Source organism: Motacilla alba, chromosome 1 (assembly GCF_015832195.1).
Source record: "Motacilla alba alba isolate MOTALB_02 chromosome 1, Motacilla_alba_V1.0_pri, whole genome shotgun sequence".
Taxonomy (NCBI): Eukaryota; Metazoa; Chordata; class Aves; order Passeriformes; family Motacillidae; genus Motacilla; species Motacilla alba.
The window spans coordinates 19,087,498-19,231,676 of NC_052016.1; the positions used below are offsets into that span (position 1 = coordinate 19,087,498).

Genomic DNA, 144,179 nt, shown 5'->3' on the forward strand with positions numbered 1-144,179 from the left:
TCTGTAAGTTATGTCTGATAAGGTTCTTTCTGGAAGCCCCCCCAAAAAATGGGGCTGGTGGCAGCCACAAGGATCTATTTCTGTCCTCAAGCCCAGTTCTCCAACTGTTAGTCCAGGATGGCAGTATATGAAATTATTTAAAACATTATGATCTGGTTTGTATTTCCAGGCATTTAAGTGTCATGATGAATGCACAGGTATGGTGCACTTACATCAGTTAAAGTTTTTGTCAACTCCGCTTTGTATTCTACATTTTATTTTGGGTAAGAGCTCTGAAATTACCAACATTTTAAGCATAAAGCCAGACTTTTGACAGTTCTTATTTTGCATCCAGTTCGATACAACTCTTGCAATAGAGATTCAGGATAAGCTTCACACTAAGTCTACCAAAAGTCCAGTCCTATATTCAAATTCTAAAGGTTGAGTTTGCTGTAAAGCATGTGCCACTTAAGATACCTCTCTGATATTATTTAAATATACCTGTCTTGCATAGCATTTGTCTGAGGCTGTGTGTATCTTAAAAAAAAAAAAAAAAAAAGTGTTTTCCTGGAATAAATGTTTAAAAATTGGACTAAGATAAGACTATTATTATGAGTTCACCAGTAAAAGCAGAAGAGCTGTAATCTGCCCATGATATTAGGTATGCATATATTCAAATATTTATAATATACAAGTTATTAGAATTCAGCTGTGCTTCCCATGGTGCTATATTCCATTCTTTAACATGCAGAAATGTATAAACCAGTAGTTTTTAACACGTGCTTCATCAGCTGCTCTTAAATGGCGAGTGAAAATGAACTCAAAAAGCAAACCTATTGACATTAGGCTCAAATCTGTTATATGTTGTTTGCCCTTCTCTCAGAAAATGTTTAAACTGAAAATCAGAAAGGACTGAAAACAGACAGAACAGTACTAATGCTGAACCAGAAAGGAGGTGATGGACACTGATCTTGGCAAGATTATTGCTGTCTGCTGGCCAGTCCTACCATCTTTCATTTACAGGATGCTCTACTTCCAAATAAGTGAGGTACAGGTTTGCACCCTGGGATCCCTCAGACCTGATGCCCCAGGATGCAGCTGCAAACCTCTCCTCCAGTCCAGCTCCAGGGAAAGCTGGCAGTGGGTGCACAGGGGAGCCTGCTCACCCTCGGATCTGTGCTCTTGTTTTCTTGTAGTCCCCCCTCTACCTGCCCAGGCTTCTCATGTCTTGGCTGGATAATTGGATAGCACTCACTTGTCCTTCCTGTGTATGTAACATTTTGCATAATGGGATCTTGATCCAGAAAAGGAACTGCAGTAAAGCAAATAACATCACCACAGGAAAAAAAAATACAATCCTTTAATGGTGAGTAGGCTTGTTGGAGTCAACGTAGAAGGGAAACATGTGTTGGTGTCCACAGAGCTCCTGGCATTGTGTGGAGCTATATGAGGCCGTGGGGTGACTCCAGGAGCTTGTTCATCTCCACAAAGGAGACTTCTTCATGTGTAGCTTTGATCCAGTGTATTTTGAAAAAACACACCCCCAAAACTAAGCTGAATAAATACTTTACCCTCCCTGAGTGCTGTGGTTCACACAAAGGGGCTTCCTGCAGCAAGCCCTGTTGTGGCTGCTGACGTGGTTGCTCCCCCCAGCCAGTCATGTCAGTAATGTTTCTTAGGCTCACCCAGGGTACCTATTTAAATTATAGATCTGGACTACTGCTGGCTCCCCTCCAAATCTCTGATCTAGTAGCTGTTTTTAATGATAAATTACATATGTTTAATAGCTCAGCTATTTTGTTTGGTTCCTTCAGAACTTTGAGATGAATAGGCTCCAGTCTCAGTGATTTATTGCAATTTAATTTGTCAAGTTGTTTCAGCACTTTTTCTTATGCTTCTCTGACAGCAGTTCACCTTCACAAACCAAAGATAGGTATTTCCCTTTTCTCCTCGGAGTGAAGACCCACACAGAAACTACTCGGCAACCTCTGTGAGTTCTTTGTCCTCTTTGACCTCTTTTTCTCTTGCTCAGCTGATTAAATTTAGGGATTCTCCTGTAAGTATCCAATTTTAGAATCCCATATCACTGCAATTGTTTTGTCGAATCCCTTTCATAAGCTGATTGATCACCAGTTTAATAGTAGGTACAATTTTTGCCTGGATTTTCTGGAAAATCTCTGCTCTACCTTTACTTTTGATCTCACATTTACTTGTGACTGTTCTCTTTTCTCAATCACTACCCATATCTGTTTCATCTGAAATTACCTTTCCTGGACATGGATGGTCAGATGCCCAGAATTCCAAGGGAAGGATGCCGAGTCCCATCTAAGATTGGTTGTGTTTCTGTCTTTCATGACTGTGTTTTACAAGGGCTTTGTATTTATGCAGGAAGAAGAGCTGTAGCAAAGTCTGTAGGGTACTCAGCTGGTTTCCACTTGAAAGTTCCCAATTTATAAGAGATTTTTGCTATTTGTCCCTGAGCATGTCACCTTGCAGTTAGTATAATTGAATTTAATCCAATTTATATTGCTCCATTTGTCATTTATTTCTTTCTATGTGATATCCTGATAGTCCTCTGTATTAACAGTACCTCAACATTAACATTGTGATCAGCAAATTTCATTTGTGCATTCCTGTGTGCCAAGAACCTTAGGGAATGATTGGTAGGTTTCACGACATTTCCTTGCACCATTCTCCTGCATCCTCATGCTTTCCATTTTGGCACTCCTTAGAAAGATCTTTATCTACAACATGGCTACTAACATGGGTTTTCTTTAGCTTATCTTCTGTGGAAACATATGGAACTCTTTGTTAAAATTTAGATGCATATATTCTGCTGTATTCTCCCTTATATATGTGTATTTTTACTCTTATGCCCCTTTACTACCTGACAAAACTCCCCTTAAAAATTATTGAGGTAACAGTAATACATCTAGTTCTTCAGTACCATCAGCAACTCTTTAGATTTATTTTTAAGTCTTAAATGATTGTTTGCTCCCTGCGTTTGATTTGTCTTTAGCGTGTGGGTTTTTTCAGAAGTGTATGTGGCGTTAAGGTAGTGTCTCAGCCTCTACTGAGTTGTGATCACTGTGAGAGCTGTGTGTTGGTGTGCAAAGGGAAAATGTGTACCCTGTTGGTTCAGGCTGTAGCTGTTTTCTCCTCCATTTTATTGGTCTGGCATATGTTGACTTTGGTGTGACTATAACTGAGTTTTCTTAAGAATACTCCAGGTTTCATTCCACTGCACATTGATTCCTGCATTTTCATGAAAAAAAGGCTCATGGTTTAATCTCCCTCAAGTGTATTGTAATTTTTGGTGGCACTTTCTCTGGAAGGACATCAGGCTTGCAGACCACTGTCACAGGGATGTCTCTGGGGCCTGGCAGGAGAACTTGCACCTACATCATAAACAAGAAACTCTCCCAACCCTCTGCAAGACTGGCAGACTTTTAATTGCAACATGGTGGAGATGAATCAGTTGGGTGTAAATTGCCTTGGGAACCTTCTGGGTGACTAAATCTATGTCAGATGAGGTGACAGCAGGGAATAGGTGTGAAATGCCCTGACAGCAGGGAGACATTCCTGAGAGGAGATGATGAACAGCTAAATGGGTCACTGAAGGAAGGGTGGTGGGCTGAAGGGGAAACACTGAGGGCGAGGGATGGTCTGCAGACCTTTTCTTGAGAGTGTGAGATGACCCGTGACAACATCACTGGTGCCTTGAAGTGTGGTGCTTACTTCCTGAATGAGCTTCCTGTATAGCTTGTTTGCTTATAACTGGAGACTGTGGAGATTTCTTAGTAAATGGTCTTCAAAGAATTTACTCAGGAAGCCACCCCCATCTCTTTCATATTAAAGATTCTATTCTTTGCAACCTTTTTGGAAATATGTCTCTAAATCTCATTGTACATTCGAAGATTGTGGATTGGTTTGTGCTTTTGTCTTTTGTTTTTTTAATTCATTAGAACCACAAGCTGCCATAGGAATTAAGAAACTTGAGGAGAAATGCAAAAATTTGGTCAGTTGTTAAAAAGCATTCATTGAAACAGTATAGAAAACTAGCAACTGGGTCAATTTTGAACACTCTTTTGTGCAAATAACTCTCTGAGGTCAAGGTATTTTACAAAATCGTTCCCCTCCCTTCATATAATGATCATGGCCACAGTGCAAATGCCTGTCTTAGGTCTAGAAAACCATCATTCTTGGAGACAAGCATCATTCTTGGAGACAAGCATCACCTGCCTGTGTGATGTGGGACTGGAAGTATGTTTTAATATTCATATGCCTGAAGCCTTTGAGGGAAACTCCAGAAGGTTACAAAGGCGCCTTCTGAGGAGAGGAGGTACACACTGTGTTTTTCCATCTATCAGGCAGCAGGAGGTATTGCAGAAGATCAAGCCTGGAATCTGTGGCAAGGAAGGAGATCCTTGTTCTTTCTTTCTTTTTCAGTTGTCTCCCAATTGTGACACCTGAGAGTAGCCTGTCAATGTCCAGACTCCTTTATTTCTTTCCCATGTTGTGGCCCTACCCTGGCCTGAGATGTGGATTTTTCCTGTTGCCATGCTGGATGCTGAACTGAAATAGCACTGGGTGAGAAAGTCATGGGAAAAAAATTTGTTTGTCTGCCCATAATGGGTAGATGTACCACAATATAGGAGAGATGGCACAGAATGTCACCTTTCTGGTCACTTCATAACTTCTGTCCATTCCTAGCTAATAAACAGAACTGGTGAGAAACTCCAAAAATCTGAAGAAGAGCCCCTGGCTCAGGAGGAGCTGAAGTAATAAAGGTGCTGTGGTGATGTGCCATGAGAATCCTTCAAATACCCCTGACTCAGAGGAGGCTGGAGGCAGCTTATGTGTCCTGTTTAAAGCCCAGGATGGGAGAGAAGATGTTCTGCTTCAGGGGCTGATGTGCAGGTAGCTTGGGGAGGCTGCATTGGCTTCTCTGTAATGGGCAGAGGGGATCACTGCTCCTCATTTTATCTCCTCAGGACATAGAGCTGGCCAGGAAAGCAGAGGCAGAGTGCTGTGTGTGCTTTGCAGTGTGGGAGCCAGTTCCCTGACTCCCGCCAGGGAATGTGTCTATTTTGTGTATTGCAGGGTGTGTGGTCTCTCTGACCTCCCAACAGGGGATGTCTTAGTTCAAATGGAGAGCTGCTATTGTTTGCATCCAGGCAGAATTTGGGAAGGGAAAAGCTCTTTGTCATACTATCCAAACACCATAGCCACGCTCTTCCAACTGGGAAAAAGGAGACAGAATAAAAGAGCCACCACCAGCACCACTTGATGGACACCCATGGTCACCTCTTACATAAACCTGTCCAAGGCAAACCCTTTCTTATGATTTTGTCAGGTAGTGTTTATATTCCAGCCTTGGCAAATAAATCTTCTGTCGTTAAATAGGAAATAGTTTAACACTTTACCAATGCTATCATAATGAATTAATTTGATATTCATGGGAATACCACATGTGCTTTCCTAGGTGTCCTACTACCATTTCACTTTCACTAATGGGCACTTGAGTCATACTTATTTTTCCCCAAAGCCACATAATGATCTATAATATTCCTGAATAATTGCGCTTTAAGTGGGAGCTAACAGGGTTGACTACTCCCAGAAATATGTCAAAATATTTTTACTATTACAAGTAGGAATGTGAATACTAACTGGACCTGCCCCAATACATTTAAATATGTGGAAAAGTTTTACAAAAGAAAGTTCTAGAATGTTTTTTGAAGGTTAAAAAGTCCTCAAATGTTGGGTTTTTTCATGAATAATTTGTATAGCCATCTGCAGAAGAGCAAAATTGCTAAATTGTGTTAAAGAGAAAAAAAAAAAAAGGAAAAGAAAAGAAGAAAAGCAAGCATAAGTTCATGTGATACCAAAATGTAATTATTTCATAGTAGCTGAAATAACTTCACAGCCTCATTTATGCCATTGATCGAAAAGAAATGTTAGTTGCAGGTATTCTAATACCGAGCTGGTATATGCAATTTGTGGGTGGAAAGAAGCCTTAAAAACCAGTCTCCTTCTTGAATGCATAAACTTTGCTGCCTTTCTCATGGATAGGTATTCTGGAGAGGTATTTGCATCTGTAGGGTAGTTCTGTTTTGAGGCTTGGCTGAGTTTGCCCTAGGTTTGCCCTGCAGAGCCTGTGGGAAGGACCTTGGTCTATGCTGGGATCCTGGAGCAGTTGGGGCTGGACCCCAGAGCAGGGAGGGTCAGGACCCCTCCCCAGAGCAGCCAGAGGGGGCTTCAGCCTCACCTCAGGACCACCATGAAGCGCCAGCTGTGCAAACATCCTCTGCATCATCTCTGTTCGGGATCCCATCACAACCCCTGTTTGTTTGTGCCTTTGGCTTGGCCACACGAGAAAGTGGGACTACCTGGCCAGCACAAGGTGCGCTCCACAGGGAATGTCTGCTGTGTTCCACCTGCTTCTGGGTGCAGCAAAAGCCACAGATGGAGGGGAGAGGTGGATGGAAATTATTTGTTGTGAGGCAAATCACAGCAGGCACACGGAACTCTCGGGGGTGGGAGCTCTGCCTCACCTTTCGCATCCTGGCCACCATGGAGTCGGCAGGGAGAGCACAGAGAAGTTGCTGCAGCTGTGTCCTTGAGTGACCCCCAGCTGTCAGGTCAGACCTTGAATGCGAATGAGCCAAGAGCCACCCTGTCATGCTCACGTTAATGAAAAGGAGGAGGGCCAGGAATAGGACTGGGTAGGAGAAGTGGAGCAGGACATCTGTGTCCCCAGGAGGATCCTGTGGTTCCAGAAGGAACCACTGAAGTACGTAAGACTTCTTTAATTAAAGGATTTACCTGTAGTCTCAGAATGGAAATGACGTGCTTTGTTGTGCCTAATTGGGAGGCTGCTCTCCAGAGCCACGGCACCAACTCCCGAGCGTGTGGAGAAATTTCTACGCGCAAAGCTCGCCGCAAACCGACTGCTGCAGCAGCCCCATGCACTCAGTACCTAAGGAACATCTAATTTTTATCTGATTAAGAACTGGAAGAAATGAGGGCAGGAGCCCTGCTCATGCATTATTGAAACGTCTGCAGTGACGCTGGCAGGATGGCAGAGCGTGCCTGCTGATGCCAGAGGAATGGAGGCTCTGTCTGGTGGGATGCAGGGAGCCCTGGAGAGTGGTGGGTGCCTGGGCTGCGGGGCCTGAGGAGGCTCTGAGCACCCCTGAGCTCCTTGCAGGTGGAGGATGTGGGGCAAACTGCATCAATGAGCTGCATCCCGGAAGGTTAGGCCTGATCCAAAGGGAAACGCTGCAGGAGACAGCTCTGGGTGTGTTTTCCTCTGCTTTGGGTTAGTGTTGGATTTGGGCTGGCAGCAGCTCTCCTCTGCTACAAGACTTGTCACGGTATAAAACATCGCCTCCCTTCTGAATCACAGCACAAATATGTGCATCCAATCCACCCCGTTTGACAAATTCACATCTCCTACCTCTCCTCCAGCCTCCTCCACCTCAAAATACATTCATTCCTCATATGGCTAATTAGCCCTTTCCTCCTTATATCTCTGCTTTTGAGCAATCCCCAAATTTGAGGCATCAGTATTTATCAGTGAAAAACATTTTCAGGCAGAAATTCCCTATCAGCTCTAATTAAAAGTCAAGGCAGGTGACAAACCTTTGCAGGTGCATTTAGAGAGAATCCCATAAATGATGTGTGTAGTGGTACAGTATAACATACGTGGCCCTGAAAAATCAGAAATTAAGGACTCCGAGTTGGAATCCATCTTGGATTTTGCCACCGTCTTTGCTGTGTGCCCCCTTCTCCCAGACAAGGCTGTGGGGTGGGCTGGACCCACCAGGGTTCCTGCTGTGCAAATTACAGTCTGGCAAATTAAAATGACAGAAGTGGCAATTTAAGTTAATATGCAGGGTTACAAACTCTGCTGGCAGAGGTACAGACAGGATGCCTGTTCTCCTGCGCTGACTTGTGATGGTGGCATTGGCCTCTGGGACAGAGACAGGGTGGGCAACTGGCAGTGATAACCTCTTCAGCCATCCCTGCTCTATCGGATGGGAACTGGGAGTCCCAATCGGTTTTGCATCATTTGGTGAGATAAAGCAAAATTGTTAATAAAACTGCCCTTTTGCAGTATCTCTACAAAACATCCTTGAGTTATGGAGGACCTTGAATGGAAGTTCTGTTAAACCAAACAAGGGAAATTCAACTTGGGGCAACTAAGGAGTCAGTTCTTGCATTTATAAGGTTTCAGAAGGTTTGTCAATGCATCTAGGCTGGTAAATTCTGTTCTTCCCCTTGCACCTCTGAACCAGAGTGCCACTGAAGGTTCTGTCACAGAAGGCACAAAATAAATTTTGGCTTTACAGACTTACTATATGAAATACTGCTGTATTTATGCAACATTTTAAAGCCTTGTTTTCCCCCTCATTTATCTTTGGCACTACAGGACTGCAGTTGTATGCCTAGACAAACTACTTTTCAAGTGTAAGCTGGGGCCTTTTTGTTCTTTGGAGTAGGACTCAGTCCTTGGTGAAGCTATTTTGGTGAGGAGTTACTCTTCTTTTCCCATCTTATGTTTTGCTGTTGTAACGTAATTATAGTAAATTTGGAGTAGAGGACCTGAATGTGTGATCTGGAATGGTTAACAGCTGAGCTGAGGAGCGTGGCAGCAATTCCCAGTGCATCCAGTGCCACGTTCAGCATAGGTTTGGGAACCCACTCCCTGCTACCTGTGGAACAGAAACCCAGTTCAGGGGCTACACAGGAGCTACTCTGCCACGCAGTCTGGGCAGCTGGGAGTCCTGCATGAAAACCAGAGTGCCCCTGTGACCTGGTGCCTTCCATCCCAAATCTATTTCTTCATTGTAAATCCCCCAAAATGGCCTGAACGCAAGAGGCCCGAGCAATGCTCTGCAGATTTATATTCCCCTATTCCTGCTTGCACCATTTTAAATACTGACTTTAAGCTGAAGGCATTAATGGTGTATAATCAGGATTCTTAAAACCAAAAGAACACAAGACACATTGTAAATTTCAATTTTCCACCTAATCAGTGCACTTCTTTCAATTTTACAAACAAACATATTTCAACTCCACTACTTTAAATGACCCCCCTGATATTATTAGTTTATCAGTCAACTCTGATAGGCCAAAATGCATTAAATTATATATAGAGAATATTAAGCAAATTTAAATGCAAGTCCAAGTAGAACATATTAATTTAGGTTTTAAATTAATAATAATGTTACATATTTCCCATTAAGTTACATTTGCAGGGTAAGCCTGAAGAAATAGTATTAAGTATCTCACCAGAGCAATTCAGTGCTCAGTTGACAAACAGACAAATGTAGTACTTCCCATATAACAGCATCCATAAAGAAAAATTACTAAGTTCTTTGCCACTAGGAATCAACAGCTTTATTGAATGGAAACATTCCAGTCGACACCAGCGCCTTAATAATAATGTTTCAGGTGAAGAGAAACCCATACAGTATGTCAACAATCAGAATTAATAGTTGGGGTGGAAATGTGGTGTTGTATTTGCTTGTGTTTTTCTTCAATTTCTCAGTAACTGAGAAATACTTGATGTGAGTTTGGAAAGAGGCACAGATGTCAGTGTGAGCTCTGAAACACGGATTTTCTGTTCCCTGATCCACTTCCTGGCCCCGGTCAAAAAAATCCAAGGAGCTGTTTTATGTTCTGTTCTCTTTAAATCAAGGAAACACACCTCAGCTGCAAGCCTTTTTTCTGAATCATTCCTCCCTCCTCGCCTGCAGATGTCTGAGAGGCAGCTGGGAATCCCCAAAGACAGGAGCTTTCATGGGAGTCTGCTTCTTTGACATTTAGGGTAGACAAACAGCTCCAAGGATCTGGGACAAAGAGATCCAAAAGCTGGGTCTGGGCATAATGCTGAAAAATTGCTTCACTATGGGTTATTCTGACTATTTTTATGTGTAGCATGGGAGTGAGAACTGGATTAGGAGGCCTGGGCGGGGGGGGGGGGGGGCGGTTGAATGGATTACAAACAAAAAGCATTAAGCTAATCATAGGAGTGATGTTCCTTAAGGTTAAGGATGAACAAATGGCTGAATTTTCTTTTGTCCCTGAATTACAAGCATGGAACAGTAAACTAGTCAAAACAGTAGCTGTTTCCAAGCCAGGTCTGCTACACTATGCATTTCTATAAGTTTTATAAATATAGGTGTTGCTTAGCACGGATTGCTTGCACGATCTTGGATGTACTCATAGAGAGGGAATTCAAGGTCAGCAGTCCCTGAAGGCTGTCAAACTATTTACAAGTTTGCTATTTATAAGGACTAGTCTGGGAGTCCTAGAAGCAATAAGTTCTTCGGCAAGCGGTTTAATGTCTGCATGACAGAAGAGCTGCTGTTTCTGTATCAGTGCCTAGATGCCATTGCAGTTCTCTTAAATTATCTTTAAAATCTCTTCTGCTTTGTTATCTACATTCTAGTAGTGTCAGGCTCACCCCTAACCACTCCATATAACCTGAAGAACAAAGAAAGCAAGAAATATCCGTACAGCCACTGTTCTGTGTAAGTTCTATAAGGGTTCAGGGATGGCAAGAGTTAATCAGAAGTTTAATGATTAATATAGAATAATAATCGATTGACCTTGGGAGTACAGCATGTTATAAAATAGCAGGCTGGAGGATTCATTGCATTTCTACAGAGCACTCTGAAGAAAAAAAAATATTTTCTAAGGAAAGTGAAAAGTAGGGCATACTGGTTTCTGCAGACCAGAAAAAGCACATTGCTTGCTCTCATATTAGGCTTTGGAACACTCAAGTGAGGTGGAAAATGTAGAGAAAAATTTGTGACTGAACTGCAAACACCGCAGCTCAGAAGAACTGGTGTACAGAATTCAGATAAGCCTCTCATGAAGAGAGAGACTAGTTGTTCCTTCCTCAGCAGTGTTACCCAAGAGTATGTACATACTGTGCCTTTTGTTCTTTCTTGGTAAGTGGATGGTACATCCTAGAAGGGCATCACTCATTCTAGGAAGTGAATCTTTGGAAGTCATCTCTTCTGGCTCTAGTACCTGAATGAAAGCAGTGTCCAGTGCTCTTGATCTAACACCATATGTTGTCTAGACCCAGAGCAGTCTCCCTGTATTTGTAAAACAAAATCAAAACCTTAAGCCCCGCAATCCCTCCCTCACCTTCAAAATATGAAAACCCTTGAAAAGGCATCTGGACTTGCACATTACTTTAGAAGATTCACAAAGGAATCCAAACGCTCTGTGATTCTTTCAATACCACAGTTTGCATCATGCTAAGGCAGCAGGGAGATGGTAAACAGAAAAGGGAATGTGATACAAATGCTGGCAAAAATCAGGGGAAGCAAGGTGGGAGCAATATCGCTCAAGCTGTCAGATCTGTGAGCAAGCCTTGTGAACCAGCTGAGTTACAGCAAACTCCTGCTATGAGGGAATTGCAGTAACTGAGCCTTGCACTCAAACATTTATAAGGGTGTCCTGGGATAAATAAAGGTGCAGCCTCTGTAAACTCTGCTGTGAAAGCAAACACCTTTGAACCCAGCCAGTTACAAGGCTCTATAAAGAATGGGCATAGCTGATGTTAATTATAAGATTTGTATCTTGGTTTTCCGTCTGGAGAACAACAGTCTGAGTCTTTTTGGCTGTCAAGGAGTTAAATGCACGTCCCTGGCCCGAGCTGCTGCAGAAAGCAGTGCTGGCACTACTGCAGTATCCCTGTTGGAATATGGAGTGCGCTCAGTTCAGGGTCTTCACTGGAATATACAACAAAATAGTAAAGCCTCTTTGATTCCTAGGCAAAGCCTCTGCCAACTGGGGCCAGACCTTCTTTAAACACTGGTCATATTTTGTCAGGTAGAAGACATTGAGCTTATTGTAAGATCGTACCTCATGCACTCAGACACTGCTGTGTGTCACATTGAGCTCTGTTTAGAAGCGTGGTCTGGATTACAGAGACATTTTGGAAATCATGCACTTACCAAAAGTTAGAATCAGACTTGCTGTCTATAACCAAACTGAATAATCAGACTCTTGAACCATGTAATGGGTTAGCAAAAGAGCAGGGGACATGCAGGGAGACAATGATTTAGCAGAATTTCACTCGGCATTCAAGTATGCTAGCGTGTCTGAAAATAAGGGATACATTATTAATTAGTTAATGTTTGCAAAGTATTTTGACTCTGGAACGTGCCAAGTGTTCTTCTTCATTAATTTTCAGTAAATATATGACTAAGCAGTATATGTAATAAGGACACAAAATGTGGTAAGTAGACAAAAGACCTGAAAACACACAAAACATTTTAAAAAGAGAGATGCTCTCAGCTGGGGGGAAAAAAATGTTCAGACCAGTGGAGTAAATATTGTGATGATGCAGCTACCAGTTATTTATTAACTCAGCACTAATGTAGGGGTATGTTTGGCAGCAGTGATGACCAGTTGAGACAGTCAATGTCCTACAAGACCTGTGAAGCTGACCTCTATCACCTTTTCTCCTCTGGTGCTAAATTTGGCACAGCCCAGACTCAGCAGACCTCCTCTTACCTTCTGGGGCTGCCTAATGCCTGCTTTAGGAGCTGCGTGCACTTCTGCAGCTTTAATAATGTCTGGAAAACCACTTCTCGGTGGCGGTCACAACCCCTGAGTGGCTGCGGGGAGGTGCGCTCACACCAGGGCCTGGCAGCACAAGCTGCTGCACGCTCTTCCCCTCCCTGGTCGTTCTCACATCCCCATCTGTTCCTTTCCAGTCTCTCAAGTGGGAAATAAACTGAGTTAGAGTCAAACTGTCAAACTCATAATATTCGAGTGGGTTGAATGTCACACCGGCAGAATCCATGCAATCCATATTTCATTCAGCGCAATAAATATGCAGTCTTGCACTGGTCTTAGAAATCAATTATGCTTTTTTCAGGAAGGTTTGAAAAAACAGTAGGGGCACTTTGGCAAAATGATTTCTTGCCTCCTTTTCCAATGAAGTAACTTTTTAGTGCTATGATCGCAAGGTCTCAATTCCTGAAAACAAGCTCGTAAGTGCGTGCCTCGGCCATCTGCTGCTGCCCTTAAGTCAAAGTCATGGTCCTCAGTTTACAACATCATACTTGGAAGTTTATGACGTTACAAATACAGGATTGACACTTTTGTTGACAGCCAGCCAATAGGATCAAATGAATTAAGCAACAAGCCATGTCCTTGAAAACTTTGGCTGTAAAGATGAAGACCTAGTGAGAGCCTTTCTCACTAGCACTGCCCTCACAGGTGGTTAGCGTATCAGAAATTTGTCATGAGCACTCTAAAAATAATTAAGAATGATCTTGTAGCTTTCTGACATACTTTTAATTATTTTTTCAAACATATTTTCTCTTTCCATGTCAGCTGTTCTGCACATTCAATTAGATATATGCATGATAGTTTTGACCTAGGCTAAGGGACCAAATGATAGCTAGTAAGGCCAGACACACAGCTGGTGTAAGTGGATTTTCCTTTATGCAATCTAGGGAGCTAAGCCAAATTTCTCCCAGCTGTGGCCACCACAATATACTTCTCATGCAGTAGGATTCTCTGTGGCTGCAACTTTTATCATACATGGAATACTCCCATTGGTAGCAAAAGATCTATTGATCCCGCTGTGCAGAGCATAACCTGTGTCTATCAGTGTGGCAGATATTTAATAAGAGTAGTTTGAAACACTTCAAAAATTTAGAAAAAGCCCCTCAGCTGCAAGAAATAAGCAAAATATTGCTGTTTTTTTACTGTTTTAAAATCTGGATACAGGGTCAGGGTCCCAATGGTTTTACTCTGTCCAAGAGAAATCATGTTCTTGTAGCTACCCCCACTGACTTTTTGAAAGTATATAATTTTTCACTGTGTTTTAATGAACCAGCAGATAATTTGGAAAAACGTAACATGCAGCAGCTTGGAAGGTGTTTTATTGGTGTCAAGAATCCCCCTGGACAGCATCACCTACAGAACAGGGGACACAGTCCAGCAGTGAGTGCAAACCCAGCATCAGCTGGGCATGGAGACCAGCCTTGGGAGCACACCTTGGAAGGTTCCAGTTTTGAAAGTTAGAGGTTTTTATGAGAGATTTTAAGCAAGGATGCTAGATCATTCATTGTTTGAAACTGTTTTGAAGTCAACATGTTTCCCCTTACAGAGCTATTTCTATTAACAAGAAACATTATCCTATTTTGACCTACAGGTCAAAACAGAAGGCTCGTGAGGCAGAGAACAATTTTATTTATCTTTCTAGAATGAATTAGTCTGGTATTATTATTTTGAGGGGCAAAATTATGAGTTTTCTAGGACTTTTTTTTCCTAATATATTTAATTGTCCAAATAATTGCATAGAAAAAAAGAAATAACAGCCTTTAGCTATGATCTCTACTTTAAAAGACAGAAAATCTGCTTTTTTTTTTTCAGGAAGAGCTTTAATAGATTTTTTTTGGGCAACTTATAAATAACATTTTATGTTGATCAAAAAAATATTCATTCAAACCAAAATTTAATGAATCAAATGCCTGTAGCTATTTCTAGCAGAAGCAGGTTTGCTTTTATGGAAAAAATGCTGATGCTAAATGGTAGGTCACTGGTCCTATGCCATTTTGAAGTTTTATTTGATGGCTTCAATGTAAAGTCAAGCAACAGTGCTAGAGATAGGGATCAGAGGAGGGCAAGATTTTAGTTTTTAGTTTAATTTGGCTCTATTAAAATTTAGTTGTGATTCCCTTAATGATAACAAAGATCCTGTTGCAGGACCTTTTATAACAGGGTTTTTCTTCTCTGGCTATTGTTAGTGGACAAGCACTGTGCTGGTCTAATCAGCAGAGAGTTATTGCTGTTTTCTGTCTGTTCTGGAGTGTCAGGAATGGGTCTGTATGTGGGAAGGTTTTTTTTTAAACAGAAGGGTAATATTTTGAAAAGTAAAATGGGAACCTCTCCCTCCTTGCAAAAAAGTCCAAAGTTCTTTGCTCCTTGAAATTAAATTCCAATTCACTTCTGAAATTAAGGCTGTGACTTCCTACATGACTTGGGGGACTTTTAAATGTTTGATCTAACAAGTCCTGCTGCACTCTGATGATCCTCCAAAGCTGCATTCACACGACAAACACCAGCTTTAAGCTTTTTTTTTTAAATGGCTCCTTTTGAATGATGTATTTAGCAACCAACAGGCACTGCTGCCAACCCCCCAGTGTCTCAGGCAATGTCACTGTCTCCATGATCTGCATGTGTGGCAGATGTGTTGAATGCATCAACATTTACAATGTGGGTCTCCTGTGGCCATGGGAGGCGCAGTGTGGGATGGGCTGTCCTCACAGCCAGGGCTGACTTTGTTCTGTCTGCACGATGTCTAACTCACAGGGGGTCCTGAGCTGTGACTGGGCTCCAAAATGCTGCAAAATGGTACAGTATTAAAATAGCATTAGTGTTTCATGCCCATGCTACAAAGAAGCATCTATTGCAAGCCTTAGAAAGGGGAAAAAAAAAAAAAAGACTAGGAAGGAGGTAAGAGAAGTGTCAGAAGGCTCTTTTTTCTACATCACAAGCCACCTAGAGAATATGTCTGTGTGTTTCACTTGGTTATTTGTTTTGCATTATGATAGCTGACATATCAGAAAACATGAAAGGCATTTGCGAGCCTAAGACACAAAGTAAAATGGCACTTGAAAATGATTCTTTGTGAAGGCTTATTTTTGTTTTGTTGCACATGAGACTAGTCAAGCAGACAGGTTTATTTTAACTCTCTAACAAAATTTAGGGACTGGAGACAAACAATGGTCTGCTATTATCTTTCCTGATGCCAAAATTCATTAGGTTCAGGAGCATCAACTAAATCATGTGCTAGAAGGAGCACACAGCTACCTACACTAATGCTGGAGACGTGACCCCTGGAGCCAGTGGAGTGTCCACATAGATCCAGGAGACTCCATGGCCTATTAAAAAGTAAAATATCTCAAACCATAACCTTCCTGCAATTCATTGTAAGCAGGCCCTTTCTGCAGCTGCATGTTTCTATCTGCAAAAGACCTTCATGTCTGTCATGAACCTTGTATCCAGCTTAGCTTTTTAAGGTCTGTACTTCATCAAAAAGTAAACCCATTCTCCAACATGCTGGTGTTTGGTTGCCAGCCTGAGAGAGGCAGGAGGCTGATGGGTACATTGAGTTAAAAGGTGCCCTTTTAACATGAGTTAAACTGATATTTATTTCTTCTGAGATCGCAGCAGTGGAGAAAGGAAGCTAGCTGGAAAAGTCAGCCTGGCCTCAGCAAAATAACCTGCTTTAGAAGTGTAGGCCCAGATCCCTGGGATGTATATGACTCAGGAAATGAATTTGAGTTGAAGAAAATTGTTTAATGACTTTGTTGCCTTTTGTTCTCCAAAGTAGTCAGGGTCTTGTTGGGCTAATGACAACTGAAAACCACCGATAGCTGTGAATGGTATTGACTCCTTATGTAGCTGGGGGTTTTTCCATATATTCACTTTTCCATCATCTTTGCATCAGAGAGATGTGAAGAAAAAACAGCACAATTTGGATCTCTGTATATTAAAAACCATGGAGAGAAGGGGTGCATTCATGTTTGTTCTGTCTGAAAACTCTGGGAAACTGGTTGTCTCGCTGAGCTGGAATCTATTGGAGTTAACTATTCTGACATCCATGGAACTTTTTTAATCTGTGTAAAGTGAATATTTAAAAACAATCACTTAAAAGAAGCTCTGTTTGTAGAGTGGCTAAAGAAGATAAAGGAGAAAGGTAATCTGGCCATAGATTCTAGTGCTTCTGGAGAAGAGATTAAGAGCTAGATGGTGTCAGCTCCTGCAAACCCAGAGAAGAATCAAGGTGTGTCCAAAGGGTGATGATTCATCACCACCATCCTTAAGAATGGAGCCAAGATGGGGATGTACCATCTGCCCACAGAGATGTACTGGAAATGCCTGGCTTGCCAGTAAGAGTGACAATAATGCCTGCTGGAACAAGCAACGAGCTGACATCACAGGTCATGGTGTGATGCTGGGGGACTCTGCGGTGATCTCCAACTGGAGACACTCATCAAGCTGTCCCTGCCTGCACAGGGCAGTGTCTGACATCCATCCCTATGCAGGATAACTTCCTGCTTGTATCCACACGTGGAGGTCAAATGAAAACACAGAAAGGGAGGCAGCAACTGGGACAAAGAGGGAGATGGAACATGCTGAAGCCATCCATGGGTTAGTCTCTGAAGCTGGGAAACTTAAGTGCAATAACAATGAAGAAATCAAAGGTCAACTTGTATGTCAGGAGATGTTGGCTAAAAAACTTGTTTCCCCAAACAAAGCTAAATACTATCCTCAGTAACAATATCATGGCAGGGGTGGATTGTTTCCTTCAAGGAGCCTTCAGTTTTAACTACTTATATATACACACACATACATGTAAATGTAAATATTTGTGTTTGAGTTGCACAGGGACCAAAGAGACATTAAAATAATCAATCAAGTAATCAATAAAAAATTAAGAGGGCTTTCAGCTTCTCACCAGTAGTCTTACAGAACCAAAGAATATACAGGACACCAGGCCTTGTGAACAGCCCCTAGGAGTACATCTCCATTGTGTGACTGATGCTTCGTACTTAGGGCCAAGAATAGTTTTTTTAAAAAAAGTGCAAGAATTCCACAGGCATTTCCATCACTCTATAGATTACAACAAATACTCTGTGTTTGCCAGCAGCCAAGGCTGTGGAACAGCTATTAGCAGATGCTGACTGTACGATGATGACCACTGTAAGTGGATGCTTATTTAAAGGACGTTTTCAGGAAACGGCCTGCTCTTAGGAGCAGTCTATAACTGAAAATGCACTTTGCAAGATTTTTACATCTTGCTGGCCTGCCTTTTGCCATTTTACAGCCAAGGAAATGTTAATGTGTAATAGAATTAGCATTTAGGAGAAGCCTAGAATACTGTTCCTTATAATATAGCCCAGTATTATTGTTCAAGACAGGTCTTCTCACAGAGCAATTTAAGCCCCCCAAAATTACCCATCATTACACAGACAGTCCATTTAACATTCTGAAGCTAATTACACAACAACCTACCCTTTCAGAGGAGATACAAAACCTCACTTGGGTTTTAAGTTCTGATTACAAGATGAGGTTCCAATTGAGAATTTCAGCTGTAAACCAAATGACCTTCAATGACCGCAGACTGGAAAACCTGGTGACTAATCTAAATAGATTTCCAGGCAGGGGGAAAAAAACACCACCCAGCTCTTGTTTCTAGTCCTCCGCATTATTAGGGGAATGACAAAGACAACCAGAATGTGAAAAAAGTCATGACTCCAGTGACCTTCTTGTCTTTGTCCCAGAAAGGTCAGGAATAATCAGCAAAACTTTAACTAGAGTTCAAATTCAGCTTTGCTGTCCTTAGCGGCTGGTAAAATTAAATATTCTGTTCTTGTGCTCCATAAACAGCCACAGTAATTGGTGATGTTTCCCAGCATTGGCTATGAAGATGTATTGGCATGAGCTGAAATTCAGAGAGAGACAGTACTTCACATGGTATATGGCAGATATAACCAAATCCTGATTTCAGCTTGTAATGCTGGAAATCTCAATCACATTCCTTAAAAAGAGATCATACCAGGATATGAGCATGTACTAGAATGTCTAGGACATGATTTTACAGTTTGTCATGCTTGTCATCCAAGGCAAAACACCTATTGTCAATATCTGGGGAAAAAAATCCTGTGAAACGGAAAGGCATCAAGGCAAGCCAAAGTCTGCAAGAGTAAGCCATGTGAAAATAGGAAATGCAGTGAGTAATCTGGAAGAGAGAGCTCATAGGGACTTTCTGACCTTGGCCTGGAATGCTTTGTCCTTTTCCTCCTTCTGCAAGTCCCAAGATTTATTTATTTATTGAATATCCAGCCTGTTTAGAGCTGTAGGAATGACCATGTTGGCTCAGACCACAGGAGACCACAATTTCCAGCATCATACCATCAGTGAGCAGAAGTTTACAGAAAGTGTAAGGAACTAAGGAAGAAATAAACATATATTCTTGGGAAAATTCTCCTTCTTGCTCTTGACAATAAGGAACAGCCTTATGCCTTACTATGTAGGAAAGTATAATCTCTCTAGTAGGAGTTTTAGAAACTCTGGGTTTATATCTTGGGAGTTTCCCGTTGTCTACATTAATATTTGGTCAGATTTTGAATCCTGCTGAGCATCTGATGCAAATTATGGCCTCAGGAAACAATGCAACAGACTAATTTTGAGTGCAGTGAACACATGCATATTTCTCAACGTATTTTTATCTTGTTTTTCATTTGTGTAGCTACCCATTCTGATTCAAAGGTTTATATGCAGCACCTTGTGTTTTGCATGCTTCTCTTCAGTCAGTCTTCACAATAAAGATCCAAATGCCTGGCAGTTCTTCATTTCCCATTTGTGAACACCCTCAGTGCAGGCTTTTGGGGGGTTGGAAGCCAGCACATGTAAGTATTAAAGTCTGTAATTGATTTTTATATATCAGCGTGTACTGGTGTCGACAGGCTTCTTGAATCCTGTAGGAAACATTTAAAATGAAAAGCAAGTTTCAAAACTAAGTAAAGGGATCCATTAAATGCTCTCTTCTCCTCCAGAAACTTAAAAATCATGGCACTCACCTTGAACTTTAAAAGGCTCCTTCCTTCTTATGCATTCAGATACTAAGTTGCATTTCCTGTGTCTTGAAACATAATGAGAGTGGACATCCTGTGCTGCACAGCATCAGTAAAATTGCAGCTGTCAATGTGAGACACCTGCAACATCCAGTTTTAGAGCTGTTGAAATGGTGACCAGCATTTCTGAAAAATGTGGAATTTGGGAAGAGTGAGAGATTCTGGTCAAATATTCAAAATCAATATCTGCATACTCTGCTTCGAGCCCTGCTGACTTCAGTGAGTGCACATGAAGTAAAATGTGAGTTTATCATGAATAAAGGAGACAAAGCCAATATTTTGTGCATGCTCCACTGCTGCTAGTGTCTGCACATTCTGCAGACACATTGAGTAACCAGGACTTCCCCAGCAAAATGTTCTGTATGTTGGACAATAGAAAAAGTATTTCAGCTTTTCCTTGCATGTATCTCTCTTGAAGGAGATAGGGTGAGAACACTTGGAATAGAGCAGGGTAGAAGCGTGAGTAGCCATCAAGGGACAGGAACAAAATACCTTCCTTCAACCTTCCAGTTTTCACTCTACCTTTGCTCTCTGTAGGTGATGTAGGCAATAATGGATCAGAGGATATATACATATATTTATATACATATACACACACTCTCTTTATAAATATAAATATATATTTTATGTTTATATTGGCCCTGTTGGTTCAAAGGTAGCCACTGTGAAATAAATGCAACAGTGCGCAACACATTTTCCAAAATTGTTTTAGGAAAGTGATTGGGTATGAAGTAATACATCCTGTGATATAAAAATAATAAGCTCTGTGCAATGTCACTGCAATTATAAGAATCAATACAGTATGAACCATACAAAAAAAAAAAAAAAGCTGTTTTGCTAACATTTCTTACAATGCCACACACAAATAATCACAAGAACTGTAATAAAGAAAATAATAATAGTAAGGAAATGAATAAGAGTAATTATTACTTAAAATGGCATTTCCTTTAAAATGCCAGAGTGAATTCATTAAGATTTTACAAAGGAGAGACAGATGAATGTTCCTAGAAATGAGATCACAAACTTTATGTGTCCTCTTTAGCTTCCTCAATTTAGGAAGAAATTTAATTTTGTTTTGCATCTACAACTGCATGCAGTCTTTGCCCAATGAATGAAAGTATGTTTATTATTAAGTTCAAATAATCACAGAGAGAAAAAAGATGCTCATATCTTAATGGTGGCTTTAATTCTCAGGAAACTAACCATGCACTTCTTACAGTTGAGAGCTATCAATGCTAAATAATTTTGTAGTCACTGAAGATCACCTTCTAGTAGTGTCTAGGGAAAAAAAGTAGTCTCACCAGATGTAAATATTTAGCAAAAATCAGGATTTAATTACACTACATGATTAAATAACTTTAAACCCACTTTAGGACAGGAACTTCAGTACTGGTAATATGGCTAGATCCTAGAGTTTTATCCTTCTCTTATCTCCAGGCACTGCAGAAACTAGAAACCATTACAACAGGACAAAAGATCACCATTACAGAGTTATTAGAAGGGGCGGGAACATCAGGAACATGCTGGTGTTCTGTTTTTAAAAACAAATGACCCATTAATTCACAAAAACAACCCCATTACTGGAGTAACAAACTTAGTTTACGCAAATGTCCCTATCAACATTATTCAAGCCCAAATTTGATTTAATTTAGAAAAGGAATGAATAAAACCAGACCTTAGTAATACATTTAAGAAAGTGTGCTGACTGACAATACAATACAATGCAGACCTTAGTAATACATTTAAGAAAGTGTGCTGACTGACATGAACATCAAAAGACAAACCAAGAGAAAGAACTGCAGAATAAAGGAGAATTTCTATCTGAAATCATACCAGAGAAGGCAGAAGGCGCAGTGCATGTGAGAGAGAATAATCCCATTAATGTCTGTTTCCCTAAATAGTTTCAGTTTGTTTCTTTATTCTATTTTTACAGAATCTGATTTCTACTCAGGTCCAATTAATAATAATGAGCCTAAAATTAATTTGCATTATCATTTACAATGGATGCTTTGATCATGTATGTAGTCTGAACTATAATGCATACATTACCATATTATGCAAATTGCATTTTCAGTTTTAGATATATCTGTATATAATTTCTTCACGCCTCAATCCTGTGCATTTTTTTTCTCTTGTACAGCCTAGTAGAGGGAGAATCTGTAGTAGAGGAGATACTGCCAGCAGAAATACTGCTACAGGTGTGCTTTCCTCTTATGTTCTCTCTCTAAACACCCAGTGTTAGCATCAGGCAGGGGAGAAACTTTAACACAGCTGTCTTGTTTGTGTCCTTTATGAAATTAATGTCCTGCATTGAGCCCACACAGGCAACCAAGCACATACAAAAAGCTCAAGTATTACCTTTTTTTGTTTTTTAACACAAGTGTCTCTCAAGCAGAACTTGTAACTGCTTGCAGCATAAATCTGATGAGAATCTGACCTAAAAAAGAAAGCCAAGCCAGTACCACAATGTACATAAAGATCTGATTTTTAGGTCAAACTTATGCATTCATGACACTGAACATGCTGGGAGAAATGTTGCACATCAATGGGTAATGGAGCTGCTCAACTCTCCCTCAGCTGACTTCTTTTTGCCACTGGCCAAATTTTGTATTGCAGTGAGCGGGCCCAAAACTATTAGTAGTTTACATTTTTATACTGCCTTTCATCTTGTGAAATACTCCCCTGCTTTACAAGTTGATACAGAAACCATTTAATGACTGTTTAATCTATTACAGTGCTGAAACTTTGTGGTGAAGCACAGGAAGGATTTAGCAGTCTAGAATAAGAGAGCTGTTTTGGAGAGTAAATGAAGACTACGGTGTCCACTTGAAACAAAGACGGGAGAATGCAATTTTGAAGTTTGGCATCTGGCCAGGCCATCAGAGTCAACAGACTTTACAGATATAATTACTACAGTGGGATCTTCAATGAGCAAAGCGGTCAGAACTTTGCTTTAACATGTCACCCAAAAATGCACTTGGGTCACATCTTGCATCTTATCATGCTGACTCATGGGCTAACAAGCAGATTAGATCCTCTTCATTCATTTTTCAATCTTTTAGTTAGAGCCCTAGGTAAATATCAAATATGAACCAAACAGCCAAACAGCATCAAAAGAAAATTTTACACTGCTTCCAATTTCATGAAAATTTTGCATGAAAACCTGTCCCTCCAGCCAAGCTGAGGATCCTATAAGTTTAGATTCTTCCTCCCACAGATAAATTACTTCAGACTGCCCCTACAGGCTTGATCCTGCCTTTCAAAGAGATGATGGTGAAATTCCTCCCATGAGGTCACTAGGCCCCCAGAAGATGATTCATTTGGCCGTTTCACTGTGCTTAGTCTGTTTGACAGGAGATAAGAGCAGTGCCCGAGGAAAGGGAAGGGGATGAGTAGGACTGCCCTTTTTTCTTGCCAGCAAGCTGTTTGGTTGGATCATCCTGTCTTTTGAAACCTCTTTGCTAAGAACTGGGTCTATTTGCACTGCTACTTTCCTTCCTAGGATACCCTGGGATGTGATGCATGCAGAATCTTTCGGGTGAAGGAATTTAGCTTGGTGTTATCTGGTGAATGACAAACATTGAGTGTTGTCAGAATGAGGTGTTCCTGTGAGTCCTCAGCAAAGTGTTAATCTGATTAAACTTCTAAAAAATTGATATACATTAAACAGAAGAGCATATTAGTATTGTCAACAAAATTCATTCTTAGTCGTTCAAATGCAAACGTCAGATATTTGTTGCTCAGTATGCAATTAAAAATGATCTGATCACCCTCCAAGCAGAGAACTGACAAAAACATGGGGTGAGGAAATGTTTTTGGTTTATCTTCTGCATATAGGAAGATGCTGATAAGAGGGAAGAATCATTTTAGCTCTGCATAGATAAAAAGATCGTTCTTGGCAGAGTAGATTAATGTACCTGTCTATACAAGCATAGAGGAAGAAGGAAGAAGGGAAATAGATTAGTATTCTGCTGCACATGGGACAATCAAATATGATCTTTGGATTGGCAACTGGACTAATAATAATCACTGTAACAAACCAGGGCCTTTATATCTATGATATGCAGTACAAGCTAAAAGATAGGTGCTTCTTAGCAAAAATGAGCTGGATTCTTCATCACTCATCACCTTGTGTAATTATTGTGGCGAGTTCAAAACAAATCCACTGTGCTACCAATCAGATTTTTTTTTCCTTTCATGTTGTATTTTTCTTGCAAGGGCATAATGACTACTCACAGAGTAGACAATAAAGAACAGGCTTATTATATTTATTTTCTATGTAAGAATAAGGAAAATGTAAGAGTTCTAATGGATGAGTGCAATAGCTTGGACAAGAGCTGTTACTTAAAGTTTAGGCTCTTATATGTTGCCAGAGCCAACCCTGTGGTTAAACAACTCCAAGAAAGAAAGAAAAATGGATAAAAAAAGCAATCTGGCTTAATACCAAATAATACTTTTTCTTCTTCCATAATGATTTATTAACAGTTGTGCTAGTAAAAGTATGCACAGCAATATTGAATAATATTAAGACAAGTAAAATTTAACAAATTTAGCAATTTAAAACTCAAAGCAACTGATCAAGTAGCATCTTAAATCTGAGATGATTTTTTTAATCGACCAATTTGGTTTTAGTTGAATTTTTTTTTTCTATAGTACTGTGGCTACAGCTGAAGTGAGGATAATCAAGGTAAATTATGAAAATAACCTAGCTATGTGGTAAAGGTCAACAGAAAGTCTTGTTAAGATCTGTTTTTTTATGAAGATATCCTGTCTGTATTGTCAAAATGAATTAATGTTATAACACAACAGAGCCTGTCCATTGAAAGAAAAGGAGATATTAGCAAAAAGACTTGTGACAATTAATATTAGGTTTTGTTTTAGACTGTGAAAGCAAGAAAATATCCTAACCTTATTTAATCATTTCTTCATTTGCATTTTTCTAGCACAGGTCAGAAAAAGGTGCAGAGATGTTTACTTTTTTTTTTCTGTTGTTTGCTTATGGACAGGAATTTTAGTCTTGAGAATAGAAATTGTTAGATTTGGAACTATTTGTTTAAGGGGAATTTTCCTGTCTCATTCTTACCACATGCACTACATCGAGCTTTAGAGTTAATGTGGCTTTTATCCAATAGTACTGAACTGGGAATGGAGGGTGAAGGAGTTGCCCACATGTTTCTGTAACCATCTGTTTTCCAGGGTTACTGACTATGTAAATAAAAGTTACTCTGTGAATATGAACAGTCTTGGGCTCACTTGTTTGTCTTCCGGCCTAAAACTACAAAGGAAACTTCCTTGCAGGGAAGTAGCAACAAAGGTTTGGTTATTTCCCACAATATTTTGTATATGCTGAGCACACCAGTATATGAAAAATGTCTTAGAGCTGAACATTTCCAGGGAGTTTCAGTGTTCTTGTGTCAGTAGAGAAAAGCCAGGGCAGAGACCGCAGCCTTAAAAATCCTTCTAAAGGTTCTTGCATGGTCAAGTCCCACTAGCAATTGCCAACAATTACCAGTGACATGCTAAAGAAATTTAATTGAGGAATAAAAAAAAACACTTCTCCATTTCAAAACATCACAGGCCTTGCATTGAACAAAACAGAAACTGGGAAAGAATGCTCACTCACCCTATGGCCATGCTCTGAAGGACTTTGGTGTCCTCATGTCTGTGAGGGTTTTTACCTTCAGTGATGATTTGAATCCCTGGAAAGACATACCTGTGACTGAAGTGATCTGAGACATAAATCTGACAGGACAAAATATGGCATGCAGTATAACCCTCAATACCCTCTACATAAATTAGGAACTGTGTGAGCCCATTTAAAGCACTTCCCACACATTTTCAGCTCTTGCTACTTATAAACCACAGCAAATACCAAGTATGGAAGTGTTCTGTACTCACCAGCTGCTTCTTCCTGAGTGACCACCTGAAATTGTAATAGCGTCAAAAGCATCCTAAACCACACTATGCCAGAAGGCTAACCAAAGAATCAGCTTTTCATCCTGCCTCAATCTGTGAAGAAGACAAACTGTAAAGAGGATGCCCAAGTTAGTGAGAAGTCTGATCAGGGTTTAATGTTAACAAGAACAGTCATCACACAAAATGCAGCCCCACTTTTCTGGACATTTGACCAAAAAAACTGCACAAACAGGTTGGTGTCTGATCTGCAAGAGCTAGCTCTTCTGTGATTTTTCCAGTGACATAAAACCAGTTAGTACCAGCTGAAATACATCAGCAGTTTCAGTAATTAGTAGTCATAGCCATTTCTTGTCAGTTCTACGGGCCATATCCTCAGCTGGCGTAAATCAATGACGCTCTGGGCACTGGAACTGTATTACTTTACTCACCTTGAAATAGTTATGCATACTAATTACTGCCTTACCCATTACTGCTCTTGTCAATTCAGACACCGGATTTACACCAGGTGAGTTTGTTCCATATATTTAGAAGTTTCTGCACATTCCTTCAAGAATCTGTAGTGTCAAATAAACTTTCCAAATAAGCCAGGCACATGCTTTTTATTACCTTTCAAATCAATGCTTGGTGAAGTGACACCGTTGCACATAAATCATTACTGCAATTATTAAATCAAGCTTATTTTGTATTATATTTCTTCCACTGTTGGGTAGAATTAACCACGGAAGCACAGGAGAACAGGCATGTCAGGATTGCTGGGATGGAAGAAGGAGTTAAAAGCCCCACCCAAGCTCTCACAACCTAACCTTTGGAGCATGCAGCTGATAATGCGAAACAGAACATAATGCCCTGGAGGAGATACATCTGGAGGTCAGCTCAGTCAGCTACTGTGGAACTGTTCCAACAAAGCAATCAAATATCTAGCAAAACCTATAAAAAAATCACATATTTGGTATATAGACATCCAGCCTGAGTTGGACGAGGGTAGAGAAGCCTGATTTCGTTTTCATACCCCTGCCAGGCAACATAGGAGCTGAGTTTTCTCTCCACAAACACAAAGTGAGGCTTTTAACTGCAGCTTATTAAGGCTCAGTTTGTCTAACCCATGCATAATAAATTCATGTGTCAAGATCGAAGTTGATTGTTCATCAGAGAAAAATGAGACAAGATAATCCACTTTGCTGGAAACGTAATGCTTTAGGAATGTTACAAACTACTGCAAATGTTTAACTCCCTGCGCCTTATGGGGCGTTATATAACAAAACACCCATTCAAGGGCTGATTCTTATCTCTGGCTTGCATAAGGCCATGTCTAGACAAGGATTTGAAGGTGTGTTGTTTGAAAGTGTTCACAGAGTGGTCTAGTTGGCAGATCAGGAAACTTTTTCCCCTTTCCTCCCCCCACTTCCTGAACTTTCATGCATGTGGAATGGGTGAAGTGTGGGTCCCGCTCCCTCACTGGGTTCAATTAATTTAGCAGCTGACGGTGGTGATTTGTCCACCCTGGAGTCAGAATGTGACTTCAGAGTGTTGAGGGAGCAAAGGGTTATCTCCCTGCCCACGTCTAAATCTGAGCTTTCAAAAGGTCTGAGGATTTGCATGTCTAGGCTTTTCAGCGTTATTTCCATACATCCACCTGCATGACACACAGATGACATACATAGGTATCCCACATAAGTTTTGATGGTACTTTGCCTTTGTAAACTAGTACTAGAAATAAAGGTTAACCTTCCAGAGACGAATAACCCTTTGACAGTATCCCCTTTACAGGAAAATCCTTCCAGTGCTGATTTCCTCTTCCATTGTACCTACCCAGATATAATATTTTTGTTTCTTTATTACCTGATTTGCAATGAACTTGACTCAGCCATCCACTCCTACTCCACATACACCTCATGCTGTTGGGAGTATTCAGTGGAAAAGCTGGAAAATTTACACAACGTTCTCTATAACGTGAACTAGCAGGCTAAGAATCCGTACCACTCATTTTCTTTTAAAGCACTGCATTAAGTTTACAGTCTGTGCTTCCTCCATCTCTGATTTTCCCACTTTAATGTCAGCAGCAGCAGCATATGGCAATGGTGAGACTCCTTACAAAGACGTGCCCACCACGTGCCCATCTGTGGCTTACTCCATTGCCCCATAACACTGGGCAATGTTATTACTCTCACAAGCAAGTTCTAAGAGCAGTAACATTTTTAACACTCATTTTTTGCATATTTTCCCTTCTCTTTATTTTTTGCTGTTTGGGTTTTTTTCTTAAGCACACCTAAGTATTTAAAATTTACTTTTGTCAATTATTTTATTATTGCTTTAATTTTCAAGTGTACCTCAGAGGATTAACGAAAAATAATTATTTTATTTATAGCTAATACTCTACTATAATTCTAAAAGACACATTTCAAGTCAATGAAGGTAAAAACCCTGCCTGTGTAAATGTAAAATTTTCCTTTTTGTAATCACAGTTAATTATGTTTTCACATTTATAAAAGAAGAAGTAGGAGGGAGAAAAAGAACTGGGTAAAGTTTAAACCACATTCAGAGGGAAATCAGGTTAGAGATCAAACTGCTGATGAGAAATATGAGAAATCCTGCCCTGCTGAAATACATGGGAAGGTAATTATTTTCCAAAGGCCAGGAATTTGCCCTTTGTTTTTTAAAAATGAAATACATACAGATATGTAGATACACATGCATACATATTTGGTTTTCTTCTGTAATAAAGTAAGAATGGCCAGGCCAGTTGTGATAGTTCTCTTTGTAATGGAGTTTTCTATACGCACACAATTTAAATCTGGTTTGATAACCTATGGTTTACAGTGTTATTAGGAAGGTTGAGACTATGAGGTAACTTATAAGAAATGTGGTCTGCTGCCATATCTGGAACATATCAACTCTCGGTAGAAATACATTTTTAATAAAGAGAAGTGCTTTAGAGGTTTCACTCTTGATATAGGCCTAAGTTCAGCAAGCTAAGTTCAATCACAAAGCTGACTTCTAGCTTTCCAGTACACAATGGGTTTTAATGTTTAAAGTTAGGTTAAAGTTTGAGTATGGTACGAATAGGAGCCGCAGCGAAAACATCTTTCATTTAAGATGAAAATCCCTGTTTTAAATTTTCTTTCTTGAACTCTGGCTCCAATTTGAGAATGCAGTGGTGGTGTTCAGGTTTCCGTGTGGAGCCCAGCAGGAACGTCAGCAGTTCTGCTTCACTGCCGAGTATCAATAGTGCTCAGAGATCAGAGCTCAGAGCCAGCACTTAGGAGGGGCAACCTTGTCAGTCAGCACTTGACTGCTTTGCTCTGTTCTTGACCAGCCCAAGCAATTCACATCGCCCTCAAGGTAAGATGAGTGGGTGGATCATGGAAGTGTACAAACAGCCTTCAGGATAATAATTCAACTCCTCTCCTTTTACCTTGAAGGAGTATATTTTCACACACAATCAAAGTGCATAAAACAATATTCAATTTAAAGAGGTGTTCAGACTAGGACGGGTTGTATTTAAGAAGCAGAGAGCAGTCTGTGTTTTATAAATAATGCAGTGGCTTGTGGTTGCAAGACAGGTCCTGGATTTACAGACAAATGATGCAGAATTCCTGGCTGTCCGCAGGCTACTGGGAGTGAAAGCTCATGAAGGGGCTGAGAAGATGAAGAGATAAGCACCACTGCTGAGCCTGTATTCTCCCAGAGCACAAGGGCTGCTTCTGGCCTTGCCAAACTGGTGTTACGTTGGGAATGGGCTGCAGCAGAATCTCTTCTGCCCTTGCATTAATAGGTGGAGGGAGTTGGGCTCTTGTGTGCCAGAAATGGGGCAGAGACCCCGCCCCCGCAGTGAGGAATCTGTCTTCAAGGCATGATGCAGCCCTTCCTCTGAATTTCAAACTCCCTTCTGGAATTTCAAACTTTCTGACCTTCAGCACAAGGAAAGTCAGCAGATAACCAATATATACTAGAAAACCTCTACATTAAAGATTTCTCAGCTCTGTCTCTCTAACTTATGGAAATACTTAAAGGAAAAATATCACCACTTGTCACAAATTTTGTGTTCCCCTTTCAATTGCAGTAGCTGACAAACACTTAAAAGTGAGTAACTGCTTCAGTGTGGTGTAACACTCTACAAAAAGATCACCTCAGATCTGATTCTGCCTGTCACAGTTACCAGTTATGCTGCTTGTCTCAAACTGGCTGTGTGTCTTCAGTGTCCGTGTCCCTGAGCTGTCTATTGACATGTCAACAGATAGGAAGGAAAAAATGAAGAAAAAGTATCCTACAGCAAATAACAACTCAGTCAGTTATGTAACTGCTAAAATATTTATAAGAAAAGTTTAATGTATTTAAAAAAAATAATACTAAAGAACTCATGTGTAATTAAATATATGGTAATCATGCTGTTTGCTAGAGCTATTGACTTCACTGTTCTCATTCTCCCAAACTTAATATAAAATTAATCATTAATTTTCAAGCCAGTAACTTTTTCACCAATGAAAACACTGGTTGCTTAGGTCTGAGAGATATTAACACCACAGCAACATAGATTTATATTGTCATAAAGTCATTAAACTCAAAATGTGACTCCTTTTTAATAAAACTGCCTGTATTTTTGAGCTACATCAGAGATAAAGCTGAATTCTCTAAAGCTTTTTACCAGTCTCATAGTCGATATAAATTGTCTGTTCTCATTACACTTGCTTGTCTTAGCAAATTGTGGGCCCAAATCCTCAGAAGGCACAAGCAGAGCCCACAGAGCTGCACAGCTTGGATCTCTAGTGGATGTAGCCCCTTCCTATAGATTTACTGCTTGAGTAAACTGTTGTGTATTGAGAATACTAGGCATAATCCCAGTTACTCTGGGGACTAGAACTCACATGAGGTTTATCTAGTATTAACAGTTATTTGACCTTTCTTGGCAGAGCAAGAAGAAAATGCTCTTTTACATACTCTTATGCAAACCTCTTAAATATTAAATGAGCTGTGCACAGAACTTTTCTTGTGTGAAGGACCAATAATACTTTGGACCTCACTTGAAATCTGGGTCACTTTGACCTTGTGTAAATGAAATCTTACATTTCACCAATTTTTCACGTGCTTGTTCCGTCTCGAGCAAAACCTCAGAATCAAATAAGCACCGGCTTCAATGTAGAGGATGATTAACTTAAGGAGTTCTTGGCTTCTTCTTCAAGAAGGTTAACATGACCTTGAATGGCGAGAGAATGATACGGATTTGTATTGTTGAATCTTATGAGGACTGCTGTTATAAGAAGTTCACCTACAAACTTTATTTTTAAGCCCTAATAAAGAGACATTTCTCCCCCACTGCTTTTTTGAGATTATTAGTCCATCTACAAACTGAAAAAAATCAGTCATCTGGCTGTTTTCTACCTTACTGACACTCAGCCAAATTCATGTACGTATTTCCCATTCACTTCAGCAAGAGTTTAGTCGATGGCAGTGCCGTAAATTCTACCTCCACCTTCTCTCTAATTGGCACCAACATCAAATGCTAAGGGATGTCCTTGGAAAATCATGAAACCAGGAAGTGGAAATGCACAGTTAAATCCAGTTCTCTGCTGTACAAATAGCTGTCTATTAATTTCTTTTAGCTTATTCCACATCAGGGCTCTGTTCTTTCCTTTTTAAAGTCATCAGTAAAAATCATGTTAACATGAATGAGGCAAAATTAGGCATATAAGTGAAAGGGAAGTCAAAGCTAAGATGAAGAATTCCCACTTAGGACTTAGAGCTTGACACAGTGGTCACTGAAGCATTTCGAAAGGTCATTGTCTGATATGATCTTTTCATAATTGTTAGTGAAATGAAGGCATCTTTATTCTGCTCTGCTTACTAGCAGTGCTTATATAAAACGTGGATTATTCACAGCTCCTTTCCTTTTGAAAATGGGCATTTTTAATTTCTTTAAGGGAGAAATAAGGCACACCCAGTACGAATCAAACTGAAAACAATTGGTTGAGGTTTATGTGCTAGCCAAACAGTGCCACTTGTATTTTCCAGTTGTAATTTGTACAGAAGGTCTCTTTTGAACAGCAGTGCCATCAGTTTAGGGGGGGAAAATCACAGAAGTTAAATCATATTGATGATGGAAGAGTAAGAATTATTCCAAATCATGGTAATGCCCTTAATTCTTTGTCAATAGCCATTCTAGTCATAGGTGCATGCTTGCAGCACTTCCTAGAGGAAGGACATTCTCCTTTTGTGGCACTGTGAAAAAGATGCTTCTTGATAAAGCTGCATGTAAGTGCAATGTCCTTTCAGCTGAAAAGTGGAAAATCAGTCAGATTCTTTCAATCCACACCTATTTAACCTCTGATAAGCACCTTCTTCACATTGTTTTCTAACCTCATTTGTATACTGCTGAATTCCTCATTAGAGTGAAAAGGAAAATACACTTTCTTAAGCTGACTTTAAGAAAACCAGCTTCTTGACCTGGACATATCAGAATGTTTAATACAGTTGATAGTCTGCCAAAATTGTTATGGATGTTGTTTTTGAACATATTTATGTGAAAATAATATTGATGAGCTCTGGTTATAGCTGAAACCCCCACTGTGCACTAAAAATCTATCTACGATTGTCAAAGTCCTCTGTCAGAATTTGTTAGAGAGTGTAAAAACTTCTCCTAAGAAGGGAAATACTTATACTAAGGGGAAAAACAAGTGGTAGAAAAGAGAAAAATTAAATAAAATATTAGAAGGTAAAGAAGACAATCTGTCTGGTCTATGGGAAGGATAGGAAGAGAAATGAAACCTCTGCAGTTTGCTTATTCAAACTAAGTTTCAAGCCAGTGAGTTGCTTCACTGAAGTCAACAACACAACTCACATCTCACAGTAAAGCATTTACATAAGTCCATTGCAGGACTGATTAATCTTGCATGTTTCAGGAGTTGTTCTAGTGCTCTCAAGATGAATCATCTAAAACTAAAACAGATGGGTAGATAAATCAGAGGTAGAGATCTAGGTGCAATTTTTTGTGTCTCATGATAATTTACATGTAATCAAGCTGACTTTTGAAGTTAAAGTTATTAAAATGTTCATACAAATATTCCACGTAAAAAATACATTTACAGTTTCTGTATGTGGGTTACCTGATAAGAGAGTATTTGATTAAAATGAGCCTGTTGACAGGGAGGATTCTACCAAAGTCACTGTCTGAGAGGTGATTGTTTATTTCTACCTGCAGATATGATTTTTCAGACCAATTCTCAGGAGAAAAATAACAGTTTTCAGAAACAGATTCATTGTTTTCAACAATTTCTTTTTAATTTTTAGGAGAATAAACATTTCAGATCTGAAAGCACGTTAGCATGACTGCAAGTTTGAACAGCTTTAGGGAATTTTACCCATGTTAGCGTTCTCATTTCACTTATGCAAGCCTAGTTTCTTCTTGGCCAAAAATGAAAGGAGTTTGGACACTTGGATTTGAAACCTACAATAGTGACTGTTGGAAGAAGAAGGCCATGATTTCTACATGCAATTGGAAGGGCTAACTTTTTTGGTTTTAATATTAATTTCATTTGCCTGCAAACAGTATAAAGATGAACAATTTACAAACATTTCTTCATAGAAAGAATTACTTGCAGCTTTCAGTATGAAAACAAGAGTTTTGTTGTTGTTTTTTCAGAAAGTGTGTGTTCTGATAGGATTCTGCACCAATATAGATCATCTGGATCCTTTAGGAGAGTCATTCACATAGTTAAGCCTGTCAGCAGCTGTTTGGATTTGGTGATATTTTTTCACAGCCAGTAGCTGAGACAGCAAAACTGTCTCCACCTTTTTTTTGTCTTCCACCAGACTGATGGAATAAGGCTCTGTATGTGCATGTGCTTACAGGTGGCTGCCTGGCAATGCTTCTGTTGGCTTTCCTGGAGTGAAATGTCAAAGGGATGAGTGGATGTGGGATTGGGGCCTAAAGGATTCTGGGAGCTCTCATTTGAATGAAAAATAATATATCTTATACAGCTCTTTTCTCAGAAGTACCTCATTTTTTCTAGCTCTAATATGTCACCTCCAGCTGCTTTAACACCCTCACTTTTGGTTATTGGGAAAGCTGTAATCCAGAATTAAACAGCTGAGCACAGAAATTTTTTCCAAAAGTAGGCAGGGGTTTGTTTAAAAGAAACAGAAGAAGAAGCAAAGAGATGGGACATTAATGAATGGCACAATGGGCCACTGACACTGCCCTGCAGAAACAAAGGGCTCTGTGCAAGAATTCCCTCCTTTAGCGTGTGATAGACCTTCTGACCTGGGATCACAATGGCTCACAGACAGAAAAAAGAGAGGAAGCAAGAAATCTCATAATTTTTTTTCCCCGTAGGATAAACAGCATTTTATTCTACCTTTAACCCTGGCGGGAGACACCGCCACTTAGCAAACAAATCTATATTAAGTGCACTTGCTGGAATTATTTACAGCATCATTTGTTCCAGCAAATGACACTAATAATATATTGCTGAAATCAGAAAATGGAATTTGACATGAATATAACCTTCTGAGTAGTAAAAAGCATCTTTCCTTAATCAGCATCCCTTATTAAGGAATTCCCCATTTTCCTGTCTCCGAAGAGAAGGAAAATACCATTGTTCTCTTATAATATCCTTCTTTGACTCACAGTCAAGCTACTTTTGGCACTCTGGCTTCAACCATACATGACTCTACAGAAAGCAAGAACAATTCTCCTACACCTTGACAATATATTTTTGAGAAAAGCAAAAGCTCCACTCCACTGTTCAGAGATCACTTTGTCTGCAGAAATAAGGATTCATATGCACAGCTTTCACCAATAGAGAACACTCTGCAGGTGTTCACTTCTCATATCAAATAATAATACTTCTTAACCAATGAAAATGGAAATTGTCACATCAAAAATGTGGGGATCTTTTTCAAAGTATCCTCAGAATGAATATCTTCTGGTTGCTTCTTCCTCCAGTTTCCAGATATGCCTGTATAACTTAACTTCCATGTAATCTGTCAGGAGTTTTTTCAGGAAATAGAGATGTCCTGCTGGCCAAATCTGTTTTTGTAATGGTAACCCTGCAGGTTGTATGCTACTAGCACAGTTTTTATGCCAAGAAGTTCCTGCATTAAAAGGGGGAGGTTAAAAGTCAGTCCTGCCTTGCAGCTGCTTTTAGTGAGCTTTGGCAAAGGTTCACCAGTCTGTCCATAAATGTACACTGTCACTGCTATATAGGAACATTAATCAATGTTATCTGCCACAGAACTGTCTTGCATTGTGATTTTGACAGGAACTGCAGACAGCATCACATGTTCCCATTATTTCTCATATTCTAGTAAAGCAGCTGTAAACATTACTTTAAGGTTTTTTTAAGAGTTAATTTCAACAGTGAGCATTCTTTCAGCAGAGAGTAAGAAAATGACCCTGGTTATACTTCCTCTCCAGGAACCCCTCTTATGAATAGTATAAGGTGATACCAATTATCTCTCTCTGTTTTGGCAGATTTTGATTTTTTTGTTATTTAAATAATATCCAGCTGCAGTAAGAGTTTCTTAAGATGTACAGTTACCAGGAGATAAAATAAACAACAGTGTATGCTTTTTGTGTATAATAGTTTTACAGAGGACTCTGTGCCTTCCCACTGCAAAATGGAGACAACACAAGACAAACAGGAGATTTTTTTACAAGGAAAGAAAGTCACTGTGATTTACAGGTCTATGCTTTTAACACATAACTAATATTCTTTTTATCTACTGTCTCACTTAAATGCTTGGATGTACCTTAGGAAATCTCCAGTTATCCTCATGGATATAGAAACCCTGGGGTCTTGATATAGATAGCTTGAGCAGCACCTCGCTGATACCTAAGGCAGCCAAGTGAAGTCACCAACCCAGCTGTCACTCTTTTAAAAATGAGAGGAAGAGGAAAGGTTTCATCAGGAGCTATATTCTCCTCATGTTTCTAAGAAGGCTATAGTAGAATGTCATGCTCAGCAGGTGGCAGTGATATAGTGTGAGTATAAACGGACACAGTTTTCAGAATATGGGGAGCTGAAGTCCTATGTCCATTGGAGGACGTATGGTTGCTGAGATACAGAAATGATAAAAGAACATAGTAATGTGTAGATGGAGAAATTAGACAATCTGCTCATGTCTTTAACGCAGAGATATAATTTTGTGCCCTCATCTGAACACCCAGGTTCCAAAAAATACATTTTTCTCCTTTTGTTGTCCAAGATTTTCAAATATGATATTGTTTTGAAGCTTAGTGTGTATCATAGCACTTGTGTGCTTGACCTATATATGTAGAATTTTTGTATTTCTTTCCAACCATTAAAAACCCCCCAACACTTTCAACATCTCTTCTATTATTCTTATTCTTATTCTTATTCTTATTCTTATTCTTATTCTTATTGATTTAGTCTTGCCATTTTATAAACCAGTTCTTCAGTAATGTTGGTCATGTACAAATAGATAGTCCCTGACACAAGTGACTTATATTTTAATTGGATGGTTCCTGTCTTGTGAAAAAAATTATATTTATGCTCTAACATCACCATCCTTCTTTTAGCTCACCAGTAACATCCTACTAAGACATGCCAAAATGATTTTCAAATACTGCTGAATCAGCCATTCCTCTTCAACACCCATTCTTGCAGCAGAACCAACCTGCACGATGCCAGCAGCCTGCCTTTTTTTTCCTCAGGATTTGAAAGAAGGTCACACAGATTAGGGCAAGTCTTGCTGCCTCTTTACACAAGGTGGGGAAAACCAGAACCACATTCAACAGCAAAGTAAGAGCAGAGAAATCCAACCAAGGAGGAGTTAAGATAAGGGAGACCGGACTGCAGCTGGTGCTCACTGAAACTTCTGCATGAAGAGGGAAAAAATACGTGCTAGGTTCAGCAGGGACAGACCTTAATTCAGTGAAAACAGTATTTAGCCTCTATGGATGCAGAAAGGAGAGGTTCTTGCGTTCTGGAAACCTTTCATAAAGAAACTTATGCCCTTGAAAATAAAAGGGAACTCAAGTCTATGTCCTTTGATAGCGACCTCTTTCCATTGCAGATGACAGTGAGTCCTCCTTGTCTTGTGTTCTGTAACAGAACTCAATTACATGTAAGGAAAACAGATCTATTTTCAAAATTAAATGTATTACCTGTAATAAGAAGCTTTCTGTTCTGTGAGTATAGAAAGATAATAGATTCTTCTAATGTCCTGTCCCTTGTTGAGGCCGCAGTCTAGTAGGCCTGTCTGGTTGGGGCAGAACAAAAGGTTAAGCCTTCTCAATATCTCTCTGTTCTTGTGTAGAGACCAAAAATTGTGTTGCTTTTGGATGAAAATGTTACAAATGAGGTTTTGCAAGAGAAAAGATCTTAACTTAAGCGTCATCTCTAGAATTGAGGATCTGCTGCCCTGTTTTGCATCCTCATAACCTGTTTTACAATCTTTTTGTAACAGGAATTTAATTTTGAAAGGTTTTTCTGGCCACATTGTCATACTCTTTGTTCCTTATTCATTGTACTATTTATTCTTAATTCATCAGTCTTGCCATGAATCAGGAATTACCATTGCATCAATCTGTGTGGTCTTAATTATAAAGACAGGACTGTAATTAGGCATTTGTCCCTGTGATATGTAGAATGCTGTATTAAGCATCTCAGATAAATATATTAAGCTTAACTGGTTGATACAATGGTTACACTGCCTTGTCTATCAATGCAACTTTGCTACATTTTGAAATAAAAAACAAACATAGCTGGTCTTAGCAGTGTTTTTGTTAGCCATACAATCATGAAGCTAATTTGAAGCTGATTATAGACTTTTATTGACTGAACACAAGCTGAAATTTGCTGACCAAATAAAGGTGTGTTTTTTACCTGTAGGGCTGACCTGGTCAAGAGAAGACATAAATGGAAAGATGGACTTAGTGCAAACATTTATCATGTCCTCAGATGATGCCTCAACTTTTCCTGCACCAAAAGTTTCCTAACCTTCATATAAACCAGTATATAGCAAATTAAATATTTAATCATTCAGTTGTGGAAGAACATGGGGCATAGCAAATACAACTCATTCCACTCATACTTGCTGAAATTTATCTGCTGCAAAGGATTAGCTGCTGTATTCAACAAAAACGAAGCTCTTGTTTTCAAATAAAGAGGTTAATTGGCTTTGAACAAAATATGCTTATATAGCACATATTACTAATATTGCTTTTGTGAAGGCTCATTGCAAAGTAATTTAAAATTGTCTTTTATTACAATTTTTACAATAATCTGTCCTTGACCAAAAATTATACTTAGAGAGCCCATGCTAGCATGTCATTATGACATGCTTAACTAGTCATTGGTAACCTCAGTGGTTCTGTTGTTACACTCCAATTGTGTCCAATTGTGTTTCTTTGTGTTGCTTCTCCCTTCTTTTTTTTTTTTTTTTTGGTCATTAGTGTCATGGCAGCACTGATGATCTTCCACTTGCTTGTACTGCGACACTACAGATTATGAACAGGGTTCTAATTGTCATTGATATAAAGAGGTTTTGCATCAGTTTAAGAAAGATGTGTGTCTCATTATGTACCCATGTAAAATCTAAGACACACATTATATATCAGCTTGCCAGCTGAGAAACATGCACTTGCAACTTCTATTTAATATTTCATGGGTACACATACATGATATGATCCTTTTGGCAAAGATTTTAACAGTTTTGACACTGAGATGGTGGTCTCTGCCTACATGTGTTATCTTTCTACCATAGTTCTCTGCAGGCACATAAAAGCTTGGCTTGACAAAGAGCTGGCTAGAACTATTCTATATTTGTCTGAAAAATCATCCTAGAATTTGTCCATGGGATTAAAATGAACTATGTTTACAAAAATACATCTCTCTCATGCAATATTTATCAGTGATCATGGATCTTTCTGATTCTAAATACTCTGTTCCCACTGTTGGTAACTTAAGAGTTTTGAAAAATTCTAGTCCGAATAAATTTTTCTTGACTCTCAACCTCCTCTGCTTTTGTTCCTAATTTTCATCTTAATTGTGATGGGTTTTAGGTTTCCCTAATTAATATACTGCAATGTCACATCCAACTGCTTTGCTAGATTATTTTTGGATGAATTCTTAGTGTGTAGCTTAGTGATACTTCTTTATTTTATTGTTTTTAATTCATTTCAAAGAATGTTAGGTAGCTGATGGTAAATAATGTATATTTTCTCAAGTTTGTCTCCAGTGCCATGTGATGAATAGTAATGAAGTGTTAATTTTATTTTCTCTATACATTACCATATTACTGGAAAAATCTCCAAAAAAAAGTAAAACCTCATTTAGACAGTTGAAGAATGAGCAACATCAGAGTTCTTAAAGCATTAGATTTGTCCCTCTCTTTCAAAGTCCATGAAACTTTCAGGGCAACCTTCACACATGTCATATAAAAGTCACAGGCATTGTGGACTTTTGTCATCAGCAAACAATGGGCCAGATCCTCAGTGTATCAAGATTTCTCTCAGCTCCATCTATGCTAATGAAGCTTTTCAGCTCACAGCAGCCACAGGTCTGGCCCATTGCTTCCAGCATGATGGTATTTCACAGTTATTAGATTTTATAGAATTAGCCATGTTAATTTAATCTTCTTGTGTGCCTAGACCCATCCTGCCAACAAATAAAAGAGGAAGCAAAGAAGAGATTAAAAATGTTTAAGTAATGAGTGCTGCAGAGTAGGCAATAATGTTTAGTAGTCATTATTCCTGCTAGTATTATCCCAGGCTTGTAGGGAAGTGTGGATATACATGTTGTTGGAAACATCAGTACAACCAGCTTGCTCTCTGACTTTCTGTGTGGTTGTGTTTAAAGGGCAACTCAGACTGTATCAGCTGAGAGGGCAGCCAAAACCATTTTCTTCAGCCAGTCACAGTGCGGACATGGTTTAAGGATGTGTGTGTGAGTATGGCTTAAGCACCCTAGTTCTTCCTTCTGGCAAAACTCCAGTGAGGTAGATGTCTCTCCTCTGCTTACCTACAGTCAGGATCTGTGTTGGCTGCTTCAAGTCCAAGATTTCTCTCCCATGTAAGGCCGGAATTATTTTTATAGAGTGAATTTCCTTTTAAAATCATCTTGGAAAAAAGTGAGAACTAGATCCAAGGTTTTCCTTTAAGTGTATCCTGTCAACAAAGACCCTGGAGTTCAATGGTGGAAGGACTGAGAGACGCTAGGTCAATAAAAAATACATTAACAAGCAACTTAACCAGCTTAGCTGATCCTTTAAAAAATTCTTTGCACTTAGCAAGAAGCACATTATTTCTAAATAAATTAGAACCAGAACACAAAGGGATATTTACTGCTACATAAAAAGAGAAAATGAACTGAAAGGGCAATATGCTGTACTAAGACTATTTGAATATATGCAGTTTTAATGACAGTTCTAAACCAGCAACTGTTCAATTAAATACAATCTGTCATGGTGGGGAGAGAAGGACGCAATCATGCTAAAGAAAGATATTTCATGGCAAATGGTAACTTATCACTGATTTAAAACGTATGTGTGTGGTGTTTAAATAACCTTAGACAATTAGAGAAATTTAAAAATTATGAGCTTGTAAGTGGATTTTCTTTCTATTATTCATTCCTTTTTAGGCTATTTCTGCAGTGCAGAACACACATTTTCCTTTATTTGCCCTCTCAATTCTTGGAGAAAGTTTGTCTTTGCGAAAGTTATGCAATGAAGTTATATTTGCTTACAGTTCACCAATAATTCCAGCTGAGAGCAACTCCTAATGTTATTCAGATATTTAGGGCTTAATGGTTTTTTACCTGTTCAAAACCCCATCTGCACTGCATGTTTGTGCAGCATTACACAGCACAGTGCAGTACATTTCTTTCACACCTTGTGGTCAGTTAGTACTCACTGCATAAATAGTGTTGTTCACATGAAGAAGTCATAGGCATTGACACAGTTTCATAAAGGCATTGCAATCTAAAAATCACCAAGTAAAGTTCAAAGAAGAAAAGATAGCAAGGACTGTAGGGGTAAAAATAAAAGACCATGATGTTCCTGAGAGCTAAGGGCATCATGTATCTCAAGGAGGATTATATTATACGTTCCAGAAGTTAAAAATAATTGGCATTCAATAGAAAATGGAAGCAGGGAAGAGAAATCTTTTTTGGGGGAATATTCTTATAAGTACACAACAGTAAAACCCCATTACACCTACTTACCATTTTTCTGCAATTTGGAACGTGTCTTTCATTAGCAAAACCAGCCAGCTTAATCACATTAGACCAAAGCTTTTGGGGAACATTTAAGTTTTCATATCTCTCAAATGTCCTGATTTAATTGGGACATCCTGAACTTTCACAGTAAATCAGAATTCCAGCTGTCCTCGAACCAGCAGGCAAATTCTCACTTTACCTTACTCTCCCTGTATCCTGGCACTTTCCAGAGGGTAAACAGAGTGTCTGATAAGACATGGACACAGAAATGTCAGATGTCACTCTATTTAAATACAAAGGCATTTTAAGGTTGGTTACTTGAGCAGAACTGCTTGTGCATATAAATTTCCAGTTCAAATGGATTAAAAGCAAGAAAAATACTGTTCGGAGTAATATATATGCAATTCAATTACACTTTCACTTTAAAACCATTCTAGGAGCTTCTGTTTTCCATGCCTTGTGCTTGGAAACAATGCCGATTTAACATGCCAAGTCCATTTACTTCTTGTCTAATTTCAATGATTATTTGTATGAAACTTACTGAGAATTTTTGATTGACTTTTTTTTTCATTAGAAAGTGCCTAGTCATAGAAATTTGTGCCAAGAAGCATCTGTTTCAATGACAGCTTATTCAGGAAATATTTCTCTGCTTGTGGTGGGGAAGAACATTTGGTCAAGAGTAGAAATAGAGCTTAGAGTAACCAAAAGCACACAAGAATAGGAAACCTTACCACTCCAAGTGTGCCATTCTAAGGTTTCTTATATTTTAAAAGAGGACTTTCACAGCACTGGCAGTTATGAGGCATTCTTGTAATTTTTCTATGGACTGTCATTGGAATACAGTCTTAAATTACATATATGCACATAAAAATTTATTTTTAGGAAGAAAAATCCATTTTACACGCAGCTTCTGAATATTTTTAGCTGTGAGATTGACTTGTGTGCTCAGTGGAAGCCCCTGTAGTTGAGCACTATCACTTTTAACCATGTGCCTCTTGGCAAAAAGCACTTACAAACCTGGAGCATGGAAATTCAACTTCAGTAGAAGAAGTGAAATACAAAGTGGAGTAGCACAAATAGTAATAAACAAATATAGATATTTAGTGTGGAAACCTAGCCAAGGGAGTTCATCCACTGTTAATACAATGAAGATTCTTCCTCCGTGAACGTTTCTTGTGACCAATCATATTTCTCTTAAGCTACACCCCACGTGGTCGTTTTTCAACTGCACCAGGGATCACAGCAGCATTACTTCTTGCTCTGTGTAAGTAGGAAGAGCCAGAGAAGCTCTGAGAGAGGTAAACCATGTCCCAGACGTTTGGGAAGTGTCCACCCAGCTGGGTTTCACTGCAGTATCCGTGCAGCCGCTCAGAGCCTGGTGTTGTTTCCAGGCTGCAGAGCTGTCACCCAGGAGCAGTTGCTTCTTTCCCTCCAACTGCAGCACTGTAAACATGCACAGGGCCAGGAGAGCTGGAGTTGCTGCCTGCAGGGTGTTGTGCCTCTTTGCAGCCACCTGCAGAGTGGGATGAGGTGCCAGCATGGTCACTAGCCCTGGAGGAGGGAGTCTGCCCTGCCCTGTCACAACTTCCAGCCATGAGGTCCAGTGCGCTCCAAGGACGGGACAGGAGAATCAGGGTGGGGAGGAAAGGGGGCACATTTTTGTAGTCAAACCCAATAGTGCAGTAGTTTTAACTGTACTGTAGAATCCTTGACAGCAGCTTTTTGAGAACCCCAACTGAGAATTTACTGCATATCTAGGGGTGATTCTGCTGCTGAGAATGCTGAACCCATAGTGAAAGTAATGGTCGGGACTCTAAATTCCTGTACATGTTGGTCTTGTTTGGAAGATGCTAGAATTCAGCTTAAAATATGCAGTTTCTGCCTCTCAGGAAATAATTATTCAGTGGATAAATTATTAAAGCAGCTAAGTTTAGGTGGGCATTTAGGAGGCCTTCTCTAGGCAAGAAGATTCTCCTCTTGATTTGTCTGTGCTCCATCTGTGGAATTGCATTGTCCTGTTTTCTCAAGTTTATTCTTCTTCTGCCACTTTTAATCTATGGTTAAATGCTTTTACTTGGCTTTTTAACTTTCCTCATAAAACACTATAAATTTTTCAGTTTGGGATGCAAGGTTATATAATTCATGATTTTTTTTATCTTCAGTGATCAATCAGGCAAGTGTAATATTTGTTGTACATTATATTCTATTTTCTTTGCTTATCATTCTTTTTGTATTAAATTCTCAATGTAATGATGCATTTTGCTAATTAGCTCAAAGGTACCACAGGCATTAGCTATATTGCATGCATTATTGATGTCTCATTGCATGATCTAAAAGTAGAAATCTGTATCTCTCCTGATGTCCTTCATAGCTTTGTGTATTGCTCTGAAGTTTGAGCCCAAATCAGTCTTCCTTTTGTTAACTTAAATAATAATATTTATTTGTCTTGTCTGTTGGGATCTAGATAACCTGATTCTTTCTGCCTTTTGCCCTTTTAGCTTTCCAACTTTATATTTCAGAGTTTTTAAGATAAACAATACAAGAAATCCTAGTAGCAAAAGTGGTAATTGATATATTTGATCATGTTCTCCTGAGCTGTAGGAAAGCATTGAATATAAAATTGTATTTTCAGTGGAAGAAAAAAAAAAAAAAAACAAAACAAACCAAACAAAAAAAAACCCCCAAAACACAGAACTACTGCAGTATAAAAATCTTAGTTTTTCATTGGAATCACATTTTCTTAGATTTCAGTGGCTGGCCGTGGTGTTTCTGAACTGTTCATGATAATGTGGCACATCCCTGACCATATAGGTATGGGCTCCACTTGGCTCTCAACTACACAAACTATGGTCTAAATTCACACTTTAATAAAAAAAAATAGAAGTTAAGGATGTCTACTTTATGTATAAACATTGAACTTACTGTTGAATTTAGATTTTTGATTCAATGAGGATCATTATAGGAAGCAACATCATCACCCATTGAATCTCACCAGGAAAGCAGAACTAGGTCCTGATGATCCCACAGACCAGTGACTCTCCTCTCAACACAGAGGATATTAATAGGCACTTGTCTGTCTCGAAAGACTATGCCTTTGGTAAATTTCCTGGTTGGATTTCTGTGGAGGCCTTAAAGAAAAAATGTGTGATTGTGGCAGTTCTTCACTCTGAACATGATGGTACCAGGCTCCATGTGTGCAGTGAATCCTGCCTTTCCTCAGAGAGGGACACTCACTTTAAGCATCTTAAAAAGCTTCACTTGATCTTAGTAAATGAAACATCTTGCAGGATGCAGTAGTATGAGGCCTCTTAGGGACAGGGCATGGTAGGGAGTATGGAGGGTTTCAGCAAGAAATCTGTGATGTTGATAGAGGGGTTCTTCCTCTTTGTTGGACTTGAATTGTACCTCCAAACCATAGCTGGAATGGATTAATCCTGACCTTTCTTAAAAGCTCGATTGATTTTCTTTATATCAGGAATATGTGTATAGCAAGGAATGGTTATTGCTATAATCTGGCTCCAAAATTGTGGTTTGGGATCAATTAGGAGGTCATGAAGAGCTTCTGGAAGGATGTGGCTCAGCACAGCTTCCTAGTAAAGCATAATGTCTGTATTCCAAAGGTGTGAGTGCCCTCCTGCTCCCTGGCAATAAAATATCCACTTCACATGGCCTATGTTAAATAGCTGTTTATTACAGTGGCACTTTCTTCTACTAAACCTGAGACAATCAATCTTCTGGGTTTTAAAAGCCTTCATTTTTTAATTAACATTAGTGCCAATCTACCTGGAAGAAATGTGGAATTTTCCTTGCCATTTAATCTTATGTGATGTTCACAGTGTAAAAACCAAACAGCAAGTATTCTGCAAGTTCTTAGAACACAGGACTTGTCCCTGACCAATACAATAAGATTAGACTTTGAAAATAGATGAGAGGGGATGTTACATTCTAAATTTTCTCTTTCCTTTGAAAGGGAAAAAAAAAACCAAACAAACCAAAACCAAACAAAAGTACATGTGGTTGTTTTTTCTCCTCCAAACCAAGATTATTTGCACAAGTGTGCTGAAAGATATAATTCAAGAAAGTCACATTATTCACAAGCTAGAAATGACACTTTTCCTGAGCACTGTAGGAAGAGCAAGCTTTCATCTGCAGCCTGCTATTTATTTCTATAATCCACACAAGAAACAGCCATCACCCAGCTCTGTGAAAAGTGCCTTAGCAAGGCATACAAGACACACTAAAAAAGAAGCAATTGCTGCTGTTTTCCCAGAGAATATGCCACCCTTTACAGGACACAATCGTGATATGATAATGATGCAGCTTATCTGAGACATTCAGTTTAATGTATTCTATTCATCTCTTTGAGGTGTCACTCTTTAAATCTAATGGTGACAGCCAAGTTTAGGCATGTTCTCCAGCAAGATTTTATTCAGAGTCAGCCTACCTGAACAATACAAGAGAGAAAGATGCACTATGGACTTGGCACAGTTTCTCAACATCTCTGTCCCTTCCCCAGCTTGGTTCCACCCTTTTGCTGCAAAGCCCTCTGCAAGAAGGAATGCCCTTTGGCCAGACAGTAAAATAGCAATGAGGAAGCACAGTCCTTGCAAAAGGATTGTAAGCATTTGGAATTTGCTGCCAAATCTTGTTTTGAATCTCTCTGCTTTAATACATCATGCACTGAGAAGCAGAATGGTGACCAAAACGTAACCATGCCCATGGGTGCAGACTGCTATCAGTGCCTTTAGTGCTATTAGTAAGAATGCTCTTCTGGTTTGTCTTCAAGCCATACCTGCTGGCACTGTAATTTCATATAACATCATCAATGCCAATTTATCAAAATTGAGTGGCACTGAGAATCATGTTTTATTTCAGTAGCTTCTAGAGACAAAGAAAGGGATGGTCTTGATCTTCTGAGCAAAAATTTTCTAGAAACTTGCAATAAAAAAATCCTTTCAGTGAATGTTGTTTGTCTCTAGGATACAATGATTGCACATCTCACAATCCTCCTTAGTCTTAAAATGTTTCTGTGTTAAATTAACCTGGATTAGCTGAAGTTTTAATTGCTTCTGATAAGTTATCATTGCTATCATTCAAGCTTACTTTGCCTGCCTTGCTTGTGTAGTTTGTTACCCCAAGATAAAATGCAGTGATTTGAAGGACCATGCAGTCATTCTGTATCACATTTGGAAAGCATCCCTGACCTTTTAAAAAACAAAATCTGAAGACAAACCAACAAACAAACAAACTCATCCCATGTATACCAAATTTGGGTCTTGCTTACTTTGTGCATTCTTTAAAGAGAAGTGTAGTGATTGTGTAAACTGGATGCAAAATCAACAAACTCTATTTTTTCTTTGGTCTCCCCTTAATTGCCTCTGCCTGTGTGCAACATGACATAGGTTTGAGTCGTTCAGAATTGTCACTTTTATAATTAAAAAGAAGTGTTACCAAAAGAGTAGATTCACTGCTGGGATTGAATTGCAGAGTGTGTTTAATTATCATTCCTTCTTTCTAGTTATTATAACATATTATTAATTCAGTTTCTCAAAATATCCTTTTCATTTACAGCCATTGATAGAATAAAATGTGACACAATTTGTTTTCTTTTCTGCTAAGCAGATGATGTACTCTAACAGGAGCAGGTCGACATGACCTTAGCTGTAGTTATACCACATGATAACTACAATAGGGCCTTATCAGAATCTCCTACTCTTTTATGTGCTTGAAAATTCCAAAAAAGAAACTAATGTGTTTGAGTAGACCCTCTTCCCTGATAACAAGAGAAAACAAATGTAGTTATGAATTTCTAGATAATATCTGTCTGGGATTCTTCCTAGGTGATGTTAAAAATTAAAGGAAAAAAAAAACCCTTAGTAAAAGCAGCATGAGAAATAAATGAAAGAAGTTGTTTGAGTAATATGACTTTCAAACTATGTAACAAATAGTATTTGTTTATGGTTTTGCCATTCAACATGTTTAATTTGTATGTGTGCATTTATTTGTTTTGTTTTCCTTCTTTCTTTTTTTTTCTTTATGGCAATGTGCTTTTCACAGCCTTTTGAACTGTGACCAATTTGCTGGTTTTCTGAAATTTACAGAATAGAATAGTCACAGGCTGTCTTAGCCTATAACTTAACTAAACACTCATCTTGTGTAAATCAGTAGGACAGTGTTACCATGAAACCAAATTTTTTTACCATCCAAAGGGTCTGAGAAGAGAGGTGGATAGACCTAATTTGGCAATGGTTTCCTGGCACCAGGCACACAGATAAAATTACTGTCTTTACATCCAGACTACTTTTTATTCCCTTTGATGCAATGGAAAGCTGCACCTTATGGAGATGTCAGCTCCCAGGAGTAACACCAACCCTGAGTGCAGCATTTGAGGAATTACTCATTGTTAGTTAAGCACTGACAATCTTTTCTGTGCTGCTGATAAAGGTGTAGTAAAATAGTCTGCATCCCAAAGATTTTACACTCAGATGGGTGGATAATTCAAATGTCCTTGAACACCTGGGGACACATCAAAGCTAGGGAACTGACTCCTGGTCCCACTCCACTGACTGATGTTGATGTTAGCCATCCCACTGAAAAAGAGAAATCAACTTCTAATGCTCCTTCCTTCCTTCCTTCCTTCCTTCCTTCCTTCCTTCCTTCCTTCCTTCCTTCCTTCCTTCCTTCCTTCCTTCCTTCCTTCCTTCCTTCCTTCCTTCCTTCCTTCCTTCCTTCCGACACTTCCTTCCGACACTTCCTTCCTTCCTTCCTTCCTTCCTTCCTTCCTTCCTTCCTTCCTTCCTTCCTTCCTTCCTTCCTTCCTTCCTTCCTTCCTTCCTTCCTTCCTTCCTTCCTTCCTTCCTTCCTTCCTTCCTTCCTCCCTTCCATCTGGAGTGGTAGCTGGAAGCCAAGGATAACATTAGGCAAACATAGGAAATCCTGGAGAGCAGTAGATTCTATTTTTCTTTTGAGATAACAATTTGTTATTATGCTGTCTTTGAGTCTACACATCTGGGAAAGACCAAGGATTTGAGATTACTGACTTTGCTCTCTTGGCTCTAAAGAAAATACTGCAATAAGTTGTTTTGTAAAGCTGCTACTAGACTAATTTCCTAATACAGAGTTTAATAATTTTTTTTAATATCTCAAATTTGGTCTTGAAGAACTTTAAGTATGGTGCTCATGACATAGAAAAGAAGAAGCTAAAGAAATAGAGTGTTATGAGAATTTTTGAGGATTTCCCTCTTTCTTCTATTATCTGGAGAATATACTCACAAGAGTGACCTTTTCCAACTGATTACCTGAAACTTAGGCTTTCAGATTTATGGAGGTAGAACATGAGAAAGAATGAGAGATAATTGTTTAAATAGAAAGTATCAAGGAAGACCAAAGCCTACAGGGATTTTCCAGTGAAGCCTCACAGTTCCAGCAGCCCCATGTCCAGGAAGATCAGTTCTACCCCATTTTTTTGTCACTGACACCGACTAGCACAGAAAGGGCCTGTCTACACTATCATTCTCTCATGGTCCTCAAAACAGGAAGGCTGCATTTTGGTCAGTGAGATATGGCTGTCAGTAATACAAATGGTCCCACACCAACCCTCAGGATCTACTTGGGAATTCTCTGGGATGGTGCGAGGTGGCTGAGAACAAAATCAAGCCATATACAAACTATTTAACTTTATAAGCAATTGAGTTTCAGTGTCCAGACACTACTTAAATTACTAATCTAGATACAGTCAGAGAGAATCAGTGCATAAAATTACACATAGGGGGAGTTTTGCATGTGCTTAAAAAAAAAAAAAAATCAAGCATTTTAAATCCGCAATATGGTATTGGTATAACTTCTCAATAGAATAAAAAGAAAATCGGTCAAGCTTTGTGATTTTCATGCACAGAAATCCAGTAGTTATTTTATTTCTATAGCAATATAAATGAAGAAAAAAGACTCCCAGTGAAACTGGGTGCATTTGAGCAAGTGCAAATGCTTGACACACAAATCTATAATGAAAAACTCTCATTTCCTAATGTAAAATCTCTTTATTTTTTAATTATGCACTAGAGTCCTCATTCATTGTAGAGCAAGTAAAGATTGCCCTCAAGCTCTAGGACAGGAAAGTATTTAAGATCTGAGACATTTTACAGATGGTGTTGAAGACTCAGATGCTTCCTTCATATTTATTAGAATTGAGATATGCTGTACATTGCCAGGGTGTTGTTGAGTTGAGCTGATGTTAGAGATTTACACTGTTCCTGATACCATGCAAGTTATTCAACTATTGATACCACAACAAAAATAAATAAAAATAATCAATGCCTTAACGTTTAAATATTTTTTTTGCATAGAATCAGCCTTTGAGTTAGGAAGGGCTGAATGAGAATAGGGGGAAAAAATAACTCTTGTAAAGTCCAGGAAATGTTGAATTAGAGATTCTCTTTGGGCATGAAATCTGGTATTAATGTTTAAATGCTAAGAGTTGTGTCCTTTTAAACATGCAGTTTTGCTTTTGTTCCTAATGAACTGATGTAATCAGTCATACCATTATAGCCACTGACTTCATGCAGGAAACAATTCCTGCTTCCTTCCTGTGCGTCTGACTGTGCCTGTTCTCATGCTGCTGTCATACTGTCTTTCCTTAATCCACCCTACTTAATTGAAGGTTGTTGATATGTTAAATAAGCATTTTTTTCAAATTATTATTTAATATTAAGCCCAGACAAGGTCCAGAGACAACACCCCCCCACCACACCCCAGGCTGTGTACCCACTGCAATGTAAGGCTTGGGGAAAAGTACAGGAGGACTGTTTGGAGATGCTGATGAATGTTATGGAGTGGAAATTCAGTCATAAGAACTAATGACTGTCTCACTGACAGTAAAATTTGGAAATTTAAGAGCATTATTTCAAGTTTATTACAGAAGATCCAAACAATAAATTATTACCCCCAGTTTTTAGAATGAGCATCTCTCTTCCTGATAAATGAATAGGTCTTTGAGGTTTATGCACCTTTTCATACTCAGTACAGTGGGGGTCATAAAAAGGGATTGTGGTGGCAGTGTGCTTTAGATGTTAAATATTTATAAAAAGAATGCATTGTATAATTTTGTGTGCACTCACCTTTTAGGGAAAAAATGTCATCCTTATATATGGCTTCACTGCCTGTGTAAACCATGGATCACCTACTCTTCCAGTTCATGTGAGCCTAGTTTCCCTGATGTGAAATAAAAAATGCTATCCTACAAGTGCTGAGGATCAGGCCTGGTCCATTTGATCCACAAAGTAATGAGTTTCTTATTGTTCAGGGGCTGTATTTGTATCTGGGTTTGCATCACAGTCTTTGGAACCCTTCATGTTTACCGCTGGCCTCTCTTTTGTCTTCCCTTTAGTCTCAGGCCTTTCAATTCTGCTTCCTGTACTAATACAGGTCTTTATGTCATTGAAAATTAACAATTCCAAAGCGGTGCCCTGCCAGAGCAGAGCGGATCAATGCCCCAGGAGCAGCACGTTCCAGCTCAATGGTGCACAAGTCATTTTGACTTCCTCTCTCCGGTGCTCAGCTTCCAAAGGAGCAACCCTTCTGCCCGGTATATTAACTTCTGGAAACTCCTTGTTAATCACTTTATCTGCAGTTCCTGCTCTGAATTTTCTGCTAAGACCTGAGTGCAGCTTTTCATCAGGCTAGAACACTTTTTTTTTGCCTTTCTTTCCATCTCATCCTGTGCTGTCAGTCAGGTCAGCAGCACTGCTGTAGCGTTCTGTACAGCCGTGCTGGGACATAGTGCTGACTGGAAAACATAGCCATGTTTACCTTATGGAAACCCAGATAACTCTTGGAAAATAAGAATTCTAACAGTGTAAAATGACACCCCTTAACTAACAGGACAAATCATACATTTAAAAGAAAAAAAAGACACACATATATATAATGTTCTCTAAAACATGAAGAAAAATAGTATCATCAGAGATAACAGTATTGTCAAACGCTTTCTTTGTTGCCCTTTATAGAAAGAACACAGTATTCAAACCTAATATTAGAAGGATGGAATATCTAAAGGAAGTAATTAAAATTTTGCATGTAGTCTTTCACTAAGGTTGATTGATGGGGTTAAAGTCAGAGTGATCCCTAGACTTAAAGGGTGCAGGGTCTTCCCATGGCTTTGGAATTACCACACAGCAGTCTGGCACATGGTTCAGGAGACTCTTGGCTTGGAATTATGCCTTCCTTTGCAGTTATTCCTGAAGTCTGCCTTCTTTCATCAGGGAATTCACTGAGATGGAGCGGGGGGTGTGAATGCAGAAGCAGTTTAACCACTGAGGCAGGAACTTTACAGCTCAAATATTTCAAACTATAATTTTTTTCCTACAAAAATAAAGTTATGGATTTAGTCTGGGGAGATGTCTCAACCTTTTTCTCAAGAAAAAAAAGTTCTTTTTATGATACAAGTGGGATTTATCATTGCAAAAAGGAACAACTGAGGCTCTAGAGAAAGATGTAATGCTGTTTCATGGAGGATTTGGATATTTTGAAATTTGATCTTGCTCCAAGTCAGAAGGAAAACAAAAGTGTTCAAGTTTTTCTGAAAGAAAAGCAAAACCTGATGCCAGGAAAGTCTGTTAAAGCTCTGACATTCTCCTTCTGAAGCTGACTGACAAAAAATGGGATGGCTTTCCACCACATCTTTGCTGAGCTGGAGTATTCATCTCAAGCATTAACAAAATAACAAGATAGGATAATTCCAAAGGGGAAAAATTGTCTATAGGAATTTCTTGACCACAGTGTGAACACAGCTTTTCACTGAAATCACAAGATACTCTTTTCCTCAAGGGAAATTAGAGCTTTTCACACATTCTTCAGTGGGGTGCTGAAAGAGTCAGGAGAAACAGAGGTCTATCACATTTATAAATAGCTGAATTGAAAAAAACCACAAACCCATCACACAACAACTCATAGTTTAGAGACATGTTATATCTTCCTTCCACTGTAGTGGCCTCATTTCAAGCCAGAAGGTCAGAAGGCAGGACAGGCGAGTCACAGTGTGTGGCACCAGGCCGTAGTCATTGTCCCAATCCCTGACAGCCTCCCTGCCCTAGGAAAACCTGGTCATATTTGTTGCCACAGCATAAAGCAGCCACATTGTTTTGCCAAGATGTGGATTTTTTCCAATAGATTTCTGTCAGGATTTTTCTCTGGTTAGAGCAAAGGCCCAGAGTGGAGGGGGCTGTGAGGTCACAGTGGTGTGGTGCTCTTCCTCCACTAACAGCCCCATCCCACATCACCCAGCTGGGCTGGAACAGATTCCTTGACCAGGGATGGCACCAGCCTGGCCATCTCCCTGCCTGAGGGAAGCCTCCCAATGCCCCTGGAACCAGCACGGCCTTTGGTGGTTCCTGTGGACAAACCACAAACCCAACAGAGGACAAAGAAATCCATCATCAGCTTCAGATCGGGAATAAATAATACTAATAATATGTAAAGAGCATCAACTGGATGTGGAGAGGAACTGCCACTTCACCATGAAGGATGCTCTTGGATATACAAGAACATAATTCACAACAATATCCTTAAAAAGATAGAAAGAATTTAAATGCATGTGTATGCTTGGGTATTTAATGCACCATGCAGGCATCGTATTTCTTTCATATTTTAAACACAAATCATAGCATCTTCTTTAATGGGCAGAGATCCTTGGCAATGATGGATTTTTATGGCAAATAGCACTACTGTGCCATGCTTCTTCATTAAAGCCCTGATTCAGCAAAGCAATTAAACATATGCTTAAATTTAAATATCTGAGCAATCACGGAACTTTCTGGTGCTGTGCATGTGCTTAATATTCTGTAGATCCATAAGGAATTTGCTTGAAGTGGGTCATTCACACCAAATATAATAGCTGTGCAGATAGAAGATATCTTGCCCAAAAGAACTGGTTAAAACATTAGATGCTTTATTAGCTCTGCATTAGTAATTTTAATTTTCACTGCCTCTTTGATTGTGAAGAATGAATGTGTGTGCACACAAGAAGTCAAGACCTGAAAAAATGATGAAGGTAAAAAAATAAAGGGACATTGTGGGTTCAGGACATCTATAATAAACTCAAGCTTCATCAGCATTTCTAAGTTTTTTAACCAAGAAATATTGATTCATGTTTATTATATTTTATGGCACTTTACAACAATTTATAACACTTACATTAAGGAATAGATGGGCCGGGATAAAAGCCAATGTGAGTATGAAAAAGATGAAGTGCTGTCAGGAATAGCAACTTTCAAGTATCAGGTACAGCCCTTGTTTTTACACTTTATCTCCCCTGTTTAATATAGAATGGAATCCTATAATGATTAATTTTAAAATGTAAATTCTAGAAACAGACTTGCTGTAGAATAGCCACCTAAAGAACACCTTAGCAACAGTACTGCTTCAATAAAAAGCCATTTGTAAAATATGTTCAAGGTATCTATAACTAAAGAAAATAGCTATAGTAAATATTGTGCTGAACCCAGCTGAAAATTTTCAAGAAATGGTGGGTTTGCGTCCCAAAGTCAAAATAACCACTTAAATTTTTTTTTCCACCAGAGCTGATCATCTTATAAATCAAGATAAATTAGTTAGAAAACCAGTTTTGTGAAGAAAATTCCTTGTTGCTATGTTACCATAGATATTTGTACAAAAGAAAATTTCCCACAGTGAGTTAAAATCTGCTCATTGAAATATTCGTAAGCCAGGTAAAACAAAGAAGCAAATAAGAATATATGGAGTCTCCACTATATTGCTGGAGGTGTTTCCTTTACTCTGTGTAATGGCATAGTCCAGCTGCTCTAGGACCAGATCCATTCATTTCTGAGCTAAATGTTGAGGATTTCTTTTCTGCCATCCCAGCTCATGGGCATGGTCCAGGTTCCCAGCAGTTCTGGAAGGACTGAAGGATCATGTGAAACTGAAATACAGATTGAGGCTTTGTGATCCTGTCCATGGCACAATGAATTGAAGAACTCCCAAGTTATGGACAACACTATAAAAACAGAGGCAGTACATCACTGTCTAATTTTGCGTGCTGCTGCTGCTCCCCATTATTCAGTGGAGAATTCCCTCTCTGTGAGAGAGGCACTGTGATAATCCCAAGGTGATTAGGCAGGAAAGAAATGTATCTGCTGTTACAGTTTGGAACATTAGATTAGTAACTGCAGGCACTAGAAAAAGCTTGTAAATGGTGAGAGCACCAATCTGTAGTATATATTGTCCCTCATTTCTCAAGACTGCTGGTTTAATTCTTTAACATGACTTGACATGCTTTCTCTAGGGACACTGGATTTTCCCTTTGAGCTTTGCCCATATAGTTTTGCCCCTTTTCTGTGGATATCTTATGTTAATTCTTCACCCTTGTACATATTTCTGGAGGTTTATAGGGGAAAATATATGAATGTTGGACATTTTCCAATGTGGAAAATGTTAAATAACCTGGAGCCTTATAGGCTTGTTGCCCTATGGAGAGACCTTATTTCTTATGCATGCAAACACGTAGCAAAATGATAAAGAAATGGTCATGTGATGATGTGGCTCATCTGATTCATCAGTTTGAAGCCATATATTCTGGAAGAATGATATATTTTCAGTGTCATCAGGCATGAAACAACAGTCAACTGATGTTTTAGATTGTTACAGCGATAGAAAGTCAGCTGAACAAAACAAATATGGAAAAGGGAAGACATGAAATCATCCAAAGCCATCTCACACAGCGAGCCATGGGGGCTGTCCTTGACAGTGTCCTTTGTGTTGCTACAATGCCCACTTCTCCATTTCCTCACCTTCCTGTCATCCCTCTACTCATCACTGCAATAATTTTATCTGGGGAGGGTATTTCATATCTTCTTCTTAGTTGTGGTGATGGCTGGCACCTACTCTTCAGCAGGGTGTGTGAGCAAGCATCCATCACACAATCTATAACAGCATGAAGTGCATCTTAATCAGAGACACCTCACACATTTGACACAATCAATCAGCAGCATACAAATTATAAATTATTTGCCTGAATGTATCGCCAAAAGCTGTCATCAAAATTATTATAGCAGCGCAAGTTTGCGTCCTGGTCCTGCAGCCTGATCATCGCACCCAGGAGTCTTGCATCTGTTCACGGTTGTATTATTTTTTCTCAGTCACAGCAGTTCAGTGGTCCACCTACACGGAGCAGAATGTAAGACCGGGGCCCAAATTTATGTACCATCTGCCCTTGGTCATGCATGCCAACTTTTATAAAAATCAATCACTCTGTCTCCCTGAAGAGCTCCCACGTGAAAAATTTCCCCATGTAAGTTTGGAACTTACAATGCTACATTTTCTTTATTGATATGGTTTTACTGGGATTTTTTTTGTGTGTGTGTGTGTGTGTGTGTGAGTGTGTGTGTGCTAATATTCAGTATGACATTATTTTGAGTGGAAGATGGCAACTCAGCCTGAGGCATGACAAAATAGTCAGAAACACACCACCTGCTGTGCCCCATTGCTTTAATATTGTACTGTTTAATAAGAAAATGACCCCAAGTGTTTGGATGACAACTCTAAAATGGACCATAAATATTCTGTACATAAGGAAAAGCTGAAAGCTAAAGCACACTGCCTAATATTGCTATGGTGCAAAAGGGAATAGGAATACATTCAATTTGCCTAAGTATCTAGTAGTGACAGCCACTAACATTTGTTTAGGACAAACACCAAGTGGATGTCTGTTTGTTAATAAATGAAGGAAAAGAAATATGGGTTACTGTGCAAATGGACATTAGGGAACCACGGATTTTGGTTTGATGTATAAGACACATAAAGAACCCAATTCTGGGCACTGCTAAGTGATTCTTGCAAAATGCTGAGCCCCTGCTAATTTCAGTAGGAGTTGAGCAAGCTCAGCACCTGGCAAGGATGGGTCTATCTATATTTAAATACAGAACGAACACTCATCTAAGTGGATTCACTTATGATAAGCTGATGCAGCCTAGAAATTACGTTTGGTTAAATTGGGGTAATCACAAAGAGGGAGACGCTCAAATAGGCAGTGATAATTGGTACAACAATGTCTGTTTCCTCCTTCTGATCTTGTGTCCTCCCTGAGGGCTCTCTCCTAGCCTGCATTAATTAAGAGAAGGCATGTGACATTTCCTACAGCCTTTGACACCGAGATGACCTTTCCCTAGTTTCCTCATGAACCCCTGCTGACATCAAACATGCTTTTTACTGTACAGGACTCTTTACTCACCAGACATTCATAAAAAAATTGAATAATATTCCTGAACAATTAGTAGGATGCAAAGAAAAAAGTTATACTGTTATGAAAAATGGCTGAATCGGGAATAATTTGTTTGACTAACAGGAGCTTTTATTTCAGTGATCCAAGGACTTTTAAAAAAATTTATTCCCCACTGGAAATCATGCATTTGCTTGCTGCAAATAAGTATTGGTCATTAGATTTTTCTCCAGACATCTGTCACAAGTGTGTGGCATTTAAACCTGCTAGACAGAAGGCCCAGGGGCCTGGGTTTTGCTTCCTGAGTGGCTACTGCAACTCTTTTGAATCCAGCTACCAATGAGAAAGTAGGTTCACTTTACAGTTCCTTCATGCTTTCTTAGATTTTTTTTACAAAAACAAAACAAAACAAAACAAAACAAACAAAAAGAACCCCAAAACAACAACAACAACAACGACAAACCAAACAAACCCAACCAAAAAACCCCAACCAAACAAAAAACAATGTCGGGTCTTCCAAAGCTGTTTCTTAGAACATGCAGGGAAATTAAAACCAGAAAGAGCACAGATGTAGTCAAGACACATGGGATATTTATCTTTTCCTCCAGAGCAGTTTCTGACAAATCCATCTCTGTTAACCACTCACTCAACACTTTATTATAAACAGTATGGTGTTGCACATTGGGAGAAATGCCCCAAACTTTCAACTCCCACCAAAATTACAAGAGGAAGTTCCATTATTTCACTCACACACACACACACACAAAAAAAACCAAACAACCAAAAAACAAAAAAAACCCCAAAAACCAAAAAAAACCCCAAACCCCAAAAACCTGCCAAAACTGAAAAAAAAAAAAAAAAAAAAAAAAAAAAAACCAACCGAACTAAAAGAAAAAAAAAATCCCACAGAGAACCCAACAGCTGAGGAAAAGCAAGCATGTCTGTGGCTGCATACCTAAGTACTCCCTCGGAGTATCTGTGTAGCCAGCAAACACACGGTACTGGCATCTGCTGTGGGAACACGAGGCCCTGGCGTGGGCAAGCTAGAAGGGGCCATGTGAGGCCAGAGCTCATGTTGCTGGTGCTGGTGAATCTTTGTGGGACACCTTGGCTCCAGGTTACCTCAGAACAGCACACACACTGCTTGGCACATGTTCCCAGTCTGCCAGAGAGTAGAAAAACAAAGTGTGGTGAGAGGCATGAGAGGCAGTATTAAGTTACCCCCAAGTATATTCTCTTTGCAGATAGAAGTCTGCTGATTCCGTGTGGAAAATGTTCCTAGTAATGGGTGGCATCATGGAGAGAAGCAACATGAAATACCTGTTGATAAAACAGGAATAAAAGCAGACAGTTAAGACACTGCTGCTTCTGCTTGAATTTGCTTTTAATTCTGTACCTGCTGGCCCCTGCAACAAACAGCTTTCCACAGACTGCAGTTTGTTATCCTGATGAAACTCCTCCCTGCAGTGATTTGCAGGGCATTTACAGTGCAATTATCCTTCCTTGTCATTCTTGTTTGTGCTAGCTGAGGGTCAAGTCAGCTTTATGTAAAGCCAGAGAGGAACACGGGTAAGGCTGGGGTCAGCTGCAGTTCCCAGGGATCTTTCCTGATCCCTGAACTTTTGAGCTCTGCCTTGGAGCCATACTCAGCAGAGCTCCTGCAGTGCTGTGGTGCGGAGTGCTGGAGTAAGAGAGCTTCATGCCAAGCCATTGGAGGGAGGATTGGGTGCACTCCACCTCTGCACAGACATACAAGTACAGGGACATCCCACTGCCAAAGGACAGAGGTCTCCACTGAAACCTGAGGTAGCCTTGGGTCACAGTCTGGACTCTTGCCCTCACAATGTTGGTGCTGAGGGAGGTGCATGAGTCCATGCAGCTGAAAGGCCCCAGTTAGATCAACAGCATCCAAAACATGTCCAGAAGTACCCCATGACCATTGACCATATGACCATTTCTATGGGTTTTTCCATTCCACTGTTTTTCTAAAATCATTTCCCTATTAGATTCTCTGATATTCAGCTGGACATCGCTGGTACTGTAAACACTTTCTGGCACTTAAGTCAGACTATTAAGGAGAGTCAGCAAAACAGAATGGCTCAATCACAGGGGGCTGGTATCCCTCTTGCAACATGCTGCTGTTCCACTGAATACACCAGCAAAGAAATTTGTGTGGGTGGGATTTGCATTGCCCTTTTACCTCTGTTTTCTCCTCTGTGGGCTCCACTCCTGATCCGCAGCATTCCTGCTGTGGGCATCATCCCTCCTCATTGCAAGTCTGCTTGTTTGAATGTGGCTACTTTATTCTAGCATCATTTATAGGGGTTCTCATGTGCTCCCCATTCTGCTTGCCTTTAACATCTCCAATTCATACAGACCCCATGTGTGTCGGTGCCTTTTATCCCAAAGCACACCACTTTTTCAGTTGCTGGTTTGTTGTTTGGTTTGGTTTTTTTGCGGTTTTTTTTGTTTTGTTTTGTTTTTTTCCAGTACCACATGGCAGGTCATTTGCATTAGAGGAGAACTCTTCTACTTTTATCACTACATGGCATAAAGCCAGTTCAACAAGGCCTTTCTAGATTTGAGCATAGATAGCTGGTCCATCTTTGCTGGAAATAACTGGCACAAAACAAATTCTCAAAGGAAGTTCTTAATGAAATTTGAGCTTTGTCACATTTTGTCAGTACATATTGTCACAAAAGCTGTATGGTCACAAAGAGCCATTGACGAGACTCACACAGCCACTTGATCACTTATTTTACTATTATCTTCATTCTCAAGAAATAAAAAAAAATGACATGGCTATTTTAAAATTATACAAGTACAGCAAGGTACATGCTGAGTGGTTTAAAAACATTCTTTTAAAATAATATATAAATTAAAAGCTGCTTAATTTAAGAATGTATCCTTGGCTGAGGTACTTCATATTGAAAAGTGGTTACTCAGCATATAAAGTACCATAAGTACTTTCCATAAGTATTTTTATGACATAACAATTTTTTAAAATCGTTATTTACCCAATATTTCTGATGGCCATTATAGTTTATCAGATCAATAGTCAATGTTCCTAAAAGTCACTTAATTCAGATTTATGTAATCCACATTATAGAAAAGATCAGTTAATGTATATTTACATCAGACAGGCTAATAACTCTGTTAAAACTGTTAAGACCCTTTACTTGCAGTCATGTGCATTTCTATAAAGGCTTTCACTTTATTTAAATCTCTTAAAACTCAAAGAAATTCATGCCACCAAACTTCACTGAGCTGCTGACAAGTCATCTCTGGTGATAAGAACTTTTGATGAGTTCTTGAACAGTGAGGGGTTCAGGGTAAGACACAGATTTACCTTTAAGAATTTGTCAGATTGAAAGATGTGGTTTTACATCTTTTCTGTTTTCCGCTGATTCCACTGTACTGAAGTGCTGGGTCACAACTGGTGGGTTTTCAGTTGTATGCTTTCATGGACTGTACTTTCAGCTGAATTTTAATTAATGACAAGAATGCCTACTGCCCAACTAGGTATTCTTTGAAGTTTTAAATTAAAATGCCTTAGCTATTTGGCTTAATAACAGTTTAGTGCCTTAAAATTACAGACTTCATGTTTATACTACAAGCTCTGTCATGCTACAATTGAACAAGCCCATTAGCATGGAGTGGAGAGTGGAGCAGGATGTTACTGCAAGAAAGATCTTTTTCAGAGTAAGAACTTGATCCTAAAATCTGCAGTCATGGGAGAGCAATTCTATTTGATTGTAGTGGGTTTGAGTAGGTGACTACTGATATTTGTGGGGACACTGCAGGGTCAGGTCTTGTTTTGGTTGCTGTTTAAATGTCAGCTTTTGTCAACAGTTACAGCAGCAGTATTAAGGACCTGTACTTCTTTATCCTTACAATAAGGATTCTTCTACTCTATCCTACCCTTTGAAATGTTTATTGAGGTCTGAGGCTGCAGGCACCTCTATGTTTCTTTTAGATGTGAGGCAGTCATGTTTGCTAACATCACACAGTTGAAATTTTGAATGTACAAAAATGAAGAGGAAAAACCCAGGAAAATAAAAAAAGCTTCGGTTTGACTTGTAGGGTGTTGTTTTTTTTTTTCAGTTTTTGTTTGCTTGTTTGTTTGTTTGTCTGATTGTGGTTTTTTCTCAATAACAACCATAATTGCTGCTGTGGATGAGTGCATAGCAAAGATGTGCAGACATACAGTGAGAAGCAGAACACAGCCACGGTGGGGTTTTCCATTCAATCCAGGCTGAAGTGAGCCGTGCAGAAAGAGGAAGAGTTGGCTTGTCTCAGCCCAGGCCCCACGTCCTCACAGTTCACGTGGCTCTAGGAATGCTTTGGCCACAAAATTAGTTTGGTCAGCTGACCTGACTGCAGACTGATTAGGGAAAGGGATGAGTGAAAACAGGGAGAGAGAGTAAAATTGGGAAATGGTTCTGTGGCTGAGACGCCCTTCTGGGGACTGATGAGAAAATTGAAGCAAGCTGTAAATGCACAGACCGTAGAAGAGAAAGCCAAGGGAACAGATCCTGTTTGATCTGTAGGAGAAGGCATGTGTAAGAGACAGACCTGAACCTGCTGTTGATTCAAATTCAGGGATTACTTCAGATAGGTTAGGAAATATAATCGATAAAGTGCGCAAGTGCCATATTTTTATGTGTTTGGATGTTTCTTGAGGCAGGCTGATGTAAGATACAACTGGAGTTTAGAACCCTTCAAAGGTCATATTTCTGTTTGTTTCTGTTGCCACATGTCCCAGAAGAACGGACTGTAATCCTAGTTTACCCAGGGGAAACACAGTTGTGGAGCCTAAAACTGTCCAAACCCTGTAGTCCAGTCCTGCAGGTGTTACAGATCCATGCTCAAAAGCCTACCAATGAGGTGAGGATGCAAAGAGTAGGGTGAAACAGAGGGATGCCACCAAATCAGGTTCAAACTAGACAGCACCTGAGATGCCTTCCTCTGAGTGCAGGCAGGGTGTAGCCCAAAGTGGAAATCTCCCCAGGGAAGTGACTGGAGCTTTAAGAGACAAAAAACATTCAAAAAAAAAAAAAAAAAGAGAACAAATCCGTGGCTTTGGGAAAGCTGTCTCCACATAGTGTTTGACACTGCTTGGATCCCACACTCTATACAGAGCAACTGTTTCCCCCATAGTCATTTATATAATTATAACCTTGCTTCATCCTTTCACCTTCAGAGTGGGAGGTTTTGTAATCCTTGCTAATTTCAGACAGATCTCCCACCGTTTCATGAGGAACATTTTACATAACACAAGTATTGCTGTGTGGCTAATGTCTTTAAAGCTGTGTTTGAATATTTCATGGATGGTAGGTTTATTTTCTTTCCTTCAGCAGATGAAAATAAACCAAAGATTTTGTACTGCTCACACAGTTAAAATTTGGCCATTTCAGGAAGCAGATGTGACTGGACCTAATGGGCACTTGACTGGTGGCTGTGTGGTCAGTGCTTGAATCAGCTAATTATAAAACAGATATTAATTGCAACAAACATAGTGATACCTGATAGTCACATAAATGTAGCCTCAGGTTCAAACATGACATGCTCAGCAAAGTCAGGCTACATGTATGTATATATGCTTTTACTTCAAGGTTTAAGTGCTGATAGTTTTCCAGATTTATTTCTTCTTTAAAACTAGGCTGAGGTTTCTTGTCTAGTTTTTTACTTCTCCAGCAATTCATTAAATATTTTGTTTATTTTCCCTGCTTTGGCAGGACTTTATCAGTGCTTGAATGAAGATGACATCCAGGAAAATCTTCTTTTTGCTACTAGTTTGCCAGGAGCTAAAACCAGCTTTCTGGTATGATATCAATAAAATCCATAATTGGAGAAAAAGTACCCAAAAAGGACATTTTTTCGCTTTGTAAATAAATAAGAGATGTGAAGAGGTAGGCAGAAAACAGTCAAGTGCACTATGAATCACTCCAGGGGTGCAAACAAAATTCTTTAATGACAGAGTTCTCACTGACAAATTCTGTTTGTTTTTGCCTCTAGAGCTGTCTGTGCTAATGACAAGCAACTCTGCTTGGAACTTATTTGCATGAAGTATTGTACAGTGCACACTGTGCATGAGTGGATGAAAGAAAGGAGGCAAGGCTACCCTGGGACTGTATCCCCATGACAACCCCACTTAATAAATTACTAAGAACGAGGAGAATATTGAACGAAATGTCCCTTCCAGTATAGCTAGAGGAGCACCAGCATGGACATTGTCACACAGCACTGCTGGGAAGAAAGATTTGAGGGAAGACTTTTGGATGGGACTAGTCTGATTAAATGTAGGTTTACACCTCTAAGCTAATCAACTTTGGCTCCATATAGTAGTGGGAAATACAAGAGTTCATTTTTCCAGATGAATTTCCTATTGAGGAAAATTATAAGGGTAGTCTTTACAGATTGGTTCAGATTTAAACATTTCAACTGGAGATACCTAAGATGTCATAAATATTTAATCCTACCTTGTATATTCTCTGCTATTCTGTAATATAATTACAGAAAAATTCAGAGACAATAAGGTTTTTTTGAACAAAGAAAAAGTCATATCATGCTAGTAGGATTGCTACACTAAATCAGTTCCCTCTTTTTCATAGACTGCTGATAAACTAAGAGAAGAAAGTTCCCTCACTGTGAAACAATGCACATGAACACCCAGAAAATGAAATGTCCATTTCATTTTGAATAATTGGCGTGTCAGCGACTCACAGCCCACAGTGAATTGAGATGTATTTATTTAATGGCTTAATAATTTTAATGATTCATTTTACTTTAGATTAGAAATTCAATTCAATGTCTGTGTCACACATCAGATTCAGAAGTAGCTGGTTGCAAGGTTTTGTTCTCACACTTGACAGGTCAGAGCTCCAAAATGTTTCTACAAGTATCTCTGTTGAGGCAGGCGGGACTGCTGAAAATAGGAGAAACAAAGTTTGGTACAGTTATTTAAATGACACAGAGTTGCTTAATGGATTGATAGGCTATGTCTAAACTGTGGAATGAGAAGCTGGAGTTTACTCTGCCTGGAATCCACATCAGGATGAAACCAGGCATGCAACTTTCTGGCTTGGCTGAACAGCACCCTGGTGCCTGTTGGAAGAGGAGAAGTTGGAAACTGGGCTGCTTTCTGACAGGTCCCCACCATAAAGAACTCCGGATGTGGCAGAAAAATGCATCCTCTTGCAGGTTTTTTTGAGTTGTAGACTGAGCTTTTGTGTTGAGTCTCAATTCATGATCATGTGGTAATAATTAAGTAGCTTTCATTTGAAATCTGAATGTGTAAAAGTGATTAGAGTTAAAATTCACCTTCTTTCAGATGGGCTTGTGTCTGTAACACATTCATACACAAACAAGTCACTGCAGCAGTAGTAACTGAGAAGACAAGCAAGCATTTAATGAATTATGAGTATTAGTTTTTCCCATAGACGTGCCCTGGAGAAGGCTTGGAGTGCAGGGGGGAAGGAACTAAGGAAAAGTTTGTGTTACTTGTGGGTTGTATGGTTAAAGGAAACATCTTAGTATTCAGAAGTCTTGGGCTGCCAGGCTCCTTAAACACTATGTGAAAAAGAAAAGGTTTTAACTTTTTTGGTTTTTTTCAAATGAAAAATAAAATCCAGTAAATTTCAGGGCAATAACTGATCCATAATCAGCAGAATTTTTTCCAGTTGTACTAAATTTCTAGGATCATAAGTCAAAACAAGTAATCATAGTTGAAACGTTAAGATTCCCCAACCTGGAGTTCATCCAGCACCTGCAAATGGAGTTCTGCATTTCCAGATTCCCTCTTCCTTTAGTATCCATCCAGTATCCCATCTTACAAAACAGCTTCTTCTCTAAGCACCCATGTTGAGGCAGAGGAAAATGAAACTGATATTAAACCCTCATATTCAGGGGTTTGGACAGTTTATTCCTGTGCAACTAGTCTGTAAGCTTTCATGCTGAACTACTGTTTATGAACTCTAAAGGAACTTATTTCAGTTGGATAATGGTTAATTTACAGCCAGAGCTTAAAAGGGCAGAAAAAGATAGCAGCACAATTGGGTTCAGTGCATGATGGGGAAAAATAAATATCTCACAGAAAGAGATATCTGAAATTCAGATCACATTGAGATGCAAAGAAAGCTGTGAAAAGCAGTAGGAGGGTGATTGTATTCCAATTAGATTTCTTCTGCTCATATAAAACAGGCTTGGACTGAAAGTTAATCATCTGATTTATGGATCTTGGGAGGAGTGAAACCCTACGAACTCCTGAACAATGAGAGGCAAATGAGACAGAGGGGAAGAAAAATGGAATATTTCTGAGACTGTGCTTCTGGGGAAAAACAAGGACAACAAAGTCTAAACATGCTCTTGGATTAAAAATTTACCTATCTTCTTACTCTCATGCTTGTGCTATACAAAAACATTGCCTTTTTGAGCAAAGCAGTCAAAAGCAACTCATGATTTCACATGCCATAATCTTTTGGGCACATGATAAATATATTTCTACAAGGTTCCTGCAAGACCTTCCAGAGTTATGGTGCTATGGTGGATTAGTTCATTTATATGATTGGTCATAAGCAATCTGACATCTGATCTGACCTTGTGTCACATGTAAAAGTGTGTCCATTCCTCAGCTGAATCCTTTAAAAGCATTCCATGTGCAAGTTGTATGAAAATTACTGCCAGCCAAAGTGGAACAGCAGGATTCGTGTAAAGGCTGTGCTTGGGGACAGGGTACAGGGCTTGGAGCACTGTCAGGTCAGTGACAGGACTGCCTGGCACCAGCTAATATCCACTTCTATGCTCTTGTTTTTCCTTCATTTAATCCATCAGTAACTGGCCCTCAGAAATATAATACCAGGGGCATTTGTGAAATGACCGAGAGAAGAGATGTGATGATGTACCACAGATGCCATTTCTTTCTGCCATTCTTGAGTTTAGGGCTCCTGCCCAGACCTGAACTGATGCAGCAAAACTCAGTCCAAGCAGGACAAAAATGGGAATGGTAAACAGAGGGCAGTACTCTCAAAATTTTTCAGCTTTTTTCCCTTCAGATGAAGACATACCTATGACCAGTAAGTCACATCCATGGTTAGGTCACTTATGTAGCATTTTCCACCAAGATAGATAAAAAACTTTTCTTCTTCAGGTTTTACTGATGCTTCTAGTTCAACCCTAAGCCAGGCTATCTGTAATCTGGAGTCCCCTTTCCACTGCACTGCAGTCCTCCAAGCGCCAGCCTGAACTCTCAATCTTTAGCTGGGTTATAATGCAGGATGAATGTCTGGCTCAGACACTGAGGTAGAACCTCAAAGTTTGCAAGCTGACATGTGGGAATCAGTTATTAATACCTTTTATACCTTTAGTGAACATGTTCCAACATGAAGCTCTTTACAGCCTCCAGGTGGTGGGGAATGCTCTCTTTACCAATAAAGGACCTTTCCCCTGGTTTCTGTGTTAGTTGACACAGAGTGCTGAGACAAGGTCAAAATTTGGATCCTGATTTTCATTTCCTGGTCTGCATACCAAATACATAAACCTTTTCCAGAGAGCTGTTGATAATCTCCTATCTTAACCTACAGACCCAGTGTAGCCTGGGTCTTCCCAGGCTTTCAGTGGGAAAGGCCCAATATTCCTTTCCTGGCAAGCAACAAGCACTGACATATATATGTTAACATTTTTCTGCTGCTCTGCTCCTGTGCAACAGCAAGCAGGGCTTATTCCCTAATTGATTGTTTCTATATTCTTAATAGGGACTATTTTTAGTCTGAAATTGTCTTTAGCAGCCATCTGTTCCTTATGCTGCTCCATGCATGCCCTCATTCCAGACCTGAAGTAACCATCCTTTCTTCAAGCAAAGGAGGTTTAAATATTCATGCTGGCTAGGTCTTGAAGAAACTCTTAATTGGTATCACAATCTCACACACAGAGGTGGTTTATTCCTCCTTTAGACTCTCAGCATTTGAAATATTTACTGTAGTCAATGAGGACACATCTTGCCTCACAGGAGATAAAATCTACTTCTTGAAAAAAATTTCATGTGTTCAGGCTTCCATTTCTGAAGAGCACTGAAACTTCCACCACTTAAAATGCAAAATGAGACATACCCAAGACAGCATGTTAGGCCAATTTTGTATTTCTTTGTAACTGTCACCATGTTGCCACTGGGGTCACATTAGGGAAGGTGTGGAAATCCTGGTGATGAGAAAGCTACATTCAGTCCTGTTTTGAATTTCTGAGGTTTCTCAGTCATCCATTCTTTCTGGTGACTGAGAACTGAGGACTTGAGCCAGCACCTTCTGCACTGGTATCCTGTACTGTCTGAGATGCCCTAAGGTGGGAATCCAGCCTGGGATTCAAGTGCCACCCCAGTCCTCAGCCAGATCTGCCAGCTTATGCTCCCAACAACCCACACTGAACTGAACTGTGAACCCTGAACCCTCTTTCCCCAGCTGCACCACTTCATCTCCTGCTCTTCAAATGGAGCAACAGACACAAAGAGCTAAAATGTTGGTGCAATTCATGAGCTTCCTTCTTCAAAAGAAATTGTACACCCCACCACCTAGTCATAGCAATCTGCTGAACAAGCACCTTGTGTAGACCAATAAACGAAAGGAAACTCAGGGGTCAGTACAGGTCATTATTTTCACATACCTTTGAATAATGAGGGCATCACATGTCAGCCAGAGGAGAACAAAATGTCACATTCTCTAGCTAAAGGTCATCATCGGTCATAGGTCATGGAAGGGAGGCCAGGAAATAACCTATGAGGTTAGGATGAGTGCACAAAGAAAGGGCAACAAATGTCAATGAAAGCATGCAGCTGTTGTGAGATGAAACAACTGAGGCACCCTTTTGTGCTGACACAGGCTTAAAAAATGTCTTTGCTGACATTTTTTTTTAGCTGGCACTTTTATAGGACATTGACATTAATGTACCCAGCCCTGAATTAGCCTTTTCTGAAAGCAACAGTTTGGAAGTTAAGTGCAGCATTTTCCAAAGAATCATAAGCATGACATTTTTATTTCATGTGATTGATGTTACAGTGGACTTCTAGCAACAAATTCTAGTTTGATTCTCAATCATTGCATCTGTGCAGTGTGATAGCAATCAGAAACAAATGGAGGTGGCAGTCTGCATTGCAGAAAGGTCTTCTGGAAATTCTTTCTGCCTTTACCAACAGTCAGATGTGTAATTTCATATTTAATACATTGCATTGCATTTATCTGATTGTTTTAATTCATGGATTTCAAAAAAGGTTGATTTCAGGTTGGCCCCTGCATTGGTGACAAGCACTTGCAGGGTAATCATAGAGGAAAATAATAATGAACAGTGCAGGAATGTGTGGAAATATGTCCAAACTGAGAGACAATTTCTGATGAGTGAGCTGCACACTTGACTCATCTGTCTTTTGCTTTCTCTTTTGCTGAACAGCAGCACAATACAATTTTCTCTTGTCATTGTGGGTATAAACCTGACAGTCTTCATGAAATAACATGATGATGCCAGGAATGCATGTCAGTTGAAGGATTTCTGCATCTCCCATGCCTATCCTCCTGGACAACACATGCAGAGACTGTCAGAAAACTCCAACCAAATCAGGAACATTTTGCATTGATATCTTCAGTGTGGCTGGGCAACTTTGCAAGGCAAAAGCCTTCAAAAATGGCTTAACTCATGATGAGATACCCATTGTGAAATACTGTATATTTACATTAAATTACAAAACAGTAAGAGAGTGTGATCCAGAGAGAAGAGAATGGTAAACTGGAATATACAATTGCTACCTTTTATTTTAAATTCTTCCAGCTGGTTATTTTATGACATAAGACTGAGATAAAGACCCTCTCTCTGCTTCAGTAGTGCTTCCTGATCAAAGAACACTGACATCTGTTTGGAAATTCTCAGGTGGCACTAACTTTCAAATTATTCCTGTTGCTGACTTGGCAGTCAAGTTTTTCTTCAGAGGTTCAATACTTGAGGTGAATAGTTGGTTTCTCAGTTCACTTTATGTTTAAGAAAATGTTTAAATATAAAACAAGAAAGCATCCCAGCTCTAGGGTTCCAATTTTGTGCTTTGCACTCATCATTGGCTGCAGTTTCTGATCTGAATCACACCACTCACACCCTCTTTTTTGATAAATTTCCAAAACCTGTTTTGTTTATTTCCTTGTTTGTTTGTAGGTTTGCTGGGTTTTTTTAATGATGTCAGATTTAGTTTTGCAAAGATGCAAACACCTGCTCAGATTTGCGCACCACTAATAGTCCTAAGGAAGCCACAAATATAATTCAATGCAAGCCCTCCAAAATCTGGATGTCAATGCTTTGGTCTCTGTATGTAACAGGAAATTTAAGGGATTTTTCCCTGTAAATTTCAGCAGGAGTGCATTAGAATGAGGCATCTATGCAAATTCTAACAGGCTAAATAATCATTTCATCAGACTATATTCTGACTGGCATTATTTACAAGTTGCATTTATTTTAATTATGTTTTGCATCTATTCACTCTTCCTTATTTTGGGTGTGTAATTGGCCACCTAAGAAACACACCATTCTTTCAGCTGCCAGGTTGACTATTTTAGAAAACACTTCTCAGGCAGGTTTGACTGAAATGTGTTTGCAAGAGCATTTGAGTTTAGAATACACTTTCTCCAACATTTCTGTAAACAAAAGCCACTCAGATTAATGTTAACGGAGAAGAGGCTGTAGCATATTCAAATGTGGCTGAATTGGAGTTTCAGAGTTTACAAACACTCCCACAAAGCATTTACTCATTACTCCTTACATCTATGTATAATTCTACTCTTCAGTAAGCTCAAAGGTTCTGGGGCTTTTTTATTCTGAGTACCTGCAAAGCAGTATCCAAGAAATCTCCTTTCTTATCACAGTTCTGTGCTTTTCCTGCTCTGACTTAACAGATCAGTTAAATTACAAGCAAAATGAACTGGCTTTACAGTGTCTGGATAGTCCATGCATCAGAGGTTTACTTTTCTTTTATTGCTTAAGACCAAAACAAATTAATTTTGGTCAGAAATATTTTAGAAAAATACTGTCCAAAGCCCAAAAGGTTCTCTTTTTTTTTTTTTTTTTCTTGAGAATGGGCTTTGCCAAGCCTGAATTCTGATTCAACAGAATCAATAAATAAATAAGATTGTCTTTAGGTTGCAGAAAACTGCAATCAGTGTGCTGCCATGACCCATCAAACGAGCAAAGGGCACCAGCCAATGCAGTCCATTTCATTGTCATTACTGGTATTACGGTGACTCTGGGCAACACCCAAGGAAGGTGAGTCAGAACTCTACAATAAATATTGTGGATCGAAGGCTGAAAAGGCTTTGCCTTTACACGTACATTATATAATTCTAAATATATATACACTAGTGCTGAGTTAAAAAGGAAGTCAGTGACTTTAACATGTCATATCTATATGGAGGTCATTGAACTTTCTTTGAAAAGTAATTTTTTTCTAATGTCATCTGCTTTTCTCGTGATTTTTGCCCCCCTCAACCCATATAAAATGGATGTGTATTCAATCTTGAACTAAGCATGCTTGCAATGATTGAGATACGTCTAAGGTCAGATCTTACAAAAAATTCATAAGGGAAGCAGCAGGCAAAAAAGAGAGGGTTTTTTTAAAGAGAGTTTAGGAGCCTCTGTATGAATTGGGCATGACATATTCATGTTACTGACTTCATTTATTTAATGTGGCTCCAAATAATTGATACCAGTACAGTGATAAAAGTACAGAGACTTCACTGCCAGAATTGTGATAATGAAGAGCCTCCCTGCTGATTTCATTCATGGGGCTGTTAGTCTGCTGGGAAGGACCTCTGATGAAAACTGGGCTGCAGCAAATGCCATAAAATAATCAAAGGCACAGAGCCCTTTACCTGAGGGGAGCTCAGTCTGGGAGTGATTCAGGACAGCAGAGGGAAAAGAAGGAAAATTGCATTAGCTGACAAACCAGGCACAGCTTTTAAAAAAATCTGATCCAAATTGTGATCCAAATTCTGTGTTATGTACAGAAATCTTCCACATCTTTGGAACAGATCAAATTACATGGCTCCAACAGTTAGTTAACTGGTATACCAACAGTGCTTCTTACCTCACTGAATGCAGTCCAAACTTACTTTATCCTCATCTACCAGCCATTTGTTCTCTCTGCCTCAGACTGTGAGCTCTCAGAAGCAGTGGCTGTCTTTTTGTTATATGCTTAGCACAATGGGCTCCCTGTTTGGGCTGTAGAAAACAATCCTGTAGGCTCAAGACAGCCATGCAGTGCTGAAACACAGTTAATGTCAAGAATCCTAGAAAGGCACTGAATATTAATATGAATTTAAATCCTTTCTAAGCAAGGACCTCATTTGTCAAATCTGCTCATTTGTTTCACTTCATGTAAGTGTGTCAATGGTTGATTAAAATTCATAAATGTGCAGCAGAGTTACTGGATAAATGTTGAGTTATTGTTTACATATCAGAGTGCAGTGAAGGCAGGAGCCTGGATGTGGAAAACTGTGTCAGGAGGAAAAGACCATGGTATGAGTCACTGCCAGGACCGACTCACCAAACAAACCACAATGTCCCTGTGCAAACTCTGCTAGTGATTAATTATCTGTTACAATATCAAAAAAAAAAAAAAAATGCAGCAGCCTTTACTTACAGCCCATGTTTACTGAGCTTCAGCTTCTAGTGACTGCATGTCTTGATGATTTTCTTTCCTACTTGATAAAAGCTTCTGCCATCAGAAATATCCTGCTTGTGTGTGTGATTGAGAATTATCAAGTTCCTAAATTCCCCTTGCTGTACTGTCTCTTTATTATATCTATGTTACCCAGCTGTCTTTATGTCTTCAGATGAAAAATCTGGGTCACAGCACTCTGTGTTTCCTAGTCTTGAAGTTACTGTGCAGTGTTTAAGGATACCTCCATCCTGTGTCTTCAGCTACTCTTCCAAAACTGCTACATTATCAGGTCTAGTAAAAATTTGTCATGAATAACCCCTTGCTAATCCTAAGACAAAAGGCATTTCAGGTGAGTTCATAGGCACCTAGAAGTCCTTCAGCAAATGGATTGTTGGGATATGCCCACAGAAGCCAAAGTCACAGATGTTGAGTGCAGTTATGGGTCACACATACTGAAGTGGATGCAGAATTAGAAATGACTTTTGCTTCTGGAGTTTAACTTGATTTTTTAATCATGTACTTTGGTGTGCTGCATTCTTTTGATTGGACAGATGAACAATTTCAGAATAGTGCCATATCTATGCTTGCAACAGAATCTGAAAATGGTGTGAACAGAAGTAGCCTCTGGGATGACAAAGATGGAGCTATTGCAAATGTGGCTCAGAAATGACATTTGAAACTGTTCTTTGGGAAAAGGATCCAGAGAGAGCTGATTACAGCTGAATCTCAGTATGGGACAGAACTGCAGCAGAAGTCGAGACACCTTCCCACGGCTGAGTGAGAACAAAAACCTCCACACAAATAGTCAACAGTGTGATGTGCGTGTAATGATACCACTGTTCTCATCTCTGTTCTTTAAAAGGAAGAAATTTAGACATTTCTTCTATAGTTAAGCTGTTGCACTTCTTAGACCTGGGCCTTGCCCAGAGTGCAAGATTTACATTGCTGAGTAAAAGAGGGCTAGGGAGCAGCTAAGCACAGGCTCCAAGCTGGGGACACTGCTGAACTGATCATTCACATCTGTCTCTGTCTGGCACCTCTCCGATGAGCTCTGCCCAGGGACAGTTTGGATTCTCCTTGGGAGGTTGCTCACCCCATGATCTTGGCTAACAATGACCTCACTGCACTGAGTCTGACTTCCTCCAGCCCACAAGTCCTCTGCTGCACCTTTGCACTCTCCAGTACGACAACCCTGTGGCAAAGTGCAAAAGCATCCCTTGTGCGGTCTGTGGCACTGCTGCACATGCTTTGAACCAGTGTCCCTGTCCCAAACAGCATGAGAGGCACCCCACAGGGGTGGAGACATAGTAGCAAGCGCTGTGTAGCAGTGGAACAGCCAGTCTGCTGTGGTGGGCCAACAGCCCTAATGATTTTAGCAGCCAGCCAGTCAGTGCCACTCCACCCTTTGTGCCAGGTACTGTCCCCTGGCTCTCCTTTGCTTGGTTGTGCAGTATCATCCAAACTGTCCAAAGGCCAAGCTCAAAGTCCATGGCTATCCAGCAAGAAGGTTTGTGTTAAATGAGTACATCTGGGGTTAGGCATTCACCTGACAGCAAGAACATTCTCAAAGAGAACTTAATCATTATGTTATGATAGCTATGTCTATTCCTAATCCAGACAGGAGAACTGTGATGGTTAATTTACAGTGATATAGGCTCAAAGTTTTCATTAAAGCCATTTCTCCTTGGCAAATCTAATTATGACAAATTATTTGAATAAATAATGAGAAATAAATTAAGTTATTTGAATAAATAATAATATAATGGTAACAATTGCAATTGAAAAGCAAAAGAACACCACAGCAAAACTGTGTCTTGCTTTTGAAATATTATGCACAAAATATTTTGCTTTATTTAAAAAAGAAACAGCCAGTATTAGAAATAGAAATTAAAAGGATCCAAGGAAGGACCAAATGTCAACATATTTGGATTCAAAAATTTTGGGCAAAGTAATTATCTTCAGTACTTAGTTTTTCCCAATGTTTGGATTATATTTTGGGTTTGTCCCCACTTAATTTAATGCGGATACTTAATATGATCTTTTATATGTCAGAATTTTTCAATCCTGACATTTTTAATGGAACAGAAAATCCATTTGACAATCGACTTTAATTTGTACACTTTTGAATTGTTGTATCAGCTTTTGGCTTCTCGCTCATAATGTCACTTAGCCATGGCACTCTTCGTTCTTGAAAGAACAACTATTACAAATACACAATACTTTTAAAACACCAAAGAGTAGGTGAGCACTGTCTGTGTTCCACTGCATAAACCGTCTGCAGAAGCAGGGCAGAGGGATAAACAAAAACACCAGCTAGAAGGCTTCTCCAGGGCAAGCTCCTGTCCATTTGAACTCACTATTCTCTCTCCTTGAGCAGGAGCAGTCAACACAAGTCAGCTCCAAGGAAATCACTGCCGCTATCAGCCTGGCAAACATCAAACTGGATCCTACAGATTAAGAGCCTGATGCAATTTCATCTTGAAAATTACTAAGTCAGGACTTGGAGTGATTGCTCTGGAAAGCAGAGGTTCAGCTAAAACTAGCTCCAGTTGCCAGTAATGTATTGATTTAGTATGCCAGCTATAGCATCGATTATCTTCTGCCTGATTCAGCCCTCAGATTTCTATCTACTGGAAGAGCAGAAAACCCTCTCTCATGAAAATTATTTCTCCATCCTCCCACCAAATAAGCCCCCTCTAAATTTAAAGAATGCTTTGCTACAGTCAGAGTCATTTCAAATGTCCAGAGCTTCATGTTTCTCAAGTAAAGTTTCCAGCAAGGGTTGCACATACTAATAGGGTCAATTGAGGGCACACCTGCAAATGCAAGGGTATTGACTACAGGCAAGTTAACCTCTCTGGGCATGATCTAACCATCTAATTCACTGCCCTTTCCCCCGTTAGTAATAAGGCAGCTGGACTCCTTAAGGAATATGTTTTAATTTCTTTTACATTATGGACATTTCCTCCTGATGTTACTATATGTTAGATTTGCTAAACATGAGTATAGTAGTTAGACAATTTTTAGAAGCTAATTGTATTTCTCGTGCTAATGAATTATTCATAGATAATCATATAAATCCACTCTCCACATTGATGTTTTATTTTGCATACTAATCTGAACATTTTGCATTTTCCAGGTTTTGATCTACAGATGATCTTTGATATTGACCTATCCACGAATATAGGGGTTTAGTTACCCTCAGTGTTCTGGGTTTTTTTAATTCAGCCAAAGAGTGAATAGCCAAACAGTGAATTTAATTAATATATGAGACAGGCTTTGTCTCAGGACATCTTGTCCAACAAACCCTCTGGCTGTTACTTACCAAAGGCCTTCAAAAGATTTGCTAAGGACCACTGTAGATATCTCTGCAGGTGATACACAATACCTGTGTACCAGATTTCACACCCTAACTTTTACTCTGCCATTTTTTCCACTAATTTAATGCATTCAGAAGCCCCAGGAAAGTAATAGAAAGGGAAGGATGTTACCTTGATCTAGAGAACAAAGCACTGACAGTTGTATAATGCTAGGAGCAGACTGAACATCATCATGCAATTGAGGCAATGCATGTGGTCATTATGTACAATATCTGGTCCCTCTTGTGCTAGAAATAGTTTATGTTTTCAAGGTTCTCAACACCTTCAATCAATACAATGACTTAAAATTCAAATAGTGAACAATCTGTGTTGTTTAATTACAATTTTTTAGGATTCAGGATTGGATGAGAGTGAGTTAAAGTTGTGTCAAGAGAAGCAATTCTGTGGAAATTTGACTAGTAAGGCTGCTTTTGCAGCAGTTTTGTTATTTGCAAACCTCAGTCACAGCAAGGTTTGCCCATGAGGATTCCGACTGCAACTACCTAATATTATCAAGCTGGTGGTTAAAAGATATGTTGAAAATTACACCATAGTTTATACATTTGCATCATGATTTCATACCGTGTTGAAAGCAGAATATTTTCCACTAATACAGGGATCAGGTTTTTTTAAATAAGAATAATGAATCTTGAAGAATAATGAAAGAAGGCCTTACTGAAGCAAGGAGATTTCCTAAAAAAAAATTGGCTGTCAGCCTGAGGAGCTGAGGTGTATGTAGTTCATGAGGTGGAGAAATGGAAAGTGAGCTTTCCCTGAAGCAAGCTGTGAAATCTTCACCTGGTGTTGTTGATAAGAGGCTGTTCCTGACTTCTGGAAATGCAAACCTGACTCTGTATAGAACAATAGCTTTGCCTGTTAAGAAAGCATAATTAGCCCACAGAGACACATTTTTAGGGGAATTTAAAGACTGGACAGTCTTTCAGACTGGTCACTTGAAACTTGACCATTGTCATTTTCAGCATTGAAGTCTCCCTCCCCTCAGAAACATCAGGAGACGTTTTGCAGAAGTAGAGAAACACTGCTACACAGCTGGCTAGGTGAACAGTATCTGATGCAACTTCTGCTAACATGCACAGATTTTATGATCATGCCTATAACCAGGGGGCTGAGGGGAAAATGTTAATTAATCTGAAGGAAAAAAGTATTGCCAGAGGCCACCTGCTGTCTGAATTGATAGAGTAGCTCCAGCACTGTGATTTGCAATGTGTAGATCCAGCAAGACTCCTCTCTGCAGTTTTATCTCTCAGGCACCCCAGGAGTGCTTTAAGTGCTGTCAGAGAAAAGCTCAATCCCAACAATAACTTTCTTGGTTTAGAGGCTGGCCAGAGTAAGGGTCTGTCTGCAATGTGGCTTCAAACTGGCTGGGGATGTAGGCTTTGTCTCATTATAAACTGTGTGCTATTGTTAGCAAATACCCTATGAACTTGTACTGGGTTTGGAATTCAGTCCCCAGCCCTTCCCCTCATTCAGCAGGCCCAGAATTAACAGGTGGTAAGGGAAAAAAAAGGGGATGCAGTAATGATGACAAGGCTGCCCCTCTGTCATGCAGAGATCTGTGTTGCTTAAAGAACTTCCTCTGCAGAATGTGGTGTCTGAGAGAAAAGAGCCTAGCCTGGCTTTCAGATCCCTCAGGAGCACTGCTGAAGAGATATATCTTGTCCGTGAAGTTTGGCATGGTCCAGACTGTAAATATAGATGTTTGATTGCAGGTCTAAGAGTTTTCTATTCAGACTTCAGTGATAATTCTTAGACTTTTTATCCTTAATTCTGTCCTTTGAGCAGATGTGTCAAGCACAGCAGTAAACAATTCACTCAGTATTTTAATAATATGGTCTCTCTAATCACTGAAACAAATGAACCGAAGTAACTTTCAATTTAACTTTGATCCTTATCTTTCAGCTTGCTTAAACTTCCTAATCCTGTTCCTTTCCAACATCAAGAGCTCTGTGCCTAAAGGAGCTGCAATTCATAGATATATCTGGATCAGAGAACTTTATCTCCTTAACACAATACTTGCCATATTGGTAAGCTTAAAGTTACATGTATATAGATAAGTATACATTCTATAAACAAATTTTAAAACATTTGAAAAGTAACTATTTTAAACATTGGAAAATTTCTATGGTAATTTATCACCTAATCTTATATGATGAACTTTTGGAAAGAACTAAATATGTAGTAATTAGTCTAATATCTAATCTAATATTGCATCATTATTTTAATATGTGACAAGAGTTACATGTTAAATTTCTGTCATCTCAGAGGGACTTGTTTATAGGATTTCCAGAAGGAGAATGAAGGGCCATGCAATCAATGGCTTTGAAGCTGAGAAAGAGTCACCATGAGGTCACTCTTTGACAGATAAATGATGAATTTTTAAGGGTGATGCTTTATTCTGCGACCTTTTGACTTTCAGAACTGACCTTGTAGCAGAGCCATGAGCTACAGCAAATAAGTGAAATGAGAAAAACAGAAAGCAAGGCTTATTATTTGACCTGCTTGTTAGGAAAAGCTTTTTGTGTGCGGACTAAGAAAATCCTTGGATTGGGGTTGTTGCTTTCTAACTAGCATCAGAAAATAAAGCCTGCATTATGTCAAACTTGTCCTAATGACTAGGACTCTCCATGTTCGTGTAAAAGCTGCACAGTTTGACCAGGACCATGAGGTAATGTACAGTAAATAGAGAATGATGTTAGAGAAGAGATCTTGCTGACAGGAATAATGTGATTCAGCTGCTAATGACTCAGGGCTTTAAGAAGTGTTTTGGAGTCAACTTCCATTTACAATTCTCCTTTAAATTGCACTTGCTTATCATTAAAGCCTCCCAGCTGAAAGCCTCTCCTGTACACCTCAGGACAGGATAGCATCCTTCCAGGAAGAGATGTGGATAGTGTTTCGCTCAGAGTGATAAATATTCCCACACGTACAATAAAGCCCCAGTTGCCATGGATGGACTCTCCCTGGGCCACCCAAGGTGATGGCCAGCCCCTCCTCCAGCAGTCCTACCAGCCACTGTGTCCCTGGAACCAGGGTACATCTGGCTGTTTCTCTCGGCATTTCTGAACTTTGGACATCTTCAAAAACAGTCTCTGGTGTGTGCCCACTTTTTCCTGCCCAACTCTGAGGAGTATTACTCCATCTTGAGTCTCTTTCCTAGAAACTGGGAAGGCTGCTTGCTGCTAGGGAGTTTATTGGGGTTTTCCTGCTTTTGCCTGCAGTTCTTCCAGTCTCAGCACCTTTATTTCCAATGCAGCCCTGGGTCCTCTCTGGCTTCCTAGCCTTGTCTCTCACACTGGTGTCATGCACATCTCTGAGAGGTGAAAGAGGCACTTGTAGTGATTTTGGTTGGTATTTTTGTATCTAAAATTTTTAGTGTCCTGTATTTTCCAGAGCTGGTTACTGTATAGAGAAAGAAAACAGGGAACCAAAATCTCCCTAAAGACTGAGCAAGAACAAGGAGAAGACTGCAATGAAATATTTCTGTCTTGCAGAGCAATTCCACTATTTCAGATATTTTTTGTCTATCTCTGATAAAAAAACCAAAAAACTACACATACTAAAGTTCCCTGCAGAAAATGTATTTCCAACCCTTACAAATAATTGAGAAAAACTAAAATATGTATTTTCTGATTACCTAACTAAGTATTTTCTAACACTTTTTTTTAATTGCATCTTAGCAAGCTGCTCCTACAAGACCAAAAGCCTTTCAAATATATGCTGACCCCTTTTGTTCTTCTTGATTTTATTTTTCTCATGTCCTGGAAAAACGGAGAACAGAGGTGTTGAAAAACTTCTGCTACAGCCTGGGTTACTGGGCTCTCAGCCATGTTGCAACCCCCTCAAAACTTTGTGGTCTCCTAAGCCTGTAATAGTCCATATGAAAGGATCATTCTAGAAATCTCAACCCTAGAAATCTGGATTCCTTAGTAGCCTGTAGGCAGGAAGCAAAGCAGATCCAGCAGCCACCTTTTCTAGCAGAGCTTCATCTAAATTCACATATTTCTGAAAAAGAATCCTGCTATTGAAAATTTTACATATTTAATAGAAAAGGAAACCAGATCTGATTTTATGGAAATCTCCAGATATCTCTATGCATTGCCTGAATGGAAAATAACTATGAGTGTCTGCAGAATCACAGACCAACTTGTAAAATATTCCTCAAGAGGATAATTGTGAGGCTTCAGTTTGCCTATCTATACATTGTGAAAAAGTTAGATGAACATTGGACCTTTCAACCTCATTAACATCTGAAGGGAGCTTGAGCATCACTGGATGTGCAAAGAATGTCTCTTCTCATGCCTGCAGTGGGAGGTGCCTTGTTTGTGAGGTTCTCTGTGAACTTCCAGACCTCACTTGTCTGATATGAGATTGTTGTTGGGTGGTTTTGATGTCTTAGAGAGATAACTTGAACTCCCCAAAGTAGAAAATCAAGTTGAAACTTATTTCTTTCATGTGGTGTCTTATGAATAGGTGGTGTGGGTGTTATGTTTAAGTACATGAGACTCGTACTTTTGGAAAAGACCTTTAGCACAGTCTGTGGCAGGTGAGAACGATTTCCCTGCAATCTTTGATTCTCTTATTTTTCTCAATCAGTTGTGGTCTTCAAAGATGAGACTGTTTCAATGGGCATTCTTGCAAGATGGGAAGGTTCACGTTCTGGGCTCAAGAGAGATGTGAATACTTCCTTTCTGTCTGTAAGGGCTAAGCAGTTGCTTGGATAACACAGGAAAAGTCCTCGACTGCAATCAATTTTCTCTCCATCAAAAAGTAAAATTTGTGAATCTGTCATCTGTGTTGAGTCAAAGACTGTATGTGATTCACTTCTGAGCAGGAGACAAGGAAAGGGGAAAAGCAGCATTCCTGCAGTAGCTACGGTTACCAAATTCACAGCAACTTCTCCAATAGTCTCATTTCTTTAAATATGTTAGAAACAGGCCTTCCTCTCTGCCTGTCTGCGTCCTCACATTGTAAAGGCAAAAGAAGGATTGCATCTCTTCCTTTTCTGCAAACTCAGCTCCCTCTCAGTCCCTTCTGATGGAGGTCTTTGGGCAATATGATATATAAATATTTATTGCTCTGCCACAGAAAAGAGTTTATTTCTCTTCCCAGGGGCATTGGCCCCATGAAACATTATGAGTTCTGAATGTTTTACTGCACAGTTACTCCACTACATGTTCCACCTCTCTTCATTATACAGCAGCTGAACATTACATTGCTCCTCAGGGATGCTGAAGCGTTCTCACACTTTTCTAGGGCACATTTTTCTGGAGTCACACAAAGGTTTTTTTTTTTATTAACTAGAGAATATAAACATCAGTGTGCCAACAGTCTTTGAGGCCAAGTGTCTAAATTTGACCAAAGTGAGCAAACCATCTTCAAAACCTATTGCAATGAAGTTTGAAGTTATGCAGAGCTCTGTTTCACTGTACAGTCAGCCTAGTCTTATACAGAGACACTTTTGCTTCTAAAAACTGAGGACTGCCTGCTCACTCAAGAAGAACATCCATGCAGCTGTTGGAGTCTTTGAGTAGTGCTCTTCTGGGCAGGAGTCAGTGGTGCTACAGTCACCTTCACCAGTCTGAGACAGTTTTACTGCAAGAAGGACAATGACTGCTCCAGTCCTTGTGGCAGACTCGCTCAGAATGTATGGCTTTAAATAAACTCAGCAGGCCACTGTTTTCTGGCACGCCTCATAAATCTGCCTATATAAGTCTCAGTACATTCTGCCATCTATTACTCATGTCCATATTAGAGATAAAGTAATTCTCTTTGAAATTCTGCTGCTGCCAAAAAACCAGTACATCACACAGCAGAATAAATACCTTCGTCATGTTACACCTCCTTTACTTTTGTGTTTGACCCTTGCGTGGGAAAAAGTGGGCAAAGGCTGATAACTTCTCTTGTTTTTTGGGATGAATCCTGCAAACTTTGTGAGCCCAGGTAGAAGGGGAAGAAACTGATTTTGTAGCACCTTGTGAAGTGAGTAATAACTTTAGCACAATATTTTGGAATAATTCTTGCTCCTTTAATGTACACCCCAGAGCAAATGTGTGCCAAATTAAAATCAATTAGCAGCATTTGTGGGTGAATGGTAAAAAAAAATCAGTTGCTTTAAATAAGGCTTTGATACAAATCTTTGAAACAAAAACTGCACTTCTCTAGAGACTTTGGAATAACCTTTGCATGAAAGTTCTCATCTGGAAAATTTCTTACTTAATTTCAGGTTTCTTTCATTCCTTGCAGCTTGAGGACACCTTGCCTTTTCTCTGAGTCCAGTAGCCTGCAAGACAGAGGCTGCAGATGGCCATCAGGAAAGCAGGCAGCGTTGTTCAGGTACTGAAGAATAAATCTAATCACTTTTGGGATCCATTTTAGACGACTAGGCAAAGCTTCAGCCATTTCCAGCCCATTGCTTGGGCCAGTGTGCTTTCTCTAATCAGAGGGGTAGGTTATCTTCTCACTGCAGGAATTAACACTTGCAGTGACTGCCGGACAATTTTGTAATGATTCAGGAAGAGCATCCAACTTCAGAGAGTGTTCCTGTACTTCTTTGTCAGAGAGGAAAGTTCACATTTCAGCAAGGAACAAGTCACTCCAGAGTGCCATTAGACCATCCTTGGTCATAGTGCACAGCATGCTGTATATTAATGTTCTTGCTATAAATAAAACATTCAGTTTATCCCATACATCTGATTTTCACATCTAAGTGAACAGCCTTGGGTTAGAGTTGGGCATCTAGACAAAAAGCATCACAGCAAAGGTAGAAAATAGACTCCACTTAATTCAGTGCAAATTAATCTTTCCTGTAGCAGTTTGCTGCAGTGAAATTCACCTATTTGGCTGCTATATAAACACTGAGACTGCATGTAGCAATGCTAATGAATAGTTTCAGGCACTTATTTACAAAACCTAACTGAAAGAAAAACCAAACAAAATGTCTGTACACTTGCCGTTTTTGCTGTATTTGAATGCCAGAAGTCTTCCTGTCTCCTGCAGTCTCATCAGTGACTCTGTGTGTCAAGCAATAGAAGCAGAGGAGCCTTGCTTCGTCACCATGGCACGCATATTTGATAACCCACTTGTGCTCCATGTTATTCTTCCTCTCAAGAGATTTTAAGGGGAATAATTTTGGATAGATGCAACTGTTGTCCTACTTCTTTGTGGATTACCTTTTCTAGCTGCTGTCTTTACTCACTGTGTGTCAGAGCATACTTCACCTTACATGCTTCTCCTTCTGGGAGAGGTATGAACCATAATTAGGTGTATGTGGCAATAGCCTGCTGTTAAGATATGTTTACACATTAACTTTTCAAAAATAAAAACATATAACATGATTTTATAACAAGAAAATAGGCTGCATCACTTTTTATTTTCATTTGCTTCAGTGTGACTTAACAGTACCTGCAATCAGCCTGAATTAAATAAAGTTGAACAAATTTTAAACTTAGATAAGTGTTTACATACAGACTTGTATAGGTTTATCTGAATTGTTTAAAACTCTACTTCATGGTCAAGGCTTTTGCTAATCCTGTACTACCCCAAAGAACTCTGTAGACACAAGCAAGAGAAGAATGCAGCCTGTGACATTGTATTGGCAAAAAGAAAAGGATTGTTGCAAATAGATTCTGAAAAAATGAAAATAAAAACTGAAACCAGTCATCTTTTAGTAGACACTGTTCTGGAAATCTTTACCCCATAAGTGACAAACAAGTAAAGACAGGATTGTAATGAAATCATAACCAAAGCTTCTGCAATTTGCCAAACAGATAACATTTAATAACATAAGTGACAGCAATCTTGAAATACTAACAATTTTTAAACCCATCCACATTCAGAAAGCGGTTGAAAAATAACAGTGCATATTGATATGATTCATGTAAAATTATCTTGGTCTGTTTGGAAAGAGCATCCTGTTAAATAAAATATCATTAAAAGCCCCCTGCTAAGAAGCAGCCAAGTGATACCCAGGGTCTAGCCATGTTTTAAAAATACATTGTCTACTTAGAATGGAATTCAATGAACATGGTTAATTCACTGTATATTCCTAAATAGCTAGACTGTGTCCCTAATGCAAATATTGGAGGGCGCATGGAAGAGCTGCAGTAGTCAAGTCAGACAAAAAAAAAAATGGATTAAAATTTTAGCAAGTGGGCTAGAAAGAGCATAGGTCTCAGCCCAGCTAGATTCCAAAGACAGTAGTAAGACACTTTAATTACATGATTGATGTGGGCTTCAAAAGCAGGCACCAAATCCACAATGACCTCAAGGTCACAAGCATTATCTGAAGGATAAAAGAAATACCACAAATGGAAACTACCACAGATGACACCTGAGACCTCTGCGCCAGTGAACTAATCAATAGCAACTCAGTTTTGTCTGTGTTAAGTTTAACAAAATTTGAAGTTACCTGTGATTAAATATCACAGAGGCAATTACACAAAACATCAAACTTCTTTGTAGACTCTGAAGGGACCGAGAGGATATCTGAATATCGTCTGCATACAAATGACACAGCAAACAGGGCAGCTCAATACTGTTAAGTAAGAGAAGTATATAAACAGAAACCCAAATTGAAATCTAGGAGAATCACAGCTTTCCTAAAGAATGGATTGTCTCCAGCAGAAGTGAATTTTATCAATACATATAAAACAGCAAAAACAAATTAGTCCAAGTTCCTAAATGAAATAAAAGAAAGGCCTGATAAATAGTCATTGGAAAGTCAACATCTAGTAAAATACATGAGCTGCTAAGTTATTTAAATATTTTATTCACCTTCATTAATACGTCTGGAAGCAAGAACTCCCGGTGAAAGAAGTGGCTGTATTCCATTTAAAAGGAAAAGCTTATGTAGATGGATCAGCAATGTGCTTGGCTTCTCTCTGTAGAGAGAAGTATTGTTAAATTGCAATAATGCACTAATATGGGAAGACAATCTTTGATCAATGATTTTGTCTCTTGAAAGGCAGGGCAGCAATGACTTCCAGCATCTCATCTACCTCTGGAATTAGAAAAAGGCCAGGCACTGACAGAAAGTGGAGTTAGGTCACGGTTGAAGGAGTGAGAGTAACTTTGTGCACACATTCAGACCAGATGGAAGCTCCACTTGACAGGGAAAACATCAGGATAAGAGTAAGAAGAACAAGCAAAGGTCTGTGAGTGGGAAAAGTTCCAGACAAACGGTGGCAATGGCCAAAAAAATCTAGGCCATTTCCAAAATTTAACATAGGAATTAATAATGATTTATGGCAGTAAAACTGACATTAATTAAAGCAATTTTAGCAGTATCCTTATCACTTCTATTTGATGCTATTACAGCTAGAAGGGAGGATCATACAAATTACCCAGAGAAATACTTTAAGCTCACCTATGGGGTTATTTTCCTATCATGTTCACATTTCTTGACCATATTAGTGCAGGATCTGAGCCAAAAGCAGTCACAATGGAATATGGATAGAGGATGAAATCTTACTAAAATGTAGAGGGATTGCAAGAAAGGACTGTAACAGACTTCAACAGAAGGCAATGTCAGGGACGACAGCTTAAAATGATCTCTGAAGTAAAAAAGTTCAGAATATCAGGTACCTAAATAGAAACCTGTGTACAAAGATTTACTGGGGATTTTATGTTGGTTTTGTTGGTTTTTTTAGGTTTGGTTTTGGGGAATTTTTTTTTTTTGTTTGTTTGTTTCTTTCTTTCTTTCTTTTTTTTAGAGATATCTAACTGATCCCAAATACAGAGAAAATGAATGCAAAGACAGTTGTTCCTAAAAAATCAATTCTTGGTTTCTAATAAATCAGGACAAGGAGGAGGAATCAACCATGGACCATATGTTTCCTCTGCCACCTTGATTTAGTGGCAAAAATTGACCTTTGCTCTTGGGTTCAAAAGTTCAGGCCTTCTGTGAGCTTCCATAATGAGATGTCAGCTGTAAGGCAATAACGTAATGAAACTCAGGTGTGTATTTAGCAGGACAGCCAAGGGGGATGTGACCTCCTTCTCTCCTTGCCATTCCCCTTCTTCATGTGTTCTGCCTGCCCACCCCCTGGGAATGGGGTTGCCTGTCTCCAGGTCCATGGAGTCATTCTGTGAGTCCAGCAAGGGGGCAGGAGAGGCCTAGACTCTGCAGGAGAAGATCCAGGGCTCAGTTCTCCTGCATGGATCAGGTAGAGCACCTTGGAATGGTGTTATCATTCTCTGCTGTTTACAGGATTAGGTGCAGAGATGGACTGTGAGAGCCTGGTGGGACTCAGAAATACTTCCCAGCTCCAGGGACACATCACAGCCACTGTTACAAATACTGAGTGCAGATTGTGAAGTTTTGCTTCCCATCTCTGCCTCCATGGCTTGATGCCCACAGGAAGGAAACTCCAGAAGGTGCATGGAAGGGCTACGGAAGGGTTAAACTTGCTCAGGTCAGGTCCCAGGACTGGACAGTCAGTGCTTGTGGAGATTCAGCCATAGTGGGTGAAAACTTCCCTGTGTGATCCCATAAGAAAAACATAAAAACCAAAAGAAAGAATGAGTAACTTGATTAAAATTTGCCTGCATTTTGCACAGGAAATAGAATGTTTTGGACAGTAAAGACTGAGAAAAACCCAGTCTAAGTCCTTAGGGACTCCTGTACAGAAAAAGATCCTAGTTATACCACCTGATTGCAAAACCATCCAAACCTGTATAATCTCTAGACCCGGGAACACCCTTAATTGCATATGTACATGGTTTGAAATATATCCTTATTTTAACTATTTTGAGTAGTTACAATGATCACCATTGCTTCCTCTGTTTTTTTTTGTTTGTTTTTTTGTTTTTAATAGAAATCTTCCTTTGTTTTCAGTTTTGTGTTTGGATGTTTTCTTATTTGGTTTGTTTTGTAAGGTTTGGGTTGATTTTTTTTCTGTGACATCATCAGAAATACAGCTATAATATTTGCATTTAAGTCCCTTCTTGAAGTTTCCTCCTGGCTATGGGGCATATGAAAACAGCTTTTAACTCTTTCTAAAAGCTTTGCCAGGTTGCTAAATCTTTCATAACAGTTTGGCCTTTCTATAAGGTATAAAGCAGACATGAGTGTTTCCCATTGTGTCCTAACCACCTGTATTACATGGACAAAATACATGGCCCCAAAATGACCTTCTCATTAGTCCTTGGTGTTGCCATGATTTCTGGTTAAATACTATTTAGATCAGAAATAAGACATGAAAACACTGGTATTCATAAAATGCTTCTGAATTTTTTTTCACACTACTTTCACATCTCTAATTTTGGAATTTCAAGACACTTAGGCTTCAGAAAGTTGAGAATTAAGCTGTCCTGTTTTGTAAATCTGGGAAAAATAGTCTCTGCTTGTTTTCAGCAATATCTATGTGCTTATGCTGCTATTAATAGTTTACATGTGTATCTTTGATCCTGTGGTCAGGACTGGTGAGCTGATTATGCTTCAGTGGGAGCAGTTGATTTGGAGTAATTCTTATTTCTCTTCTTTCCTATGTTTCCATATTTTTGGGAACAACTGCACTAAGAGATTCCTTAAAAATCTATATTGCTTGAGCAGGAGTCATAAGGGTGACCTCTGCTAGTTCTAGCTACAGTGTTCTGAGACATAGCAGCCCAGCTGCAGACAGCTTATTACTTGCAGCAAAGGATGCAACAACAAATATTTGCAGGTTCTTCACTGGCAGCAGTTCACAGTCCAACATGCAGGAGGCAAGCAGCGTCGAGCATTGACAGCTCAATGGCAGCTAGGTTGAGTTCCCCTAAGCCAGAAAGTCAGTTTTCTGTTTTCCGTATGAAAAAAAGCCATAAAAGAAAGGACTGTTCTAGTTCAAATCCATCCTGACAGGACTGGTGTGCTGGAAAGAGACATGCTACCTATCTCTATCAGCATTGCCACAAGGTTGCAAGCTTTTTCACCCCTCCATTTTGTCCGTTTTCACCAAAAATTCTTGCCTACCCTTCAGGGCAGGCTCCAGAGCTCTGTAGCATCTTTCTCTGTGGACACTGACATCAGACCTTGGCCATTATGTCTACATGCAGCAGTTACAGCAGATGCCATTGCAATCTAGCCAGAACCAAGCCCCAGGCCAAACCCAGCTGTATGGGGCACCCACACACATGAGGTCTGCTGGGAGAAGCTTGACATTTCCCTTCCTTGCCTTGGAGCTCTTGCAGAACACACCTGTGTGTGCTGGTCCCTGCTTGCCTTCTCCATGTGGCCCACAGCGGGCAGGGAGCTGGTGCCAAGCCTCAGCGTAGCCGTAGCTTTCTCCTGGCCCTGCCAGGCACGGACACATGCTGCTGCTGCTGCTATTTCTGTTGCTCAAGATAGAGGCAAAAATAGCACAGGGCACTTGTAATGCCAAGATTCCCGGGGCATTTTGGCCTGCCTGTGGCATGGCACTTTTTATGAAGCTATTTCCTGGGTCACCAGTTGACCTTGGAAAAGGAAAGCTGGCCCTGTCTAAGCGAACTGCCCCAAAATATTCCTGCTGTGAGGCAGAGCTGGTGGCCTGGTATGCACAGGGCAGACAAGCAGGGAGCTGTCTAGAATACCAGTGACACGTGCTGGCAGAAAATCACCACTGCATGCTTTTGCTAATTTGGCTATGCCTCCTTGTGCTCATTTCTGAGCTGGCTTAGATCTGCCTTGCCTGGTGATCCAGCCAGTGAAAGCTCTGATACCTGAATCATGGCTGGTAAAGGCTGCTGCAAGAGCTTCCAGGGGCTTCTCCTCCCAGCAGAACTTGCACCCTGACTTTTCAAAGCTGTCACTAATTTTTCATTACTGTAATATGTGTACTAGGCTGCTATTCTTTATTCTAGTGATGCAGGTAACTTTCACAGGACTAGTACAGAGAAATTCTGTCCTCCCTGGTAGTCAGATTAGTTAATACACTCTATGGCAAAAGATTCTTCAGATTTTTTTCATTACAAATCTCTCACAGCTTCCCTGCTTATTGTAAGGCTTCAATATCCAGCAAAAAGAAGCATTAGAAGCGTCTTTTTTTCTCTAAAACTCTCTTCTGCTACAGTTGAGCTACAAGTTAAAGAAGTTAACACATTTCCCTCTACTGAACATGTACATCATATATACAAATTATAATTTTAACCTTACTTAAAATATTCCTAAGAAATAAGACATCCAAATGATGTAATTTCACTGTTATGCTGGTTTTGTCTGGAGTAGAGTTAATTTTCTTCACCATGGCTGGTGTGGGGCTGTGTTTCGGATTTGTGCTGGACATGGGTCAATAACATAGAGATGTTTCTGTTGTTGCTGAGCAGGGCTTACATAGAGCCAAAACCTTTTCTGCTTTTTGTGCTGCCACACTGGAGAGGAGACTATGGCTAAATGGGAAGTTGGGAGGAGACAAGGCTGGGACAGGTAGCTCAAATTGGCTAAAGGGATATTCCAGACCACATATAAGTGGGGGAGAAAAGGGAGAAGGAGGGATGTTTAGAGTGTTAGTGTTTTGTCTTCCCAAGTAACTGTTGCTTTGCTTACATGTGTGCCTTTAGTTTTCCCTATTAAACTGCTATTGTCTCAATCTACAAGTTTTCGGGCTTTTGCTCCCACTCGTGAGGGAATGAGTGAGCAGCTGTTTAGGACCTGGATGCTGGCTGGGGTTAAACTGCAGCAACTGTAATTAAAATTGAAGCTGCAAAATAAAGTACTAAAAGGTTGGAAAATGACACAGTAAAGGTTGGCTGTGTAATCATGAGTGATCTCTAGTCAATATGAATTCAGGAACTATTTGAAAAAATCTGTTTTAAATTGCTGATCTCTCTTCTGAACACAGGATCCCCTGCACCACAGAGCTCACAGATCAAAACAGAAATAGTGATTCTCTCACCTTGTGGTCTTCAAGTCTAGTTCTGCAAGACTGGGTGGGGGGGGGGGGTCAGATTAAGAGAAATAGGCTTTGATTTTTTGTTTGCTTATTATTAATTACTCTGCTGGCAGATAGAATACTATTGCTTTCAGACATGTCAGTGCTATGGACCAACAGGCTCCAATCTCAGCCATACTGACTTGTCTGCCCACAGACCGTAAGCTCTGTCTTGACAGCTACATAGCTACCCTTTAAGGCAGCATTTTAAACCAAAAAAACCCACTCAAATTCTAACCCCCTAGCCCTGTTTTCCACCAGTCTTAGAAACTGTATAATACTTCATTAGAAATTTTCCTGTGATCATTGGCCAAAGCATATCAACTTTATTCCATACTTTCCACTACTGACCACAAGTATTGGTTATTTTCATTTAAAAGATTTGCATGGACCTACGATCATGGTGTTTGGATGCTTGACAGCACTATTCTCAGCTAGAAAATAATCCAAATAGGACCAAAGAGAATAGGATGGAGTAGCCAAGAAAAAAAACAACATCTTAAATTTGTTACTTTTGTAGATTTTTTGTTAGAGTGAAGATCTTCTAAATCAAGCTTGCTGACAAAATGCATTATAGCCATACAAATTGTAAAGCCTGGCAAAAGTGCTTCCAAATTAAAGAGCTTGAAATCAAGAGATGATGAATGTAGATCATATTCAGATCCTTAAAACATTTGCAGTTGCAGAAGCTAGCCTGGGCATACCATAAAGCATAAGTTTTAATGTCTCATTAGAGACTAAGGACTACAGGTGATTAATAGAGAATAATGATGTACTGAATGCATTCTGAATTGCTGGGATGCATTGCACCCACCAAGCCAGTGTGAGAAGGAAATTAAGGCCTTTTCTTATTTTCAGAATACCCAAACCAGGTACTTTTGTGCTGATAGTGTCAGGAGTATGAAAATTACCTCACAAATGACAGTTCTTTAAAAAAATCCTATAATAAAAATAATAATAATAATAACAGTAGTAATAATGAAAGTCTGCAGTAGCTAACTTGGGACCAAACAGCAACATGTGCATTTTCTCAATGTGAAACATCTGTACTTTCCACACTCAGCTAGATATGCTTGTGCCATGAATTTGAGGCACCCGAGGCTCTGATTCCCATGACCTACTAACAGTCATGCAAAGCAAAGAACTTGTATAGCACAACAAATTCCGGTCTTCCTATTTCCCTCCTGACAGGCAGGGCCAGAGAGTTAGAGCTCCTGTGCTGGTTACAGGGCTTTTCATACAGGAGTTATTCTCAAGAGACTCTTTCCATAATGTTTAAGATCCTTTTAGATAGAAGAGTGGCTAAAAAAAATCTTAATGTAATTGATAATCAGGTTTGTTGTGTACCTTGCAAAATACTAAGACACCAAAGTTTTTAAGAATTAAAGGCAGCAACAAATTTGTGCATTAAATTTTGAGCATGGCTATATTCCAGCAGTAAAAAATAAATATTGTCAGAGTGACAATAAAATGATGGCCATTGAATAAAAAAGATCAGGATGTCTCAGTCACTATTGGCCAAATGCAATGTAATAAGGATATTTCATTTTGAAACACAATGTGCAAGAATTGTGAGAAAAAATGCTTGTTACTCCAAATAAGAAAATATTTCGTTTTCATAATTGATATCAATGTTACTTAGAACTTGACCTTCTTCCCTTGATATTCCAACAGACACCATATTAACCACGCCAATTGGTTTCAGCCACAGCTTTATAACCAAACCCCAGAACTGGTGCTGATGCAACTAAGGTTTCTATTTCTATGAGTATGAAAAAGGATTCTCCCAGGTTTATATGCCAAAAAAAGCAGGCCAGACTTTAATCAGTGATGCAAACAGTTTATGGCAAGCATCTGACAACAGACAATTTATAGAGGCAAGAGAGAAATTATACTAAAGAAAATCACAATGGTCATAGCATATTAATAATCTAATTATCAAGGTAACATCGATGGCAAGAGAGAGCTTTGATATAAACATGGAGTACATCAGTGGATACTAAATAGACAACTATTATAGAAAGAGTGTGTCTGGATTTAGGCATATATTGGCTGCAATACTTACAAGTTCTTAACAAAGTATCTCATGTTGGCATGAAGCATGACCATATGGAGACAAATCTGTCAGAAGAAACTTTAAGTGGTACATAACTATAATCCTAAAGATTCTGAGTGAAGGAGCTGCCAGTTTTCATCAGCTAGATCAACTTGGCTTACTGGTAATGAAGCAGAAGTCAGAAGGACAACTCTCAACTCGTGCAATACTATTCTTGAGGTTAAAGAGTTTGGCTTTTGATCCTATACACAGACACATCTGAGGGGGTCTGACATCAGTTCTAAAGTCAGAAATGCTTGTCTACAAAATATCAGCAGGAAAAGAGGCTTTTGTGGTTGGACATTCTTGGAAAGCAACTCTCTGAGAGAGATCTGGGAAAAACAATGTGGGACAAATGTTTTTTTAGCATGTCTTTCAACGGGCTCAAAGGTTTTAATGGTTGCTGATTAGATGCTCATTCAAGATGTAATTGAGCCCATAGCAAGTTTCAGGTTTTGAGTACCATTTGTACTCTACTGACTGACCTCTAGGTCCTGGGCTGTTTTTTGCTGCCTATTTTCTGCCTGCATTGGGGCCAGCAGAGTGGATCTGAGTGCATCTCAACTTCCCTGAACTTCCACTGAATTTCACTCTGGGCTCCTATGAGCAGGAGTGGGGCAAAGCAGCTCAATGACAGGATCATCCACGACCAGCCTGTGAATGCAGACACGTGAGATCCACCCAGGAAAAAGGTGAATAAGCAACTCATTTCTTAAGCTGGACAAGGCCAGTTAAGGAAGGGCTGCAAGAAATAAGGAGAGGCCAGCTGTCAGTGGTTTAGTTACAGGTGCTGGACTGATGCACTCCAAAGCTGTCTTTGATTTGGGTGAAGTCCAGTCCACTCTTTCCTTGCCTTCCTCAGTATGCAGCTTCCTGGTACAGGCACCCTATGGGAGCAAAGCCTTGTGAAGTAGTTCCAAACCTTGGAATTCCTCTTTCCAAACCTCACCCACATGAGCAATTTGAGTTGGCTTTAGCCCTACCTAGGCCATGGCTAGGTAGCTCTTATAGCTTATAACACAAAGGCCTTTCAAAAGAGATTGTGGACTAATGGTGCTTTCTTCTACTACCATGGCAGACAATAAATCTAGAAAAAATAGTGCTGGTCCTCTATGTATCCCCATGCCTTGATTTCCTCAGTTTCTGGATAGTTCTTTAGGCTGAGGCACAAAATTTCTAGGTTCTTTCCTTTCTTCTCTCCCTCTTACATATGCCTCTCTGCCAGACTCTGGAATCTGCTCTCTTTTAGGAAACCAATCTCTTATTTCTGCTTCAGCTCTCTAAAATGGCTTCTTAGACTTTGGTGGCTGCCAGCCTCTTTTTCATTTTGGTAGGTTGATTTCTCATCACCTTTTGCTCTCTGGAAACTAATCCACAAACAAGGAGCTAACTCCCCTAAGTTAGTTTTAAGGGCCAACATTTTTACCAACACTAAAAGGGCATCTATGAGAAGATGGCAAGAAATCATAAGAGAGCAGGAAAGGGTCAAAAATCCGGCAGAAAAGAAATGCTGTTTTCCACTTATTGCATTTATTTAGAGTTTATATTCTTACATTGATATTCTGGAGGAGAACTGACCTATGTGTTGTGATTAAGAGCACATTGAGGTGAAGATTGAGCAGCATCCTCATCGTGAAGACATAAGCATGCTGATATCACCCTGCCACTGCCTGGGGCTCCTTCAGAGGTCCTGGGGCCGGGACAAGTTCTGGCAGAGCACACGGGGCTACCAACAGCAGACTGTGACACCCTTGGTGCCAGGGGATTGATGTAATGAGTGAGTTTTGGTGGCAGAATGGAGGTGGCTCTGAGCAGCCAGTGAAGATGTGGACTCAGAGAAATGCTTGTGGGAAGAGGGCCGAGGAGACTCAGAAGGGACACTGCATTAATCAGTATTTCTGTTTGCACTGAGGGAGATTCAGGCCTGAAAGCCTCTGCACTGCCTTCTTTGAGGCTGCTTATTCTTATTAATTACTGATTACTCACACTAATGAAGAGAAGGAAGATATGCTTCCAAGTATGATTACAAAATCAGTGCTTGGGAGCTAACTCAATGGACCTGCAATGACTTCCCTGACTTCTTAGTATGAAATTGGATACCTCTTGTACCTTTTTACGGTGTATGTTAGAAGAATTTATGGGAGCTAAAATGAAATAAAATAGTAACCTTATTGGGAAAAAAAAATATTGGGGTGAAACAATCATATGGAAGATATCTGCAAACTGTCTGGCTCTCTGTGGAAGCTTACTTCAAGAAATCATATTTGTCTAGAGGCTTTAACTGCAGTGCTTTTATTTGACACATGAATCCCAAATAACATTTACTTGTTCTTCCTCTAAACGTAAGGAAGTAACAGGAAAGACAGGAAAAATAAGCAGAAAACCCATAGCTGCAGGAAAGGTAGCTGCAACTTATACCAGGTTTACTGGTTTTACCATATCCAACTACCACGGTCATCTGGCACTCAGTTGCCACCAGAGAAGAGAGGAGTGAGGACATGTGAGAGGTTCTACTCTGCAGACCCCCAGCAGACCCACGAGCCTTTCATTATATTTTCCTCTCCCCTGTCCAGCGGACAAGGTGAGCGACAGAGTGACTTTAGACACTGGCACCTGGTGTCCAGCTGGGGACAGCCCACCACACTGTCCTAGCTGCATCTCTAAAGCAACAACAACAACAACAACAAAACCAAAGCAAAACAAAAAAAAACCCAAAAACATACACATTGAGTTCTGCATCTACATTTCTTTTGTAATGTTTGGAATACTAAGTGAAAATTTTTGATGTTCAGTCTTTGAAAGTGACTGCAGCAGCAGTCATTGACAGGAAAGAAAAACAAACAACCCTACACTGAAATTTGCTGTTTGGCAGGTACCAAGCACCCTCAGCTTTCAGGCATCTGTGCAGCTGAGTGGAGAGAAGGGCACAGACTTCCTCAGGCTGGTAGTGCCTGGTGCAGTTCTGGGCAGAAACAGGGTGACACCTTGCTCGTCATCTCACTTGTTCTGCTGCCCATGAAGAGAGCACAACATCAGAAGTGGTGAGATACTTGCTTTTAATGCTTGGCTATGAATCACACTTGAGTTGTTGAGATGTTTTTGTCACTCTTTTCTCCCTTCTGCTGCTTTTTTGTCCTGCTACAGCTCTTAGATCATAGCTCTGAGACACAATCAGTTATGGTATATCTTTACAATGTCTAATACAACTATAATCTGAATATAGCCTAATATTTCATTTACTACAGTATAAATTATACTACGCTAACAAATTTTGGGACTATAAAAGAACATCCATTATTTCTGCGTTATCTCAGCTAAAATTCTTGTGCTGCATTATACCACATTTCTCATCCCTCTTATTTAAAGTAATTTACAAAAAATGTGATGTGAAACTTCAGAAGAATCCCAAGCAATGCATTTTATGTTGTCTGACAGCAAAAAAACCAAACCCTACATTAATTTGAACATCCAAGGAACATAATCTACTCCTAATGCATACAAAGCTCAAATAAATGCTTCTCTTCACACAGTAAAAAACCCCAAAGTGGCTAGATCTTCTTATTTACCATGGAGGAAGGCCTACTGACCTAAAAGCCTTTGGTCTCAGTGTGTCTGTGGTAACCATTTGCACTTCCTCTGCTTTCTCTGGAAGCAGCTGAGAGGCAAAAGGACGAGCAAAGGGACAAGCTGTCAGTGTCTCAGTACCCTCTGCACCTGCACAGCTCCCAGCATGGACTAGGAGGTGGGACAAGTGTCACCAGTCCATGGGAACATTCTCACACCTCAGCCAAGTGTAGGGACCTGGACTGTCTGTCCCTCCACTGTGTTGATCATTTGTACATTGTTTGAACAATTCAAGCTCACCCTCTGCCCATTCAATTATTAAGAGAAATGAGAAAATCCTCTGTGTGGATCCTCTTTTTCATTTTTATAGTACTTACAAATAGACACAGTGGAGCAATCCTGACAAAGCCAGGTATCACCAGTGCAGGAAAAACAAATAATGAGAGCTACAGAAGAGTTAAGAGTGTTTGTTCCTGTGCTTTGATGGAGTAGATGAAGTGTGGGTCTCTTGAACAATACGATTTGTACTTGGATTCATTCATCCTGTACTCACTCCTCTGCAACCTGCTTACCATGACAAAAGTCACCAGAGATGCAAAGTGCTGTGACAATGAGAGAGCTGTAGGTAACTTCCAATCAGTCCCCTGCGGCACATTTGGAGTTTACTAGCCATAGGATATAGTGGTTTCTCCATGCAATTGCCGCTGACTCCACATTTCTCCTTCAGTAAATATATGCAACCATTGAAAAATAAAATTCAGGTTTACCTTAGAAGAGTGCTGAGCACATCCCTCTTTGTGTGCCTCATGTTTATCCATCTTGTAATCTTGGGAAATCAGTATTGGCTTTTGTTATAGTAATCTCACTGCTGGAAGCAACCATCATTTGGCTATTGGATATTTTATGTGATTAGTAATTTATGGCTCCTAATTTTCTCAGACAATTTTTGCAAGTGAAGCTACAAATAACATCATGCCAAATGTTAAACCTCTGGATGCAGCATATGCAGCCTTTCACAGACCAAAATCATACCTCTTTAGGAGTTTTACTCCCCTAAAAAATGTTTCTTAAGAATGATTTCTCTGTATGTAAAGTGCTGGCATAAACTATAATATAGGAAATTTAATAATTAATGATATTTTTAGTTATATTTTTTTTTGCTGTTATATTTTTATCAATTAGAGAATGTATTACTGTAATAACAGTTGTATTCCTCCTAAGACACACATTTGAAATTACTTCACAAGGTAAACTTTTAAAAGCCATGCTACATGTTTCTTTTTTTCGCTCAGTTGTTTGCAAGTTGTCCAGGTTACCTCTGGTAACACTGCATGCAAGATAGAGAGAAGAGAAACGCATTCAAGCATCATTCAAGCATCTCGTGACATTACCCTTAAATTATCGTTCCCGTTTTCAAGAGAAAGAGGAATGTGTTTAACATTTCCTTTCATTTTGTTCTGCTTTTAAGTATCCTTAACACTGTGCCAGAATTAAAGTCAAAAGTTAACACCATACTAATGGGGTTAATGTGTGGTCAAAGTCTGCATTTTTTTTCTGCCAGAAAAGCATTTGACATTATTCTTGTTGAATAAAGACAGTCAGCAGTGACAGGTTAAAGCCTGCAGCTCTGAAGAGGAAAACCAGGCTGTTTGCACACACTGATTGCTGGATGCCTTTGTTCCAGGCAGGGCAGGCTATGCCAAGAGGTGGTTTTATTCCTACTTCCAAGTGCCATGCTGCTGCTTTGCACAGCAAGGAGCACTTTGGAGGCACAAGGGCCTCAGGTATAAATATAATGATGTGACTACGTATTTTCTGGGTTGACCCACTGGAGCTCTATTCCAGCTTCATCCCAGCTGATCTCCATGGTGTTATATTGCCCTCAGCCTGGCAGCAGCATGTTGATGGATCAGGAATCCTTTCCCCCAGTTTGCAGAGCACAACAGTGAATTTTCTAGGTAGCCTGCTTGAAGGCCTCTGCATTCCCTTATGCTGTAAGACAGATGAGGATGAACAGGAGCCAAAAGGAAAGGCAAAACCTAGAGAGAAGCCATCTGCCCTCTTTCACCTTCTCACGGAAGGCTCCTGGTAGTGATACTGTGAGCTCCAGACCTGGCTAGAAAGGGTCAGCTGAGTTTAAGACGGAAACATTTTGCAATCATGGTTCCCCATTAGAAACTCAGTTGAAAAGGGAGACAACAGTGATGATGTTCCTCTGGTTTGCTTTCTACCCTGGCTTGTGCCCAGAGGGAGAACTGGGAGAGATGAAGGTGAAAATGTGGCACTGGCAAACAAGGCTGATGTCTGTGGCCTCGAGGACATGAGGGTGGGGAGTCAGGGTATCCATACAGCTGCTAGCAAGTACCCATGGCTCCAGGAGGTCCTACAGACAAAAGCTTTAAATTATTCTTGCCTTTCAGTGACCTGCAATTCTCACCTACAGTACTGACACCTGCTCTCTTTTCAGCATGAGATTCACAGGTCTGGGAGTCAGACTCTTTCAGCTCTGTGCCCAATTTTTCTAGACACAACATCATTCAGAGGCCATATTAGTTGTACATAGGAGAGGTTTTGAGAAGCTAATATGTGTGCTTCTCAGAACTTCAGTTTAGCCTTAAAGCAAAATTGATTAGTCAGTTAAATCAGACACGCAGGTTGGAGGGCTTTGCTGTGGGAGTGTGGATTTGGACCAGGAGGCAGCACCAGGGCACCTCCCTGACTAGCCCTGTCCTGCCGATCCCAGCAAGGTAGGCTAGGCTGGTCTGGGGATGGTGACAGGGTCAGCCAGAGCCCAGTCTGTAGGCACCCTGGGGCTCAGCCAGGAAAGGATCCAATGGGATGGGATGGGATGGGATGGGATGGGATGGGATGGGATGGGATTAGGGCAGTGCCGGCTCAGCAGGGCCCAGGGCCAGGCAGTCTGCATATCAAAGAAGTTCTCATTACTAAATGAACAGAATGTTTTGGTTAATCCAGTAGAGAAGGGGTACTTAATTAATTTCTACCAAGGTCTGCTGGGAAATTCTTCTAAGGTCTGTTAATTCTTACTGAGATTTGATCAGCAGGAAGAAATGCACTGGTTCTGCTCTGCCTTCACGATTCACAGCCACTTTCTGAGGGATCAGGGTAATGGGAGGAACTCCTGGGCTGCCTGCAGATAATGTGAGGTTTGGGTAAAATGTGCTCATGAGCTGGATGAGAAGCTGCTATTTAAGAACCAGCACAGCACTATGTCTTCAGAGATGTAAATTAAAGTTACAGGTGAGAGCACAAATAAAAATGAATGGTTTGTTCCACATTATAATTTTTTTCCAGCAGAAAAGCCTGCTTAGCAGGTTTCTGATCTCTCCCTTGTCTCACCTCCATCAAGGCAACGACCACCACAATTTCCCAGCCCTTCAGCCAAGCTGCTGCAGATCTTTGTGGAGACACTCCTTTAACCCAGTCAGTGAAATCATCAATTTTTTAAAACAACTTAGGAAAACAAAAAGAAACTATTTCAAGTGTAGCCACACATGGAGCACACTGAGCACTTACAAAACTGTGCAGTGGAAGTGGAACAGGGCAAACAGCTGTAAAATCCTTCTGTGAGCCTCACTCTTAGAGCAGTCTGGCACAGAGTCGTCCAGATGGCCACAGCTCCCACCAGAAATTCCTCCAGATCATTGTATCACCACAAGTTCCTCATGCTTTCCATTATCAAACCCAGTATCATATTGTTTTTCAAGATCATTGTGCTTCCTCCAAGCAGACCAGAACTGCAGACGCTGGAAGGATGAATCTGCAGAAAATTATTCATCTACATAAGTCAGGTGTTTCCAAACACAAGGGCTTAAGAGATGCTTTGTTTTAACCCTGTGAAATAGTTCTTGCAGCCCTTATTTGGTGGAGGTTTCAAATTCAAAATTCCCCTTTCTTACAGAACCCTGATTCACGCCCCACACAGGTACCAGGGGCCAAGGAACTGAAGCATATATTGAGACAGCCCTATTAAGGTTACACGGGCAGCAGTAATTTTGGTATTTCCTCGTTTTTGCATGTTTGCCTGAACAAGCATGATCTACTGTCCTGTGGGCTGCTGGAGGGAAGCAGATCTCAGTCACCTTTTGTCTTCACATAACTTCATTAGCTCTTCATGTCTGTTATAGAAATGTCTAAATCAAAGTTGTTCACGTGAAGAGAAAGCAACTGCTTTAACTGAAAGCAAACATTCTCTGATTACATACAAGGTTATCTACATGTAAGTTAAGCACAATGACTGCAGTTATCAATATATCTAGTGACAACTCACTGCACTGTCCAGTTGGTTTGGTTGCTTTGTTTCAAGAGCCAGCCAGGAGCTAAATTAATCCAGCTAACATTGCTTGTACTTTTAATCTAATGGAAAAACTGAATTTCAGTTTAAAAGTGAAAGGCAAGCATCTATCCATCAGTGGTACTACCTAACTTCTCATACTGGGTAACTGTGGAAATAATAGCAGACAATACATTTAATTTCTAAGGCTGAACAATCAGGAACCATTACAGGAATGTGGAAGACATGAGTAAAGCAATTAAGATAAGTGGAATGTCTTTCATTACTTGTAGCAAACAAGTGAACTATTCAGAAAGATGGGCCAAGTTGGCGAACTTGCTCAAAATAAATGACTGATGCAACTTTCCATGTGTGCTTATTGAAACTCAGACACTGCTAGCTGGGCTGGCTCCTAGTCAGCCCACTCCTGTGGCACTCAGCTCCTGTTTAAATAAGAGTATTACTTGTTTTGAGAGAAATGAAAGTTAAACTGGCAGACAGAAATGTGAAGTAAATGACTACATTTTGTTTGTAGAGAAATCTGAGCGCTTATTTGCAAACACATAAGGAAGAAGTGGCTTCTGTTCAGTGGGACTGCTCCAATGTGGGTAGTTACTCATTTGCTGAAGTGCTTACAAGATCAGATCACAACATCCAGAAACTCAGCTGCTACACCCAAACATTTTTCCCACAGCACCCAGTTCTTAGTCACCGCTCTCTAGGGAGAGCAGACGGTGTAGAGCAGAAGTCATTGTGGTCAGTGTGTGGCTTATTTAGTAAAAGAACTTATCTTGCTCCTTTTCCATGATTCATATTTCAAGAATGCATTATTAATTTCTGTCAGACTAGATTTATACTAGATCAAGAGCTGCAGAAAGGCATGTCATTTGTTCTAAAGCCTAGTGTGAGAACACCAACTTCACATATATACAAGGTAACACTTAATTTGGGATCAATAGTATTAAGTTTATCAGTGATCAGTATTTTCAAAAGATACAAATGATTTGGTGTAGCTCCTCTCCTTTGGAGAGATTCCTTTAGGCAGTGTGATACTCCAAAATCAGGTCCTCCACCCTTCTGAAAAGCCCGTTGCTCCCCAAGACGTGTCAGAAGGGTCTCCTGAGACCCCCTGCCACTTTGGAATATCTTTGCCAGTTATTTTAGTTATCCTGCAGAGAAAATGCCCTGTCTAACCTGCTGCTGTTTGCTACCACCCCTATAGAGCCTGCAGTGCTTTTGGACATGGGTAAATAATGACATTATTTCCTGTCATAATGTTTATTTAGCCAGCAGTGAACTGACTGGTAGTGGACAGTCTTAAGACCAATGTTCATTCAATTCATGAGCCTGAAGGAGAAGTGAAAGGTAGCTCTCAAACACCTACACACCCACTCCCAGCAGATTCCAGCAGAGAGAGCAGCCTTTCTGCCTGCTCACTGCTGCCCAGGGAGCCTCCCTGAGCCCCAGGGTTCCTGGTAAGAACTGAGGGGAGAAGCAGTTCCAGCTTCCAGCAGCTTATAGGAGCCACTGGCTCTGCAGAAAGCAGTAAGATGCCTTCATTAAACAATGCAAAATTTACACTACAAACCACACCAGGAGAGCTGTGGAAAAAAAATACAGCAACATTTTTTAAATCCCTTGGTCAATTCATTCAAAAAATATACATTGACAGGAGGAGGGGAAGTAGTTTAATAATTTTAATGGTCAATACTTAAGAAAAGATTAAATGTCTAATACATTATAAAGGAAACTCTGCTGATGGTAATCAGTTCTGCTGCTTTTATGCATCATTTTGTTCCGTGTTTGTGTATGAAATGAGGTGGGGAGGCGGGGTGGATGAAATTTGAAGATTTAGAGAGATTACTGCTTTCATGAGAGTGTTTTATTGCACTTTGGCAGTTCTGGATTTAACCAGAAAATTCAATTGTGGAAAAAGGATGAAACAATCTGTTTTTCCTCTAATCAATCACAAGGCTGCAGGACACATTAAAATAAATTTGTGACTGCCATTCTTCTTCCTTCCCACTGCTGTCGTAGCAAATGATGATCCAAAAGCTGACTGACATTTCCCACATCAGCCCTGATGCCTGCTGCCCTCCTTCTTTTACCAATTCTTATGATTACTAACAAGTAACTTCAGAACTGTTGCAAGAATATGGAGAAAAGCCTTCTGGCAGATGAAGCATTTTAATAGTAATAAAAATTTAACCCAAAAATATCAGCAAAATTACAATCAGTCACGTGAAGCAGCATGAACAGAGTAACAAATACTGTGAAGTTTTCCTCCTGAAGTTTCCTCCTTTTGCCTACAGCTGTCTGCTATTCCTATGCTAGTTGTTACCTCAGATAAAGCAAGTAGCAATGAAAATCAAAAGCAACATGCTCAGATCAATATGGATTGCAGAATCATTCCCTGCCATTGCAACAAACATGAGAGGCGCAAGCCACTGAGCTCCTGTGCAGTCTCAAATCCAAGGTAAGCAGAATGTAATGTCCCAATTGAGGACACCAGGAATGTGCATCACATGGAGACCACTGGCAGGCTGCTCGTGGTACCCAGTCAAGTTGGTTCCTGTGACTGCCCTGGAAAAACAGACCAGTGCTGAGGTACAACCCATTGTCCTGTATTTAGGAATCTAGATTGAAATCTAGGCTGTAAGGGAATGTTAAAGGTGCTACAGCAAATCCTTGCTGAGGAAGCTTTCTCTTCTGCTGAGACGAGATATAGAATAGATAATCCGTCTTTAGGAAGTTAAATTCAGATTAATTCCATCCAACGCTGACTTTTAAGAGAAGCTGGTATTTAGTTACTACTGCACCAGTGATCCAAAATGAGACCTTTGCAAGTATGGAAGATTGCAAACTCTTGCAAAGTTTTAGTTGATTGAGGTAATTAACACTATCTTTGGGCAGTAATTTACAGTATTGCTCTAATTACTAGGAACAATTTTCCCCAGTCCACTACAGATAGATCCCTGAAACCATTCCCAAGAGGGAGGTCCTCCCACACCTCCCACACTTTTTTTTTTTTTTTTTTTTTTTTTTTTCTGGGAACTATTCCCTGGTTCTGTCAAAGTTTGTGGACTTGAACTCACTGCAGTATGAGAGCCCAACTGCAACATCTGCACCTGGGCTGGACAGCTGTGATGTGAATGAAACAAAATCCCTTGGAGAATTCCAGTAACAAAGAAACCCATCTAGGCATATAAACAGAACCCACAGTCAAAGGCTCTATGACCTGACAAGAAGTCATCAGGATTTGTTAAGGCTCATATCCTAATATCAACGCTTACCTATGTGAATATGGGTGTTGGATTGTACTGAGCAATTATCTTTTTGCAAATGTCCAGATAGCAATTAATCGGGAAAGTGAAACCATTGGTAGGCAAGGAAAAAAGTGCTGTGTTAGATTCTTGTGTGGTATTTGTTATCTGCCATGTTTTCTAGAGCCTTCTCATTTATCTTTTCTCTAGTGCCTTTCATGAGCTAAATATAAAAGTGGTGTACAAAGGTTAAAAATATAGACTCTCTCATGCTTCAATGAAAATGTTCAGGTGTAACACTGAAAAACACAGTTGAAAAAAATCTTTGCCTTCCAGTATGGAAATAAATGCTGCATAAGAAGATAATTAAGCAAAATACTATGGCCTGTTGCTCCTCAAAACAAAAGCAGCAGTGGTCAGGAAGGTTTTACTGAGTAACATTTTAGTGAAGGAAAGGAAGGGAAACTCAAAAATAAGCAGCAGACCATACTCAGACAGCTTAAAGAAGCACTGGGAATGTGCCCTTGAGAGAAGCCTTCAGACAAAATTCTGGGATGAGAGCTAAGTAGCAGAGGATGAAAATATAAGAAAAAGCCCATCTGTTTGAATTCTCCCATGTGCAAATGAATGGCTGTGGCACAGGTTTTGTGTAAAATACACACAAAAAAAATCAGCAAATGTAATTGCTATTTCTAATTAAGTCACATCCTTGAAAATTCAGTAAACTTCCACACAAGGGGTAAGACCAAGCTGTTATCATAAATATGGCTTTATATAGGACACAATTTTTCTACTGTTCATTCACTACAATCTTATACTTGTTTGTATCCTTAATAAAAATAATAAAGATACCCCAAGTTTTGATAATACAGATATGTGGTGAATATATGTTACTTTTAAAGTGCTTACCACATAAATATTTATCATACACTTTTTTTTTCTGTGCTAGAACTGCATTTAACTTCATCAATTCAATTTCATTTAAAAAAGACTAAGCCAGCATATTGAACTGATTTCTGGCACAATGGTAAGATTTTTTTTTCTTTACTGTCATTTTAATTCATTATATTACTGTGCTATTTTTAAAAGGTCCCATTTATATTGTACATTGCAGTTCCAGAGATTAACAGTTGGAAACTAAAGATTAATTTACAGGAAATTCAAGGAAGGTAGCAAAGTGTAGTGATACGAGTTTTCTTTAGAGTTATTTTGGATATTATACCACAAGATCTTTACCATAGCATATTCTGTGCAGTTTTGATTTTAAACTTTTAAAATCAGGCTATCTATTCTTGACACTTCTGTGAAATAACATAAGTATACCATGTTTTATGCTAAATTACAGCTTCATTCTATTTTATCAAATACATGGCATGGTAAATTCTGCTTACAATTTTAAAGAGGGAAATGAATTGCTCTAAAGTACCAATAGTAAAGCTCAGAGTAGAACATTACAATATTTCAGTCACAATTACTAAAGCAAACCCAGTGCAGGTGAACAGCAGCTGAAATTTATCACCACCTGATGGTTGTTCAGTGGACCATGTGAAAGGAATTAACTTGTCTGTCCAGTCTGGAGCTGAAAACTCTCTGTATTCCAGAACCTGCCACCAAACCTGGCACATTCATTGGCAGAGATCAAGGGTTAGGTGGGTGCTGGCAACACAAGTACTGCTGTGCTTTTAACTGCTGACAGACTAAGTGCAGAACTTGATTTGTCAGAGATGGCAAAAGCGTTCAAAAGTTTTTAAAAAGGCGAGAAAACAAACAAAAAATAAACAAACAACCAGCAGACAGTTACAGCATTTGCACAAATTTTCTCAATTCTTTTTTACTTGGAGTCATGGGCCTGGGTACTGAAAAGAAAATCTGTACTAAAAGAATTATGTTCACACAACCACGGGTTATGGTCTTGGGGCAGAAATTAATGGGTGAGATTCTCTGGCCTGTGTGATACAAGAGGTTAGACAGAGCGATCATGATGGTCCCTCTGGCCTTTTAAATCTAGGAATCTGTGATCAGTGATGGAAATCAAACTGTTTGCAAAATCAGGCAATGTCTCTTTTTGTTTGGTCTACACAGTGGCATCTGCATTTGACATTTTATGCTATAAAATAATACAGAGGTGAATATGCTATTACACTATTCTGCATGTGTGTGGGCATTATCCATTCCCACAGAAAGCTTTCTGCATCCCAGGCTGTATCACACGACCCATTTTAGGTCCCCTTCTGCTGTCAGCATGGCAGACAGCACTTTATCACTTGAGTAATGAAACTGCGAGAGGAAGCAAAATAGATCCGTCAGTGCTCTGTGGATTTTAGGCTTGCACTTGAGGAGTACATGGGCAAAGGCAAGGTTATTCTCTCTCTCCCCCTCTTCTTATTCTCTCTTCTCTCACTCTGATGTATGATCAGGCTCCTTACATCACCAAAATAAATGAGAAGCAATTTCCCCACTGATATTAGGAAAGGCTGGATGGGGCTCTGAGCTCCCTGGTCTAGTGGAAGTTGTCCCAGCCCACAGCACAGGGGTGGGGACTAGATGATCTTTAAGGTCCCTTCCAACCCAAGCCATTCTATGGTTCTATGATTCTATGATTATACATGTGTACAGAACTACCAATTTTCCAACCATTGTCAACAAAATTAAGTTTACCAGCCCTCCTGACTGTTCTGTTGGTCATGATGGAGTGGCATCAAAAACTGACAGAATTATTTTGGAGAGGCTGGATTTTCATTTACTAAGGCTTTGATTTTTTCTCAAATGAGAAAAATTCCATAAAAAAAAAAGAAGCCATAATACTGTCAGTTGGATAGAAGATAGCACTGCAAACATAAATTGATAGACTGCCTATCCAACTGAAGCATACAATTAGTTCTGAATACCTTTCTTTCAAAATTATACTGATAATTGGCAATCTTATTCACCTGAGTTTGCATTTGGCTAAATGACAGAGAATTCTATTAACTGATGCATTTTTTCAAAGTTCATTTTCAAATAGCAGGATTTACTATTTGTGAGAGGCCAGTTTTCTTTCTATTAAAAATAGAGAAAATTATCAAAACTATTTTTAAGGCATGATTCCCATTCCTAGCACACAGTGTTTATCACAAGATTTAGGATTTTAGAATATGTTTGGGAGTCGCAACTTGAGCTATGTGAACAACAATATCTCCCTGTATTTTCTTAAACACCTTTTTTTTGTCTTAGTTCCTGCTTATTTATTTTCCTCCTCCCTGTATGCTGACACCACTCTGCACCTGGTCATGTTGGGAGGCAGCCTTAAGAACTGATAGGGCTTAAAAACCCAACCTAAACTGAACAAACAATAAAACCCAAACAGTAAAAGGGGGAAAAATAATTTTAAAAAGTATATTTCAAAACTTATTTTCTGGGATCTGGGGCAATAGGTAGAGCCATTCTGGCAGAGCAGAGGAAGGTTACACATGGGGCAGGACTCCTTTGATCTGCTCCAGTCATCACCTCTGCCTGGAAAGAAGGTGTTTGGACTGTCTTCAGGCTTCATGAGAAAGGAGATAATTTCAGCCTCTCTAGTTTTGCATGACAGGTATTCACCTTCTTTGCACTTCAGTAACTGGGTCATTTTCTCCTTGCCCTCGCTATCCCATCACAGTTTGCCACAAGTAGATTCAGAATTTGATGGTCAAGTTATTCTTTGTAATGTACTTTATTGCCACTGATGAAAACCACAAAAAGTAGGAAAGATCTGCACTGTGTACTACATGCTACCTGCAGTGAAGGAGAGAATAAACCCCCAGTACAGGATAGAATTGGCTATTATCCCTCCACGCTGTTCTCAATGTCTTCTGTTAGTCTGGAAAGGAACAGGATAATGGAAACCTTTGGATTTAGCAAAATAACATCTCTGAGGAACAACTTTTCAGATCAGAAGCCTGGCTTCTATTTCCCCTCTTAGAACACATGGCCACATGACGACCTATGCCAGGTACTTCTTGGGAAGGGGGGGGGGGGGGGGGGGGGAGGTTTTAGAGCCTATTTTAATCCTTCCCCTCGGTGACACCTCATTGTTTTAGACTTGTAGTGATAAATGTGATAATGAGTAATGACATCTATTCATGGAATGTGTGAAAGCAGGTCTGAAATGTCAGGATTTAGCGTGAGGAAAATGTGTCTCCAGCAAGGTCAGCTGCATTGACTTACTTCAGCCCATCCCTCATTAAAACACAGCCTGGATTTCTCGTAAGTCTGGGCAGAGCACATTCTCCGTCTCTCTGTCTCCTTCTCTCTGTGCCTGCAGTTTTTTTAGATGGTGCTCAAAGGCCAAATTATGGGAATTTTCAAACTCATTGTTCCCCATTAAAATGCTAATTCTTCCTGTGATTCCTATTGTTTAATCCCTTGGGTGCTCTTGGACACACAAGACAGAGTGCACATTCTGTGAAAGAGCACTCACCCCGTGTGTGTCCCACTGCCAACAGCCAGCCAGGACAAATGGTGCGGCTTGGCGAGGGGACAAGAGGCTTCAGCGAGGTGCAGCAAACGAGCTGAACCCACTTGTCCGGCTGGCTGTGCTTCTGGCACACCGTGGATGCACCTCCTCTCCTCCACTGAGCTGACTTGCAGTGCCCATCATCAGAGTGCCCGAGTGCTTTCTGACAGTGCAGCAGCCACAGCACCCAACTTCTGGTATATCCTTCTCCTCTCACCCTGCCCCCAGGAAGAGAACCTGTGCAGAGAAAAACCTTTGGTAAAGGGAGTTCTTTTTGATGAAAGCAAGATAGGGAAGGAGGATGGCTTTTAAAGTCTTTATTAGTGTATATGTTGTTGTACATTTATATGGAGCAGGGGCAGTGGTCAAAAAATGTACTTGGAGCAGAAGGTTTTGAAAGGATACGAGTGTTCAGCTTCTGGGGCATTTGACTCTACAGGGTTGGTGACTCTTGTGGAAAGCCTTGATCTGAACACCCCTGTGCCACAGACTTAAAAGTACCAACCACAGTCCTGGTATACTGGAGAAAGACCAAGATTTTGAATCTGACACCCAAAATAGTACCAGTGGTCAACACCAACAGCAGCAAGCTGACCCTGTGTGGGTAACTACTATTAGATGACATAATTGTCCTTCTCCATTTGTTTTGGTTTTACTTTTGCACACCTTAAGGCAGGTGAGACTAGACACTGACCTTTGCTTCCAAAGGAAAATGAAGATGTGACATTTTCACCTAGAAAACAGGATCTTTCCTCTTACTATAATCAGCAAAGGACTTCATTTGCCACCTATGCGTGTGCCGGACAGAAATAAAGATGCCTTTTTTGCAAGAAGAGGAAAGGAATCACAGATAATGAACTAAGATCTCCATGACTGAACAATTTTCTGCAAGACTGTGTATTCTCATTTTCATTCTGATAGCAATCACTGTAGAAGACATCTTCGTTCTACTGTATAATATTTTACCATTTTGTTTAAAACCATGATCTGAGGATACAAGTGAGGAAAGGGAGAGGATGCAACATTTATTAAGTCAGATAATATTGTGGGAATTATGCTTTTGGATTTGGCCTTAAGGGATGACAAGTCCAAAAGCATCTCCATTTTATTCAACTTTATCAGTTTGTCTAGGAAAATACGTACTTTTTTCTAAAATACTGCCACTAAACTCTCCTTATATTTTTTGTGACTATATCTAGTCTTTTAGGTCCCTGTTAATCTACTGATAGTTCTTCCTGCTCTTCTGAGTTCAGTAATTTCTTTATACTTCCTGAACCATTTGGTTTTTATTCCATAATAAAATTATCATCCATGCTTGGCAGACATTGCCTGAGAAGACTCTGCAATACTGCATACATGCTCACTAGCTAGTTTAAAACTGTATTTTGACAACACTGAATGACTTATTGTGTCTTTTTTTGTTTGCTTTGTTTTAATTTGTTCTGTTTATTGCTGCCTTAAATTAACTGTCAGGAACTTTGGCTATATCCAGCTAAAATTATATTTGATCATATGCAAGTAGGCAGGTAACAGAGTTTAGTTCTTAGGTTTGACCCTAACTCAAGGAGCCTTGCAACTGGATTGTGCTGCTCTCTGGAAATGTGCACTCTTTTATTCGGTGACTTCCTTGAATTTATACATAGGAGAATCCCTTTCTAAACTGTGTCCATTGTACAGACCATCCATGTCATCCAGCATCAGGTAATTAACACTAATGTAATCTGCCTTGCCTTTTAACAATGAAAGATACTCTCTTCTTAAGTTCATCAAGAAGAAAGGCAAGTTACTTAATTAGTGTTGTAAGGTCTGGGTAATGGTATGCTTTCTCTAAGCTTAGGTCTGCCTTTTGAAGATCTCTTTGCTTTTTATCAGTATTTTTCAAAAGCAATTACAAGAAAAAAGCCAGAAAATCATATTTAGCAGTAAGTAATTTACATTTTTTATGCTACTGAAAGAACAAACATCTGTAAAATTGTTGTATACAAATATAAAATATCACCCTTGAAAGACAAAAAATATACAGAATGTTCAACCATCATTTTGTTGTTGCTATTTCATATGTTTTATTGCAATAATTATCATTCCTTTCTCAATAATTGCAGTTAGGATGTGGTAAAAAAACCTGTTAGACACAGGCAAAACATCAAATCATCACACTGTGTTTGTGACTCTAATCCATATTAGTGTAACAGGATCTGGCTTTAACATAAATGTACCAGAGATGTAAGAACATGTTATAACTTGAATATATACAGTAGACATTGCTCTATCAAGTCTGTGCTATTTAGAAAGTGCTTAGAGACTGTTTGCACAAACTGATGGATTCACAATATATTGTCTTCATAATTTTCAATGACTGTACCCCTTGAGTACAATCGTTTGTAGTGTCATAGGGAACAGCCATGTGACTATAATGTCCATGAGAAGGAATTAAAAAAAAAAGCAAACCTAAGTTTGCTAACACATCTTTTATTGGTCTAATTCTCTCAGGCCACCTGTTCTGTAGCTGCATAAAACCAAACAGCTGTGAACCCAGTGAACTCCAGGAAAGTGCATGAATCCAACACTGCAGATCAGGAGCCTGGATGTGACCTAACTCCAGTTTCAGAAACAAAACAAATAAAAAACCAAAGTGGTGTTTGCGTGACATTTTTAGTGGCCTGAAAATCTGCCATATCATGTTGCACCTAATCTGCAGCTGACAGCATGTCCTGATCCTGCCTGCGCTCCCAGCCAGCCCCATGGTACCCCCAGCTCCCTGGCAGAGAACCCAGTGCTCTGGCACCAGCTGCGGCAGGTTTTGTTCGGGTCGAGCCAGGTGATTAATTCAGCTCACCTTGCAGCCACACAATCATTATACCTGCTGGAGGAAAGGAAGAGGGGACACACAGCCAGGCACAAGCAGATTGATGGGGGACATTAGCCCTTTCATTAGCATTTCCCCATTAAATGGGGCAGGTTAACATGAAAATGGATGCTGAGGAAAAGCAACACTTCATTTCCCTGGTGTTTCAATAATCTATATAAAGCACTAACAAATTCCCACACTCTAACTAAAAGTCAAAATAAAACAATGTGGTCACAGGTGAGAATCATGTTTGGTAAACTTTCAAGTGTGAATGTGTCAAAACCAGGGCAGAATGATAGAAAAGGGTGAAGATTTGTTGTAGAGTGCAACAGTATGTATAAAATATTACACATGCATCAAAACAGAGTGAGCTTTTCCATGCACTTCAGTTCAATCTCACAGCTTGGTTAATTGATTTGGATGCTTTAAAAATCTGCTTCCCATTTAAAGCTAAACAGGGAACATTTGAGACTTCACACGAGTCCCTCAGCATTGACCTCATTCACACATTTTATAAAGCAACCACTCTGACAGCAAGGACCAAAGGACAGGGTCCCAAAGTCTCTTTGTGAGCTGAGCGCGTCATTTCAAAGAAAAGAGACCCCTCTAGCGGTGAATCCCGAGTTTTACTCTCCACGTAGCATTTGAGGTGTTTAACTTTTAACTGGGTTTGCTATGCAAAAAATACCCCAGCTTACAAGTCCGTACTGAAGGTACAGTCAACATTTTAATACATACAACAACTTCCTTCTCATTGTCAGCTTCTTGTTCATCTTACTCAGGCTTTTTGGTTTGGTTTTAAGGGGATTATAGCTGTATTAGGAATCAACAAATATATACATGCTTTAATAATCTTATTTTTTCTGCTGTTAAAAAGAAATGTCATCTGATAAAGAAAGGGACGGAATCACTTCTTTTATGTGACTCTCCCAACAACATGAACCATCAAATGAAGCGTTGGCAAATTGCTCAAACACTCTTGCAAATAGCAAATATGCTTCCAGGAACAAGAATTGGTTCACAAGTAATGTACCAGTAGCAGAAAGTTAAATTAGCAGTGAATATCAATCACAATGAAGCACTCAACCAGCTCTCGATGTGACACAACTTGAAGGGACACAATGTACTTTGAAAGGGCACTGATGTAATAGGATGAGACACGGTGACCTTTGTATGGTTGCCTTATTTGCTACACAGGCAGCAATCAAGCAACTATAAACAGCCCTGAGATTTTGTTCCTGACCTCTCCTGAACATTTTTCATTTAATAACGTGTCAGTGGTTTTTACATTGTCCCTTCCTGTTTGGATTGCACAGAGGTGGGGAAAAGAGAGACCAAGACAGATGGCAAAAGCCTGATCTGGCAGAGAAAGGCTCTCCCCTGTGAAAGACCTCTGTGAATTACAGGGTTTAGGAGATAGGACCTTTGCTTTTGTCAAGAAGAGGAGCCAAAGCAGTTCAGTTCATATTCTCTTATTTTTCTCTGACATATTTAATCTTAGTCTGGTATTCCTGTTACCAGTTTTCTATCTTTCTTACACCAGATAGTGAATTTCCTGTGCAGGGTACAGCCTTTATTGTACCAAATGTATTGACAACTCTTGAAAATTTATCCCAAGACCTGCAATTTCTGGAAATATTTGCAGAGACCAGCTGCCAGACCATAAACTTTCAAAAGAACGTTAGCTTTTGTTTAAGGAAAAAGGGGAAGGTAAAAAACAAAAACCAAAAAACCCCACTAAACAAACAAACAAAAAAACCCCAAAGTTGAAGTCTCCATATCCTCAATATCTAGAGTGTAAATGCAAAAATACAGTATATATTAGTCCATTTCATACTTTTAAAAGCCCTGTGGCACTGCTCTGAGGCTTGAGCTGCGATTTCCAACTGTCTGGAGCTGCCAGTGCTGTGCCTGTGATAATTTCTCATGTGGAGACTTCATTCTCCACCACACAGCTCTGGCCACTTCTGAGTTGCAGTGCACAAAGTGGATTTGGCAGACAGCAAGATCTGTCTGTGTGCGTCAATCACGCTTACTAAAATGTCTCTCCTTATTCATTACATCCAAATGCTTTGTGAGTAAACTAAGAGTGAATCACAGAGCAGAGGATGTTCTAGTGGTTGGAGGGCACAGTTTGGCTAGAAAAATGGAGTAGGAACACCTAATTCCCACAGTATTTTCCCCTCCTTGCCTAAATGCTGAAGTACTGGGAAGCATAATCTTCAGCAGTATTCCTGCACATTTGCTTTTTAGTATTGTACCAGTGCTATCTCCCCTTTCATTTCCTTCCATGGCAGCTATATGCAATTGCTCACCTGGGCAATTGGAAAATTTGAAAACACAAAGTAAGTGTAAAACCAGAATTTTTCCTCTAAATTCAATGATGATTAAATAATAAAATAAAAAAATCAAAATAAAACATTATAACATCAAAAATTAAACATCATAAACACAGTCTTTACATTATTTTTCTTCTACTGTATTCCTAAAATTTTGCACCCTTTTCTTCTTTCTTATATTCTAGCAGATGGCATCTCTGGGTGTATGTGCAGAGACACAGGACTCTGGCAGTAACCTGTGTTCAGTCACATTTGTTGTCATGAAAATTCTCATTAGGCCTAATTTCATCCAATAAGAAAACTGGAACCTACCTTAAATTACATGAGATTTCTCAAGTAAATTTCAGCTGGCACAAAGTACACTGCCATTCCCACGGCTTCTCGCTGAGTTTTCAGCTCATGAGTTTTCTGGGTCTCAGGCATTTCTAAAATGCCTAACTTTACTCTAGCAGGCCTCATCTCCCCACTCAAAGCAGGAATAATAACAGCAATTCTTCATTGCCCCATCATTACCTTAATGTGCTTAGCTTATGCCCAGCTTAATACTTCATTAGGAATGGAAGGCACACCTAACCTATGGGAGCAGACAAGGAAAAAAAAAATCTAAAATGCTTTGAATAAATTTGTAGAAAATGTACTTTGAGTTTTTTGAAGCCTAATTGTGCTGTGCTTCTAAGAGACTTTGAGGGCTTTTCCCACGGATCCTCTGAAGACTTGATCACTAAAAAGAAGATAAATTAGATTACAGCATAAAGTGAAGTCTGCATTTGGTGCTTTGGGACTGCTTGTTATACGGTGCCAGAGGTTTCCACAAGAGTGAGCAAGCTGTGAATGTAGCATTATCACAGAAAGTAATATAAGCAGACCAGACAGAGTCACTGAGAGACAGCAAAGCTGATTTTGGGTCTTCTTCTCAATTTCTTAACATGGTTTTTTCCAATGAAAGATAACCATTACCCCAGCTTTGACTGCTAGTGCCCTAGAAGCACCAGAAACCACTCCCTTGCACTCTGTTTTAATCCATTGGCTTGCTCTCACCACCACCTCCTGAAATGACAGCTACAAGCACTCCAAGGCCGAGGAATAGAAAGAGGAAAAATCAAGTTTCAGTATGAAGGAGTGTTGTAGGCCTGAGTTTCAGTGGTGGACTGAGTTGAGGGTTAGGCTTTTTTTTTCCCTTTTCTCAGGGAATTTTCTTCCCCTTTGTTATCAGGGAGATGGTGAATGGACAATGATCTAGAAACTGGATGTGGCTGAGTGCGTTACTTTCGGAATGGTTCTGGGGGAGGGGGAAAGCAGGGTGTTTTTGGCAGTTTCTTGGCACGGTGGTGAGCAGTTTTTGCATGGATGAGACCGTGGTGGTTATTCACCTTGGACCTCTCCTGCGCAGCGGTTTTCAACATGGCCACGGGGCTCTGCCTGCCACCGGCTTGTGAGCCTGTTGCAAGAGCGGAAGAGAGTCCCAGCTGCTCCATCATCTGAGATTTCGTCAGCTGCCCCTGCTGGGAAACCATCCCAGCCCATGTGGGTGCCTGGGGAAGTTGTCCCCTGCCCCACTGCAGCTGCAGTGTGGAAAGCTGCCTGGTACCAGTGCAGCATCCCCACCGGACTGCTTCTCTGAGATGACGGAGATGATCCATCAAGGACTATCCCAGTGGAGGAGAAGGAAGATGATGATGATGACACTGAGAATAGGTATGTGTGAGGAACCAATTTAATCTTTATTTATGCCTCAACATTGTCTGGGTTTTATGTTATAAATCCATTTTCTGACATGGGGTGAAAATTCCTATTACTGTACAGGTGCTGGAGACAGCTCAGCCATGTGAGGGGGTGGAGACCACTTGTCACCGTCATATTTTCTGAAAAATCTCTTTGCTCAGGATTCTTCTCCTGGGAAGCTGAGAAGCCTCAGAGGAAAAGGAAAACAATATTATCTCATTTGCTTCTCCTGTGTTTTGCTGCTTTGGAATGTGTTTGGAGATTGTTTATCCAACAGGTGGTTGTTTCATTGGTTTCTGGTGTGAGTGTTTTGACTTACTGGGCAATCACGGCCAAGCTGTGTTGGGACTCTGGAAGGAGTCATGAGTTTTCATTAGTATCTTTTTAGCTTTCTTTAAGTATCGTTTCTGTATTCTTTAGTATAGTTTACTATAGTATTCTTTAATATATTCTAGTATCATAGAATAATAAATTAGCCTTCTAAGAACATGGAGTCAGATTCATCATTTCCTTCCTGCCACAGGGAAGGCCGCTAATACAAGAACCACTGACATTAGGGTCTCTAAGGGGACAGCCCATTTAGAAAATGGAGGGGAGCTCTGTCTCTGGGGTGACTTCTCCTGGCAGCCCATCAGGGGAGAGAAAATTTCCACCATTGGGCTGCAAGTGACTCCCCTTAGAGGCAAGGAAACTCCTGTTGCCCATGAAAAGTTTCCCATAAAAGCAGTTAACTGTGGCACAAGTGGGTTCCCGCCGTTTGGCTAACACACCTTGCAAAGCAGGTGTATAGATGCGCTGCAGCACTGTCCTGCTGGTGTTTCTGTTGGAAGTGTAGGGTTCCTGACAAGGAACTTTCAGGCAGGTAAAAAGCTGCTTCTGACAATTGTGAATTTCAGCGAGTTCTATGAACAGAAGGTGACAATTTGCATCTGTGCAATATGCAGTGCTGCAATATTTTCAGAACTAATGTGGTTACTACTATTACTTAATATGCTTTTTTAACCTTTTTAAATACAGAGAAAGCACCAAGTGTGGGGAAGAACATATTAGATATTTTCATCTGTTAATTCAACTGACTTCTAATCCACTTAAACGTACCTGAAGTCATTAATGTGAATTAAGGCCTTGATTCTACAAGCAGAGTGCAAAGGCTCCACTGGTATCAAAGAGACTAATTATACATAGATATTTTTAAGTTTTTGCATGGATATTTTCAGAATGGTGGCTCATATGTACTGCTTCAGTCTCAAACGCAATAAAAAAAGAATCTCTGTAAGATACAGTTAGTTAAGACATGTCATATTTTACCAGTACCACTGTAGTTATCAAAATCAGCCTGGTTAGAAATGTAAAAACTTCATTTCCTAATGAGTAAATGCACAACATGAAGTATTGCTCAGCTCTGAGCCACGGCTCCTTTTTGGAAGTTATTGTAGCTAGACTGAAGAGTTGTTCAATAATTTTTAATACAGTACTTCAGAAACTGATATTTTTTCTTTTTGGACATATAGCATGTGTGGGACCAGCTGCTGATGGAGGATTTTTCTGCTTCTGAGCCTTACTAGTTTAGAATATGGAATCTTTGCTTTATTTCCTTTATGTAATCTTTTTGGTTCTTATCCTTTATGGACCTCAGTTTGCCATCAAAATGCTGCTGCTGATTTAGTTCTTGTGTGTTTTCAGTCATCAAATTTAATCCAGTAATTCAACTCCTAAAGAAAGATACTTTTTAGGGACGTGACAGTACATGGTCATAAACAGGTAAACTTTGGTAATAACAAAATTGAAACCTCTTCTCTGTATGGTAGTGTGACATTGCAATAAAGCCCTTTATTGTTGTTGTCTTGTTATATATACATATATGTGTGTATATAAAAGATATATATATATATGTAGAACACACATACATACATACACACACACATATATATATAGTCTAGTAAAGAAGTGTTATTCTTTTTCCATATCTTTGCCTGGAAGCCCTGTCATTTCAAAGTTATAACCACTTGGAGAGAGGGGGTCATCTTTCCATCCAGGAAGGTTCCCACCTTCCTTGGCAGACATTTATGTTTCAAACCAGGACAACTGACTCATGGGGACACCTTGTGCCTCTCATGATTTCTATAGCAGTCCACTTTCTCCTCAAAAACAGGACAGGCTGTTGCCATGAGCATCTTCACTTTAATTTTTGCAGATTCTTTAGGTATCTGATCTTTAGTATGCAAGAGTGAAAAAAAATTTTTATCCCAGTAAACCCATAAACTCAGGAAAAATACATAAAGCACACAAAACTTCACATGTACTATTGTATTTCTTGATACTATGTGGTGCTTTACATCACTCAATTTGCAAAAAATTGTACATTGGTACCAGTTAGTTTATTAGCAATGCAGAACCCCTAAGTAACATGTATCACCTTTTTATTTGGATTGCCCTTTTGACCACACTAAACACTGTCTTTCCTTGATACTGGCAGCCTATAATTATATCTATACACAAGTCATTTTTGGTCAGTCATGTATTGGTCTTTCTTGGTTAAGACAGCTCTAGGTCAATTGCTCAAGTAAAGTGCAGAAAATATTGAATGGCTTGAACATGTTTCCATACTTTCTGCTGGGAGGACTTGTTTTCTGGGGTGCCCCATCTGTATTTCACATGCTTCTAAAGCAGAGCTGAATTATTCTCAACTATTATAGGTAGAAGTGGGAGCAATATGGAAGATTCTCCCATGCCAGCTCTTACACTTTTATTTGAAGCCGCTGCTGAGAGGACCTATAAAGGTTATGGTTACAGGAAAATTTCCTCTGGTTTTTAACAAGTAGAATGATGAGCTTTGCGCATTGTAGACAGTCAAATCTGTTTGGGCTGAATCATCAGATCACTGGCAATCATGCTGACCAGCTTCATGCTCACTCTTTCGTCTTGCTAGTCTGACAGTTCATAAACATCTATCTATCCTATTTTTAATACTAAGGGGAAAGAAATGCTTTTTTACTTTTGGTTCTTTTTTTTTTCATTAAATTGCATTCCAGTCTTCATATACAACAGGGCTCTGACATAGTACAGTAGTATTATTAACAAATAATGCAGTTTGACCAAGATGAAGTACAAAAGTACCAAGATGAAATGAGAAAAAAATTCATGTATCAGGCAATTCTGACAGATTATTAGCTCATAATGTACATCAACTGCTTGCAATATGTAAAGAAAATGAGTGCCTTATGCATAGGTTTCTGAAGACACATCATCTATTGTTCAATTCCTCAAATATATTATAAAGAAACCCAAATCACAATGTTTTGAGATCACTTGCTGGCAAAGGAAGCAACCCCAAAGTTCAGTCTCTGGCAACAAAGAAGGAAATGTGTCCTGTCCCATCCATCCATTAATCCATCCATCCATCCCCATGCTTCCCCCTCCCTGTCCCCACCAGCTGATGAAAACCAAACTTCTGTAGCAGGCAAAGTTAATTTAATTAACTTATTTTCTGTCCTCTTCCTTTTCCCCTTAGTTACAGAGATGCACAAAACTTCTACAGTATGAGTGCTCTGGGCAAAATATAAATGCTTTGTAATAAAAAAAGAAATGCATAGGTAAGGAATCTGGGCTGGAAAAGTGTCACTTGCAAAATGTTATGAGTCTTAAAGCTCATGAGATACAAACTAGAGGAGGTGAGGGTTTACAAAAGAGGTAATCTCAGACAATCCTTTATGCAGGCAGTGTACAGGGGGGAATTTAATCAGTTCAGAGGTGGCTCATTATTTTTATATAAATAACTCGTTTCCATTTCCAGCTAGCTGAGTGCTCCTGCTGCTGGGCACTGAAGGAAGCTCAGCAAGGGCACAAATATTGAGAACTGTGGTAAGGTAACTTCAAATGATTTAATGTCTGTACTGTAAGAGAAGTTAATTTATCATGTGAGAATGAATTCAGAAAAGAACTTCTTATTTCTGCTAATAAAATATCTTCTTGCTAGAAACCAAGTTTCAGTTTTTCATACAGGTAGCAATTTTTATTAATCTCTACCATTTGACTGACACATATTTCAATTTTTAGATGATTTTTCTGCAGTGCTGGAACAGTATATTAGCTGAAAAATACACTCTGGAATGTGAGTGTAAAGTATGCATCCATTATGCAGCAGCATCAAGGCAGAATTAGACTGCACTTTGAGACAAGATATAGTATCTGTCGCTCCTGTGAATGAGCCTTGATTAAATTAAATTCCCTACAGGGACAAAGGTTCAAAAGTTCCTGGTTTAATAAAACATATGGCAGAAAATGTGGGAAATAGTCAAGTATGTGAAGCATTAGCACTGTAAATGGTTCTGTTTCCCAAGTACGTGCATTTCCTCTGTACACAGCTACAAATACTTTGTTCTTAAATAACTCAGTGTTTGCACTACTCACAGAATATGTGTGAAATATCCCTCAGTGGGCAGAGGTACAGCTTTGTGTACACTTTGAATGAGGAACAGAAATTTCAAGATTCCACTGCAAACTGGAAATTCTGGGGTCTTTTATTTAACTGAAATATATTTTAAAATATAAAAGCCATATATTATTTATTTTGCTATTCAGTTCAACATAATTCTAGCCACACTTTCAGCCTTCAGAGAGCCCTTTTATCTTCTCTGAAATCTTCCATAGATAATGCCTCAAAGGAAAGCTGAACTACTTGTAGCTTGGGAAGATAATGGGAGGTAATTATCAGAGTTCAGGGTATGGCTTTCACATAAACATTTGATAGTGTTGAGCAAATATAAAACCTTTACATAAACCAAATTTTATAAATTATATTAATATGTAAACCAAAATACAAAATCATTCCAGGTCCTGTAATGGAGGATGACCTGCTCAGAGACAGCACTGATGATCCTCATACTACAATAGTTGGATGCATAAATGGAAGGAGATGACAGAGGTTTGGGGATTTAACCATCTTAACTGAAACTGTGGCCAACTGTAGTGCATGTTGTTGAACTTTTCCTGATTTTCCCATATTAAGGGTTCAAATTGTTTGGTAATGTCTTCTAGGAAAAAAACCTAAATGTTTTGATAAAAGAAACAGCTCTTCAAACTATTAATAATTTTCATGGACTGCTTTTCAAACTTGTTCACATATCTGAATTTTAAGTCAAGTGGTTCAAGGAAAAAATAAATTTATTTCTCATTCCTGCCAAAAGACAAAAATCCTACCCAGAACAACAACCACTACATAGAAACAAAATCCTTTCAAATGCTTGTAATGAGACACAACACCATCAAACACAAGAACCACGTGGATAATTTTATACACCTTTTTGACATGCATTTCCACAATCTTTTTTCCTTTCAATGAGTATAGGACTGCACCTTCAGAGGGATGGATAAAACCAGCAGATTCATCTTCCACAGGAGAGCATAACTGATCACCACATTCACTGTGAATTCTGTCTGGACACTGCCAGCACTAACAGTTCTTAAGTGTTGTAACCAGCTTCCCTGGAACCACCCTCCCTTCCCCCCAGATCTCGTCTGTCCCTGTTCTCTAACAGGGCTTCCCAGGTGGATCCCAGGTTCATGTAATCACCTTGTCTCCAATCCTGTCTCATTCCTGCTGTCCCTGGATGGCCCTGCCCCTGGTTCATGCCCTGTCCTGTGTCTGGGCTCCTAACAGATGCTGTCACAAGCTCCTGGCTCTGTTCACCCCCGCTGGTGAGGGCATTGCGTGTCCTGGAGTTACCCCTGGCCCCTGGCTCATCCTCCCTTGGGACCACCCTCCCTGTCACTGTTCCCTGACAAACAGGACAAAAATTTACTGAACTTACAGCAAGGTAAGTTCTGGATAACCACTAAGAATATTTCCCAACTATGCCTTTTTTTTAAAGTCCCTTCCAGTCCTAATTTACTGGAACCTGTGAGGTGCTTGCAACAGCCACAACTGAATCTAAATTCATTGGTTATAAAGCTAAGGAATTTCAGGTTTTGTTTTTTGTTTTTTTCCCTTCCTGAGCGACTCCAGGGTGTATTTGCATAGTTCTTCACAATTATAGCTGACACCTCCTCTTCAAAACTCTGTGGAATTGCTGCTCTGCAGCAGACCTGTAACTGATATTATAACAAAATTTCAGTTAGCTGTCAGCTTTGGCTGACAGTGGTGGTCCCACTAACCCACCAGCTCCTCTTTAGCTTTTCTCACAGAATACAAGTGGATCTGCAGACAACCTGCTCTTGATGCCTGTAAGCGCATCTTGAGACTTTTCTATCTGTCACTAAGGTATATTTTGGCCATCTTCAGAAAAAAAAAGTAGACTAGATAAGCCCATATGGGATTCTTATAATATCTTTAACATTCCAGAGTAACAGATTTTGCTATTTTGCAAAATACCACTGCAAGCTTTCTTGAACAATGCATTTTGTATGAGGCATGAATAAATTTCCTTGGTACTGAGATACCCAGCTGGGGTGTCTTAGGCCACAGCTTGTGTGACACAGCACCATGGCATCAACATGACGGCTGCCTCCGGACAAACATGTTAAATTAAAATAATCATGAGCACAAACTGGAAAATAAATGAGCTAGCTTTGTATTTGCAATGGAAATAAATCAGGGCACACGAGAGCTTTCACTTTGATGTTCTCCCAGATTTGTATAATAGCTGTTTTGGTGTTTGCCTGAGATGTGCCTCCATATTTTTTCAGCCCTGTATGAGGAAGGTGAATACAAATGTAGGAGCTGACTCTCTCTTCTCCTTCACTTAAGTGTTCCACTGTGCATCAACCCAAGGAAAACAACCCAAAAGATATATTACTTCAATTAAAGACGTCACGTACAGGCAATATGATGAAGTAGGAGATAAGCACTATGTGGACGGTCAGAGGAACTATTCTGGTTACAGCTGAACTGAATCAATATTTTACTGCCACCACCCACACACAAACACCCCCTCACCTCCCCACAGCTGCTTGTTTTCACCTTTGACTGCTGCCTCGGCCAGAGATCCCTGCCATTGGGTTTGGGTTTCATTTGCTTGTTCCACTTTGAACAGGTTGAGGTATGCAGGCTCTAAATCAGTTCTGAGAAATGACCCAACTGAAAAAGAAGAAGAATGCTCTTTATAAGAAAAGGGTTGTTTCAAGCCAACTCAATCTGTTGGCAATAGATCAACCAGACAAATACTTAAATGAATAGTATTGAGACATGAAATCTCTGTTGGCCTTGAAGTGTGGAAGGAGGAAGGGGTAAGGGAGATAAAAGATCTCCCTGAATCTTCCACCTGCAGCACAGCTCGTATCCCCATTCTGTAAGGTAAAAAAAGCATACCTAAAAGACAGAAATAAGAAGGAGATTCCCTTTGTGGCACCCTCATTAGCTGTCTTATTCTCAAATGACTGAAAGCACTGATTAAATCAGTTTTAAGACACCATAAAAGAAGTCAGCTCTACTAGTGGCTCAGCTTTATCAGTGGGGTTTTTTTCTGCAACCAAGAAGTTGAATCCAAGTGCTGCTAAATTAAGATTTTAAAGAAGTTGCTTTAGATTATGTTTTATTATCAGGAATTTGGTATCTGCCGGTTTAGCCTCTCCTTTGTGAAATGACATGCTTTTAAAACTGTCAAGAAAAACATTTGTCATTTTAAAAAAATCTCTAAGAACTAACCCATCTGTAATTATTAGAGTTCTATGCTCTTCATCTTACTGCCTGCCTTCTATGTCTTCTGTGATGAAGTTTTCTCTAGCATTCATAAATAATTGACACTGTTGATGATTTTTCTTAAAGTATGACATCTATCAAAGACCTTAAGAGAATGGCAAAGATAAAATAGCATAGTATAGTTTCTTACCTGGAGGAGAAATAAAAAATTCCAATTTCATGCATGCCAGCTAGGATAGATTTTTCATTACTATTATTATTACTATCTTCCTCCTTTGTCTGTCTTCCTTTCTGTTTTTGTTTGGTTGGTTTTGGGTTGTTAGGGTTTTTTAACAGTTTGATCATTCCTGTTAACAAGCAAGGCAACACTTGAATCCTCCTGCGCATTTGGGGTTCTGGCTTTTGTAGAAATATAAAGTAAATTATTCTCAGAAAGAATTCTTCTCAGTAAAAATTTCTTTGTGAAAAAAGTTGTTAAACACTGGAACAGATTGCCCAAAAGTGGAGTCACCATCCTTGCAGGTGTTCAAGAAATTACTGGATGCAGCACTCCATTATCTACTTTTCCAACTGGAGATCTATCAAAGGCTGGACTAAATGATCTTGGAAGTCTTTTCCAACGTAAATGATTCTGTGATCCTGCCTAGAAGGGCTTCCTGCTAAATGTTTTGCCACTAAACTGAAAGGAAGAAGAGGCTGATTTTCCTGTCAAAGAAGAAAATTCACTCTTGTAAGTTATGACTTTGGTCTTCAAAAAAATGTGCCTGTTTTCCTAAGGTGATGCTTCCTTATCAGTGGTCTGAGACCCACAAACCCACAGGGTCACTTTCCGTGCATCATGTGAATACCCAAATACTGCCCACTAACTTGGGTATGAGTGGTTTTTTTTTCAGAACAATGTAGAAATATTTCTAGCTTGACCTTTGAAGACAGCCTAGGTATTATGTGGTATTGCTTTTCTTCTCTACTGTTTATATTGAACCAGATCCTTTTCATGACTGACCCTGTGTCTGAAAGTGAAGGGCTGACCTGTGTTAGTCCCAGCAAGAGTTACACTGGCTGCCAAGTTTAATCACACAGGTCCGGGCACTGCACACTAAAAAAGGAGAACAAAAGTTACAAGACTCATACGCTCCACGAGCTCACTGCAGTCTTAGCTTAGCTATGAAAATTTAGTCTAGTCATCAAAATAATATGCAACTTCTTGAGAACATCACTGGCTTGGTTGGTAAAATAAATGGTCAAAAATGGTCTTCTGCAAGGTGTTTATCTCAGATTTACACTGTGGTTTAACTTGCAAAAATTAAAAAAAAATAGCACTGTCAGACTGAGCGTAGTCTCTGGTAGTTGCTAACACCTCAAGGGAGAAAAGAATTAAGAAGCAATTCAAGAAGATTGGGCACACCCGCAAGATGTCTGTAATACTTAAGTCAGGAATAAAAAACCTGAAATTAGGTGGAGGGCAGTATTTGCAGGTCTGTGTCTGAAAAAGGACATAGACTTTGTATGCTAAGACTGTAAGTAAGGTTTTAGAACTAAGGACCCTCTTCTGGAATTAAACAGGTTTAGCATTAGGAAGGCAATATTTCTTTCTGACTAGAAAGTGCTATATTGACAGACAGTAGAATTGTCCCAAGACAAGGCAGTCCCACTCCACTGTATTAAGAAGGAGATATTACTCAGGAGGATATGGGAGGGTTTTATTTAGTGGTTTGTTTTGTTTTCTCAGCACCAATGGTGAGATCACTGTTGAATGCTGTGTCCAATTCTGAGATTAGCACCTCTGGAAAATACTGAAAAATGTGGAATGGCCTCAGAGAAGAGCTCTGAGAATGACTGAATCTGGAAAGGTCCAAGAAAGAAAGAAAGATAAAGAAAGAAAAACTGTATGTATCAGTAAGTATATAGTAGACTACCAAAGCTGCATACAGATAAATGAAACCAAAGGTTTGTTTTGTCTTAAAAAAAACCAAACCAAAAAAACCCAAAAAACAACAAAACCCAAACAAACCAAAACAACAAAACCAGCTTACTCAGGATTTCCCATACCAAGCAAAAGTTCAGTTGTTTTCAGTCGCTGATGTTACCTCCAATGGGATCCGAGGTTTTGTGAGGAAAGAGCTGGGGTGAGACCCAGATGATCAAAGGCCAGGGCTGCCCAGCAGGGCAGGTGAGAAGCGCAGGGCAGCACCTGCCGGTCACTGCCCGGGCACGGCAGGACACACAGGACCTGCCTGGCGCTGGGCCATCCTGAACGAAGGACGGCCACTCCGACACGTGTGGGGACACACCTGGGCACGGGGGTAGTAGATGACTGCTCCAACCAACAGAAAAGGCTTCAGCTCTTTGTTGCCTTTTCCTCCGCCTTATTTGCCCACGGCTTGTGTCCAGGTGCTGAGCTGGGATGAAGCAGTAGCATGGGAGGGCTTTGCCATGGCAGCCCCGTGACAGAGCACAAGGGTGAACCAGGGCTCTCTTGCGTTCAGGGCGCTGTCACCCGTAACAAGCTGATCAGTGATCGTGTTCACCCTTACGGCCTACAAGGCTGGCTGTAAATCCGCGAGCCTAACCTGACTTATGAAAGCCTTAAATCCGTAGTATGCAAGTATTTCCTTCACCTCGGCAACAGGTGGATTGCCTTAACTACACTAACTGCATTAACTACAAACATAGCTGCCTCTCAGGCGTCTCAGTAATCCCCTGGAAAACACTGCAGTGGGCGAGGCAGGGTGCGCTCCCTGGAAATTACCAACCACGTGCTCGGCGGAATCAGCCGCGATCCCAAATTGTGCTGGCCCGACCGGGAGCGTGAGGGCACCGCCGCACCCCGCCACTGGCTCAGAGCTCACCCAAAACCGGTGCAACGCGGCTGGCCTGGATTGCCTCCGGGGTGTGCTTTCCCAAACGCGGCTCCTTCCCACGGCCGGCGGCAGCTCTACCACCAGGTGGCGGCGCGGGCCGGGGCTGTGGGGCCGGGACCGCCCTTCTCCGGCCGCCCTTCTCCCGCCGTGACCGCCCTGCTCCGGCCGCCCTTTTCCTGCCGGGAGAGCCTTTTTTTTCAGGTGGCGGTTGTGCCGCGGCCGCGCTCTCCCTCAGCGCGCAGCCGCTCCCGGGAGGGGGAGCCGGGCCTGGCTCGCTGCGAGCCCCGCGCGGAGCTCGGAGCGAGAGCGCTGTGTGGGCTCGGGAGCTGAGAGGAGTGTGCGTTTCGGAAAACAGAATCACAGGGTAGTTCGGGCTGCAAAGGGCCTCTGAGATCACCCGCTCCAAACGCCCTGCCAAGGCAGGGTCACCTGGAGCGGGTGATGCAGGAACGTGTCCAGGTGGGTTTGGAGTGTCTCCAGAGAAAGAGACTCTGCACCTGTCTGGGCAGCTGCTCCAGTGCTCTGCCACCCTTAGTGCAAAATTCTTCCTCATGTTGAGATGGTTCTTGTGTTTTAGTTTATAGCCACTGCTCCTTGTCCTGTTGCTGGATACCACTGAAAAAAACCTGTCTCAAATCTCTTGGTACCTCTTGGATATATTTGTATGTACCGATGAGCTCCCCTCTCAGCCTTCTGCAGACTGAGCAGGCCCAGCTGCTACAGTCTTTCCTCATAACAGAGTTGCTCCAAACTCATCATCAGCTTTAGTCAGGTGATTACTGACCTATAATTATTTTTTTTAACTAATTAGAGTATTGAAGATGTCAGATTTGTGAGGCAATAACACTCTTTTTACTATGGTGCCATTAGAATACTGCCTTGGGGAGATGCAAATACAGAGAGCTAGCTTGTGTAAATTCCTCATGGTAGTGTATTTAGCTGGAGTAGTTCCTTTAAACAAATCTCTTCAGGCTAAAGTTTTAAATTAAGATAATGAGCAGTCCTGCTGAAGTTGGACAAATAGAGAACTCACTGAATCAGGACTAGCCTCCTATGTTCAGCTTCTTTAGAACATTTTCTCTTTGGAATGTGGGTGGAAAACAGGTGGAAAGCCTGTTTGACCTTCTTTGAGTTTTCCCAGTGTGCCTGTACCCATAGCACGACTGGTCAGCCTGCCAAAATGTGTGAGAAAAATAGTAAAGATGCTGCCACAAGAAATGGTTCTGCCTCAACATGACCTTAGATATTTGTTGGCTTTAGCAAAGTTCCACTCAATAAAAATGAAGGTCTGAAAGAGATAGAGGTATTAATAATTTATTGTAAATCTGTTATTGATGCCAAGAAAAGCAAGCTCTCTAAAAACGAATGCAAGCCGTGGTGTTTGTCTGAAGGATTCTATTGCTCAAGCTGAGACAGCAACAAAGCACTTTGAAGATTAATTATGGACCACATGATGGCAGCAACAGGTGAGATGTGGTAATCATGTCATCACCAGAGATGCTTTAGAGACTTACATTTCCAAAGATCTATATTTAAAAGATGAAGGGAGATACTTAAAAAGCTAGAAAGTGGTGAGAGAGAAAGCATGAAGAAAAACTCACCTAGTGAGCAGTTAGAAGTGACTCTTGAGTCAGTGAAATACCATTCTGCTTGTCTAGCATGGGGCATTTCATTTTAGCATATAAGGGAATTCAGGTGTCAGAATGAGTTTTCAAAATAGATTGAACAACTAAACTTCATACTTTCAGTTGTTAAGGAGAATATATGTTGATTTACAGTGACTATTAAAAATTACAAATTATTTTGATGGCTTATATATGGTTCTAGCCCTTTATTGCTGACCAAAAATCTGAATTTTAAGATAATTTTAAAGTCAGTTTCCTATGATGGAGGAAGTCTTGACAAACATTAGATGGAGCCTGACTAATTAAGAAACTGCTTTCAAGCTCTGCTAGAAGATCAGGGATTGTTATTGATTTGGATCTTAATAAGAAATCTTTGATGGTGCAAAGAGTTCCTTTAGTTATTAAAATATGACCTGAATATTGCAACCTGTTACAGGTATGTTGATATGGAAGTGGCACAGAGAGGAAAAAAAAAATCACACTTTTCTATTTTTTAGTTGTTTCCAGTTCATACCTGCAAATCAAAGTCTCTGCAAATCAAATTAAGGGACTCTAACATTCTTATTAAATTACTGGTCAGGAGCTGAGGAACATTATTAAGTGCTTGCATTTGCTGCTTGAAATATGACAAGAGGCAAAGATGTGTAAGACACCAGTAAAGAGCAATTTTATGCCTGGTGCTTTCAAGCTCACCTCTTGAGATGCTATTTACATGTCATCACTAGTCCCTCTTTGTGTTCTTCTTGTCACCTGCAGAAGAGGAGACACAGCACAGGCAGAGGGAATTAAATAATAAAAGGGGTGAGATTCAAATGTAGGAAGAGGCAGAGTAATAATGACATTTTATAAAATGCTCTTTATCTTGAGTACTTCTTAAAGCTGAAGTGAATGGTAACTGTAAATGAGATGTTGCTTCCTTCCCTAGCTCAGACATCCCCAAACTGTAGCACAATTAGCTGTCAGTCAGACTGTGCCATAAACCCCTAATCTGTCTCTGAGGCCCTGTGCATGTGTTAGGTACTGAGGGTAGTGTTACTAAGAAGTTACTCATACCTTTCTCTCACATGATGTAATTAATACAGAACAAGTGACTCCAAAACCTAAGAGCGGCCAGAGCAGAGTAATTGTGGATTGTCCCAGATCTCAAAGAATGTGTGAGTGGATGGTGTTAATAGCCTGATTAGGTAGCAGCAAGGGTTTAAACATAGATTATGAGGCATATAGTTTTATTCCTTAAGGGGCAACTAATTTGACAATGAGCACCCTATGTGGGGGGAGATGGCTTTCTAGAGGAGCTGTGGGGCTGGCCAGCTTTTATTTCAAGGAGCACTTAAGTCCTGTTGGATGCTGCAAGTGTTTGTGCCTGATCTGTAGTGCTCTGAGAGCATTTGCATTTACAGGCACCCTGACTCAGCAGGATGATGTCTCCAGCTCTTTTTTTTAGGGCTTCTTTTACAAGGAAAGTTCTACCTTGTTTATACCACTTCTGCATCTGTAGCAAGATTTGTATCAGATGTCACAGGCTCACTCCTTAGAAATCTTGCATAGCAGACATTTATGTTTCAGAGGAATGGCACTTGGAAAAATCAGCTCCAAAAACTTTGTTGACCTTCTGTGAGCTGTGTTAAATGACCTATATTAGAACAGAGAACCAGCAGTCATTGTGTGCTCAGTTTTAGCTGCCCAAGAAAAGGTGCAATCATACGGCTACATAGAAGGAGTCTGAGAAGACTGTTCCTATAAAGTTTTATGTTTCCTAAATTTTTCCTTTCCAGTTATTGATGAGATCAGTTGTGGAAGGTTATAATTGTTTATAACATAATTTCTGCTCAGTAACACTGCCTCAATTCTCTCACTGTCAGAGGTTCCTAAAACACAGTTGTGCCTAATACTATAGAAATAAAAGTGTGTCACAATTTTAGAGGAAGTTCAGCTTTATTTGAGCTGAACAGCTGGAAAAATTTTAGATACTTCATGATTTGCAAAAATGTTTCTGAGTTCTCCTAGAGGTTTCTTTTAAAAAAATCATGTGATAAGCTGCACAATAAACTAAATTATTATAACATCAGGAATCAATCAGAAGTAATTTCAAGATACAAGGAGACTGTATATATGCAATTATCATACAAGATATTTCATAAAAACCTCTTTGTAATTTGCAACTTGAAAGGCTAAATAATCTGATTTTCTTAGAAGTGTATTTCAAATGCCTCTTGATTTGGAGCAACTGATACCTCCTAATTTGAGGGACCTTTTCAAGTCTGGACTAATCCCCATTTCCTTTTTAAAACCAGAGAGAATGTGTAGGAGTTGCCACTGTGAAGATGCATTTCCATCTCAAAAGCGGCTGCTAAGAAATTATTTTGAAATAATAAACTGGAGTAACCAATACTTGAACTAGCTTTAATTTAGCCATTGAAGTAATGGAAGTGGCAATGCAAGAGTTTGATAGGAATAATTGGTTCCCAGCAGGTAAGCTGTGTAAAACTCTGTTCCTTCCTGTCATGGATGGCCTTTAATATTAACTTCTCACACTTGAGCAGCCAGTTTCAGGTTAATTTGGGCATCTCTACAGTGCTGCTTGCTCTAGCTAAGTTCTCTTTGTGTGAAAACTGCTCTAAGTTGCTGGCCTAAAATGGTTTCTGAATCCTCTTTTTTTTCTTCTTCATTCCAAAATAATAGTAATACATGCTCATTCATAAAGCAAGACATATTTTTCTTTTAGAAGCATGGCATTAAATGTCTTTAGTTCAAGTCTATCTTGTATAAAAGTTCAATTCCCATAGATTAAAACCCTGCCTCTTTTTCAGCTGAAAGAAGAGATTCAAATATTTCATCCTTGACATCACCTCTTCAAGCCTCAACACTGAAGATATCTAAAAACAGCAGATGATTTCCTTACTGTACCAGCTGAAGCAGAATGAGTTAATATGATGCCAAGGTAAATACCCTGTTTTAAGACATGTGTTTTATGTCAAATGATCCCTAACATTGTACTCAGATTATAGTCAATTACTGCTATCGAGAGTGTTTACCATACTGCAGCGTGTAGCGGTTTCTTTTCCATGTGCTTAGAAAATAGGTCCAAAGATAGACATTTACATGAAAAATGTCCAGATTTTTATTGCTGTGCCATCTGTGCTGAATAGTTCTCTAGTTTCTGGTTTGCATTAATGGTATCATGAAAACTTAGGACAAATAGGAGGGAAATAATCACAGGTGATTCAAAATTATTTCTGCAATAGCTGAAATCTGTAAATTTGTCAGATGATACGTATTTAAACATTTGTCTCAAGGAAAGTTAACATTTTTGAGCAGTGCTTTGAGTGGAAGGGCAGGCTTCAAATGTGGCTGAGAAGTGAATGGACCAGTCTGAGCTTTATTATTCAGGTAATATGGTACCTATCATATTCCCTCAGAGCCTGCTGATATTAAATTCTTCAAACATAAGTTTCCTTTTTTTCTATGTGAGAGTGAGATAAAAAAACTGTATGTATGTATATTGTGTGTGTGTGTGTAGAACAACTTAGTGGAAAACTTAGGTCAAGAAATGAGATTTTAGTGAGAAATTTTGTTGGTATGGGATGAGATTTAGTCATCCGCTTCTGCAGAAAAAACTTCCAAAGTACAAATCCACTTCTTGGAAAAGTTATTTTCCTTGCTGTGATCATTTCTGTTAGGAGGATGCCATGATGTATTTGTAGCTTTCTTTGAATTCAGGAAAAAAGTTTACATATACAGAATTGCAGTTATTTGTAAAGATCTGAAATATTGTTGCATGGGTTTGGGAATGGATGGCTAGATCTCAGAGTTTTGGTGGCATCATCATCACTTTTAGTTTCAGCAAAGTGGCGATAAAGAGTTGTGTAAGCCTTAATTATACCTATTAATTTAATTTCTCTTTCTCTTTTGTTTCTATTTAAATAAGTAACAAAAGTTAAGTACAGTTTTAGAAAGTCTTGTGAAAGTTTGAAATGTTTGCCGTAGTCTCTGCAATGTTTTTTCTATAGGTGGAGTAGTGGAGAAATTACTTTTTAAAAAAGAATGCTTAAAAAGATCAGTGCTTTGTAACCGAGGGTGGGAGAGAGCCCAGTGCAGGGAGAGAAGATTGTCCCACAGGAACTACCTGATGTTGTTTAGCAACCTGGAAAAGAATCTTGTTTGTTTGTGGGTCTTTTGCACTCAGAGTTTGGAAATTAGATTTCTAGGTGTTAATGATAATGCTAATTACACAAAGAGGGTATGTAACAGGTAGACTCATAGATTTCTATCAAAAAATAGATTTTTTTGATACTATTTTTTGCATAAATTCTGTGGTGTTATGCTGCTGAAAAAGCTCAGAGTATTTGGACCATAGTTTACTGTCTATACGCTGCCTTGAAGAGTGTACAGTGAGCTACAGGTTGGCGGCAGAATGGCTGGAAAGCTGCCTGGCAGAAAAGGACCTGGGGGTGCTGGTCAGCAGCAGCTGAACATGAGCCAGCTGTGCCCAGGTGGCCAAGAGGGCCAATGGCACCTGGCCTGGATCTGCAGTGGTGTGGCAGCAGCACCAGGGCAGTGACTGTCCCCTCTACTGGCACTGCTGAAGCCACACCTCAGATCCTGTGTTCATTCAGTTTTGGGCTCCTCACTACAAAAAGGACATTGAAGTGTTGTATTATAGGTCCTTCTTGTAGGGGAGGTTTAGATCAGGTGTGAGGAAACATTTCTTCACAGAAAGGGTTGTTAAGCATTGGAATAGGCTGCCCAGGGAAGTGTTGGAATCACCATCCCTGGAGGTATTTAAAAAATGTGTAGATGTGGCACTGAGGGACATGGCTTAATGGTGGCCTTGGCAATGCTGGGTTAATGGTTGGGCTTAAAAATCTTAAAGGTCTTTTCCAACCTTAACAATACCATGATTCTATCTGGGGAAGTATTGACCAGATGGAAGTCAAGCTAGAATCTGTAATATCCGTTTTTATCCCTAAGTCAGGTACTTATTTCAGACAGTTCTAGACACCTGGTTTCAACGCTGAAAACTACACTGCTAATCTCACACATTTGCTAATAAAGAGCTCACTGTTCTGGACTAAAAATATTGGAGCTCCTGCAGGAGTCCCTCTCTTGTCACTCTGTAGCAGGATGTAGCTGACTAGATACCATTTCTTGATCACAAGAGAGGTACAACCATCTTAAAAACCTTGAAATAACTCCACAATCAAAAAAACCCCAAGGAGAATGCATTTATAAAAAACATCAAAAGTATTGTATTTGACATATTTTATTCTATGCTAAGCTGTATCTTTAAACAAAAAGGTTGCAAAGGTAAACACTGTCTCAAATTTAACACCATAGTTACAGAGAAACCTATCCACTAATGTTCTCTGCCCTCCCCCTTTCTAATTTTACAAATGCCTTCATTTTGGAAGGGGCGGGGGCAGAAGCAGTAATGAGAAAAGAGAGATGTATCTGCCGTGTCTGACTGCTGGGGAATAAATATATCCCATTGATTTCTCCATATGCTGTGTTTCAGCAAGGTTACTGCCTTTTTCTCTGTGTTGATTAAAAAGTTGTTGTAGAGGCAGTGAAGGCCCAGCCTTGCCGTCGTCCTTGTCTCACAGAGTTTATGCAGAGAGCAAGATCAGAGGGCAGGCTGATCTCACATTTTGTCCTGCTCTGAGTTGTAACAACAACATTACAACTTCAGATCACACAATGTGTGGGACCAGTGAGTGTCACTGCCTGACTTGGCCTGTGAGAAACCTGGAAATATCAGTGTGTCCAGTTCCATTCTTCCTTGTTTGGGCTTTCTCCACAGTCTTCTGTCCCAACCTTGAATGTTGCCATAGTGTTTCAGAAAGCTCCTTCATGTGAAAATGGCCTGGCCTCTCCTAATTACAATAGCTCCTTGTTCTGCTGCCAATAAAATAGCATCATCAGCTCCTTGGATTATACAAAATATTACAGAATAAAGACAACAACAGAAATGCACTGTTATTTTTCCTTCCTTATATCCTGCCTTGTGACAGGAATCCCTCCCTGTGCTAAGTTCATTGGTTAACAATAAACAAAGATGCTTTTAACAGCTGTCTCATCATAGCCTCTGTCCCCTGTGGAGAGTAATACACTAGAGCCATGATAGTATTTAAAGCTGGCTTACCATCATAGTTTAGTTTTTATAGTAAACTTCATTTAGTAAACTTATAACCTCTTCTAAACAGACATGATAACCTTTTCTTGCATCTATGTACAATGGAGCATCTACAAACCAACTATTAAAGAATAGCTTAAATATTTTTTTAAACTGTTTTATTAACACCAGCAGAGATAATTGTTCACTGAAGAGATACAGTGTCACCACAAAACTCCAGAACTGACCAGAAGTTGTAGTTTAACTTGGGGATTTGGGCTTGCTTCTGCCTTTTATTCCTATTAGTAGAAGGTATTGTTTCTCAATGTTTTTGGAAATTATGTAAATGTATTTGGCTGAATATCAAATACTGATTTATTAGAAACCTTTTTATAAAAAACATTGGAAATTTTTCTGCTTTGCCCATGGGAAACTCTTTGAGGGAAGGATAAGGACTTTGCTTTCCCTAGCTGTAGGTCACTAATTTTGGTCAACAAAATTAAGATTTTAATTTCCAAGAATCCCCTTCGTAGTCCACAAAGAGGAAGTGGATCTCACAGGGAATTCTTGATCAGAAGTCTATTTCAGGTATTCTTTGCCACCCTTCAAGGGAGGAAAGAGAGGATTGTCTCAGTCACCCTGCGTAGTGTGGGAGGGGTGGACGTGCCTTGGTGGTCCCAGTTTTTCAGTGCTGGAGGCTGGCTGGGGGCTCTCCTGACAGGCTGCCGTGCACAGATGGAGAGGGAGTTGCCAGTTTCCGCCTGCTATTGTGCCCTGTCTGCCCTGTGTCTGTCTTTCCAGAGCTGCTGCAGAAAGCATGGTGAGTTGGACCATCTTGTGAGCCCAATACCTGAATTGGGGGCCGCCAGTTCACAGCCATGTTTTCTTTGGGGTATCAGTCCATCCTTTCTCTTCTCTTACAGTTTCTCTGTTAACACCTGTCTTTTGTTTTTCAAAAATATTCTACATGAGGTATCTGCCATTTTGGGAAGAGATCTTGCTCACGCTTACAGCAAGCAAATTACATGACATTAAGTTCTGACTAATGCTTTGTTCCAATTGTGTTTGTCAGCTATGGGTGATAACATCTGCATTCAGAAAGCACTGACTCTGCCTTTGCACATGAATAGTGGTCTCGGGAACATGCTCCAGCACTGCATCCCCTCTGCCCTGCTACATGCTGGCCCCACAGCTGTCTCAGGCTGCCCATGTGGAGCCTGGCCACTTGGATCTATGAGAATGGAGCTGCTCAGCTGCTTGAAGTTGTGGGTGCATATTCACCCATATCCAGGATTCAGATATTCAAAACATCACAGTTTTGGATCTACCCAAAACTGGACTTCAGAGGAATCACCAAGAAACTTTGAGATGCACTGACTGATTTAGACAATTCTCTAGGTGGGCACTGACCTCCTGCATCTTTGTGATGAATGTCCTGCAATTTGATATTCTTTTGCACTGCACTGCTCCATCCTCTTAGTTTTTATTAAACTTGTATTCAAACAGGATGCTTTAAGCATCTGGATCTTGAAATTCATTGCCAGATTCTTTAGTAGTCATCGTTCTCATCCGATAAAATTGCTCAGCTCTTCCACAGCAATTCAGACAAATAAAACTTCCTTGATTCTGAAACTTTGGTGGGTGCAGAAGTCAGGAGGATACTGTCTCTTCTGACTGTAATGGCTGTGCTGTTGCTTTTGCTGTCAGCAGTGCTTATTTTTATTAATAGATATTTGTTTTGTTCTCATTTGGACTGGTAGACTAATGTTTAAAGTAGCTGAGAATCAGATTTTACCTAAAGAACATTTCATTTATTGAAGGCTGTTTGAAATTACTGCTTTAATGAATGTATTGCAACTTAGCCAATAACCAATAACCTCATCTTCTTTCTGTGCAATTCCAGTTCTGCATAACAAAGGGAGGGCCATATGTATCCAGGGGAAACTGAATCACTTAAGCAGAAAATAAAGTCTGTCAAAACACTACATAAATGCTGTACATGCATCTTTTTTAATTGATTTGGGTAAGTTGAGACATTTCCAGTGTATTCTGAATGTCTAATCCCTGGATCAAGTAAAAAAATTATTTGCTACTCCTCAAGCTAAAATACAAGTCACAAGTCAAACAATTAATCCTTTAAAAGAACAGTGAATATTTGTAAATTGGTGATGATTTTAGAGCTCCTTGATTCAAGTCATCTCATGAATTTAGTTTATGGATGAAGAAATGCTGTGTCAGGAACTTCACTGCCACCCTCCCCACAGATATGGAACCTAATGTGCCAAAGTCAAGGCAGACATGCAAAGGGTTTGAAGTCGACAGAGCTAAACAGAGATGTGCCTGTATCCATGTGTAGCTCTTGTGGTACATTTGGCTTAGCACATGCAAAAGACCTCCAATATTTCTATCTTGTAATGAGAGTTTTAAAAGCCTCCTCTCATAAAGAAAATACTTGAAGGGAGGTGAAGAAGCTTCTTAGTGATTCATTTCAGTGGGTCACCGCTCTGCAGTGGCTCTCTAAGCTGCTATGGATTTTAACATTTTCTTGAGCACAACTGGGTTTTCTTTTTTCCATGGCATTTTTCATTCAGATATAAATAGTTACTAGAGCAATATTACCAAGAATATCTTTAAAGAAGTAACTGATGAAGCCATTAAAAAAATCCTGAACTAGAGCTTTCCAGAATGACTGCTATCATTTTCATGCCTTTTTTCTGAGTGCTCATGAGTCTGTCTAGGAACTGTAAATTTAGGGAATGAAATAGAAAGGTGTATGATGAGTACAGCAGATGGGATTCATGGATCTTTTTAGAGATTCTTTTTCTTACTGCAGAATTATTTCTGTCAAAATTGAAATGCTTTGAAAAATATGCTAAGTTGATGTAAGTCTGTTCAAAGGAGAACTGATAAAGCATTAAAAGCAAAGACTATTTTGACCATTTTTACAAATTTTTAAAATGTGAAATGTGCTATTTAAAAGAATAAAAGAAATCAAAATTCTAGGAAATGTTTTGCAGCAATGGAACAACAAAATATATTTGGTTTAAATGGGAAAAAATTGAAATTGGGGAAAAAAATTCTGTGAAACAGAAAATCCAGTTCCTGGCCAGGTCTGTCTAGTGATAATTTCCTAAATCTGCAAATACTTTTGATTCATAGAATCATGAGTCATGATTCTGTAAATACTTTTGATTGATGGTTTTAAAGGGAGAGAAGATTCTTAAATGTCAACTCAAAAATGCAAGTGGATTAAGATCTCCTAAGCCACCTGCTTGTTTTAGTGGGGACGGCTTGATCATTGTGTGGAAGTCCTGTTCCACATGTTTCTCGGAATGGTGCCTCAGCACTGAAGCTTAGTTCTGCCCTTCTCTGAAAACTGGGTGAAGAGATTTTCCCAAGCTGTAAATATTAATAGCCTCAGACTAATTATGCTTTTGCAAAGCATAAGGCTCTCAATTACCTGAAGTGTAGGCTGCTGTTGTGCAGGGGGAAGGGGGAATGTTAGGACTGATGGCTTTTCTCTTCCCAAGTTACGTGTGATGGAGCCCGGTGGATGGCTGTACACCTGCCCATGGGTAGTGGGGAATGAATTCCTTGTTTGGCTTTGCTTGTGCGTATGGCTTTTGCTTTCCCCATTAAACTTTTATCTCAACCCACAGTGTTCTCACTTTTACCCTTCTGGTTCTCTCCCCCGTCCCACTGAGGGGGAGTAAGTGTGTGGCTGTGCTGTACTTAGGTGCTGGCTGGGGTTAAATTTCTGTATATTTTCAATTGAGTATTACTTTTGAAGACTAAAAAACATGTGAGATAAGCTGTTACCAGATCTCACATGTCACCATGGAGTGCTGCAAGACAGGTCTCACTGGGAGCCGGTCAGCGTTGGCAGCGGAAAACTGGGAAACTGTTATTATAAAGACCAACTTCATAACTGGAAAAAGTGTTGGTGGAGGCAGAAGCTTTTAGTGTGAAGGAAGCAGAGCTCATTCATTAGCTCTTCATGCTATGTAGAAATTCAAACATGAAATAAAAAGGACTAATTGTACTGTGCAACTCATCTCTGTGCGATGAGCATTGCACCATGCTTTGATTATAACACCCACCAAATGTAATAATCATCTATTGGCCAGATTATCTTTTTCCTCTGGGGAGTTTGACCTATTTCTCATTGAATCAGATTTTTCTTGTGTCACATCCATGCATTTCCCATCACTCTGTAAGCTGAAGAAGAAATATAGTCTGACAAATTAATTAGCTAGAGTTCGCCTCTGTAGGAGACCATGTAGGAGTGTGTAGACCTTAGAGGAGTATTTGTCACCAAATGAACATGTCTGTGCTAGTTCAAAATGCCCTTCAAGCTATGTTTGAATTATTTGTCTGTTCAAACGAGCTACTCCTTCTTGTGGGTGGACTCAAGAATCTTGTCCTTCATCTTAATTTGTATACAGCAGATTCATGGCAGAGTAACTTAGTCATATGAAGGAATGCAGATAACACCTCTTGTACACCATGCAGAGCTGTTGTAAGCCAAGGAGTTGTACAGGTAACAGACTAGTAAAACCAGGCCTGGGATGTCTACCAAAGCAATTGGGTTGCAAACTTGGCATAGTCAAGTTAAAAATCTAATTTAGGTATTTGTATGGGTTCTTAATCATACATGTAATATGTACAAGTTCACATTAAAGTTAGAATTAATTACATCTTTCAACTCATGCATCTAAATGAACAATGCTTTGCTTAATGCAGCTTTGTTTTTATAAATATCTTCCCATTATGCAGCAACTGAATATTCCTGTTTTACCTTGACTTTTGTGTGTGGGAGAGGCACTCTGGAAACTAAAAATATCCAGTATTAATTAAACTATGCATCTCAGAAGACAGCGGGATAATTCTTCTTTATAGTTTTATAATGAGATTTGTCTGAAAATGAAGAAAGCTCAGCCAATTCAACATTTTTAGTTCAATTTTAGATCTATCTTTACGTCAGTGAGCATGAGCAACAATTGGCTTGTAAAATTGGTATTTTACAACCTGGTACTTAGGAAAAAAGACCATTTTTGAAACTGAGTCTAGCAAATACTCAGAAAACAGGAAGAAACAATGCACAGGGAAAGGGGGGGGAAATGGAGAACAAACCATGGAGGAAATAGTAGACATTTTTGGCACATAAAGAAATGAGAGGAAGAGAAATGCCCATGACATACAAATCTGAACATGAAAGTTGCTGAATTCTAAGAATGACTTGCAGTATGTTAGATCATAATTTTCCTTCTCTGTTATGTTTCTTGCCCTGTTAAATGTCCCACATATCCCACATTTGATGGCCTTTGTGCTTACCTCCCTTTCTCGTGCCCCATATGAGCCAGCAAACTTACCCTGGCTCTCCTGGAAGCCCACAAAGGTGGCATATCCCATGTTTTGTGCCACGAGCCATTTGTAGAGGGTTTCCATCATCCAGGATACAGCTGGTGGCTCTGATTCAGAAGGGCTGAGCACAAGGGCCATTTTTTGCTCTCAGCTGTCCGCAGTAACCATGGAGAGGTTTCACTTCTACCTTGGATTCAACAGAATCCGAACTTGGAGGTATTGTGAACTGGTTGATGTGAACTCAATGAACTAGAATTTTCCCACTGAATTACTCTACTTACAAATGGGAGAAGTCTCCAGTTTACTTCACCTGTCACACAGGTACCCTGTTATTCATAACTTGTGTTTATTCCTTGAATAAAGCAGTTTAGCCACTCTTGCTGCCCAGGGACAAGGAGGGGGACAGTCTTGCAAATTGTGCTGAGGTTGTTAAGAGGCAGAACCTCTTCAGCTGTTTTGTCTGTCCTGTCCCTTCCACAGCTGGCCTGCAGGGGTGGAGCACCTGCACATGCCTCAGCACAGTGTCTTCTTTCTTGGCCCAAACCAGCTTTTGTCAGCACTTTAAAGAAAATTGCTGGACTTTGCATCTGAGTCATGTACACACAGCCCCAGCAGCTGCTTTTCTGCAGGGATGGTTTTCCCTGGCAAACATGTGATAGCAAATTGTGAAGGGCCTAAAAACAGAAGGAGGAAATAAATAATGAATTTTCAAAGACTTCTGGACTTTTTTCCGTATTTCAGAAGTCAATTCTTAGCCCCATATAACAGACAAAAGACATCTATTACAAACATTCTGAACCAAATGAAAAAATATGTGGCAAGCAAGTACTAAAGATTACAAATATATATTTTGCAAAACTGCCTGTAATTATGCAAAGTAAATTTTATGCAAAAAGCGGCACCACCTAAATAGTAACATAACATATGCACACATTCAAGAAAGACAGTCTTTTCAAACAAACTATTGCCACAGTTGTGCAATAGCTTGAGTCTTTAATTATAAGTTAATCTATCCTAGTAAAATTAATTCTTTAATGTGGGGATTGGGGTATTTATGTTTTTCACTACTAAGAGATTCTACCCTTCCAAGTTGAAACAGTAAAGAGACATTATAGGAGAAGGCAGAGGTACCTCTATGAGTGACAACATGACAGTAGGTTTGCTGCAGCTTTCCACTTGGCTAGGTAAGAAATACAGTTTTAGATGGCTCAGATGTTACCAAAGCAGGCCTATAGCTGAAGTCTGATAATTTCTCACCTTGAACTCAGACACAAACAGTAACTTTTGCAGTTACAAGCAGTAACAACCCCACAAGTTATAGTTTTCTCCTAATTACACTCTTTTCTGTGTTTCTTGGCAAGTAGAACTGGCCTCATGGCATTGGGCTGCAGTGCTTTGCTGCATACCCAGGAAAGCAGGACTATTTCAGCCATGGCAGTTTATAAGTGCTGCCTGCTCTTGTACCAAGATGCATTTTCTTCACACAGCCTCCCCAGAGAGCTGGGCTGAAGTTACAACACTGTGGTTCAGAGTGAAACTGCCTTAAAGAAGAGTAGGATACAAGTTTACATAGGTTGCAAACTCAGTTGTTCATTATCTAGTTGGTGCAATGAGCTGGCTTTTTGTTGTGTTTTGAAAGGTTCCAGAAAAGTCCGTGGAAGGCTTTTAGATGTGTTGGTGCAGGTGCAATGATGGCTGTGTCAGAACCAGAAGGTGTTGCAACTTCCTAAGAAGTAATAATAGAAGGGTTGATGCCATCCACTTCCCTAGTTTGTCTTTTCCTGCTTTGTCATGAGGGTGTCAGTCTGGGAGGGCTACAAAGCGGAAGACTCTTCAGTTTTGAAACATTTGCAATTACAAGCAGCCAAGAAGGAAATGAATGCCTTGACAGAGTGCTTCCCTGCAGTCTGAGTGACAAGCTGGGGTCCAAGCTCCACTACACAGAAGGGGGAGTAATGGTTTTGAAAGTTAAGAGTCTCCGTTGGCCTTTATAAGTTCTCCTGGTCATCTGTGGCAATCTTAGGGATGTGACTGTCAGTAAAGACACAGCATTAATGAACCTGAATTTAGATCACTTTAAAAAATATAGCAGGCATGAAGAATGGATCAAAATTGAATGTATCCGAAGAAATGACGTTGATTCTGAGAAAAAGAGATTCCTTCATCTAGGAATCAATACTGATTCTAAGGAAATAGATGCCTTCATCTAGAGTCTTTCTAGATGAGTCCTCAAATCCACGACCACTTGAGTCAAACTGACTCTACAATCCACAAAACCTGGTCTTAAAGCAAAGATCCCAGGGCCAAAGTTTTCCTTCCACTGAATTCACCTAGTGAAGATCTAAACTCATGTCATTGTGAGAATTAGTAAATACACCTTTTGAACCTTACACAAAGATGTTGAATTTGTCTATAACATTGATCCACATCTCCTCTGTGGTGACCAGAGTCCACTAAAGAACAATTTGAATTATTTTTTATCATATAGCTGAAAGAAAAAAACAACACCACCAAAAACAATGAAACTCCCATATCATACAGATGTGTTTACCTGAACTTTTCACCTTACTATAGATACACAGGTGGTGGGATGGGTAGTCCAGAGTCTCTTGTCCTGTTTCTCTTTCTCTGTCACCATGTGTGTGGAACTCTTATTTCCAGTGCAGCATTGTAACTTTTTGACAGGCCATGAAGGTGTGTTTGCAAAGGCTCCCAGCATGGTGGAACACTGTATCCTGGCCATTTCCCAGGCTGCATTCTGCACAGCTTCCACATCAGTCACCTGCCGAACCTTATGCAGAGAGCTGCTTGCCCTCTGTGTGCAGAGAGCTGTGTGGGGTTTTCCCACAGTCCCTCCTTGTGTGATTGTGTCCGTCTACAGTTAATGCTTTGCCATCCCTGAGCTCGGTTTAGCCATTCCACCTCCCAGCCTTGGCAAACAAAAGTAGAGCAAGCTCTCAGAATTAACAGCTTTGCCCACATTTCTACTTGGACATCTAAATTAAGTGTATGAGACACCACCTCCCTGTAAGGCTGACCATCTACTGATGATAAACCTCTGTCTCTACCTTCGCGCTTAGCTAATCAGTCTCCATCTTTTTCATGTGATGAATTGTTTTGTTGTCTCAGTTTTGTCCATTTTTATCAAGAACACTTCCATTCAGTTTTGCCTTTGGAGATTTTCTTGTTTCATTGACTCTCTGGAATACTATATTGAGCTTGTTTTAAATTGCAAAGTGTGCCCATGTGTAGCGTGCCTCAATGAAACATGCATGAACTGTTGTTCTGAGCAGCTCCTGCAGTCAGTCTGTACACAGTGTTTCTGAGGAGGCTGCTGCTCCTAAGTTCCCCAAAAGCACTGCCTAACATCACCACTTCAGTTCCTGTCTCCATTTTAAGCCGTGGATTCTCCCGCTCCAAAGTTAACACTTGCTGTAGCTGTTCAGCACGGATTCCTAGCTAGTGTAGCACTCTGCCCCTTCTGCACGTTCAGTTCTGTGGCAGGAAAGCTGACCCTGAGGATAGTTTTCTTTGGAAACATTTACCAAATGTGCAGTAGTGTAAGAAGCTGAATAGAGTTTTACCAGTGCATACTAAAGATCATCAATGAAAGTCCCCAATGAGAAGCAAATACCACTGGAGATCATTTCTCAAACAGTCTGACTAATGCAATTTATGACCCTGTCTCATCTCCTCGGGCTCCTGTTTAGCTAATGTGTCATCCTTTCAATCTTATGTTTCACCCCAGCTGTCCATGTTTTTACATTTAAAGGCTTTGCATGAGCTGTGCCTGATACTGCAGTAGTAAAGGTCACTAAACTGACTTTACTATTAGGTGGGTTTCATTTTTATATACCAAGCGTGATGAGGAAGAGTCACCGAGAAATCTGTTGACAAGATCAGCTTTAAATGCTGAACATATTAAATGACTTTGCTTTCAGCTGGTCTTCTCAGGATAAGGGGGACTGGAAGTCTCATTAGAATTTATAAAGTGACAGATTTTGTGGTGCCAAGTGGAGCCCAATATTGTCCCTCATGTGAATACGCAAAGAGTAAAGTTGCATATTTATTTGGAGGCTGGCGTACAGCTGTGTCTAGAGCAGCCACTGACAACAGCCACAACCACCCTCAATGCATCTCTAAGAAGGTTAATAGCAATTAGTATATATAGTGATTAAAAACTTCCTGTTTATTTCTTTCCGGTAGGTAACCTCCCCAGAATTAATTATTACAATGAAAACTTTTTAATCTCCCAAATGAACACTATGTTCAGATAAAACAAGTGAGATGTGTCAGGTGAAATGGTCTGCAACTGTCAGCATTCTTCTGTACCATTTAGGAAAAGTAGGCTTGCTGGTTAAAACCATGACAAGAAAACAAAACAGTTTTTTGTTTTCTCTTATGCCTTCTGACTTACAAAATTGCTATTGTTACAGTCAGTAAATGTGGTCAGACACCATGGATCATTGAAGTAACATGGGGAATACATGATTTTCTGCCAAAAAATATATTTTAGAAAGCATTTAGTTTCTATATGCAGGTAAAAAATACAAGATGGCATGAGCCTGACTGTGCACACATCAGTAATATTTTGTATCTACTAGATTTTTTTACATATATCTAACAGTCAGTAGTAAGACACTATTTAACTGATACCTATTTAAGAAAATTAAGGACATGTTGTCCCATACCAGGATATAAAAGAGAGGAAACCACTCAGGGAATGTAAAAATGTAAACATGCAGTTCCTTTTGAGGAAATTTTTACACCTTTTACTCAGTAGTTTCATGTGCTCCAGACTGAGAGCTATTAAGTTAAAAAAAATATCTTTAAACAGGCTGAGGGCATGAAAATTTTAGGCTATAAAAATCCTACAAGATCCTATTAAAATCCTTTCTTGGGGAAAAAAACACAGAAGCTGTAATTAAATCCTACTATAGAAGTCATAGTCATTTGTGAGGGTCTTTCCTGATCTTTCATAAACTTTTTTACAGGTTGAATACAATGAAACTTGTACTAATGCCCACCATGTTCTATAGAAACCTGCCTGTCTACAGCTGAGTAGGCTGAAAATGAAGATTTATAAAGGAAAAGAAAAACAAGCCGAAACAACAGCAACAAAAAACAACAACAACAAAAACACCACCAAACAACACACCAAAAAACCCACCCAAAAACCAAACACACAAAAAAGAGGCAAACTGCCATGTAAATTTTTAGACAAACAAATAGTTATCAGAAAAGTTTCCTATGTGCTGAGGCAGCTCTTTCTGTGTGTGTGCTTCTACCCTGCCATGGCTGAATACCTAGGAACATTCCCTAAACGGGAAGCAGTGGTATTCCCCAGTTCATCTTCCCAAAGAGCACTTGATAGCTGAGCTCTGAGCATGCTAACAGGGTGAATCAACATGGCATGCAGAGCCTTGTGCTCTACATTTAAAAATACAGCCACTGAGGGAGGCACTAATGATGTTTGTTCCTTATTTAAGATCCTCATATTTAGAGTACTGTCCCAGTAGTTGGAGGATTTGAGTGCTGCTCCCTCCTACACTGTCAGGGGTTTGGTGTCCACATTCCCCTCATTCCAGAGGGGTGGCCAGGCAAGGAGGCTGCAGACCAGGCTGTGATAAGGACGTGGGACTGGTTGGACCTGAGCAAGGATCATTAAGCTTTAGTTGTGAAACATGAATCCTTATGAAAGCATCCTCCCACCCATTCAAAAGTATCTTCCCTGTCCGTGGCAGGGCTAGGATATTAGGCACGTGCCTCCCTCAGCAATTTAGAAAGTTGTAGGTTGCTGGATGTTGTACATCCCAGCTTGAAGTATCCAAGGCCATACCATTCCTAGGACGGGGAACTTGGGTAACTAGCTGAGGTATTTTAATATCACCCTAAGAACTCAATACTTGAAACCTATGTGAAATTATGCACTATAGTCTGGGGCCTTTAATTTCTTTATCTTTGATTGTGGGTGGCTAGAAAGAAGGGCATCCAAAATGATAGAAGCTAAACATGGGAATTTTGTGCAAATCCCATCAGCTTTGAATCCTAGTTTTATGTGTGGATTACATGATCCATATAGAGAACAACCCTGTTTATCCACATAGACCATCAAATGTAAAGTCATTGTCTAAGAAAACAATTGTCTGTCATTATTTATTTAAGGAAGAGTGCAGCATGCATTTACCTGACTGCATGTATGGGAATCTTGTCCAGGAGTTGTGATAGGCTGTCATCATAGTCAATGAGCTTTTGCTTCAATAAAAAGCAAGAAATGACTGAGTAGTTGAATGGAAGAGAAGAACGGGGAGTTTGCCACTTGAAAACATACATGCAAAGTAAGAATAGGGAAAAAAATATGTAGAAATGGCTTAATTACTTTGTAATCCAAAATAAATTGTTTAGACCTTGAATATGAGTGTTACACACTTACGGTGCTGAAAGTAATAAATGTTTGAGCTGAAATAGTTTCGAAATAAGCATTATAAGTAATCATTAAGTAAAGTCAAAATCAGGGGGAATATTAATTATTATTGTGCTTAAAATTAATTTAGTGGAAATAGTGATTTGTTGTGGAACATGCTCATTTAAATTAATTACCTTTTCAGTGATAGAAAGTAGTATCTTGGGAACAGTTCTGTGAGTTTCTACTCCTTGAAAAACACTGGGTAATGCCTCTTGGAAGGACTAATAGTCGTTGCTGAGCTCTCAATTACTTTCAGCCACATGCAAAAAAATGTTATGGCCTCTCAGGAAAAATGTGTGAAATAATATGATCAATGTGCAAGGGTGGTGAAGAAAGTAAATAAAATGTGAAGATAGCTAGGGTAAAAAGGACACTTTAACCAGGTTCTAGTAAAATCCATAATTTCTGTGGAATTCAGCTGCAATTACATGAACTCAGGAGTCTAAATTTGAGAATTTTTATTTTGAATGTAGCACCTGACTTTAAGAAGGCACGTGAACAGTCATCTGCTGTCAGGAAGCAATTAGATGGTCAGGAACCTTCAATTTAAGGTCAATAAACAATGGAATATGAAGTTGTGTTTTGCATAGCAACAAAACCTTCATTCACCTCATTTTAGTTTTACTTTTAGATTTTCAAAAGGCTTTCAGAAGACAATTGCTCTCTTTCTTGAGTTACAGCTTTGGTTAGTTTTTGTTTTGGTTGCCTTGGATGATAACCAGCAGGAGATTTTGCAGGTGCCAAAGCAATGCTTGAATGGTTACTAGTGACACAGAGAGTAATTGCCAAATGATGATTTCAAAAGTGTCATGCTATAAAAGCTGCTTGAATGGCCATGTTTTTGTCAGTTGGCTGAACTATTTACTGCAGAGCCAAAAGGCCTAAGTGAAAGTGCTCCGAGATGGGGTTTGTAAATGTGAATCCAGGGCAGCTCTTGTCCAGGGTTAAACAGAGCCTGTGTTTGTAGTGTTCACTGCGCTTTTTAAAGCAGTGCTTTCTCATCCCCAGTATAGCAGGTTACACATTTGGGAAAAGAAAACCAGGAAGTCCTGACTTGTACTTCCCCAGCTGTAACTTATGCAGCCACAGTCTAATTAAAGCCCTAAATAAATGTTGCACTTAATTAAAGACAAACCCAAGTCTATTGAAAATGGAGGGAAATAATGAGCTATTTCTTGTTGTACATGATCTTTGTATACAATAAAACATGTGCTAAAGTGTTTTGTGGTTGGCTGATGTTTGGCTGCTCTTTGCAAAAATGGGAAAACAAGGATTCCTGTGAGCAGGCACAGACTTTCCCTCCAACTGGCAGTGTGCAGATCAGGAAGGCATAATCACTTACTGATTTGAGAAATAGGTGAAATTAAACTTGATGGGTACCATCGCTGAGCCTGCGTCACCCTCTCTTCTGGGCCAGCACAACTGTTCCTGAAGCCAGTCAGTGAACCATTTTGGGGAACTGATCTAGCAGAAGAAAACAACCAGTTTAGGGGGGAGGGGAGTCTGTGCTTGTGTTTCGGGTGAATCACTTCTCCAGCACTGCTGGTGAGGAGGAGGTGCCTATGAGGGGAAACCTTGCTCAGGGGAC

General features: G+C 39.8%; 2 long non-coding RNA genes across 2 annotated transcripts; one reads left to right on the forward strand and one right to left on the reverse strand.

The window, feature by feature from the left end:
* The first annotated feature begins 28,846 nt into the window (after nucleotides 1-28,846).
* On the forward strand, nucleotides 28,847-94,986 carry LOC119703747. The gene is made up of 4 exons (XR_005257751.1): nucleotides 28,847-28,922; nucleotides 80,266-80,375; nucleotides 92,896-93,064; nucleotides 94,880-94,986. It is a non-coding gene; the product is annotated as an uncharacterized LOC119703747 (long non-coding RNA).
* A 17,571-nt stretch (nucleotides 94,987-112,557) lies between these two features.
* Nucleotides 112,558-123,081, reverse strand: LOC119702850. Its single transcript, XR_005257467.1, has 3 exons — nucleotides 123,013-123,081; nucleotides 119,486-119,602; nucleotides 112,558-112,715 (listed from the first exon to the last, which is right to left on the reverse strand). It is a non-coding gene; the product is annotated as an uncharacterized LOC119702850 (long non-coding RNA).
* Between the last annotated feature and the right edge of the window lie 21,098 nt (nucleotides 123,082-144,179).